The following is a 144,179-nucleotide window of genomic DNA, read 5'->3' as shown; positions in this document are numbered from 1 at the left end:
TGTTCATCTCGTGCAATATTCAGCTTCTTTGCTGTATTCTCAGCACAGCTGCCCTGATAAAAAGTTGAAATATTTTAAAGTTAACTTTGCATAATTTAGAAAATATCTATTAACTTTGCATAACTTATAGTGTTTAGTAGTTACGTTTCTTAAAATATATTTCTTAGGCCGGACGTGGTGGCTCATGCCTGTAATCCCAGCAGTTTGGGAGGCCAAGGCGGGCCGATCATGAGGTCAGGATATCAAGACCATCCTGGCCAACATGATGAAACCCCGTCTCTACTAAAAATTAGCTGCGTATGGGGGCACGCGCCTGTAGTCCCAGCTACTCGGGAGCCTGAGGCAGGAGAACTCTTGAGCGCAGGAGGCGGAGGCTGCAGTGAGTCAAGACTGTGCCACTGCACTCCAGCCTGGGCAACAGAGCAAGACACCATTTCAAAAAATAATAATAACATATATATACACACACACACACACACACACACATATATATTTCTTTCTATACCAGGTCACTTTTCACTCGTATTTTTTTGAGATGGAGTTTGACTCTTGTCACTCAGGCTGGAGTGCAGTGGTGCAATCTTGGCTCAATGCAACCTCCACCTCCCGCGTTCAAGCAATTCTCCTGCCTCAGCCTCTTGAGTAGCTGGGATTAGACACCACCACCACGCCTATTTTTTTTGTATTTTTAATAGAGACGGGGTCTCACCACATTGGCCAAGCTGGTCTCAAACTCCTGACCTGATCCACCTGTCTCGGCCTCCCAAAGTGCTGGGATTACAGGCCAGAGCCACCGCGCCCGGCCCATTCATGTCTTATCTTCACATACTTGAATCAGCCAAGCAGTTGCTAGCTGAGCGTCAGAAAATACCCTATTTAAATGTGGGAAAATTTCTTTAATGACTGAGCCATGCGGATGCAATAGGCCTACAAAAGTATTTTCCAAAAGTACATGGCTAAAATCAACATTTATAGAGCCCATCTTTCAGTTCAGTTTGTAAAGTACATACAATAAGAAAAATCAAACAGTATTGGACATTAGATAGCATTTATCCACTAAAAATCACATTTACCATATGAATTTTATTGTAGACATCAGTTAGCCCGTCTTTTACGATCAAATCTTCAAGCTTTACCCCACCATATGGTGTTGATCCCCTGTTCATTACATATGGAACATTGGACATGCTCTCCATCCCACCTGCCACCATCACATCCTGCACAGCAACACCAGAAAAACCCAGTGTTAATTCAAATAGTTGCAAACCCATGACACCCTTTATACAGCTACCACCAAACAAGTATTCTACAGGCATTTATTAAACATTTGTTACACAGTGAATATAGGAAGTACCCTCTTTACCACTTCACCCTGATGAAAAGAAATGGTGTAAAATAACGAGAAATAAGTTGGCTGGGTGCAGTGGCTCACACCTGTAATCCCAGCACTTTAGGAGGCTGAGGCGGGTGGATCACTTGAGGTCAGGAGTTCAGGATTAGCCTGGCCAACATGGTGAAACCCCCTCTTTACTAAAAATACAAAAATTAGCTGGGTGTGGTGGCGGGCACTTGTAATCCCAGCTACTCAGGAGGCCAAAGCAGGAGGATTGCTTGAACCTGGGAGGCAGAGGTTGCTGTGAGCTGAGATCGTGCCACTGCACTCCAGCCTGGGGGGCAGAGCAAGACTCCTCAAAAAAAAAAAAAAAGAGGCAGAGGTTGCAGTGAGCTGAGATTGTGCCACTGCACTCCAGCCTGGGCGACAGAGCAAGACTGTCTCAAAAGAAGTTCACAATCAGGCATTAATAAGAATACCAGAAATCTGGCCACGCACAGTGGCTCACACCTGTAATCCCAGCACTTTGGGAGGCCGAAGTGGGTGGATCATGAGGTCAGGAGATTGAGACCATCCTGGCTAACACAGTGAAACTCCATCTCTACTAAAAATACAAAAAATTAGCCGGGTTTGGTGGCACACGCCTGTAGTCCCAGCTACTCGGGAGGCTGAGACAGGAGAATGGCATGAACCCGGGAGGCAGAGCTTGCAGTGAGCCAAGATAGCGCCACTGCACTCCAGCCTGGGCGACAAAGCAAGGCTGTCTTAAAAAAAAATAAAAATAAAAAAATACCAGAAATCTTTCATGTAAAACCATCTTCTGAAATTCTTAAATTTTCTTTTAGACAGGGTCTCGCTGTTGCCCAGGCTGGAGTGCAGTGGCACGATCTCAGCTCACTGCAATCTCTGCCTTTTGGGCTCAAGTGATCCTCCCACCTCAGCCTCCCAAGTAGCTGGGACTACATGCATGCACCATCACACCCAGCTAATTTTTGTATAATATTTTTAGTAGAGATGGGGTTTCGCTATATCACCCAGGCTGGTCTCAAACTCCCAGACTCAAGCGATCTGCCCACCTCAGCCTCACAAAGTGCTGGGATTACAGGCATGAGCCACCATGACTGGCCTGAAATTCTTACCTTCTAACCCTTCATTTCATTCATGCTGCTAAAAATTTAATGTGCTCTAGAAGATTAGACGTAATCTCAGTTCATGCAAATAATCCTACTTCCTTGACTGAGATCCTCATCATCTCTTCCTGGACAGCTGAAATAATTTTCCACTTGATCTGACATGCAGCCTTTCCACCAAAGCATCATCGACACTCGTCTGACTCATTTTGGCTAGAATGTAAATCTGATCATTTCACACCTTAGAGAACTCAGCATAATATATGAAGCCTTTACAGTATCCCTTCTCTCCCCTTTTTCAGTCTCACAGCCTAACCTATACCTCAGGTCACAAGGAACTAGTTAAAGCTCTCCAGAGACACCATGCACATTTCACACACATACCTCTGCACTTCCCCCATCCACCAACATGTAAAACACCTATATTTCCTTTAAAACTAATCAGAACACTACTTCATGTCTGCCTTGACCATTTATTTCTATCCTTTCTTGAAAGTTTCTCTTCCTTTGTGTTCCCCAATTACTATGCAATCCTTTTAATATTATTATGTTTATACATCAAGTCTTCCCACTAGACTATGCTCCTTTGAGGCCAGACACCCTGTCATATTTTTACGTCCTTGGCAACTGGCATATAGAGGTTTAATAAATATTAATCAACTTGTTATTACAAGTCAACAAAAAAAATCACTTGCATTATAAGGGCTAGTTAAGAACAGTTTAATATAAAACATTAATGTAAACATAAAGCCAATAATATTTTCTCACAGTCTTTAATCAGGCATACAGACAAGCAAGCTCTATACCAAAGAAACCTAAATATTTTGCCTATTCCGAAATAGAGAAATTCTTAACCAGTTCTCATCTAAGTTTTATTCACTTGTACTTTTTACTGGGGGTGATGGCAATAATAAGTGACAGAAAATAAGGTATCAATTCTTCATTATAAAGTAAAACTGACTGTTTTCCAAGGTCATAAACATTCAAAACAAAGCACTTCCAAGTATGCCTGTAAGTCACTGTATATATGCACAAATGAATAATATTAAATGAAAGTATTTCAATATAATACAAATGGCATTTGCTAGAGAACCACGATACATCAATTAAGACAAAACTTCCCATGACAAACAGTTTTGAAACTAAATCTCGTGACCATTTGTCACCCACCGGTTTGACAAGGGTTTGGTACCACCCAGTGGTGGTGCAGATCCAGACAAGTCACACAGTTTTTGGAAAGTATAACTGGTACAACTTTTATGGAAAGCATTTTCAAATACCAAAATGTTCAAATCCTGACTCAGCATTTCTTTTAGGCATTTTTCCAACAGAGACCTGTACATGTACAGATTTTTTTAAATGTTTTGTTCACCACTCTATTTCCAATGACTGTCACATGGTAGATGCTTAGCCCTGTAACTCTGTGGCTGTCTCAGACACACTGAAAAACATCTTCACCTGAAAAATGAAGGGCTCAGATCTGAGAGAATCTTGGTTCTTCTGTGTGTCCAGGTCTCACCTCCTGACCTGACAGCATATTTTTGCTAAGGAGCCTGTCTCTTGCTTGATCTCAAGTAAAGACAAGATATAGATCAGCAAGGCTAATTAGAAAGCCTGTACAACTTAACTGAGTCCAGGCATCGTAGAAACTACAAATTAGTCATCAAGCCTGGGCTCAAGCAATGATTTGATTCCCAGGGTTAAGCACCTTGTTCTCCTTTATAATGAAAACCTGTCTTATTCTGGCAAATACAGTATTTATGAATTTTTAGTCACCCAGCCCCAGAGAAAGACCCAAATGCCTTGACTAAAAACAATTTTTTTTTTTTTTTTGAGTCTTGCTCTGTCTCCCAGGCTGGAGTGCAGTGGTATAATCTCAGCTCACTGCAACCTCTGCCTCCCAGGTGCAAGTGACTCTTGTGCCTCAGCTTCCCGAGTAGCTAATTTTTGTATTTTTAGTAGAGATGGGGTTTCACCATGTTGGCAAGGCTGATCTTGAACTCCGGGCCTCAAGTGATCTGCCCCCAGCCTCAGCCTCCCAAAGTGCTGGGATTATAGGAGTGAGCCACTGTGCCCGGGCCTAAAAACAACTTTTTAACACAAGATACTTAGCTTTTTTTTTTCTTTCAAAGAGCAGAGTCTCGCTTGCTATGTTGCCTACGCTGGTCTCAAACTCCTGGGATCCTCCTGCCTCAACCTTCCAAAGTGCTTACAGGCATGATACCCAGCCTACGCTATCATTTTGACCATACTTCAAATGGACTTAGCAAATCCAGACACTCTTGAACATGTGAGAAAACATACTAACTTATGAAAAAGAATCTCATTTCTAAAACACGAATATGCCTAGATTTTTGTGTCTTTTAGCCCTAGGTATTATTCTGATTAATAAATGGAAAGGACAGTGTTTCTTACCTGATGTCCACACATCAGACTTTGAGAGGCCATCATGATGGCTTTCATTCCTGAAGCACAAACTTTGTTTATAGTGGTGCATGGAGTAGAAATAGGTAAGCCTAAAACCAATATAAGTCACTTTTGAAAAACAGATAAACACAACTGCAGAACTTAATAGAGCATGTTATTATAAACTGCAACTTTTCTTCTGCCAACATAACTACAAATTATATCATGCATTTAATATTTCACTTAAGCTTAAATAACCTTCATTTTGCCATTTTATACTTTTTTTTTTTTGAGACGGAGTCTCACTCTGGCACCCAGGTTGGAGTGCAATGGTGCAATCTTGGCTCACTGCAACCTCCGCCTCCTGGGTTCAAGCGATTCTCCTGCCTCAGCCTCCCAAGTAGCTGGGATTAGTGCACCACCACACCTGGCTAATTTTTGTATTTTTAGTAGAGACAGGGTTTCACCATGTTGGCCAGGATGGTCTCCATCTCTTGACCTCGTGATGCACCCGCCTCGGCCTCCCAAAGTGCTGGGATTACAGGCGTGAGCCACCACACCCGGCCCCTTTTACACATTTTAAGTATAAAAGCAAAAATGTCTTCCAAGTACCTGCGCCCAATACTGCCTGCCTTGTAGGGGCTTGTCCTTCACCTCCTTGTAGAACATTACCCATGTATGCTTCTTTCACTTCTTGTTTTGGAATCCCTTTATTTAAAAAAAAAAAAAGTCAAAAAGGCATTTAATTCAATTTAATAATCAGTGATTACCTAATAAGGTATGTGACATTACACAATAGGAATGGTTTCTTTTTTTTTTTTTGTCAGTTTTGAGTTTCAATCTAAACTGTATAGTACAAAGACTTCTTTACAAGGGAAAGCAGAAATGTAGGCATTAAGTTATATCTAAGTGTTACATACATAGTTAATGCAAAATAAATATCTTTTCCATGGAATCTTTTTGCTCCCTTAACACAAAAAGCAAAGCAACTACTGACCTGCCTTTTCAATGGCTCCCTGAATTGCAATGGAACCAAGCTTAGTGGCTGGCAGCAATGAAAGGCTGCCTAAAAAAGATCCAATGGGTGTTCTTGCAGCACTTACTATGACCACTTCCTGGCAAGACACAAGATGGTAAAAATTATAGGTATTTTACCCAAATCGTATTTCATTAAATAAACATAAATATATTATCAAAAAAACACTTCTATGAATGAGTCATCAAAAATTAATCTCAATAGTTGAATAGCTGTAAAGATAATCAGTTCAATGCTAGTGCTTTATGATTTAAGACCTTATAGAAACCAACTCTAAAACAGATGTAGATCCTTCCCAGTTCTCTACAGGAGGTTTGAGGACAGAAGCTTAAGTTTCCTTTCTACTCCTCAGTCAAAATTCAAGAAATGGTCACTGTACCTTGTTTTTTTGTTTGTTTTTGTATTTTTGTTTTTGAGACAGGGTCTTGCTCAGCTGCCCAGGCTGGAATGCAGTGGCACAATCATAGCTTATTGCAGCCTCAAACTCCTCAGCTCAAGCAATCCTTCTGCCTCAGCCTACCAAAGTGCTAGGTTTAAGGGTATGAGCCACCACACTCAGCCACTTTACTCTTGTTAACTGCATAATAAACAACTCTAAGAGGGTCCCTTACTGAAAGGAACTCTGGCTAGGAATCAAGACCTGTATCCTAGGTGGGGCTATACCACTTAACTAGGACAGAGCCAGGGCCAGAATTTCTTTTTTTATATATAATTTGAGATGGAGTCTCACTGTGTCACCCAGGCTGGAGTGCAGTGGAGTGATCTTGGCTGACTGCAACCTCTGCCTCCCAGGTTCAAGTGATTCTCCTGCCTCAGCCTCCTGAGTAGCTGGGATTACAGGCATCTGCAACCACCCGGCTAATTTTTGTATTTTTAACAGAGATGGGGTTTTGCCATGTTGGCCAGGCTGGTCTTGAACTCCTAACCTCAGGTGATCCATGCACCTTGGCCTCCCAAAGTGCTGGGATCACAGGCATGAACCACTGTGCCCAGCCAGAGCCATAATTTCTTTTTTTTTTTTTTTTTTTTTTTTTTTTGAGATGGAGTTCCTCTCTGTTGCCCAGGCTGGAATGCAGTGGCGCGTGAACTCAACTCACTGCAAGTTCCGCCTCCCGGGTTCACGCCATTCTCCTGCCTCAGCCTCCTGAGTAGCTGGGACTACAGGTGCCCACCACCACGCCTGGCTAATTTTTTGTATTTTTAGTGGAGATGGGGTTTCACCGTGTTAGCCAGGATGGTCTCGATCTCCTGACATCGTGATCTACCTGCCTCAGCCTCCCAAAGTGCTGGGATTACAGGCATGAGTGACCGCACCCAGCGCAGAGCCATAATTTCTTAAACAGTAAGACAATAATATGAACATTAAGCAAAAGAAGATAAAAGCTCTCTTGAATACTATAAAACAGCACTGTGACAGTTCTCTCCTTAAACTTATCTTCCACAATCTCCTATTAAGTTTAGAGATAAACAACAGAATGGTTGCCTAGATTTTGATAGAAGGTCTTAACGAAGTCACTTTAGTGACCCTTACAAAACAAAGAGAGGACTCCTCAGAAGGCCCTAGGAGATGCTGTAATGGCCCTCCTTGTCTAATTCCCAGCTGGTCCACTCCCTCTCTTCTAGGATCTTCTATACGGTCTCTGCTTGTACCACACACAATACAATGGGAGTCCCTGTGAGCAAAGGAAGAACACTGCCCAATTCTAGAGGGAATGTTGTTTTGCAGCAGACTATAAGGAAGCAGCAAACATTGGCAGAGACTAACTGAAATGTTTTTCTATTACAGTCATCTACTTTAACTGAATATTTAAATAGCTATTCCTAACTGTTGCACAATCCTGCTTTGACTTTCACATATACCCAAATCATAAGTATATGCATTTTTATTGACATTTCCTTTAAATTCTGGAAATTTTAAAGCACAATTTAAATTACTTACCTTCAAAGTGGGTTTTGATACATAACTCCGTTCCACATATCTTATTTCCTGTAATATAAATATTTATAATGTTATAATGTAAAAAATATTAAACTATATCATTTTATATTTCTCAGTGATAAGGTTATAGTGGTTTCTTCCTGCATCCTTATGCTTTTATTTCCAAGTTTTCTGTGGTCAGAATATATCACTTTTAACAATTAGAAAAAAATGATTGCTTTATAATAAACGTTTGATTATTCATTGGAAATGTATGTTTTAACTCCTAAGTTTACTATTTTAAAATTTCTAAGTCTTGGCCGGGGGTGGTGGCTCATGCCTGTAATCCTAGCACTTTGGGAGGCCAAGGCGGGCGGATCACCTGAGGTCAGGTGGACAACATGATGAGACCCAGTCTCTACTAAAAATACAAAAGTTAGCCCAGCATTATGGCACATGCCTGTAATCCCAGCTACTCCAGAGGCTGAGGCAGGAGAATGGCATGAACCCAGGAGGCGGAGCTTGCAGTGAGCCGAGATTGCACCACTGCACTCCAGCCTGGGCGACACAGCAAGACTCCGTCTCAAAAAAAAATTCCAAGTCCTTCTTAAATAATAGCTTTCTAAAATGTAGTTTTGAGTTAAAGCTAGGATCTAAATTATTTAGTCTTAGAATCCAACAAGATATTCTCACTTCTTTAAGATTGTTTTCGAGTAAAACTTGCTGTTTCTCCCTATCCACTTCCAACAATTGTCTTTGATTTATATGAGGCAAACACATCTCATATAAATATGACCTATAATAGCAGATAAATTATTTCTTAAAAAAGGAAACAGTAAACTCCTTCCCTCCCTCCCTCCCTCTTTTCTTCCCTCTGTGGCCCAGGCTGGAGTATAGTCGGCTCACTGCAGACTCCCTGCCTCGGCTCCCGTGTTTCTCCTGCCCCCGCCTGCGGGCTGCCTGGGATTGCCGGCACGCACCACCACCCCTGCCTGGTTTTTCTCCTTTGGCTGGAGGCGCGGTTTCGCCATGTCGGCCAGGCTGGTCTCCAGCTCCTGACCTCGAGTGGTCTGCCCGCCTCGGCCTCCCCAGGTGCTGCAACTGCAGACGGAGTCTCGCTCACTCGGTGCTCGGTGTTGCCCGGGCTGGAGTGCGGTGGCGTGGTCTTGGCTCGCTGCAGCCTCCGCCTCCCAGCCGCCTGCCTTGGCCTCCCAGGGTGCTGGGATTGCAGCCTCTGCCCGGCCACCGCCCCGTCTGGGAGGTGGGGAGCGTCTCTGCCTGGCCGCCCGTCGTCTGGGATGTGAGGAGCGCCTCTGCCCGGCCGCCCCATCTGGGAAGAAGTGAGGAACCTCTCTGCCCCAAGCTGCCACCCCGTCCAGGAAGTGAGGAGTGTCTCTGCCTGGCCGCCCATCGCCTGGGATGTGAGGAGCGCCTCTGCCCGGCCACCACCCCATCTAGGAAGTGAAGAGCGCCTCTGCCCGGCTGCCCCGTCTGGGAAGTAAGGAGCGCCTCTGCCCGGCCACCCCGTCTGGGAAGAAGTGAGGAGCGCCTCTGCCCGGCCACCCCGTCTGGGAAGAAGTGATGAGCGCCTCTGCCCGGCCGCCCCGTCTGGGATGTGAGGAGCGCCTCTGCCCAGCAGCCCCGTCTGGGAAGTGAGGAGCGCCTCTGCCCGGGGAGTGCCTCTGCCTGGCCGCCCCCTCTGGGAAGTGAGGAGCGCCTCTGTCCGGCCGCACATCGTCTGGGAAGTGAGGAGCGCCTCTGCCCGGCCGCCCCATCTGGGAAGTGAGGAGCGCCTCTGCCCGGCCGCCCCGTCTGGGAAGAAATGAGGAGCGCCTCTGCCAGGCCGCCCCCTCGTCTGCCCTTTGGAAAAGTGAGGAGGGTCTCCCACGGAGGCCAGCTCCATGGGGTTGGGCTGGGGGACCCTGTTGGAACCACCCTTTGGAGGCCGGGATGGGGTTTGCCGGTGCCTCCTCTGAGGTCTAGGGCTTGAGACCACGTGGCTAAATGGCGAAGATATGAAGCCGGGGGGTTGTTATTGAGGAGATCAAAGACCAGCCTAAAACAACAACCACGACACAAAAAGGCCTACCCGGATACTCCCTTTCTGATCCTTTATCCCACTTTCTTTTTCTTCCTCTTCCTTCTCCTTCTTCTTTGTCAAATAGAGGATTGAGTTATTATCATTGATCCATACAAAGTCCCTCTCTCGTTTATTTTCTTTAATTCCCACCCCCCATTTCTATTCCCCGTCTTCCCATGTGCAACCTTCCTAATATGTTTGATATAAATCTTTTTGTTTGTATGTATTTTTAGAAAATGTTTATTGTTTTGTGTGCAAAAAAAAAATTAAGAAAAAAAAGTAAACATCTTACACCTACTACTTCTCAGTTCTTTACACACTTCTTAGGAACAAATGTCAACAGTAGGCTGGGGAAGTGGCTCACGCCTGTAATCCCAACACTTTGGAAGGCTGAGGTGGGCGTATCACTTGAGGTCAGGAGTTAAAGATCAGCCTGGCCAACTTGGCGAAAAAACCCCGTCTCTACTAAAAATAGAAAAATTAGCCAGGCATGGTAGCGGGCGCCTGTAATCCCAGCCACTCGGGAGGCTGAGGCAGGAAAATTGCTTGAACCCAGGAGGCGGAGTTTGCAGTGAGCCAAGATCACGCCACTGCACTCCAGCCTGGGAGACAAGAGTGAAACTCCATAATAAACAAATAAATTAATTAATTCCGACAACGCAGGACATAATTCAGAGGCCTAACTGATCTGAAATTAGACTATCAGTAGCTGGGCACAGTGGCTCATGCCTGTAATCCCAGCACTTTGGGAGGCCGAGGCGGGTGAATCACGAGGACAGGAGTTCAAGACCAGCCTGACGAACATGGTGAAACCCCGTCTGTACTAGAAATATGTAAGTTAGCTGGGTGTGGTGGTCCATGCATGTAAGCCCAGCTACTCGGAGAGGCTGAGGCAGGAGAATCACTTGAAGCTGGGAGGCAGAGCTTGCAGTGAGCCGAGATCACGCCACTGTACTCCAGCCTGGGCAACAGAGCGAGACTCCGTCTCAAAAAATGATAATAAATTTAAAAAATAATAATTTAAAAACTTACAAGAAAAAAAGTTCCTACTTGTAGTAAACATGCCTGTCACTGCCTCTCCAGACACATGTCTTTCTCAAAGGGCAACCCTAAGTACTTACAAGGTGACTCCCCTGCCTCTGGCCAGAGCTGATGGGATCAAGAATGGAATGGACTCACCCAAGCTAGCACCCTGAGAGACTGGGTCAGTTGGATGACAGTGGGGACTGGACTGAAAAGTCAAAAGGGGCTGGAGCTGACCAGCCAATGCCACAGAAAAGCAGCAGTTAGAACAAAGAGAAAAGCCATGAATACGCTGAGAAGCAAAAGAATGGAACATACATACTCAGAGACAGGAGAAATAGACCACGGCACACCACAAGAGGCAAAAGATGGCTTTGGTTAGTGATTTTCTAATTTGGGTTCTGGTAAAGTCAGTTGCACTTTATTTTGTTTAAAAATTTTCATATATAAAAATAAAAAAAAACCAGAACTCCTGGACTCAAGCAATCCTCCTGCCTCAGCCTCCCAAGTATCTGCGACTACAGGCACATGTCCCTGCACCCGGCCAGCTGCACTTTATTTTCTGTCCTTGGATGTCCTAGTGCTTGCCCATGTATCTCTTCAAAAAGTCCCCTTTCTGGAGATTCCTTAAAGAACTAAAACTAGAACTACCATTTGATCCAGCAATTCCACTACTGGATATCTACCCAGAGGAAAAGAAGTCATTATACGAAGGCCGTGTACAGTGGCTCATGCCTTTAATCCCAGCACTTTAGGAGGCCGAGGTGGGCGGATAATGAGGTCGGGAGTTCAAGACCAGCCTGGCCAACATGGCGAAACCCCAACTCTACTAAAAATACAAAAATTAGCTGGACGTGGTGATGCAACGTCTGTAATCCCAGCTAACTCGGGAAGCTGAAGCAGGAGAATCACTTGAACCCAGGAGGCAGAGGTTGCAGTGAGCCGAGATCACGCCACTGCATTCCAGCCTGGGCGACAGAGCAAGACTCTGTCTCAGAAAAAAAAAAAAAAGTCATTATACAAAAAAGACACTTGCACACACATGTTCATAGCAGCACAATTTGCAATTGCAAAAATATGGAACCAGCCCAAATGCCCATCAACCAACAAGTGGATAAAGCAAATGTGGTACATATACCATGGAATACTACTCAGCCATAACAAGGAATGAAATAATGGCATTCACTGCAACCTGGATGGAATTGGAGACTATTATTCTAAGTAACTCAGGAATGGAAAAACCAAACAGCATATGTTCTCACTCATAAGTGGGAGCTGCGCTATGAGGACACTAAGGTATAAGAATGATACAGTGGACTTTGGGGACTCAGGGGAAAGGGTGGGGGTGGGAGTGAGGAATAAAAGACTACACACTGGTTTACAGTGTATACTGCTCGGGTAATAGGTGCACCAAAATCTCAGATATCACCACTAAAGAACTTACTCACATAATGCAACACCACCTGTTCCCAAAAGCCTACTGAAATAAAAATTAAATTTTAAAAGTCCCCTTTCTACTTAGATAGTTTGTTCCTTGTTTACTAAGCCACTTCTCTTCCTTCAAGCTTCTGGTCCAGTTTAATGGAATCTTCCCTGGTTCTCTCCACTTTGCTCTGGATCCCATTTCCAGTTGCCTTTTCAAAGATGGCACAGTTATCCTTTCCCTCTCCTCTACATCATTCATCCCTTTTACTTCTGGATAATTCCATAAGCATACAAACAGGCTCTGATTCCCCCCACTTAAAAAACAAAGTAAAAACAAATAAATGTCTCTTGACCCACATTCCCACTGAGCTTTCACCTCATTTCTTTTTTTCTTTTTGAAAAAAGGCTGGAGTGCAGTGGTGCGATCTCAGCTCACTGCAACCTCCGCCTCCCGGGTTCAAACAATTCTCCTGCCTCAGCCTCCCGTGTACCTGGGACTACAGGCATGCGCCACCACACCCAGCTAATTTTTGTATTTTTAGTAGAGATAGGGTTTCACCATGTTAACCAGGCTGGTCTTGAACTCCTGACCTCAGGTGATCTGCCTGCCTCGGCCTCCCAAAGTGCTGGGATTACAGGCATGAGCCACCACGCATGGCCTCACCTCACTTTAGTTCTCTTTGGCAAGAAAGGTTCTCCAGGTTACCTACAATGTCCATTTGCTTGTCCTCACCTGTTCTTTACAGTTCAACCCACTCAGATCCGGATTTTATTTCTGCCAGTTTACCACTGTTGGTTCTGAGCAACATCAACAATGTCTGTGTAGCAAAATCCAACTCGCTATAATTGTCTCACTTAACCTTTTAACACATCAGCAAGACTGGGCTCACCTTTCTTTGAGAAATACGCTGAGCAGTTAAGAGCCTGGACTTACCAGCTCAGTATTCTTTGTTTGTTTGTTTTGTAGAGACGGAGTCTCACTATCTTACCCAGGCTGGTCTCAAACTCCTGGGCTCAAGCGATCCTCCTGCGTTGGCCTTCCAGCATGCTGAGATTACAGGCGTGAGCCACTGTGTCCTGCAAGCTGAGTATTTTTGAGCAAGTTACTGAGACACACTTACCTTGGTTTTCTCAAATACCCTCCACAGGCTGTTATGAGAATAAAATGAGATAATATGTATAATCCATTGCAGAAACCCTTCCTTGTCTTGGCTTCCATTACAAACGTGGACTCCTTCCTACCTCATTAGTCATATTTACCTCAGTCTCCTTTACTATCTCATCTTCCCCTTCCAACCTCCAAGTGCTGAATGTCCCAGGGCTTTGTTCCAGGCCTCTTTTAATTTAACTTCACTATATCCTTAGTCATATCCAGTCCCATGGCTTTAAAAAGCATTTATGAGGCCGGGCACAGTGGCTCACAACTGTAATCCCAGCACTTCAGGAGGCCAAGGCAGGCGGATCACAAGGTCAGGAGATCAAGACCATCCTGGCTAACACGGTGAAACCCCATATCTACTAAAAATACAAAAAACAAAATTAGGCATGGTGGCGGGTGCCTGTAGTCCTAGCTATTTGGGAGGCTGAGGCAGGAGAATGGCGTGAACCTGGGAAGTGGAGCTTGCAGTAAGCCAAGATCACGCCACTGCACTCCAGCCTGGGTGACAGAGTGAGACTCTGTCTCAAAAAAAAAAAAAAAAAATGTCTATGTGCTGATGATTTTCCAAATTTCTATCTCCAACCCTGACCTTTCAATTGACCACCAGACTCACACCCAAGCGCCAACCTGACAGCTGCAGGTGAATGTCCAAATCATAGCTCTCAACCCTAGAAAACCTGTTTGTGGCCAGGCGCAGTGGCTCACCCCTGTAATCCCAGCAGTTTGGGAGGCTGGGGCGGGGGGGGGGCAGATCACGAGGTCAGGAGTTCGAGACCAGCCTGGCCAACACGCTGACACCCTGTCTCTACCACAAATACAAGAAAAAAAAAAATTAGCAGGGCGTGGTGGCACGCGCCTGTAATCCCAGCTACTCCAGAGGCTGAGGCAAGAGAACTGCTTAAACTCGGGAGGCAGAGGTTGCAGTGAGCTGAGATTGTGCCATTGCAGTCCAGCCTGGGTGACAGAGCAAGACTCCATCACAATAAAAAAAAAAAAAAAAAGAAAAGAAAACCTGTTTGTTGCCAGTATTCTCAGGTGCTCAAGCCAAAATCACCCTTCATCCTTCCCTTTATTGCAATCCCTAAAATCCAGATACTGTCAACAGCATCCAAAACATAACAAAATTCGTCCACTCTGCCTCATGTCCACTGCTGCCACCTAGTCCAAGCCACCATCTCTTGTTCCTATTAATGGCCTTCTACCTAGTTCCCTGACTCCCCTGACACCTCTCTACAGTCCCTCCAGCTTTGAAAATGTAAATCAGATCATATCACTCTACTGCTTAAAATAATTTAATGGCTTTTCATTGCTCTTGGAATTACATACAAATTCTTCACCTCATCCTACAAGGCCCTGCATGATCTGGCTCTAGGTTTTCTCTCCAAATTTACATCACTCTTGCTCTGTGCCAGCCACTGGCATCTCTTTGTTCTAAACCCTATCCCGATACCTCAGGGTCTCTGCAGTGTGCCTCTGCCAGTAATAGTCTCCTCAGGCCGGGCCTGGTGGCTCACGCCTATAATCTCAGCCCTTTGGGAGGCTGAGACAGGTGGATCACTTGAGATTAGAAGTTTGAGACCAGCCTGGCCAACGTGGTGAAACCCCGTGTCTACTAAAAATACAAAAATTAGCCAGGTGTTGGGGTGGGCACCTGTAGTCCCAGCTACTTGGGAGGTTGAGGTGAGAGAATCGCTTGAATCCAGGAGGCGGAAGTTTCACTGAGCCGAGATCACGCCACTGCCCTCTAGCCTGTGCAACAGAGTGTGATCCTGTCTCCAAAAAAATCAAAAAACAAAACAAAACAAAAAGTCTTCCCAGCTCTCCACGGCTGGCTCATTTTTATTCTTCATGTCTTTTCTTTTTTTTTTTTTTTTTTTTTTTTAGATGGACTCTCACTTTGTCACCCAGGCTGGAGTGCAGTGGCGTGATCTCGGCTCACTGCAAGCTCCACCTCCCAGGTTCACGCCATTCTCCTGCCTCAGCCTCCCAGGTAGCTGGGACTACAAGCGCCCGCCACCACGCCCGGCTAATTTTCTGCATTTTTATAGAGACAGGGTTTCACCGTGTTAGCCAGGATAGTCTCGACCTCCTGACCTGGTGATCTGCCCACCTCAGCCTCTCAAAGTGCTGGGATTACAGGCGTGAGCCACTACACCCAGCCTATTCTTCATGTCTTTTCTAATGACACATTCCCAGAGCGGTCCACCCTAACTACTCTATTTAAAGTTACCCTCTACTTTTTCCTCTCTTTTATATGAATATCTTTATTTCCTTCAAAGCACCTCTCACACTGTAAGTATGTGGTTCACATCTTTGTTTTATTATCCACCCCTCCAACATAATGCAGGCTTCCTGATGGCGGGACGGTGTCTCTTGCTCACTGTTACAGCCCTATGACTTAGCACAGTGCCTAGTGCTCCTGAAATATCAGAAATGAATGACAAAATTATAGTATGGTCAGGACACTGAACCATACAGTGTATAGTAAATACATGCTGAATGAACACAACCCATTAAGTTTTATCTACATAACACAATTATCTTTCAGGGAGGGCTCAGCCATGCCAGGCAGAGGTCAGCACTCCTATCTCAGCTTCCACAACGCCCATGCACATTCTAATTGTTCCAGAATATATAATTTTGTAACCCTCAGGTGGCTTGTCTCCCTACTAGTGTGAATTCCAAGAAGAGACTGATTTTATTTTCTATCCCAGTGATGGCAGCAGACACAAAACAAATATTTGAAGACAGTCTGAAAGTTACCAATAACTCAGAGAAAAAAATTTCAGCTACAGTAAATGTTATGAAACCAGCAAAATTGATCATGAACTAGAGAGTAACTGAGGGCCTACTTTACATGGGATAGTCAAAAAAGGCCTTCTAGTAATGTTAACGGAGCTGAGAAATGAATGTTAAAGAGTCATCCTTGGAAAGATCCAGGAAAAGAACAGTTGAGGCATCAGGAACACGTAAGACTAAGGCCATGAATTAGGAACAAACTTGGCACACACGCTAAGTATAGAAAGAAGGGTCCTGTGGCAAAAGCAGAGTGAGCACAGCAGCAGCTGAGGCCACAGAACTAAGTAGGGCCCAGCAGATCATGATAAGCGTCTAGATTCTGGCCTGTGGGCAATGACAAGCCACTGAAAGCTTTTATATTATAAAAGGACCACTCTGGCTGCAGTGTAGAGAACTGAGTGTACTAGGGTAAGATTAGAAAAAGGGAAGGGGGCCGGGTGTGGTGGCTCACACCTGTAATCCCAGCACTTTAGGAGGCTGCGGTGGGCAGATCATCAGAGGTGGACCACCTCTGGTGAGCTGGTCAGGAGTTCGAGACCATCCTGACCAACATGGTGAAAGCCCATCTCTACTAAAAATACAAAAAGTAGTGGGTATGGTGGCACATGCCTGTAATCCCAGCTACTCAGGAGGCTGAGGCAGGAGAACTGCTTGAACCCAGGAGGCCAAGGTTGCAGTGAGCCAAGATCGCGCCACTGCACTCCAGCCTGGGCAACAAGAGCGAAACTTGGTCTCAAAAAATAAAAAAGAAAGAAATTAGCAACAGGAAGGAAGTAGCATATAGGCTGTTAGGTCAAAGGGAAGAAGCAAGGTTACCAAAGCCAAGGGGTCAGGAACCCAGCAGAAGCGGGAACCACAAGAGAGACAGACACTGCCAGAGACAGACAGACAGACAAATTATTCTGGCTTCTCCCTTCCTATCTTCCAATCTTCCACCGGTGCCTTCCAGTGGCTACACCCAGCCAGAAGCCAGCTGATATTGGTCAGCCTACAGTAATGCAGACAGAATAGGGGAGGGAAGATAAATGAATCTGGGAGCAAATAGGCCCAAGACTGGCACAATATAGGAATTTTTGTTTAAGTCTGAGCATTAAAAGAAGCTGAATAAAACTGGATCAAAACACAAAACAGTTTCAAGGAGGGAGTGGTCAATAGGGTCAAATATAGGATAAAGGTCAAGAAGAAAAAACTTGGGCTGAGCACAATGGCTCACACCTGTAATCCCAGCGCTTTGGGAGGCCAGGAGTTCAAGACCAGCCTGGCCAACAGAACCAGACCCCGTGTCTACAAAAACTAAAATTAAAATAGATTTTTAAAAATAATTAAAAAACAAAGAAAAAGGAAATCACTGGTATTTTTCAGCTTGAGTGGCAAAGAAATTTAACTGCAGAGAGTTAAGGAGAAATGGATGCAGAATACATGGGAGGTAATGAGTAAAGACCACTCCTTTGACCAGAGAGAGAAAAGTGATTAGAGCTAGAAAGCCAATGCGCTCCAATAAAGTCCATAAAGACTTGATGACCATAAAAGAGACCTGGTAAGCAAAGAGAAAAGAGCCAATGTAATGAGAGGTCAAATTCCATTCTACAAAATAGCACAGAAAACTGGAAATCCTGTTTATGGTTCAGTAAATGACCATTTAATTCAAGTATCCAATACAACTGCTTCCTAGAGTTCAGTAATATGAATGTCACATATCATACATTAGAGCATGTACAGGCTTATTTTTTTCATGAGGAGTATTTGTGTTTCATTGTTAAGATCTTTTTTTTTTTTTTTTTTTTTAATTAAGACGGAGTCTCACTCTGTTGCCCAGGCTGGAGTGCAGTGGCATGATCTCAGCTCACTGCAACCTTCCCCTCCCGGGTTCAAGCGATTCTCCTGCCTCAGCTTCCCAAGTAGCTGGGATTACAGGCGTCTGCCACCACACCCAGCTAATTTTTTTTTTTTTTTTTGTATTTTTAATAGAGGTGGGGCTTCACCACGTTGGCCAGGCTGGTCTTGAACTCCTCACCTCAAATGATCTACCCACCCCGGCCTCCCCAAGTGCTGGGATTACTGGCATAAGCCACTTCAACCAGCCTGATTGTAAGATCTTAATTAAACCATAAATTAAGAAGGTTCTGCTCTTTTTTTTTTTTTTTAACATCTCTAGAGCACCTAGTTCATCTATGTCACCTAGTCAATACTGACTGAAACCCAAGATAACCTAATTACATTCTTGTGATTTCTCCACTCATCCCATGAGACTAACAAATAGGCTAAAAACTCATCTTCCCTGGAAACCTACGCCTTTTGACTTTTCTATTATCTCGGTCACCCAGGATCAATTTTAGGCTCTTTCTTTTCCCTTGGCTTCGCACCCTCACTCCATAACTGTCAAGTCCTAGACTGGTTCTTTCACAATCTCTTGCACAGCTCCTACCGCCAGCACCCTTGTGCAAATAATGTTATTCTACGCCCAAACATAAGAATTAGAGTGACCTACCATTGCAACAAAAACAAACATATCAACAATCCCTACTTAACTAGGGTCAAATCCATACTCTCACAACATAACTGGATCTCCAAGCTTATTGCCCCCATTGACCTAGAAAACTCAAGCTTCACCAACCACACCCTGAAGGTCTCTACCTATTTCTGAGGCTTTGCCTGACAATCTGTAGTGCGTACTCCCTTGCTTACGCATGTGGAGAATAAATTCTTTGAGACTTTGCCCCTGCTGTGTTCCCTAAACACAACGGTCAGAAGAGAGACACCCCTTGGAACGCCCTCAGTATGTGAGCTTTGCTCATATGTCAAGTATAATTTATTGTATTATCTGAGTAGTCATTTGTTTTCCCTGATAAATTTCAGGCTGCTCCAAAAAACATCTGTTATGATCACATGGTGCCCTCTCCCCTTGAATGCCCAAAGATTATCTATTGTATTAAAAAAAGAAAAGGAACCTCTCCTGACAATAACGCATACAAATATGTTTTAAAGAAAATCTCGGGAGCAGCTGCACAGGCCTGCAAAGAGGCTCTCTCCGATCCCACCGCTCAGGCCGGGCCAGCGCCAATCTCGGCGGGCCTGACTACCCAGACACGTGCCCTTGTTTGACACACCAGTAACGCTCATTAAGGTGATTACGCCGAGACCTTGGAAGTAGAAACTCGCTGTAAAAATACGCGAGTTCCTGGGTGTTATCGGAGCACTTAGGCGGTTTTGGGACCAGACTCCGTCACGTGACTGTCCTGGGGCCTAAGCCGCGCGCCCGGTCCGCGGGAGCCGCAACGGCCGCGGGCTGGAAGCTTCCGAGGCGAGGACTCCTCGCATCCCGGTTCTGAGTGCTGTGGGGACGAACTCTGCTCACCTGCACCATCCTCCGGAGCAGGGGGCTGCGGCTGCGGGCGCCGCCGCGCAGAAGTGCCGCCAGCACAGCCATGGTCGCGGAGGGAAGAGTATCAGCTCCACAGGCGTAGACTAGCGACCTCCTCCCCAACCCCGCACCCCTAGCGGCGCGGCGCGGGCACCACCCATACCGGGCACCGCCCATCCCGCCTCCTCCAATAGTCGCCCCCACAGTCGGCGGCGATTGGCCGGCAGTCAAGGGCGGGGCGGAGCCTGGCGCTGGGACACCGCAGCCTGTGCTAGGAAAGGTTGACGAGTGAAGCACGTGGATGGAGACGCTGGCACCTGGGTCAACGAGCACCTGACACGCTGCTGGTTCCCGTGTCCACCACGTCTAACCTGCTGAGGCCGGTGGTTTATGTGTAACCCGAGCTTTTTCGATTCACTGAGCATGTTTCCCTTAGGCCTACCCAGCACAAACTCATGAAAACATTTTAGGATTTTTTTTTTGAGACAGGGTCTCACTCTGTCACCCAGGCTGGAGTGCAGTGACGTGACCACAGCTCACTGTAATCTCGACCTCCAGGGCGCAAGCGATCCTCCCTCCCCAGCCACCCCAGTAGCTGAGACTACAGGCGCAAGCCTCCACAACCAGATAATTTTTGTATTTTTTATGGAGACGGGGTTTCACCATGTTCGCCAAACTGGTCTTGAACTCCTGGACTCAAGTGAGCCTCCCTCCCCGGCCTCCCAAAGTGCTGGGATTACAGGCGCAGGCGACCTCGCCCGGCAAATTTTTGTATTTTTTTTTTTTTCGTGGAGACTAAGTCTCCCTATGTTGCCTAGGCTGGTTGCTAACTCCTGGGCTCAAGCAGTCGGCCAGCCTCAGCCTCTCGAAGTGGTGGGATTACAGGTGTGAACCATCACACCCAGCCGTGAAAATATTTTGAAGCAATCAAATTCCAGGCTCAGTCCAGATACAAATATGGGTAAAAAGGCCTCAGGTGATTCCAGTCCCCAACCTTTGACCACTCCAGCTGAGACCCCAGACATCATGGAGCACAGACAAGCCATCCCCACCATGCTGTCTGAATTCATGGTCCACAGAAACGAGAGAAAACAAATGGTTGTTATTTTAGGCCATTATGTTTTGGAGTACTTTATTTTTTTAAGATAGAGTCTCACTCTTGTCACCGAGGCTGGAGTACAGTGGTGCAATCATAGCTCACTGCAGCCTCAAACTCCTGGTCTCAGGGGATCCTCCTGTCTCTGCCTCCCGAGTAGCTAGGGGATCCTCCTGTCTCTGCTTCCCAAGTAGCTAAGTAGCTAGGACTACAGGCACGCTCCACCAAGCTAATTTTTTTTTATTTTTATTATATATAGAGAAGGGGTCTTGTTATGTTGCCCAGGCTGGTCTCAAACTCCTGGCCTTAAGAGATCTTCTGGCCTTGGCCTCCCAAAGCACAGAGATTATAGGCATAAGCCACCTAAACAGGCCTGTTTGGGGGTAATTTTTTATTTTTTTGAGACAGTCTCGCACTTGTCACCCAGGCGCAATCTTGACTCACTGCAACCTCTGCCTCCTGAGTTCCAGCAATTCTCCTGCCTCAGCCTCACGAGTAGCTGGGATTACAGGCGCACGCTGCCAAGCCTGGCTAATCTTTTGTATTTTAGTAGAGACGGGGTTTCACCATGTTGCCCAGAGGCTGGTCTCAAACTCCTGAGCTCAGGCAATCCGCCCCTACTCAGCCTCCCAAAGTACTGGGATTACAGGTGTGAGCCACTGGGCGCGGCCGGGGTAATTTTTTAATATAGCACCCTGTCTTTAATTTCCCTGTCACTCCAGGTTTGTCCCTTAAAGTCCCCTGTGATTCCTGCACCGACAAGAACCTCTCTATTCAACAGCTCACCAAGGCCTACCTCCTTCCTTGGAATGTCACACTCTCACCTTCCCCTTCTACCAGAGGCCAAAGACAAATATTTTTCATACTGGGCTGCTTTGAGAATTATTGAAAGGAAGTCATTACATTGTATGTCAGTTTTTAAGCTTTGTGTGTGTGTGTGTGTGTGTGTGTGTGAGAGAGAAAGAGAGAGAGAGAGAGAGAGAGAAACAGATATTTCTAACCAAAAAAGTTGAATTTTTAAAGAAATGACTCAGAAAACTAAAGGTCTGGTCTCATAGAGATTACCAGTTGTGAGAGGTCAAAGCTGATGACTAGGGTATCACACAGTAAAAGATGACTGGTTAGGCTGGGCATGGTCGCTCACGCCTGTAATCACAGCACTTTGGGAGGCCCAGGTGAGTGGATCATTTGAAGTCAGGAGTTAAAACCAGCCTGGCCAACATAGCAAAACCCCATCTCTACTAAAAATACAAAAATTAGCTGGGCATGGTAGTGGGCACCTGTGATCCCAGCTACTCAGGAGGCTGAGGCAGGAGAATTGCTTGAACCTGGGAGGTGGAGGTTGCAGTGAACTGAGATGACACCACTGCACTCCAGCCTGGGCAACAGAATGAGACTGTGTCTCAAAAAAAGAAGAAGAAGAAAAAAAGACTGGTTACATAGCTATGTATATAGTTCTTAATATGAACCAGTTCTTTTACAGTTTAATTTTAATTCTCACAAAAATCCACTGAATTAGGGAGTAGTATTATCCACATTTTCCAGAAGTTTGTCCAAGGGCACACAGCTAGTAGTTAGTGACACAGTTGCAATTGGAATCTAGGCAGTCTGGTTGCTAGGTCTAGGCTTCTAGGCACTCACTACACTAGTTGTGTCTTAGGAGAGACCTGCCCTAGGAGAAACCTAACTAGGAACATAGAAGTCAGCTGTAATTGGACAATTCTGCCATCAGAGGCACTACCAGGAAAAAGTGCCACTATGTTCATCCGCACAGCTTCTAGAGAAGTTCAGAGACATTTAGGAGCATTGAGGGGAGAAGAACAGTACATTTATTAATGTTCTTTTTTTTTTTTTTTTTTGAGAAGGAGTCTCGCTCTTTCACCCAGGCTGGAGTGCAGTGGCGCAATCTCGGCTCACTGCAGGCTCCGCCCCCCGGGGTTCACGCCATTCTGCCTCAGCCTCCCGCGTAGCTGGGACTACAGGCGCCCGCCACCTCGCCCGGCTAATTTTTTGTATTTTTAGTAGAGATGGGGTTTCGCCGTGTTAGCCAGGATGGTCTCGATCTCCTGACCTCGTGATCCGCCCGCCTCGGCCTCCCAAAGTGCTGGGATTACAGGCGTGAGCCACAGCGCCCGGCCTATTTCTGTTCTTTAAAGGCAAGCTGCTCTTTAAAACTAAACTTAAAAAAAATAAGAGTAGCTTTATCATCAATATGAGCACCAGGCAAAAATGTAGCTAATAATTTCATTTAAGAATCTAGGCCTTGGCCGGATGCGGTGGCTCACGCCTGTAATCTCAGCACTTTAGGAGGCCAAGGCAGGCAGATCACGAGGTCAGGAGATCGAGACCATCCTAACATGGTGAAACCCTGTCTCTACTAAAAATACAAAAAATTAGCTGGGCATGGAGGCGGGCACCTGTAGTCCCAGCTACCTGGGAGGCTGAGGCAGGACAATGGCGTGAACCCAGGAAGCGGAGCTTGCAGTGAGCTGAGATCATGCCACTGCACTCCAGCCTGGGCGACAGAGCGAGACTCCGTCTCAAAAAAAAAAAAAAAAAAGTGACTAGATTAACATTTCTTCCGTGAAATAGAAATGGAGTGTTGGAATAAAAATACAATTAAGAGAGAATTATTTTTGTTTGTATTTTAAATTTTATTAGTAGTAGTAGTAGTATTTTGGTAGACACAGGTTCTATGTTGCCCAGGCTGGTCTCCAACTCCTGGGCCCAAGCAATCCTCGCTCAGTCTCCCGAAGTGCTGGGATTACAGGTGTGAGCCACCACACCTGGCCAAAGAAAAAATTTAAAAACACTTTTTGCATATCTGAATTCGTGGCTTTGAATTATCATTCCCGTCATAGCAGGTAATATAGTGTCTGGACAGATGTATTAATGAAGAGCTACTCAAAAAGTAGTTTATCTGGGATTTATTACATTTGTCAAGGACATCTAGTCAATACCTCCATCTAGTGGCAAACTTGTAAGTGGAGACTTACGTCTTGCAAAGTATTATTAAAATATTGATAAAATAAAGCCCTCTTTCTCTCTGAAATGTCCATAAGACCCAGAGTGGCTTTCTAGAAGTAGAAGTTAGTTTTAGGACTATTAGAGCAATATTTTCACAGCAGGAAACTAGTGGAAAAATAAAAACATTTAAGAAAAACTTGTGGGTATTATATTTATAATACAAAGATGTTTGATATTCATTTCCAAGTAAGTTCTTCTACAACAAACAACTTCTGTCAACCTTAGACTACTGGAATAATTCGTTGTACTAGGTTAAACAGTGTGCTTCCAAAAGATATGTTTGTTTAAGAGACGGGGTCTCTGGCCAGGTGCGGTGGCTCATGCCTGTAATCCCAGCACTTTGGGAGGTCAAGGAGGGCAGATCACCTGAGGTCAGGCGTTCCAGACCAGCCCAGCTAACATGGTGAAACCCTGTCTCTAGTACAAATACAATAAATTAGCTGGGTGTAGTGATGGGCTCCTGTAAGCCCAGCTACTCAGGAGGCTGAGACAGGAGAATCACTTGAATCCAGGAGGTGGAGGTTGCATTGAGTCGAGATTGCACCACTGTACTCCAGCCTGGGCAACACAGCAAAACTCTGTCACCAAAAAAAAAAAAAGAGAGACAGAGCCTTGCTCTGTCACTCAGGCTGGAGTGCAGTGGTGCTATCATAACTCACTGCAGCCTCCTAAGCTCAAATAATCCTCCTGCTTCAGCCTTCCAAGTAGCTAAGACTACACGTGTGTCACCATGCCCACCTAATTTTTATTTTTTGTAGAGATGGGGCACTCACATTTCCACCAATTTTCTCTTCAAGGCAATCTAGGCTTAGTCTATCATGTGCCTCAAAATTCTTCCTCTGCCCATCACCCCAATCTATTAATAAAGGCACTTCCATGTTTGTGTATATTAATATGGCAGCATCCCACTTTTCAGTACCAAAATCTGTATTTGTTTCCTAAGATTGCAGCAGCAAATTACCACCAACTGGGTGGCTTAAAACAACAGAAATGTATTTTCTCACAGTTCTGGAGGCTGGAGTCCAAGATCCAGGTGTTGGCAGGATTGGTTCCTTCTGTGGGTTCTAAGGGAGAGTCTGTTTCATGCCTCTCTCCAAGATCGTAGTGGTTGTTGGAAATCCCTGGTATTCCTGGCTTTGTAGAGGCATCAGTGCAATCCCTGCCTTCTCCCCTGTGTGTGGCTTTTTCTCCACTCTTGCTGTAAGGACACTAGTCATTGGATTTAGGGCCCATCCAAATCCAATATGACCTCATCTTAATTTGATTACACCTGCAAGTTCTCTATTTCCATATAGTCACATTCATCGGTACTGCGAGTTAAGACTCTAATATATCTGTTAGGGGCCAGGTGTGGTGGCTCAGGCCTGTAATCCCAGCACTTGAGGAGGCCAAGGTAGGAGGATGACTTGAGGCCAGGGGTTTGATACCACCTTGGGCAACACAGTGAGACCCACATCTCTATGAAAAAAAAAATTAAAAATTAACTGGGGCCAGGCATGGTGGCTCATACCTGTAATCCCAGCACTTTGGGAGGCCAAGGCAGCAGAATGACTAGTAGCCAGGAGTTGGAAAGCAGCCTGCTTACATTAAAATGCAAGTGGAAGGAGATAAATTGAGGTAGGAATTGTTACTAGATGGAATGTCTTAACTGTGAGTTGTCCAAGTTCTTGGTGTAATTGAACAAAAAATTGAACAAAACGCACTAACAAAGCAATGAAAGAACGGGCTAACGAAGGCACAGATTTATTGAAGAAGCAGAAGTACAATTCACAGGGTGGGAGCGGGCTTGAGCAAGCGGCTCAAGAGCCTCTTCAATTGGGGTTTTTATTAAGCTAAAGGAACAAAGCAACTCCCCTCAGTGCCCTTTAGAGGACTCCAATTGGCCACAGCCCATGAAGGATTGGCCTGCGACCAGAGGCTGACGTGGAAGCTTGGCACACAATCAGAGGCTGATGTGGAAACTTCTGTCTCGTTATCACAGGAGTGAGGACGTGGCCTGTGTGCTGCCCAATTTTGCCTAAGGTCTGGCCTGAAGAGTGTGTCTGGACAATAATTTGCTAAAGAGGGTTGTGTGACTTATGGATCCACTCAACCGTGTCAGCGAAGCCAGGAATAGAGTTGGGGTTATCCAGGAAAGATCTGTGGAGAACTTGAGAGTTCTAATGGTGTGGATCCTCGTGACATCAACAGAAAACTGACAAGATTTTTGAGAATTTTATACCAGCAGAAATACTCCCAGCCTGGACGGAAAGGGACAGAGACAGAACAAATTGAAGGGAAAATGACTGACTCCCAGGGCAGAGCCATGGATGCAGAGGCCAGGGAGGACGAAGCTATAGGTCCAGAGGCCAAGGCCAACTGCACCCCCTGGGCCCAGAGGCTGGATCAAGTCAAAGGGTCATTAAGGCCTTGAAAACGAATGTAGTTTTCCCTTTTGTGTTACAAACCTGTGTGAGACAGTGACCCCTTTAATTCCTTGCAAATTCTGCATTTCATAATGGAAATGTCTGTCCTGTACTTGCCTCATCGCAGTCCCTTTGTCCTGCTGTAACAGACATCTGATTATTACTGGGTAATTTGTAAGTAATAGAAATTTACTACTCACAGTTCTGGAGGCTTGAAAGTCCACGATCAAGGTGCCAGCATTATGTGTCTGGTGAGGGCCTTCTTGCTATGTCCTCATGTAGCAGAAGAGCAGATGGGCAAAAGGGCACCTAAGCAGGTTCCTTCCAGCCCTTTTGTAAGGCACCAATCCATTCATGAGGGCAGAGCCCTCGTGGCCTCATCTCCTAAGGGGCCCACCTCTTAATACCACAACAAGTTTCAACATGAATTTTGGAGAGGACACATTCAAACCATTGCACCCACCATTTATTTTGGAAGCAGGTAACTTGCTTCCTAGTTTCACATGTCCACAGTTAGGAGAGGAATTTTGCCTTAGAATGTATCATATCATACCTAGAGTCTCAGGGATACCTGGTTTGCATGATTTAGATAATGAGATTCGCAATGTTTTGAGTTGACGATACTTAGATGAGATTTTGGATTTATAGTTAATGCTGAAACAAGATTTTTGAGGATGTTGGGATAAGGCGAGTGTATTTTCCATGTGGGATGAATGAATTTTACGGGGCTAGAGGATTGACTGTAATGGGTTGAAGTGTTCCCCCCAAATTCACATCCACCAAAATGTCAGAATGTAACCTTGTTTGGAAACAGGGTCTTTGAAGATGTGATTAGTTAAGATGAGGTCACACTGGTGTACACTGGGCCATAAATCCAATATGACTGGTGGTGTCCTTATAAGAAGATGGACAAAAAGATGGCCTTGGGAAAGTGGAGGTAGGAACTGGCGCGCTGCAGCAATGAGTTAAGGAATGCCACAGATGCTAGCAACCCCCAGAAGCTAGAAAAGGGCAAGAAAGGGCCCTTCCCTAGAGTCTTGAGAGAGAGAGAGAGAAAGATAGCACAGTATGGTCCTGGCAACACCTCGATTTCGGACTTCCAGGCTCCAGAATTGTGCAACAATAAATTTGTTGTTTTAGGCCACTCAATCTGTGGTACTTTGTTACAGCAATTCTAGAAAACTAATACACTCATCCTGGAGGGATGCACATAGCTTTTCCTTATGTTTACTAGCTTATGCCATAAGATACTTCCTTCACTGAAATCCTGAGACAGGTACAAAATGTCAACAGAGCTTCTTCAGTGGGCACATGGAAATGTTTGTACCCTCTGTATCAGAATAAGAAAATGATTACGATATAAACAGAAAGATGCAAAAGACAACAGTAGAGTGTTCCTAAAAACCTTCATATGATTTATCCTGGGATTGTGAAAGCTGCAGATACCAGAATAGTCACTTTTGTTGGACCCAGACAAAATAGGGCCGGGAAGGAGGCACATGCATGCGTGTCTGAGGTAAGAACTGCTTCCAAGGACTTACTAAAAACTGCTTCACGTGCTTCATGCTTCTCCTGCTCTGATAAGGTTTTTCATTAAACATTCTTTAGGACTGCAATAATTCAAACAAGACATTCTCCAAAGAATACCTGCCCAGTAACAGCATCTCCATCAATGAACTGATAACAACTCTGGCTTTGAACCTATGGAACCCATGGACTCTGTTTCTAAGCAGCTTATGAAAATCTTTTTTTGCTAATAAAAGTTCCCCTTACACAGAACACACTGGATGCTTGCCATTAATGCATCATTACAGATTGTAATTTTTCTTTTATCCCCAAGTAAACTCAACATATTTAGAGAGAATTTTCTCTAGTGTTTTTTTTTTTTGAGATGGAGCTTGCTGTCACCCAGGCTGGAGTGCAGTGGCGCAATCTCGGCTCACTGCAGGCTCCGCCCCCCCGGGGTTCACGCCATTCTCCTGCCTCAGCCTCCCGAGTAGCTGGGACTACAGGCGCCCGCCACCTCACCCGGCTAATTTTTTGTATTTTTAGTAGAGACGGGGTTTCACCGTGTTAACCAGGATGGTCTCGATCTCCTGACCTCATGATCCGCCCGCCTCGGCCTCCCAAAGTGCGGGGATTTTGTTTTGTTTTTCAGACAGTCTCGCTCTGTCACCCAGGCTGGAGTGCAATGGCATGATCTCTGCTCACTGTAACCTCTGCCTCCCAGGTTCAAGCGATTCTCCTGCCTCAGCCTCCAGAGTAGCTGGGAATACAGGTGCATGCCACTAGGTCTGTTTTTTGAGACAGAGTCTTGCTCTGTCACCCAGGCTGGAGTGCAGTGGCGTGATCTCGGCTCACTGCAAGCCCCGCCTCCCGGGTTCACGCCATTCTCCTGCCTCAGCCTCCCCAGCAGCTGGGACTACAGGTGCACACCACCATGTCCGGCTAATTTTTTTGTATTTTTAGTAGAGATGGCGTTTCACCGTGTTAGCCAGGATGAGTCTCGATCTCCTGACCTCGTGATCTGCCCGCCTTGGCCTCCCAAAGTGCTGGGATTACAGGCGTGAGCCACTGCACCTGGCCTAGTGTCTTCTTTTAAAATGTTGACAGGATTTCTCAGAACAAAACAAAACAAAAACAAAGATCCAAGAGGGTATTTTAGAAATTTTTTTTTTTTTTTTTTGAGAAAGGGTCTCACTCTGTCACCCAGGCAGGAGTGCAGTGGCGCAATCACTGCTCTCTGCAGCCTCAACCTCTCCCGCCCAAGTGATGCTCCCACCTCAGCCTTTGAGTAGCTGGGACTACAGGCGCATGCCAACACACCTGGCTACTTTTTGTATTTTTTGTACAGATGGGTTTTCGCCATGTCAGCTCAAACTCCTCGGCTCAAGTGAGCCTCCCACTTCGGCCTCCCAAAGTGCAGGGACCACCAGGTGTGAGCCACCACACTAGGCTAGGAAGTTCTTAAGTGTAAGACATTAGTCTTACTTGCCCAGAGAATGCCTTCAGACTCGTTACATGTTCCTCTACTTTAGAGGATGACGTGGTCTATTCAACGGTGATTCTCAAACCTATCAATTCAACTTCACAAATAGTGGGTCCATAATTAAGCATAGAATTGTACTAGAAAGTGTGAGGAATTTAAAAACGATAAAAGTCCTTGCCCTGAGGCCGGGCACGGTGGCTCACGCTTGTAATCCCAGCACTTTGGGAGTCCGAGGCGGGCGGATCACGAGGTCAGGAGATCGAGACCATGGTGAAACCCCGTCTCTACTAAAAATACAAAAAAATTAGCCGGGCGTGGTGGCGGGCGCCTGTAGTCCCAGCTACTCGGAGAGGCTGAGCCAGGAGAATGGCGTGAACCCGGGAGGCGGAGCTTGCAGTGAGCCGAGATTGCGCCACTGCACTCCAGCCTGGGTGACAGAGCGAGACTCCGTCTCACCAAAAAAAAAAAAAAAAAAAAAAAAAAAGTCCTTGCCCTGCTTTTATGTTTTAGATTTAGAGTGATCTCTCAGCCACAGGCTAAAGAGAAATATCCCATTCAAATCTTCTGGGGTCTTGGGGCTCAGGCACTGAATTATAAGCTCAATTAAGAGAAAACTTGGTTAGGTCAATGGTTCAAAAATGCCAAAAGCAAACATAATCTTACTGACCACAGCTTAACCACTCTGTACATTTAGGTAATCCACTTCAAAAATGCAGGCCAGCCCAGAATAGAGAAGCATGCAAAAGAAAAAATTAAAAAAAAAAAAAAGTAAGCCAGAAGTAACCCAGCAGCTAGTAAAGGTGCATCATTCCCTACCCCAAATGGTATAAGCATGTTACACAGTGTGTGTGTTCAGTGAACACAGGAGAAGCAGAGGTAAACAAAGGCCAGCTTCTGGAGATAAGACAGAAGTGGAATCAAGTGTGGTGTGGGCAGGGGAGCAATAGGGAATTACATCAAGGTTGCTAACCTGGGCGACTGAGATAGTATTAACTGGATCAAGTGACAGATGATATGTTCAAGAAGTAGCTGGAAATACATGCTGACTTTAGAAGAGAAACCTGGGCTGGAGACAGTCTGAAGCATCCACATGCGGACAGTGTCAAAGCCAGGGAAGTAGATGACATCACCCAGGGAGAGTATACCTACTATGAGATGAAATCATGGGATGTGCAGGCAGAAGAACCAGAGAATGAGACAAATCTGAGACAGAGAGGAGTGACACCAAGAGAGAATAGTGTCTTTGAAGCCAAGGAATGAAACAAATTCAGTAACTAGGAGTGTTCAAGATGCAAATGCTGTAAGATCAAGTAAGAGGAAGCTTGAAAATGAACTTTTTTTTTTTTGTAGAGACGGGGTCTGGCTCTGTTGTCCAGGTTCGTCTCAGGCCATCTTCCCACTTTGGCCCCCCAAAGTGTTGGGATTACAGGCATGAGCCACTGCACCTTGCCAGAAATGAACTTCTAATAGCACTAATGAGGTAACTGATGACCTTGGTAAGAGGGACAGTGAAGACATGAGCCAATTACTACCATATTGAAAATACGAAGGCCAAGCATGGTAGCTCATGCCTAATAATCCCAGCACTTTGGGAGGCAGAGATGGGAGGATCCTTTGAGGCCAGGAGTTTGAGATCAGCCTGAGCAACATAGCAAGATCCCATCTCCGCAAAAATTAAAAAAGAAAAAAAGCCAGGCACGGTGGCATGTACCTGTGGTCCCAGCTACTTGGGGAGGCTGAGGTGAGAGCATCGTTTGAGCCCAGATGGTAGAGGTTGCAGTGAGCTGTGATCACACCACTATGCTCTAGTCTGGCCTGGGTAACAGAGCAAGACCCTATCTCAAAAAGATCTAGAGACAGTAAGACTGTGGAATGCTCTTCCAACATGTTTAGGAGAGAAGGGAAGGGGGAAAATAAGGCCATAGCATGACCGAGGTAAGGGGAGGGGATTTTTTCAAGCATGGTGGGTACATCAGTATGTATATACGCCAATGATTTTCAAACTTGACTGTCATCAGCATCACCTAGAGGGCTTCTTAAAATTCAGATCGTTGGGCTTCACCTGAACAAGTTTCTGATTGAGTAGGTCTGGGGTGGAGCTCAAGAATTTACATTTCCAACAAGTGACAATGCTGCTGGTCTGTGGACCAAAATGGAGAGCCACTGGAGTAGGCAAAGAAAAAAATATCCAAAAGAAGAATGTTTGAAACATTTAGGCGATGGAGATATTTAAAAGGCAAAACACAGCGGGAAGGAGAGGATGGAATTCAGAAAAAGGTAAAATAGTTGGTCTTGAGCAACAAGTGAGGTCATCTCTTCCTCTGAGACAGCAGGCAGATGAAGATGTACATGATTAGAGGTAAAGTTTACAGGTGGAGAAAAGGCAAGTTAAGAGTTCATGCCTGAAGGCCTGATTTTCTCTGCTTATTTTTTCAAAGCAATATAATCTACTGAGAATTTAGGAGATAAGGTAGAGTAGGGGAAAATAATAATTATACATTTAGCAAATCACAGCTCACTGCAGCCTCAGCCTCCTGAGTAGCTGGGACTACAGGTGTGTGCAACCAACCACCGCTGGCTAATTTTTACATTTTTGTGGAGATGGGGGCCTCACTATGTTGCCCAGGCTGGTCTTGAACCTGGCTTCAAGTGATCCTCCTGCTTCAGTCTCCTAAAGTGCTGGGATTAGAGGTGTGAGCCACACCTGGACCATCAACCACTGCTGAAGAAAAATCTAAACAGTATCAGTCTGGCTCAGTAATTACAGCATAATAAAGGAAAAAAGGAAATACTCTATTTCCTTTATTATTAAGTAAAATCGCAAGAAGCCATTAACACTCAGAGAAGTCTTCTGCTATTCTCTAGAAAAGTAGAACAAATCAAAGTTTGGATCAGCACTCCTGAAGTTAGGCCATGACCAATCCACAAAGCAAGCTGTTACTCATTTTACTCACTCTAGGACATCACTATTAAAGATTTCTAAGCTTGGATGTGTTAACTCTTAACATTTATATATGCAATTGTTTATATTTTTATATGCATGTATTTTGCTTTAATCAGATGTTCACAAAAGTCTAGAACTCAACTCTCACCATCAATTGTTAATCTCAATTGTTACCCTGCTCTGGATTGTCCACTGTCAAAACAGGAGTTCAGTGACATAAAAAGTCCATATTCAATTGTATAGCCCAGAATGGGGAATGAGAAATAAAAGTCTCCACACTAAAATGTAAAATATTGGCTGAGTGCGGTGGCTCATGCCTGTAATCCCAGCACTCCTGGATGCCAAGGGAGGAGGATTGCTCGAACTCAGGAGTTCAAAACCAGCCTGGGCAACATAGTGAGACCTCCTCTCCACAAACAAAAAAAAAATTACCTAGGCGTGGTGGTGTGTGCCTGTGGTCCCAGCTACTCAGGAGGCTAAAGTGGGAGGATCACTGGAGCCCAGGAATTCAAGGCTGCAATGAGTTGCAATTGTGCCACTGCACTCCAGCCTAGGTGACAGAAACTCTATCTCAAAAAAAAAAAGAACTAAAACATTGAACTATATTCTCAGGCACATGTGCTATCATTCATTCAGTCCTACTATGTGCCCTTTTTACACTGAGGTTTAACAAGGCTGAATCCAACTTGATATTCTGAGGACCCTCTTTAAGAAAATACAAAATTAAAAATACAAAACTTGTAGGGCTCCCCCTCCCAGGGCCTTGTACAAGGGGCCCAAAAGCTTAAGCTTAGTTTCTTGGTTTAAATGAAATCTGTTCCTTGGTTCAGATGAAATTTTACACTGAGAAAATACCTTCTCTAGCTTCATTTCCAAGTCAACTCCTCCCCCAACCCCAAACTCCCAAATGCCAGTTTAAGACAAAGGTTTAGAGTCGTTATGAAGTCAAATGTGTTCCTCCATCCAGCTGTCCAAAACATTTATTGACTACTACAGTAGGAACAAGAAATGATCCCTCAATGTAAAGGAGCTCTATAACATTTATTTATTTATGAATCAATGAATGAATGAGAGTCTGGCACTGTTGCCCAGGCTGGAGCGCAATGGTGTGATCTTGGCTCACTGCAACCTCCACCTCCCAGGCTCAAGTGATTCTCATGCCTCAGCCTCCTGAGTAGCTGGGATTACAGGTATGTACTTTTAGTAGAGATGGGGTATTTCCATGTTGGCCAGGCTGTTCTTGAACTCCTGACCTCAAGTGATCTGCCCGCCTCAGCTTCTCAAAGTGCTGGGATTACAGGTGTGAGCCACCGCGCCCAGCCTGAAATTTCTTTTAAATTTAGTTCCTCTGTGTAATTAAGTTCCTGTATGCAATTCAAGTTTCTTATAGTCAGAGTTTTTTTGATTATTAAATTGTTCACTTGATCAGTAACTAATCGCTATTATCTGTTGTTTCACAACCTTATTGCTAAACTATTTCTAGCTTAAAAATAAGTATTTCAGGCCAGACGCGGGGGCTCACGCCTGTAATCCCAGCATTTTGGGAGGCCGAGGCAGGTAGATCATGAGGTCAGGAGATCGAGATCATCCTGGCCAACATGGTGTAACCCTGTCTCCACTAAAACTGCAAAAAATTAGCTGGGTGTGGTGGCGGGCGCCTGCAGTCCCAGCTACTCGGGAGGCTGAGGCAGAAGAATGGCAGGAACCCGGGAGACGGAGCTTACAGTGAGCCGAGATCGCGCCACTGCACTCCAGCCTGGGTGACAAAGTGAGACTCCGTCTCGAAAAAGAAAGAAAAATAAAAATAAGTATTTCATAAATTTTCAAATATATCCAAAATGTGAAATGATATGTTTTACATTTTTTATTTATTATTATTTTTTTTGAGACAGAGTCTCATTCTGTCGTCCAGGCTGGAGTGCAGTGGCACAGTTTTGGCTCATTGCAACCTCTGCCTCCCGGGTTCAAGCGATTCTCCTGCCTTAGCCTTCCGAGTAGCTGGGACTACAGGTGCACGCTACTACACCCGGCTAATTTTTGTATTTTTAGTAGAGACGGGGTTTCACTATGTTTGCCAGGCTGGTCTCGAACTCCTGTCTTCAGGTGATCCACCCACCTTGGCCTCCCAAAGTACTGGGATTATAGGCGTGAGCCACTGAGCCCGGCCCATTTTTTACTTTTGTCTGCTATAAAATTTGAATTTTGTTATGACATAGCCTATCTTAGTTGATGAATATGTTAATCACTTTCGGGTTGGAATTTTTTTTTTTTTTTTACCTCTTCCAGGCATATAGCCATATGCTATCATCAGTGGAAAAGCTACATTCCTGACTGCTCTCATTTTGAATTAGAATTTGAAGTCTAATATAAATAAGTGGGTTACTTTTCATATTTCTGATTCCTAAAGCTCGCTGAGAATTATTAATTTACCTTGAAATTTAAAAATATACCTACTATAAAAATTTTAATTAAACTCTTTGTAACTATTTTATAGTAGAACATCAACATTTTCTGGATAGGTAAAAGCTTTTATATTACATTTTTATTTTGCAAGAAAATAAATTATACAACTTAAAAAATAAAATCCAAAAATTAAGCAGTTCATCAAAATATTTCAGCCTACTGCATACAGAAACTGCTACCACTTAAAACTGTACAGCATTATCATCTCAGTATGTAGTGGCACACATTCAAAATCGTATAGACCATATGAGGATAGATTACAACTTAGGAACTAAAATAAGTTTGTTCAACACTCCAGACAACATATAGTGTAGATGACAGGAAAGCTCTCATGTAATGTTTATTTCACAAACATGACCTTGGAAGAATTCATAAGACAGCATCCCAGTCACTTGCATGAGAATAGAAAAACCAGCTTGAGTTTAAGATAGCAAATCTTTCTGTAAAACTAGCAAATCTTTCACCTAGACTGAAGTTTTAAAACTTGCCCTTTGAGCAGTGCTAGAGACATCTTACTGCAAATAATGCAAAATACTTTTTAACTACTCAGGTCATATTTTCTATTAAATTTAATAAAAAGTAAAAGAAAGAAAGCTAACATTTCATTTTTGGAAGGTTTAACATTTATGCACAAAATAAGAGCAAGAGAATTAAATAAAAAAGTTGACAGAACTCAGGGACCCCTCCAATAACTGTAAAAATTGGAAGACTTCAGAATTTATTTCAAGATCCTCATTTAATCATTGGAATAGTAATATTCTAATATTTATCTCATTGTGACCATCAACATTTTTCTGTATTTTTACTTCCTAAACTCTGTCTTATGTCTACTTACTCCGGCAACGAGATGGCAACACAAGTTAACATTTTCCAGATGGGATGTCTCCATCTTTAAACTAGAAGATGGGTATTCAGAGGTTAAGATAGCCTCTGAAGTGTCTTATTGCCATACCACTAATTTTTAAAAATTGATTTTTTTTTTTTTTTTTGGAGGGGGAGGCTGGATTTTCTTTTCCCTTAACTGCAGGTTTTATCCCTGCTCGGCACCAATTTTAAGTGCACATTGGAGAGAAGGGACCTGAATAAAGGATGCCAACTGTGATTCCAGACCTTTACAAACTGCTGGTAAGATATTTTTTTTCATTTTTTTTTAAATTAGCAAATCTGTTGTTAAATTACTTAAAGAAAATTTAACAATGGCATAGGCACCTTGTCAACTAAATGGTTTTCATAAACACCAAAAAGTAGTTAAAACTTTTGTATACATAACCAAAAAAAAAAAAAAGAAAACTGTACGTTTACAGTATTTGCTGCTGTTCATTCCCCAAAATACAATTAGGACATAATTGGCTATTAAAAATTTATAAAATTTAATAAAAAACTTTGCTATGAATGTAGTGTTACCCACTTCTGCATTAAATTCGCCTTCATAAATCAAAACATCATGACTCTCATTCTTAAATTGAATGACCCAAAATCAGAAGTTCCAAAAAAGTTCCAAGAACAATTATGGTTTAAAACAACAAACGTAAATTTTTAAAATGGACGGCAATCTTTCCTGTTTCCTCCTTTGGCATTCTTGTACTGGGACAAGCAAATACGCCAATGCTGAATTATCTGTTAAACATAAGGGCCGCAATTACTACAAAATTATTTCTTCTAAATTCCAAATATACCCATTATGAACAGTCACCTAATTAGAGAAAACTGTATGTACTAATTTTAGTTTAATTCTTCACAATATGCTCAGTCTAATAATTGACATTTGCTACCTTAAAGATAAAGTGTAAAATTTTAAACAAAATTCCAATTTCCTATGAGTTTCAGAACAGGCATTTGACTATACTCAGCAAAACTCTAAATGTTTTAAATTTGCTTTCCTTCCATTCAGCAGGCAGTTCACAAAGCCTCTTCGGATGGGGACAGCTCCTATGAAATGCTCTTGAAAGCACTCCACTGTAACATAATACTGTATGCCTTTCTGTACTCCATGTCCTACTATCTTCAAAAACCATACTTTAAAAATATTACTTAACATCAAACAAGATATAAAATAATTTGCAAGAAAATTTGAAACGTGCACCACAATGAATAAAAACCCACGTTGAGCCATTCTTTCCCCAAGGGGAATAAATTTTCTCTTTTAAGTTGTTCACGTCCTCAAGTCCTAAAATTTCCACTACTCTGGGTATTCAGTTGCCAGCAACTAGTCAAGTTGCTACTTTGGATAGACTGAAAGGAACATGGTAAATGTTGCCTTCTGACGATTTAAAAAATGTTTATTTTTAAAATATATAAATATATATGTACATATATTTGGCAAGTTTACTGCTTGTATTAAGAGTGCAACAATTTTGCTTCTGTTTTTCAGGTCTTACGTTGTGGTTTTTCTCTTACCCCTAGGTGACAGATTCAAACCTGAGGCTACAAATCCCTAATCATGAGACCTTAAAATACCAAAATACTTCTATGCTACAGATTAAGAGATCAGTTACATAACTATATCAGAGCAGGAGATTTCTGTGTTGTTTTTAATAAATTCAGATATGGCATAATATATATTAGGTATATAAATATTAAGTGTGTTAGTAAACACACAATATGTTTAGTAAACACACTTAATATGTTTGTTCTGCTATTTTGGCTCTGCAATCATAATGACCTACCTATCTCCATAAATTTTTTAAATGACTGAAGCAACAATTAATATAAGCTTCACTTTTCAAAACAAGCTCTCCAGCCATATTAAAAAAAAAAACAACTCCTTATCATTTAACAACAACTAAAATAGCAGTCTCCTGCTTAAAGAAAACCAACATTTGAAAGTTGAAAATATTTAATACCATTTTTAGGTAACCATTAAAATCCAGTTATTATACTGAGCAATGTTTGAACAATTTGATACTATTAAATACTTAACTTCTCACCTACATCTGCCGTTTCCCCATGTTGCATTGACCAGCTCACTCTTTTCATCAAAAGAAACCAAGAGTGCTATTTCTAGTTTTAATTGCATTTTTTAAAAACAAAAGATAACAGCATTTTTCAGTGCATGAATATCTGAAGATCCTTCCTTGTGCAAGTACATTTTTTAAGAGAGGAAAAAAGAGAAAAAAGCAACAAGAACCCCGCCCTCACCCTTCCCAACTGTATTTCTCCTGGTGGGTACAAATCAAATTCACTTTTAAAAGTTGATAATGGGCTCTTCATGAATGCAAGTTTCTCCACAAAACAGCATGCTGTTAAAGAGTGTGCAACATGAAGGGAATGCCATCATGCTAACTAATGTGACTGGCAAAATATAGTTGTTTTTGTAAGGTAAGGCAGAGATTTTAATATTTATGTAATCAAAGTCCAAATAAACCTTTCCCCAGCACAAACTTTACAACTTTCTGCCCAAGCACTCCAAAATTTGGGTTCTAAATATTGTCCATGATATTCAAAATTATGCCATATATATGAAAGTGTTGATATCAGATTCATCTCTTCTGATGTATTTGTGCTCTATTAGCCACTCTATTTGCTCTTTTATCATTTTCTTTTGTGGCAAGAACATGTTTTTCAAAATTTCTACTAATTCAGTCTGCAGCTGAGCATTACTAATTTTCTTTCTCATTTTCATTATTTGTATGATAGCTTCCTAAAAGAAAAAATAAAAATAAAAGTGCATTAATATATGAAATTATTTTAAGTACAACAAACTGAAAAATGACTTTTTATGCATATTCATCTTCTATCCAACATCTACCCAAATGAATAATAATCACTAGGGGATTAATGTTGAGACTAGTATCTTTTACTTAACAAATAAAAACATCTTTTGTTTTCTCATGCCCCATAAAAGAAAATCTGCTTATTGGGGTGGGGAGATAGGGAAGGGATAGCATTAGGAGAAATACCTCATGTAGATGACAGGTTGATGGGTGCAGCAAACGACCATGACACGTGTATACCCATGTAACAAACCTGCACATTCTGCATATGTATACCAGAACTTAAAGTATATATCTAAAAAATATCTGACTATAGAGATTTTGAAAAATAAGGAAAAGCAAAATTACCTCTGCGTCTCTGCTGAAAGAAAACTACACCTAATGTTTTAATATTATTTCCTTCAATTTCTTTTTTCCCATGCCATTCACATTCTTAAAAGTTATCTTACCTGTGAAAACAATGTGTATATAACCTGGTGTCATGTTAAACATTAATTAAAATATAACAAACCCCTTACACCGAATTTTTCCCTTGTATTCAGTTATTTCTTTGTATAGCAGTACAGGTCAGGTGGGGTCTGTTTTAAAAGTCATTAAGTAGTACTCTTTATATATTTACCAGATTAATTAATTATATTTGCTACAAATATTATCTTCAGTTTATACTGACTCAATTAAATGTTTCTTTTTTTTTTTTGAGACGGGGTCTCGCTCTGTCGCCCAGCCTGGAGTGCAGTGGCGCAATCTCGGCTCACTGCAAGCTCCGCCTCCCGGGTTCACGCCATTCTCCTGCCTCAGCCTCTCCGAGTAGCTGAGACTACAGGCGCCCGCCACCACACCCAGCTAATTTTTTGTATTTTTTAGTAGAGATGGGGTTTCACCGGGGTCTCGATCTCCTGACCTCGTGATCCACCCGCCTTGGCCTCCCAAAGTGCTGGGATTACAAGCGTGAGCCACCGCGCCCGGCCAATTAAATGTTTTTAAGGTGTTTTTTTTTTTTTCCTTCTTCTCTTTAAATACAGAGACAAGGTTTTGCTATGTTGGCCAGGTTGGTCTTGAACCCTCAGACTCAAATACTCCCCTGCCCCCGTCTCCCAAAGTGCTAGGATTACAGGTGTAAGCCACGATGCCCAGTCGTTTTTAAGTTTCTAAAGAAATAAATATTTTTCATCTAGGTCATTTTATCACAATTTTTCATGATGATTTCCTTAATTACTGTTAAGTTTACAGTAAAAGTTATTAGAAAATCATTAAATATTGTTTTCTCTTTTACCTCTTCCAGTACAAGCTCTCTCTTTACCCAACGAAAGGCATGTATATGCCAGGTGTGGTGGCTCATGTGTGTAATCTTAGCACTTTGGGAAGGTGATGTGGTGGATTGCTTGAGTCCAGGAGTTTCAGAACAGCCTGGGCAACATGGCGAAACCCCATCTCTATAAAAAATACAAAAATTAGCCGGGCATGGTGGTGTGTGTCTGTGGTCCCAGCTATTCAGGAGGCTGAAGAAAGAGGATTGCTTGAGCCTGGGAGGTGGAGGTTGCAGTAAGCTGAGATTGCACCACTGCACCACAGCCTGAGACCCTGTCTCCAAAACAAAAGGCATATATCTATCTTAGCACAGATTAGAGTTTGTTGTAAAAGAAATGTCAAAATAGAAAAAGTAACAGTTGCTTTTAACATTTAAAAATATAATTTTGCTGCAAGTAAACGGACTTGGGAGTCAGGCACTGTTCAGTAAGAGAAAAACTCCTTCAACTTCCCCTGTATAGATATGATAACCAGCCGGGAAGGGTGGCTCGTGCCTGTAATCCCAGCAATTTGGGAGGTTGAGGTGGGCGGATCGTTTGAGTTGTGGAGTTTGAGACCAACCTAGGCAACATGGCGAAACCCCATCTCTACAAAATATACAAAAACAAATTAGCTGGGTATAGTGGCATGCACCTGTGGTCCCAGCTACTCAGGGGGCTGAGGCAGGACGACCACTTGAGCCTGAAAGGCAGAGGTTGCAGTGAGCTGAGATTGCACCACTGCACTCCAGCCTGGGTGACAGAGTGAGACCCTGTCTCAAAAGAATAGAAAAATAGGCTGGGCATGGTGGCTCATGCCTGTAATCCCAGCACTTTAGGAGGCCAAGGGGAGCGGATTACGAAGTCAGGAGTTCGAGACCAGCCTGGCCAACATGGTGAAACCCATCTCTACTAAAAATACAAAAAAATACAAAAAATAGCTCAGCGTGGTGGAGAGCACCTCTAATCCCAGCTACTCAGGAGTCTGAGGCAGGAGAATCATTTGAACCTGGGAGGCGGAGGTTGTAGTGAGCCAAGATCGTGCCATTGCACCCCAGCCTGGGCAACAGGGTGAGACCCCGTCTCAAAAAACAAAACAAAACAAAAATAAATAAAAGATATGATGACACCAGAAGGTCAAGTGAATTCCTCTCACCCTTGATGGTATTCAGATACCAGGCTCCTGATCATCATAAATTGGGGTTTATGTCAGGGGTTCAGAGAGGAAGAAGGAAGAAGGAAAGTCTATTCCTTCCGGCACTTGAAGATTACAGGAACCCAGAGGAAAAGCAGAGGCATTTGTAAACATCCCAGTTTCTCCTCAGATGGAGGTAAAGGTGGTAGTTAGAGAACCTAAGAGGAAAAGAGAGCAGAGGGACACTGGCCCTGGTCCCTATTTGATATGCTGGAGGTCACTTAAAGAGTAGCATAGTATGATGGAAATAATCTGCACTTCTGACTCTCCCTCAGTTCCCAAGTGTGACAGCAAGAGTTTCGAGCTAATGGACCTGCCACAGGGCCTTTAATGACAGGGCAAGGTGATCCTGCCATTATTCTGCAAAGAACAATGACAGTGTGCCATGTAGGCCAAGGAGCCACACAGAAGATGTAGTGGAGTCTCAGTGGCTTCAAGAGCTCAGTAAGAGCAGGGGAAAGAGAGCAGGGAAGAGGCCATGGGGCCCTTAGCAACTAGAAAAAGAATGAACCACAAATTCATCTGCTAGAGACAACAGCAGCAGTTACCAACAGAAAGCCAAATTCCCAAAGATGATAAACTACCTCAAAGCTGCCAAAAGCAAGAATCCAGGACACTGTCATAACTGCATAGATATGACACTCCCTTCACTGTCATTACCAGTCAAGCAAATCCCTCTCACCCTCAATATATCCAGATGCCACCTATGCAAATAGCAATCAATGGGGATGAGTGGAGCAGGATCGGGAGGAAATAAAGTCTGAGCATTACCTAAAGACAGCTTAGATTATTGGATTGTACATACTCATGGGTCACATTAAGACAAAACAAAAGGACTTCAATTTCTCTGCACATCTTATAGTACGACTACACCCGCTTATACATTTCAACTCTTTTTTTTTTTTTTTTTTTTAGATGGAGTCTTGCTCTGTTGCCAGGCTGGAGTGCAGTGGCGCGATCTCCGCTCACTGCAACCTCCGCCTCCCGGGTTCAAGCGATTCCCCTGCCTCAGCCTCCTGGGTAGCTGGGACTACAGGCATGCACCACCACACCTGGCTAGTTTTTTGTATTTTAGTAGAGACGGAGTTTCACCATGTTGGCCAGGATGGTCTCGATCTCCTGGCCTTGTGATCCGCCCGCCTCGGCCTCCCGAAGTGTTGGGATTACAGGCATGAGCCACCGCGCCTGGCCATATTTCAACTCTTTACTCCAGGAGTTTATCCTGGCATAGCTATGAATATCTTCTTACTTTTCCTCCAAACAGAAAAATTTCCCAACACCACTTAGTGAATAATTCATTTTCTTTCCATAGGTCATAGAAATTATTTCCTTTATTGTATAAATTCTTCTATACTTACAGAGTAAGGTTTTTTGTTTGTTTTCGTTTGCTTTTTTTGAGATGGAGTCTCACTCTATTGCCCAAGCTGGAGTGCAGTGGTGCAATCTAGGCTCACTACAACCTCTGCCTCCCAGGTTCAGGCAATTCTCCTGCCTCAGCACCCCCAAGTAGCTGGGATTACAGGCGTGTGCCACCACAGCTGGCTAGTTTTTGTATTTTTAGTAGAGAGAGGGCTTCAACATGTTGGCTAGGCTGGTCTTGAACTCCTGATCTCAGGCAATCTGCCCGCCTCAGCCTCCCAAAGTGCTGGGATTACAGGTGTGAGCCACCGTGCCGGGCCTAAAGTTATTTTCTTCAATTAATCTTCTCGCCATACTGTTTTATTACTACAGATTTTAAAAATATTTTAGTATTTGGCAGGGAAAGTTCCACCACTACCACCTTTTTCTTATTTTTTTAAGTTTCTCAATCATTCTTATCTATTTATTCTGATAAAAAACTGAGAATCAATTTGTAAAATTCCAAAAATATCCCTAGTTGAATTTTCATATGAAATTTAAAAATTCTGAACTTGATATTAATATCAGAAAAACCAATCTTTCATGTTATTCAGCCTAGCTGCCAGGTGCGGTGGCATGTGCCTGTAGTCCCAGCTACTGGGAAGGCTGAAGGAGGATCGCTTGAGTCCATTTAAAAAAAAAAAAAAAAAATTTTTTTTTTTTGGTTTAAGTTATTCAGCCTTATAACGAAAGAATATAGTTTTTCATGTTGAGCAAAAAAAGTCAGACATAAAAGTACACACTGTCTGGTTCCATTTATATGAAGACCTAGAACTGGCAGAACTAAGTGATGGTAATAAGAATCAGCTAGGGTAGGCGGAGAGCCTGCCTGGAAACATGGGGAGATGACTGGTGTGACACAAATGTTCTGTACCTTAATTGGGTTATGTTCACACAGGTATATATATTCATTACAACTCACTGAAAATTATACTTTGAAAGATACATTCCATTGTGTCTAAATTACCACTAAAAATTTTAGCAACAAAAAAAGAGCTCAACCTTTCTATTTTTCAACTCTCCTTCTGAATCTCCCAGTAAAGGGCCACTCTTTTCATACAGCTCCTACACAGTACTTTTTAAAAAATGTGTATGTATTTTTCTTATTTTATTTTCCTTTTATTTATTGCTACATAGAAATGCAATTGGTTTTTATTCATTCATCTTTTCTCTGCTACATTATCCTATTACATGATCTATAGGTAATATATATTTTTAATCTTTTCGTCTTGTTTCATATTTTAAAAAGTACACTGAGCTGGGCACGGTGGCTCACACTTGTAATCCCAGCACTATGGGAGGCCGAGGAAGGCATATTGCTTGAGCCCAGGAGTTCGAGACCAGCCTGGGCAACATGGCAAAACCCTGCCTCCACTAAAAATACAAAAATTAGCTGAGGGTGGTGGTGCATGCCCGTGGTCCCAGCTAATCCGGAGGCAGAGGTGGGAGCATCCTTTGAGCCCAGGGAGTTGAGGCTGCAGTGAGTTAAGATGGTGCCACTGCACTCTAGCCTGGGCAACAGAGTGAGACCCTGTCTCAAAAAGAAAAAAAAAGTACACTGGCCAGAAGTTTCAAACAGTATTAAATGAAAATGGTAAAAGTTGAAAAATTTGGTTTTAAAAGGACTATTTCTAAAGTTAAAACAATCATGCCTAGGTGTTACCTATTATATTCAGAAGGTCTTAATCCTAGTTTTAAACTATTTTTAAAAGAAGAAATGAATATTAGAGAACTTTTTGGTTCTAAATAAGTTTCCTAATTTCACATTACAATGGAATGTGAAACTGGAATTCATATTTCAACTGGAATGGACATTTAAAAAAAAAAAAAAATATATATATATATATTTTTTTTTTGAGACAGAGTCTTGCTCTGTCACCCAGGCTGGAGTGCAGCGGCGCAATCTCGGCCCACTGCAAGCTCCGCCTCCCAGGTTCACGCCATTCTCCTGCCTCAGCCTCTCCGAGTAGCTGGGACTACAGGTGCCCGCCACCACGCCCGGCTAATTTTTTTTGTATTTTTAGTAGAGACGGGGTTTCACCGTGGTCTCAATCTCCTGACCTCGTGATCCGCCCGCCTCGGCCTCCCAAAGTGCTGGGATTACAAGAGTGAGCCACCACGCCCGGCCTTAATATATTTTTAAAAAATTGATTGACACAAGATCTCACTTTGTTGCCCAAGCAATCCTCCTGCCTCAGCCTCCCAAAGTGTTGGGATTGTGTGTGAGCCACTGCACTCAGCCCCTACATGCTTTTAAATTCAAAAAAGATTTCAAAATTTAAAAAAAAAAAAGAAAAACTAAGGTTTTTTTAAACTTCAGACATTCTGTCAACATTACAAACCTGGGTTCTTAGTATTCGTAGTTGAACTATTCCTTCATTCTCTTCTTCTCTCATCCTTTCTGTAGTGAGCTGCAAACGTCCAATCAAGTTGATTTTACCCCTTTTCTGAACCTTTGCATTTTTTCTACAAAAAGAATTGAATCAAATATGTTATGATGAAAAACACTTTAAAAATCCTATTATCATAATAATGTCTGAGAGAAAAGATTTAAAAATATGCTAAAATATCAGAACTGTTTAAAGGTTAAATGACAAATAACCTACATATTGCTTTAAAACAAACTCTATGTATTTTCCTTAAACATGATAACTAACCTGTTAATAAAATGAGTGATTACATTCTCCGTAAAAACAAAGTTAATATTTTATATTGCCATGAAAGTGACTAGCTAATTGAAGATATATGGGTTATGATTCAGTGTTATTGCCTAACTGGGTCTTAACAAAAAAAACAAAAACAAAAACAAAACAAAACAAAAAACGCAAAAAAACACTTTCTCTGAATAAAGTTGCTTTAGAGCACAAAAGGATATCAACCTGAAAGATGAAATGCAATACAGTATAATGTCAGAGACCAAAAATGTATCAATGAAAAATATAGAAAAGAAATAAACATCTGATTAATATTTTCCATAAACAACTAAATGATGTAAGTTTAGAGTGATGACAGTATATAATGTTTTAAATATAAGGTAAGGAAAACAATTATTTTGCAAAAAACAGTGCTAAAATTCAAACAAGGTGTTTTTATTTTAGATAAACTAACGAGCTTACATTAAACTGAACTCCTGGTTCACTGAGAAGAGGGTACCTTCTGTAAAGTCTTTGGGTGAGTTGACTTGAGGTTCATACAATAAAACTTGCCGTTTGAGTTTTGGGAAAGCTACTAAAGACTATGAAGAATAAGGAGAAAACAATTAGCATCTATAAACAGTATGGAATACTAAGATCAATTCTCCCACATAATCAACATAGGCAAGAAAAAGATTACAAACACAAACTTAAAATGTTTGGTACTTCCATGAATATAACATTTGAATGCATAATGAAGAAAGAGAGGAGGTGAAAAGAATTGGTTATGAGAAAGCAATAAATGCTCTCTTTACAATAAGACAAGAAACTGGGATTGGTCACACAGGACCATAGTAAACACCATCTGCCAGTTATATACCAGCTATTTCCTCCATAGGTAATAATTAATTTTAGAACTTCAGGCCAAGTGCAGTGGCTCACGACTGTAATTCCAGCACTTTGGGAAGCTGAGGCAGGCAGATTACTTGAGCTCAGGAGTCTGAAACCAGCCTGGGCAACACGGCAAAACCCCGTCTCTACTGAAAATACAAAAATTAGCCAGCGTGGGGCGTGCACCTGTAGTCCCAGCTATTTGGGGGGCTCAGGTGGGAGGATCGCTTGAACCTGGGAGGTAGAGGTTGCAGTGAGCTGAGATTGTGCCACTGAACTCCAACCTGGAGGACAGAGCAAGACTCTGTCTCAAAAAACAAACAAAAAAAACTGGAACTTTTAAGAAGTCTATGGGGTAGGAATAAAATGTAGTTGTGAGCAGGGGGCTAATGAGTACAATCTACAAGTCCTCAAACAGACCAAAGTTTTCTTTTAGATTTTTGGTTATCATAAAATCTTTGAACACATTCTCAGTATAAAAATTAAGTATGTATCTGAGGCACGGTGGCTCAGGCCTGTAATTCCAGCACTTTGGGAGGCCAAGGTGGGCAAATTACCTGAGGTCAGGAGTTTGAGATTAGCCTGACCAACATGGTGAAACCCTGTCTCCACTAAAAATAAAAAATTAGCTGAGCGTGGTGGCACATGCCTGTAATTCCAGCTACTTGGGAGGCTGAGGTAGGAGAATCGCTTAAACCCTGGAGGCGGAGGTTGCAGTGAGCTGAGATTGCGCCATTGCACTCCAGCCTGAGTGACAAGAGAGTCTCAAAAAAAAAAAGTACATAGCTGGTCACATTCCTCACAGGTAACACTTAAATACCAACTCAATCTTTCTCTTTTTAAAAAAAAATTTTTTTGAGATGGGTCTCACTATGTTGCCCAGGCTGGAGTGCAGTGGTGTGATTGTGGCTCACTGCATCCTCCTGGGCTCAAGCAATCTTCCCACCTCAGCCTTCCAAGTAGCTGGGGATACAGCCACCAAGCTGGCTAATTTTTTTTTTTTTTTTTTTCAAGAGATGGGATTGCACTATGTTGCCTAGCTAGTCTCAAACTCCTAAGTTCAAGCAATCCTCTCCTTCCACCTTGGCCTCTCAAAGTGCTGGGATTACGGCCATGAGCCACTGCTCCTGGCCTCTCCTTTTTTTTGAAGCACTTTTCTCTGCCTTGGTAACTTGCCTATTTGCAATTTACTTTTTCCATAAATATCTCGTGTGTGTGTGTGTGTGTGTGTGTGTGTGTGTGTGTGTGTGTGTGTGTGTGTAAAATTTTTTTTTTTTCAGACGGAGTCTCACTCTGTCACCCGGGCTGGAGTGTAGTGGCACAATCTTGGCTCACTGCAACCTCCACCTCCTGAATTCAAGCGATTCTCCTGCCTCAGCCCCCCAAGTAGCTGGGATTACAGGCGCCCACCACCACGCCCAGCTAATTTTTGTATTTTTAGTAGAGACAGGGTTTCACTATGTTGGCTAGGCTGGTCTCGAACTCCTGACCTCTAGTGATCTGCCCACCTCGGCCTCCCAAAGTGCTGGGATTACAGGCGTGATCCACTGTGCCCGGCCTCTATTTTTCTTGATAAGACATTTTGAAACTGTTATGAATTTACTAATATATTACAAGCCAATCATGTATTTCCTGCTACATGAGAGGATATAGTTTTAAAAACAAAAAAACATAAACCAACCCATAAAGTCCTTCTAAGTTCAGCATCAGGGAGTTCAGTTGCAAGCTTAAGATTTTCAAAGCTGATTTTCTCTCTGGGTCTTTGGTTCCATGCAAACAACACAGCGAGCTGAAACGTGGTTACCTCCAAATCATATTGACCGACTTCATTCTTAAATGTTATCTATATAGATAAAATAGATTTTTAACAAATAAGAATCTCATGATGATTATCTCTTAATATCTATGACATGAATTTATATATGAAAAAGGTTGCTGTCTTCCAATATCCACTCTTTCTTTCACAGTAATAAACATTTTAGAAGACGTTAATGACTGCCCAGAATACATGCTCATCTCCCAGCTTTCCAGGTAACAAAATGTGGCCACGTGACTGCGTACTGGCCGATGTGATGCAAATGGAAATGACAGAGGTAACTTCTAGAAGTTGTCCCTAATGAAAGGTATAAGCTACCCTCACCTTTTGCTTCTGTTGCCAGGAATACTGAGATAGTTGGGATCATGTTGAATTCTGTAGACAAGGGCAGTATCTTAAGCATGATGGCATAACCAGAAGCCTACGTCCCTAACAACTTCATGAAAAAAATTCACTATTTCTGCTCAAACTTCTACATGTGAGAGAAGCAAAAATCTATTTTGTTTAAGCAATTCTGTGGAGTCCTGCTACTTTCATCCAAACTGAAAGCTGAAATAACAAACACACTATCTACTTACAATTCCATTTGACATGAGATGATGCCAATGTAATTTTCTACCACTATGATTTTTTTTGTAGAATTCTTCTACTTCCGGTATCAAGTCCTCCAGTTCAGTAGGAAGTGAGACAAAGACTTTCTCAGAACTTCTTGACCAGGCGCCAGCATTCAAAATTTTTATATTAACTGAATCAGCTACAGAGAAGAATATCAGGAATATAAACTAAATTATCTTAACAATGGATAAAATTCAAAATAAATACAGGGTAACTTTGGGTGAAAAATCAATAAGACTATAAAGATTTTGTTACAAGTGTCCTTTTATTTTGAAATAAAGATCTGTAAATCTAATATACTGCTTTGATAGCTGTCTCCACGGAAATGGACTTCATAACATCTTTCCATCTATTACTGCTGAGGTTTACTTTTAATTTACTGGAAAACAAAGATATTCTTCTTTTTAAGTTTAAAAAATATATACATGTAATTATAAAATAATACCTGGTAATGCCAATTTATTATTTTTGTGCATTTCCTTAAAAGCTTGGTTCAAATCTTCAGATACTTTTATGTCCTGAAACATTCTAGCAAGCTTGTTTACATAATCCGCTGGCATACCAACTTCCTATAAATATAAACCAAAGACGGAAGAGATAATAAATACATAATCTGATATACTACTGGGAAAAATTTTAATGGAAAAACTAAGTCTTAGATGTTTTAATACAAAATTTTTCTCATTTATTAGAATTTTATTGTCTAATACCTATGAAATGTGCTACTTAGAAACAAAATATGGTACTACAAGGGGTCCCTGCTTTGCGCAATTTTAGTATGTATGAATTTCAGTTACCACAGTACAGTTAAATAATACCAATTCCCCAAGAACAAACCTCTACTTTCAGTTGACACTATATAATAAATGTAACTGTATGAAGTAAAAACTTTATTTCTAGCTCTTTGATCCGCAAATCATGACAAAAGTAACAATGAATAACCACAATACTTCTTTCAAAATCTATTAGTTGCCATGGTGTGTAATCCTAGCACTTTGGGAGCCGAGGCAGGAGGATCACTTGAAGCCAGGATTTTAAGACCAGCCTGGGCAACACAGTGACACCCCCATCACTACAAAAAAATTTTAAAAGTTAGTGGGATATGGCGGCATACTGCCGAAATAGTCCCAGCTACTCGGAAGGCTGATGTGGGTGGATTGCTTGAGCCCAGGAGTTTGAGCTCTGATTGTGTCACTGCACTCCAGCCTGGGCAACAGAAGATTCCGTTTCTTAAAAAAAATAAATAAATTTTTAAAAAATGTAAACACAACCTATTAGTCATTTGTTTATTCAGTTAAACCACAGACAGCAAAGTATGCAGTTTCATTGCATCCTTGTCTTCCAGTAATAAACCCGCATGACTGCTTACGAAAAAGAATAATCAAACAAGATAATTGGCACACAAAGACAATAAAAGTAAACAGGAAATGAAAAGTGATAATGCTGGAAATGAAAATAAAATAGAACATAAATGGAGTTACAGAAGAAAGCTGACTGTGGTTGTCAGGCTGACAATGCCAGTGTTGAGAAACTTAGTGAAAGCAAATTATCAACATAAAAGATAAAAGTGGTGAGTGACAAAAAAGATAAGATACCCTAGAAGAAGTGATCCTGGCAAAAATGCTATAAAGGAATTCGTAGTATTTCATGACACTGAAAGCCCAAAAGATAAAATGCTAGAAGATGATCCAAATTACAGTGGGTGTGACAACTCTCCAAGGCAAAGAAAAGATGCTTACTCTGTCAAGTTACACAAGAAGGCAAAAGCTATTCAAACTACTCTTTATTAACAGCTTTACTGTGTCAGATAATTTATCTACCATAAAATTTACCATTTTAAAGTTTACAATTTGGCTGGGCTCACGCCTGTAATCCCAGCACTTCGGGAGTCCGAGGCGGGTGGATCACCTGAGGTCAGAAGTTCAAGACCAGCCTGGCTAACATGGTGAAACCCATCTCTGCTAAAAATACAAAAATTAGCTGGGCATGGTGGCATGCACCAGTAATCCCAGCTACTCAGGAGGCTGAGGCAGGAAAATCGCTTGAACCTGGGTGGCAGAAGTTGCAGTGAGCCAAGATCACACCACTGAACCCCAGCCTGGGCAACGAAGTGAGACTGTCTCAAAAAAATATAAAAAATAAAAATAAAATATACAATGTAATGAAGTTTAGCATATCTGCAGAGCTGTGCAACCATCACCACTATCTAATTTTAGAACATTTTCATCACCCCAAAAAGAAACCCCATACTATTTACAGTCACTCCTCATTTCCCCTCCTGGCCCCACTCCTGGAATTTGTGGATTTGCCTATTCTGGACACTTCACGTTAGTGGAAGCATATGATATGGTCTTTGGGATTGGCTTCTTTCACTTAGCATTATGTTTTCAAAGTTCATCTAATATTGCAGCATGTATTACTTCATTCCTTTTTGTCGCAAAAAATATTCCATTGTATGGATAAATCACATTTTATTCATTAGCTCACTGACATTTTGGGTTGTTTCCACTTTTTGACTATTATTAGTAATCTTGCCATGAACATTTGTTTACAAGTTTTTACATGAAACATACGTTTTCATTTCTCTCTAAATGAATTACCTGAGAGTGAAATTGCTGGGTCAGCTCTATGTTTAACATTTTAAGGAACTGCCCAACAGTTTTCCAAAGTGTCTGCACCATCTTATGTCCCCACTAGCAACTTATGAAGGTTCCAATTTCTCCTCTTCCTTACTAGCATTTGTTATCATCTGTCTTTATTTTAGCTACCCTAGTGGGAATAAAGTAGTATCTCTTTGTGGTTTTTTTGTTTGTTTTTGAGAAAGGGTCTCACTCTGTTGCCCAGGCTGCAGTGCAGTGGCACAATCTCAGCTCATTCCAACTTTGAACTTCTGGGCTCAAGCAATCATCCCATCTCAGTCTCCTGAGTAGCTAGAACCACAGGCACACATTACCATGCCTAGCTGATTTCTGAATTTTTTGTAGAGATGGGGTATTGTTATGTTGCCCAGGGTGGTTTCTAACTCCTGGCTTCATGCGATCCGCCCACCCCAGCCTTTCAAAATATTTGGGATAAGCGGGAGCCAACATGTCGGATATTTCACTTGCATTTCACTAATGACTAATGATGCTGAGTATCTTTGTATGCACTTATTGGCCATCTGTCTATCTTCTGTGAAGAGATGTCAATTCGAATCCTTCGCCTGCTTTTAATTATTTGTCGTGTGTGTGTGTGTGTGTGTGTTTGTGTGTGTCAGTGAGAGAGACAGGATCTGACTCTGTTGCTCAGGCAGGAGTACAGTGGTAAGATCTCTGTTCACTGCAACCTCCACCTCACAGGCTCAGGCGATCCTCCCACCTCAGCCTCCCAAGCAGCTGGGACTAAGGTGCATGCCACCATGCTCAGCTAATTTTTGTAATTTTTGTAGAGATGGGGTTTCACCACGTTGCCCAGGCTCGTCTCAAACTCTGAGTACAAGCCATCCGCCCTCCTCAGCCTCCCAAAGTGCTGGGATTACAGGTGTGAGCCACCATGCCTAGCCTTATTTGTCATTTTACTGTTGGGTCTTGATATTTTGTTTTAACAAAGAAATAACACAGGCCGGGTGTGGAGGCTCACGCCTGTAATCTCAGTACTTTGGGAGGCCGAGGCAGGCAGGGCACTTGAGACCAGGAGTTCAAGACCAGCCTGGCCAACATGCAAAACCATGTCTCTACTAAAAATACAAAAATTAGCCAGGTGTCATGGCACAAACCTGTAGTCCCAGCTACTTAGGAGGCTGAGACAGGAGAATTGCTTGAATCTGGGAGACAGAGGTTTCAGTGAGTCAAGATTGCACCACTGCAATCCAGCCTGGGCAACACAGCAAGACTCCATCTCCAAAAAAAAGGAAAAAAAGAAAGAAAGAAAATTTAATTCTAAAGGTTTCTCGTAGTAAATACATATTAGTTTTGCTATTTTCCCCTTTTTCCTATATACTTATAAGTGACAGTAAGAGTTTTGAGTCTTTTGACAAGTTTTAAAAAGTCACAGAATAATCATTCTTTTTCCTACTAAGCAGTTTCAGTTAGCACAGCAATTTTTACTATCCTACAGTGCATGCGAAGGGCTAGCTATAAGTTAAAATATCTGTAGGTTTCTCTCGTGTGTGCTTGCTCGCACTCTCTCTCTCTCCATATATATATGGAGAGAGTTATATACATGCACAGAAATTAAGGACATTTACTTCAATAATTAAAACAAAAAAAGAACTCAAAATATTTTGTATGGGAATTTAGTTATAATCAGCATTGATTACCCTAAATAGGCCGTCATTTAAAGGTTCTTTTTGCTATATAGAAGTATTTATTGTTATCATTTATAAACATCTCTAAAGTTAAGCATTTAGTACTGAAAATACCTTAAAGATATAATAGTTTGTCCTGTAGTCTATTTATTATTTTTTTTCAGATGGAGTCTCGCTCTGTCACCCAGGCTGGAGTTCAGTGGCTCGATTTCAGCTCACTGCAAGCTCTGCCCCCTAGGGTTCATGCCATTCTCTTGCCTCAGCCTCCCAAGCAGCTGGGACTACAGGCCCCCGCCACCAGGCCTGGTTAATTTTTTTGTATTTGTAATAGCGACGGGGTTTCACTGTGTTAGCCAGGATGGTCTCGATCTCCTGACCTTGTGATCCACCTACCTTGGCCTCCCAAAGTGCTGGGATTACAGGCGTGAGCCACCGTGCCCAGCCCCTGTAGTCTATTTATTAATAAGGTCAGTTTAAATGAGAGTTGAGGTACAAATGAGAGTGAAACAGTAGAAACAACTCAAGAAGATACTTTACTGAAAGATACTTTACTTAATACTGAAAGTATTAAGAACATTTATTAGATATCACTTTATTTTATATAATTGATGGTATATATATTTTTTTGAAATGGAGTCTCGCTCTGTTACCCAGGCTGGAGTGCAATGGCATGGTATCTCGGCTCACTGCAACCTCCACCTCCTGGGTTCAAGCGATTCTCCTGCCTCAGCCTCCCAAGCAGCTGGAATTACAGGAGTGCACCAGCACGTCCAGCTAATTTTTGTATTTTTAGTAGAGATGGGGTTTTGCCATGTTGGTCAGGCTAGTCTTGAACTCCTCACTTCAGGTGATCCACCTGCCTTGGCCTCCCAAAGTGCTGGGATTACAGGTATGAGCCAGTGCGTCCGGCCTAATTGACGCTATATTCTTATAAAATGTTTCCTACTTCTTTGACATTAACAATATCTCCAAAATGTATTACTTAAGCACACATATAAATGATGTAATATATTAGAAAACCAAATATTAAAAAAGATTTACTTACTCTTAGCCACTCTACCATGTTTTCTTCAATTTCACTATCGGCAGAGATGTCTAATATAAGACGTCGTGTCAAATGAGCTTTATGATACCTCATAAAAACATCTTTGTTCTGTACATACTTAAGTACCAAGAGCTGTATGAAAAATAAAGTTACTTTCAGTTCTTATATACTCTCACCATCTCTCGAATTTAGACCTTTCTATATCCACCAATTGTCACAAGTCAGAAACTTTTATAAGCATTTACAGATAGAGGCCTACTGAATTATCCATCTTTGAGAAATACCCAGTCCTGATACACTACTTTAAAAGTTAGCAAAGTTGAGACTATAACCAAATTTTTAGTGGCTCTAAATATCAGTTTTTTAGATTTTGTATAAAATGCAACGATACACTTCACATGAAAAAAATCAATGTCCCCCCCGCAAAGTGTCTCTTCTACTTATCTTTTTCACTGTTTTTTTCTGACACTAATCATCTCTCTCGGCCTTTCTGTCTACATTTGCCCAATATCTCATTTTTTTTCTTGTTTGTATTCCTGGGCTTACATCATTACACTAACAACTGGGTGACAAAGATGAAAGCAACTACTTAATCTACTCTCATTCATCCCTTGCTATCTGTCTTGGACTCTCACAAAAAGGAAGGAGTAAAAAACTCCCAATCTGTCAACTATCATTCGAAATTTGTTGGAATGATATGTCCTGTATTAGTACTAGAACTTAATTCCTAAAAATAACCAAGAAAGGAGAGGAATTAAATGGTATTCCTTTCAAGAAGCTGTAGAATAAAAATTTTCAGAAAGAAAAATAACCCCCGAGAGGTCTTGCACTGTAAAACTTCATAACATTAGTTCTTTACAGATAATACATTTTTAAATTGATACTATCACGAAAGTCCTGTAAGCAAAACACAAATTCAAAGTAAGGTAATTTTAAAAGTTGAAATACAAAAAATTCATGTACCACTTCTTTAAGCTTTGCTTCAATCTCTTCAGAGGTTAGTTTTTTGCTTAATGGTGTTTTTCTTAGCAACATGTCACAGTAATTGGCAAGCAGCTCAGGGCATTTTGATTCAGGCTGAGTTTTTAATCCCACCCTAAAAAACAAATTAAAAGCAGTTGATGGAAAAATGATTAATGTTTGCAATTGTTTTTTTTCTAAAGCCAATTATTCACAAGCGGATTTCTTATGTTAAATAATCTAGTGATCAGGTTTGGAACTAGGATGAGCAAGCATCCCTAGGCTGCCAATTTAGGGAGGAACTCACTTTTTTGTTCCCCTAAGTGCTGATGCTGCACTTGCAGAACCCTGAGAGTAAGAACCTCCTTCAATTTTGCACTCTAGGTGCCTTCTTGCCTCACCCTAGTGCTGACCTTGGCAATGATAATTAAAATATTCTGTTCAGAAATCTGCTAAAATACTTTAGAAAAACTGTTAAATTCTTGGATATTTATGTTAACATTTAAAACTTTTTATGATTAATATATTAAAACTGTTATTTCACTCTTTAAAATGTATCCAATATAACCTGCATTCCATAATGATGATACATATACCATCATGCATTAAAAAAAAACTATAAATGAATTCTTCCTAAGCAATGAAGAATCTGTATCTCCATTTCACCTTCCTGATACAAATTTTTTTTTAGTTTTTTTGAGATGGAGTTTTGCTCTTGTCCCCTAGGCTGGAGTGCAATGACGCCATCTTGGTTCACCGCAACCTCCGCCTCTCGGGTTCAAGAGATTCTCCTGCCTCAGCCTCCAGAGCAGCCGGGATTACAGGTGCCCGCCACCATGTCCGGCTAATTCTTGAATTTTTAGCAGAGATGGGGTTTGGCCATGTTGGCCAGGCTGGTCTCAAACTTCTGACCTCAGGTGATTCACCTGCCTCGGCCTCCCAAAAAAGTGCTAGGATTATACGCGTGAGCCACCGCACCTGGCTCCTGATAACAATTTAAACACAGCATATTGTTGTTTTTTTAAAAAATAACAGACACAAACACACACAAATTTAAAAATTTTTTAAATTGAGACAAGGTCTCACTATCTATATTGTCCAGGCTGGACTCCTCCCGAGTAGCTGGGACTACAGGTGCATGCCACTGCACCCAGCAGTATATTGTATTTTTATGCTTGAAAGTCTTACATTTATTTTTTATCCTACTTCTCTAAAAATATATGTAAATAAATTTAAATTGAAGATTTTGAAATTTCTTGTGCTTATAAAATTCAAATATTGTTTTCCAAGGATTGAGCTATCCAAATTTTAAGTATACAAATAATCCAAACAACAATTATATCATGCATACACATACATAAAATATATGCGTATGTAAAATTTTACTGGATGTGTCAACTCTTAGTGGGGTGGATGAAACTTTTTTCCTCCCAATTATAAATCCAGGAATCAGCATAGATTAATTTCTTTTATTTGTATAAATTTATGTCTTTGTCCTGAGAAATCTTATTCACATAAATAAGTAGATGAGACTAGAATATGTTTTTCTTATTATATCATTCAATTATTTGAACACCTCCTGAGCCATTTGCAAAACAAATCCATACTGATCTAATATTAAAATTTATTTTTAATGATGCATCTTTAAAGAATGGCTAACATCTATCAGTGAGGTGAGGAATGAAAAAAAATAAAAAAAGAACACAAAAATAATAGCTAACATCAATTGTGCTGAAAGCAAAGAAGTAGAAACTATCTGACTAGGATCTGATACCTAACTCATTAAAAATTAATTCTATGTACATCAATACCAGTATTTCAAAATATTCCTGTCTTAGGCCATCTGAAGGCTGCTACATTCTGAGGCAAAGCACCACAGTGAGAATCAAGAGAGGTATGCCTTTCTTTGCAAACCGGGAATGGGTAATTGTGAAAGAAACAGAAAGGAAAAACTGCTGTGATACTTCCATTACAGGGTGGAATTTTAGAAAAGAGTGAATGTGGAAGTTGAAAATTTAGAAATGGATTTCCTTGAAAGTATCCATACTGGCATGCTCTAGGGAAGTCTTTCTGTATTCCCTTAGGTAGCCATACTCCACTAACTTAATGAGAATCCATCCATCTCTCCTTGCAATGCCTGGCTCAGGTGTGAACTACTGTAACAATCAAAGTGATCTACCTCCCTGCTTCATTCAACCTATCAAGAGGACAGCTATCAGTTTTTATTTTTGTTTTGATATGGACATCTAGATACGTTGCTCAGGCTGGTCTTGAACTCCTGGGCTCAAGCAGTCTTCACTCCTCAACCTCCCAACTAGCTGGGATTACAAGCTAGCTATTAGTCTTATATTGTTACTTTGAAGGTAGTGTGTTATTTTTCCCCCTGTGGCTGTTTTAAAAGTTTTATTATTGTTTTCAGTTTTAAGCTGTTTTACTATGATGTACCTAGGAATGGTTTAATTTGTATTTATCCCACTTGGGATTCACAGACGCTCTTAAATCTTAAATCAATTTTGGAAAATTTCAGTCAATACCATTTCAAATATTGGTTAATACCCTCTTTTCTATGCTCTATGACTCCAATTATATACGGTTTTAGATACTTTCCTCAGATAACAATTTCCATCTATTTGTCCATTAATATGTATTACTTCTTCATTGCTATTATCTAAGCTTATTAATAATTACTGATATATAATTCACAAACCATACAATTCACTCACTTAAAATGTACAATTCAGTGCTTTTAGAGTATATTCAGAGGGTTGTGTAATCATCACCATAATAAAATTTTAGAACACTTTCATTACCCCAAAAAGAAACCCTACACCTGCTAGCAGTCAAATCCCATTCTCTAGCTATCCTCCTCTCACTTCCCAGGCCTGGGCAACAACTAGTCTACTCTATGGACGTGCTGATTCTGGGTATCTCAGATAAATGTTATCATACAGTAAGTGGTTATTTTGTGACCCACTTCTTTTACTTAGCATCAAGTTTTCAAGATTCATCAATGTGTCACAGCATGTACCAGTAGTTCATTCCCTTTTTTAACACTATCTTTTATTAAGAGTAAAAAAGATTTATCATTTTAATAATTTTTAAGTGTAAAATTCAGTGGCATTAAGTACATTCACAATGCTGTGAAAACATAACCGCTATCTATTTCTAGAACTACTTCATTAGCCCAAACATAAATCTTGTATACATGGAACAGTAACTTCCCATCCCCCTTTCCCCATCCCCTGGTAACTTTTATTCTACTTTTTGTCTCAATGGATTTGCCTCTTCTTGATACCTCATACAACCGTATTCATGCAAAATTTGTCCTTACGTGTCTGGCTTACTTGAATCACCATAATGTTTTCAAGGTTCATCTACCTTGTAGCATATAGCAGAATAATAATTCATTTCTTAGGACTGAATAATATTCCACTGTATGGATACAGCATACTTTGCTTATCTATGCAACTAATGGACATTTGGGTTGTTTACACTTTTTGGCTATTAAGAGTAATGCCACTCTACTATGAACATTTATGAGCATGTTTCTGAATGAAAGCATGTTTTCATTTCTCTTTGGTATATACCTCAGAGTAGAACAGCTGGGCCATACAGCAACTCTGTTGAACTTCTTTTGTTTGTTTTAAAAGGCTAGTCAAGTGAAGCAGTGGGAGTGGAGAAGGAACAACTAAATCTGTAAATGGTTGTGATCAATTAGTTGTAAACACCACTACACTTGGACCAGCCTATGCTGAACTGCTTGAGGAACTACCAAACTGTCTTCACAGCAGCTGTGCCACCGACAATAAGATTCCAATTTTTCCATATCCTTACCAACGCTTATTATATCTGTCCTTTTAATTTTAGCCATCCTACTGGGTATGAAGTGATAGCTCATTGTGATTAAGCTATTAATCTTAATTAATTAAAGTCCTTATGTGCTAACTCCAACATCAGGATCACCTGAGAATCTGCTTCTAAAATGATTTTTCTTTTAATTAAGTCATTAATTTATCTGTCTTCATAGGACTAGTAATCTTGTACGGAATACTGGACACTGTATATAAAAGAATCACACAAGAATAAGATGACGTTATCTTGCATTAAGAATGGGTTCACCCTTTGTTCTGCTATGAAAGGGAATCAGTCCATCTCCAGGGTTAGCCACTGACTCAAAGATATGTTCCTCCTGGACTTTCAATTCAGTGTCCAATGGGTTTTGTTACTCCAGTCCTGTGTGACTACCAAAACATCTACTGCCCCCCAGCAGTATTGCTTAGCCTAGACCAAAACTACATTCTCAGCTGCTGCTTCTCCTTAGGGAAACACAGTTACAAATCCTCAAGTAACCTCTGAAAGGTTTATCTGGCATTTCCGTACATTTCAATCCTTTGTCATAGCTGTTTCTATAGCTCTTAAATAACATGAAATTGCTATTTTCTACATTTACCTGATTTTCTAGTTGTTCTCAGTTTTTTTCTAGTTGTTTTCTAGTTGGTCTACCACAAACTACTCCACTCCTCCTCAGAAGCAAGTCTCCCAAATAACTTGGATGCTACTATCAGTTTATTCTTCTAAAGCAGTGGTGTCCAATCTTTTGGCTTCTCCGGGCCACACTAGAAGAAGGACTGTCTTGGGCCATACATAAAATACACTAACACTAATGACAGATGATGAGCTAAAGAAAAAAAAATCGCCAAAAAATCTCATAATGTTTTACGGAAGTTTACAAATGTGTGTGTTGGGCCACATTCAAAGCCGTCCTGGGCCGCATGCGGCCCACAGGGTTGGACAAGCTTGTTCTAGAACATCACCTCCTCCACACCTCCAATAGCCACGCCACCTATTCTACTGCCTGGATCAGCTAATGATACTTACTCTACTCCACAGAAATTTTCTACTTTGAGACAGGGTATCACTCTGTTGCCCAGACTGGAGTACAGTGGTGCCATCACAGCTCACTGCAGCCTTGACCACCTGGGTAAAACAATCCTCCTGAATAGCTAGGACTACAGGCATGCGCCATCATGCTCATCTAATTTTTAAAACATTTTATAGAGATGAGTCTCACTACGTTGCCCTGACTGGTCTTAAACTCGTGGCCTCAAACAATCCTCCCACCTTGGCTTACCAAAGTGCTGAGATTACAGGCATGAGCCATGGCACCCAGCCTAGAAATGTTCTACTTTAATGTGGAGCTAAAAATGGGACATAGTCACCTTAGAATCAGAAAACTAAGAGAAACCCAGCAATCCTCACTTCTGGGACTCTATCTTGTAGATAAAGATTCACAAATATTCAATGTACAATATTATCCTCTGTAGCACTAACAGTAATAGCAACACATCGGAAACTACTTAATGCAGCAGTAAAGGACCAGTTAAATAAGCTATAGTACATCTACTAGACAGTGTGCCAAGCTGCTATTCAGCATAGTGAGGTTATGAAAAACCAACATAAAACAATATAATCGCAAAAGACTGAGAGTGAGCACCCTAAAATCAGGAATAAGACAAGGATGCCTGAATTCACCCCTGCCATTTGTTACTGTAGTAGACATTCCAGTCAGAGCAATTAGTCAGAGAAAAGAAAATAGAACCACACTGGAAAGGAAGAAGTAAAAGTATTTCTATTTGCAGATGTCATGACCTTATATACAGAAAAGCTGAAAGAATCTACAAAAAAGCTCTCTGAGCCAATAAATAAATTGAGGAAAGCTGCAAAGTACAAAATCAACACATAAAAATTATTTGTGGTTGGGCATGGTAGCTCATGCCTGTAATTCTGGCACTTTGAGAGGCAGAGGCAGGAAGCTCACTTGAACCCAGGAATTCAAGACCAGACTGGGCAATACAGCAAGACCCTGTCTCAAAAAAAAATTAGCTGGGCATGGTGGTATGGCCCTTAGTCCCAGGTACTCAGAAGGTGGAGGCTTGAGCCCAGGAGGCGAAGGCTGCAGTGAGCTGTGATCAGGCCATTGCATTCCAGCCTAGGTGACAGAGTGAAACCCTGTCTGAAAAAAAAAGAAACAGAAAAAAAAAACCAGTTGTGTTTTTATACACCAGCAAGGAACAATCCAGAAGAAAATTAAGAAAACAATTCCAGGCTGGGCATGGTAGCTCCTGCCCGTAATCCTAGCACTTTGAGGGGCTAAGGTGGGAGAACCACTTGAGCCCAGGAGTTCAAGACCAGCCTGGTCAACACAGTGAGAGACTATCTCTACAAGAAATAATTAGCCAGGTGTGGTGGCCTGAACCTGTGGTCCTAGCTACTCAGGAGGATCACTTGAGCCCAGGAGGGCAACACTGCAGTGAGCCGTGATTGCGCCACTGCACTCCAGCCTCGGTGACACAGTGGACCTTGTCTTCAAAAAAAAGAAGGAAGGACGGAAGGACGGAAGGACAGAAGGAAGGAAGGAAGGAAGGAGGAGAGGAAGGGAGGAAAGAAGGAAAGAAAGAAGGAAAGAAAGAAAGAAGGAAGGAAGGAAGGAAGGAAGGAAGGAAAAAGAGAAAGAAAGAAAGAAAGAAAGAAAGAAAGAAAGAAAGAAAGAAAGAAAGAAAGAAAGAAGAAGGAAGGGGAAGAGGGGAAGGGGAAGAGGGGGGAAGGGAAAGGGAGGGAAGGGGAAGGGAAAGGGAAGGGAAGGGAAGGAAAGAAAAGGAAAGGAAAGGAAAGAGGGAGGAAGGAAGAGCAATTCAATTTACAATAGCATCCAAAGAAAATACCAAGGAATAAATTTAACCAAGAATGTGGAAGACTTGTACACTGAAAGCTATAAAACACTGCTGAAAGACAAAAAACAAATAAAAAGAAATTCCATTTTCATAATTGGGAGACATAACATTAATACAATTCAATGCATGTCCTACCAAAATTCCAAAGGTCTTTTTCACAAAAATGGAAAAGCTGATTCTCAAATTCATAAGGAATTAGAAGGGAACCCAAATAGCCAAAATGATCTTGAAAAAGAACAAAGTTGAAACATGCACACATCTTGCTTTTAAAGCTTATGGCAAGGCTACAGTAAATCGCAATGATGCGGCACCAGCATAAGGACAAATATATAAACCAATGGAACTGAAATAAGCATCCAAAAATAAACACATACATCATAGCCAACTGATTTTTTTTTTTTGAGATGGAGTCTCACACTCTCGCCCAGGCTGGAGTGCAGTGGCGCCATCTCAGCTCACTGCAAGCTCTGCCTCCCAAGTTCACACCATTCTCCTGCCTCAGCCTCCCGAGTAGCTGGGACCACAGGCGCCTGCCACCACGCCCGGCTAATTTTTTGTATTTTTAGTAGAGACGGGGTTTCACCGTGTTAGCCAGGATGGTCTCAATCTCCTGACCTTGTGATCTGCCCACCTCGGACTCCCAAAATGCTGGGATTACAGGTGTGAGCCACCACGCCTGACGGCCAACTGATTTTTCATAATGGAGCAAAGACTGTTCAGTGAGTGCTGGAACAATTGGATACCCACATGCAAAAATATGAAGTCGAACCTATATCTCATACCATATACAAAAGCTAACTCAAAATGGATCAATGATTTAAATGTAAAAGCCAAAACTATAAAACTCTTTCTTCTTGTTGTTGTCGAGACGAAGTCTCACTCTGTCACCCAGGCTGGAGTGTAATGGCACAATCTCAGCTCACTGCAACCTCTGCCTCCCAGATTCCGACGATGCTCCTGTCTCAGCCTCCCAAGTAGCTGGGATCACAGGCATGAGCCACCACGCCTGGCTAATTTTTTGTATTCTTAGTAGACACAGGGTTTCACCATCTTGGCCAGGCTGGTCTTGAACTCCTTCCTGACCTCAAGTGATCCACCTGCTTTGGCCTCCCAAGGCACTGGGATTACAGGTGTGAGCCACTGTGCCCGGCCCTATAAAACTCTCAAAATAAATAAATAAATAAATAACAATAAATCTTCATGATCTAAACATGAAACCAAACCAAAAGCAAAAGCAACAAAAGAAAAAAATGGGTAAACTGAACTTAATCAAAATTAAAAGCTTTTGTGCATCAAAGGATAGTATCAAGAAAATGAAAAGACAACTTACAGAATGGGAGAAAATATTAGCAAATCATCTATCTGATACAGATCCAGTATCAGAATATATAAAGAACTCTTACAACTCAACAACAAAGAGAAAGAATACAATTAAAAATGGCCAAAAGGGCCAGGCATGGTGGCTCACGCCTGGGATGCTGAGGTGGGCAAATCACGAGGTCAAGAGATCAAGACCATCCTGGCCAACATGGTGAAACTCCATCTCTACTAAAAATACAAAAATTAGCTGGGCGTGGTGCAGTCCCAGCTACTCGGGAGGCTGAGGCAAGAGAATCACTTGAACCCACGAGGTGGAGGTTTCAGTGAGACAAGATCACACCACTGCACTCCAGCCTGGCGACAGAGCAAGGCCCCATCTCAAATAACCAAAAAAAAATGGGCAAAAGGCCTGGGCATGGTAGCTCATGCCTGTAAGCTCAACACTTTGGGAGGCTGAGGCAGGAGCATCTCTTGAGGCCAGGAGTTCGAGACCAGCCTGAGCAACGCAGCAAGACCTCATCTCTAAAAGAAATTAGTAAAGTATGGTGGTGTGTGCTTGTAGTACCAGCTACTCAGGAGGCTGAACCAGGATGACTGCTTAAGCCAAGGAGGTGGAGGCTGCAGTGAGCTATGATCACCCTTCATAAGGGAAAATATAGGAACACCAAAAAAAAAAAAGATGAAAAATTGCTCAACATCAAGAGTCAAGAGGGAGACGGGAATTAAAACATTAAGATACTACTACATACATCCCAAATGACTAAAGTTAAAAGAACACTAAACATTGGTGAGAATGAGGATCAGCTGGTACTCTCATACTCTATTGGTGGAAGTGTAAAACAGAATAACCACTTTGGAAAGCAAACTACTGTTACATGCCAAAACATAAAAGAATTTCAAAAACACAATGCAGAATGAAAGAAGATTTACACAAGAAGTACACAGTGTATGATCCTATTTATACAAAGTCCTAGATTAGGCAAAACTAATCTATATTGAGGGAATTAATCAGGACAGCAGATGCCTCTGGAAGGAGGTGGGGTGGGACCGACTGGGAATAGACATGAAGTAACTTTGTACGATGATAAAGACATCATACATGTTAATAGGGGTATAGGCATTTGTCAAATCTGACTCAAATGTACACTTAAGATTTATGCATGAGACTGTATATAAATTTTACCTAAAAACATTAACATTAAATTCAATAAATGACTGTATGCTGAAGTGTTTAGAGACTAAAGGTTACTGATGTCTGCAACCTCTTTAGAAATACACTTAAAAAGTTGACTGATGGATGTATATGGGGAGATACATATTTCATAAAGCAACCATAGTAACTCTATTGTAAGTTTGAACATTTTCATTAAAAAAATGCTTGGGACTGGGTGCGGTGGCTCACGCCTGTAATCCCAGCACTTTGGGAGGCTGAGGTGGGCAGATCACTTGAGGTCAGGAGTTTAAGACCAGCCTGGCCAATATGGCGAAACCCTGTCTCCATTAAAAATACAAAAAAATTAGCCGGGCATGGTGGCGTGTGCCTGTAATCTCAGCTACTCGGGAGGCTGAGGCAGAAGAATTGCTTGAATCCGGGAGGTAAAGGTTGCAGTGAGCTGAGGTCACACCACTGCACTCCAGCCTAGGTGACAGAGTGAGACTCTGTCTCAAATAAATAAATAAATAAAATAAAATTAATAAATAATACAAAAAATGCTTGGGTGAAAGAGAATGAAGAAGATCTCTTTACTCATGTGAAGAGATGGCCAAGATATAGTTCTGTATGTTTCACATATTTCACAGTTTATAAAAGAGAACGTATTCCCTTCTAAAATATATCAGTATTATAATGTGGTATGACTCAGATGTCTTCCACTGTAATATTACTCAAGCAACATACACTGCTCAAAAAAGACAAAATGAAAATGCTAAATGAAAAATACCTGATTATTTTTCCTTCTTAAGAAACGCTATTTTTCCGTATTTTTCAATTTTAGCATTATATATAAAATTTCTTTAAAATGGTAATTCTTAGCTAGAAGTACATCAAAAGACTTTTATCAATTAACCTTTATTGCTATTTAGTACTATTCTGAAAGTGCTATAACTAGCTCAGATTTCAGTTGTCAGATTTTCTATAAGCTATGCTTAGCACAGGCATATTCATCTTACCAATTATAGAACAATTTTTTAAAATGGTAACAGGAAAATTTACATTAAAACTGAGTTCTTTTTATAACATTATGGTAAACTGAGTCATTTTCTATGCTTCTATGGGTAATAGAATACTTTTAGTGACTGAGGGAAAAACAAGTAGAGATCCTAAAAGATTAGGAATATTTTTTTCTTCCTGAAAAAATAAAGTCAATTTTTGTATTGTAAAATAATAAAAAATTATAAATGAACTTTAACAGCCAAAAGCTGCAAAAGTCACAAAACTAACAATAACAAAAATAAACCTAACAGTGTACTCTGTATACCTAGTTAACCCCTATTACACTAAAGAAAATTTAAATATTTTTAAAGTATGGTTTTAAAAAACTTACCCCTTCTGCTTCAAAGGTAATTCAAGTTTAAATATGGTAGCATCATTAACAACTGCTTTATATGCCTGCAAAAAATAATTTGGAATAAAATATTTTTAATATTTAAAATATACAGATAAATTTTTATACATCCCAAAACACATAAAAAATGTTAGTTTTTATTTCTAATGGTATATCTGGCCAAACAGAATTTGCCTAGTCAAAGACTTTGGCAAGTTCTTTGTCATATTATAATTATCAATATTCTCAAGTGAGGTTTTTTTGTTTTGTTTTGGTTTTTTTTTTTTGTTTGAGATGAAGTCTCACTCTGTCGACCAGGCTGTAGTGCAGTGGCATGATCTCCACTCACTGCAACCTCCGCCTCCTGGGTTCAAGCGATTCTCCTGTCTCGGCCTCCTGGGTAGCTGGGATTACAGGTGCCCGCCACTACGCCTAGCTAACTTTTGTATTTTTAGTAGAGACGGAGTTTCACCATGTTGGCCAGGATGGTCTCAAACTCCTGACCTCAGGTGATTGGCCTGCCTTGGTCTCCCAAAGTGCTGGGATTACAGGGGTGAGCCACCATGCCTGGCCTCAAGTGAGATTTTTTTTTTTTTTGGAGACAGAGTTTCACTCTTGTTGCCCAGGCTGGAATGCAGTGGTGCTGATCTCAGCTCACTGCAACCACCGCCTCCCGGGTTCAAGCGATTCTCCTGCCTCAGCCTCCTGAGTAGCTGGAATTACAGATGCGCGCACCACCATGCCCGGCTAATTTTTGTATTTTTAAAAGAGACAGAGTTTCATCATGTTGGCTAGGCTGCTCTTGAACTCCTGACCTCAAGTGATCCACCCGTCTCAGCCTCTCAGAGTGCTGGATTACAGGCGTGAGCCACCACACCCAGCCTACACAACTGTTCTTCTTAAAGTCACTGGCAACCTCCATGTTGCTGAAGACAATGGTTTATCTCCATCTTATTTATTATCAGCATTTAAAAACAGCGGATCACACCCTCCTCCTGAAAGTACTTTTTCACTTGTCTTCTAGCACGTAACATTCTCTTGATCATTTCCCCCTTCTCATGAAAGATGACTCCTCATTTTTCTAACGATGAAATATCAGAATGCCCTAGGCCAATCCTTGGATCTGTCCTCTTTTCTATCTCCACTCATTACTTTGGTGATTAGAGCCTGTGTCAGTACTTTAAAAACCATTTATATGCTGAAGCTGCCAAACATATTTTTCCAGCTCCATTCTTTCTCTTAAGCTCCAGACTCAACATTACCATATGGATATTTAACAGATATTTCAAAGTTAACTTATTCAATAGAGTTTCTGATCTCTCTGCAACCATCTCTCCAAAAACTATTTCTCTTACAGTCTTCCCTGTCGCAGTGAACATATCCTTCTAACTGATCAGAACACGAATCTGAGTGTCATCCCTGACTGGTCTCTATCACATTCTACATCTGATTCAATAGCAAATCCTGAATAGTCTATCTTCATAATATAATCATAATCCCAGCAATCCCTCTTCTAGGCATATATCCAAAGGAAATGAAATCACCACTTCACAAAGATAAGTGCACTCCCACATTCAATGCATTATTCACAATAGCCAAAATACGGACATAACCTCAGCATCCATCAATGGATAAAGAAACTGGTACATATATACTACAGAAGCCTGGAAGACCTTAAAAATAAGCCAGACACAGGAAGACAAATATTGCATGATCTCACTTATATGTAGAACCTAAAAAAAATTGAAATATACAGAGAGAGAAATGAAAGAGTAGTACCAGTGGCAAAATGGGTGGGAAAGAAACAAGGAAATGTAGGTCACATGATACAAAGTAACCGACACACAAGATGGAAAAAGTCTAGAGAGCTAATGTACAGCAGGAGAACTATAGGTAGTAAAATTATACTGGGCTGGGCATGGTGGCTCATGCCTGTAATCCCAGCACTTTGGGAGGCTGTGGTGGATGGATCGCTTGAGCCCAGGAGTTCAAGAACAGCCTGGGCAACATACTGAGAACTCATCTCTATAAAAAAAATTACAAATTAGCCAAACATAGTGGTGCATGCCTGTAGTCCCAGCTACTTGGGAGGCTGAGGTGGGAAGACCACCTGAGCCCAGAGGGGTCAAAGCTCCAGTGAGCCATGTTGTGCTACTGCACTCTTTCCAGCCTGGGTGACAGAGCAAGACTCTGTCTCAAAATAAATAAATAAATAAAACAAAACAAATTAAAATTATACTGTATATTGGATTCATGCTAAGTAAGTAGACTTTGGGTGCTCTTGCCACAAAAACAAAACAAAACAAGAAAATGGGTAACTATGTCAGATGGTGGATATCTTTATTTCCTTCACCAGTGAGATGACAGGACTGAGACAGCATCAGTGCGGGTGAAGAGTTCTCAAAGAACATGATTTAAAGGGAAAGCAGGCCAGGGTGGTGGCTCACGTCTATAATCCCAGAACTTCGGAAGGCCAAGGCAGGAGTTCAAGACCAGCCCAAACAACATAGCTAGATGTTGTCTCTACAGAAAAACTTAAAAAATCTAGCCAGGTGTGGTTGTGTGTGCTCATAGTCCCAAAAACTCAGGTGGCAGAGGCGGGAGGATTGCTTGAGCCCAGGAGTTCAAGGCTGCAGTCAGCTATGATTGCACCACTGCACTCCAGACTGGGCGACACAGCGAACTTCCCTGACAAGTCACTTCTAGAGCTTGCTGTCATTTTTATTTTCCAATTCCAAGCCACATACCTGGTGTAACAAATGCTGTCAAACCTTCCCACATCCCTTAGACTTTTCCCACTATTAGTATCTGCACATGCACCCAAAAGTGTTTTTTTCCTAAAACTGCAGAAATATGCGTTGCCTATGCAAATGGCAGGCAGGAAATTTCAAGAACTCAACACTTGATAGGTGAGGTAATTTTGAGCAGTATTTTTAATAAGTTTCCTTGCAGAATTAAGTTCAAGCAGCTCACTGTAGATCTGACTTACTAATACGCCACGCTATCACGCCTGCATTTCCCAAATAAGCTACTTGCATTAAAAAAAAAAAAAAAAGAGAAAGATCTATCAAACTACTTTTGACCACCTCTACCATCACTCTGGGACAAGCCTCCATCATCACTTAATTGAATTATTAAAGTAAGTTCTTAACTGGTATTCTTCCTTCTTTCTTCCCTTCAGTATATTTTTTGCAACAGCCAGAATGATCCTGTTAATACATAAATCACATCCTACCATTCTGTTTAAAATTTTTAAATGACTTCCCATCCTACTCACAGTAAAAACTAACTCCTTACTATGGCTCAGAGTCTTACATGATCTGGCTTCCTATGAAGCCTTTGCAGGCTACTCAATTTAAGACTTCACACCACCCCCACCATATCTATACTCCCTTAACTCCTTTCCTACTTTACCTACTTATTTGTTTTATTTACTTTTTGAGACGGAGTTTTGCTTTTGTTGCCCAGGCTGGAGTGCAATGGCACGATCTCAGCTCACCACAACCTCCACCTCCTGGGTTCAAGCAATTCTCCTGCCTCAGTCTCCTGAGCAGCTAGAATTACAGGCATGCGCCACGACGTCCAGCTAATTTTTCTTATTTTTAGTAGAGATGGGATTTCTCCATGTTGGTTAGGCTGATCTCGAAATCCCGACCTCAGGTGATCCGCCCGCCCAGGGCTCCCAAAGTGCTGGGATTACAGGCATGAGCCACTGCACCCGGCCTATTTATTTATTTTAAAATAGACAAAAAGAGTCTGGGCACAGTAGCTCAGGCCTGTAATCCCAGCACTTTGGGAGGCCGAGGCGGGCCCATCACCTGAGGTCAGGAGTCCGAGACCAACCTGGCCAACACAGAGAAACCCCGTCTCTAGTAAAAACACAAAAATTAGCCAGGCATGGTGGTTGGTGCCTGTAATCCCAGCTACTCGAGAGGCTGAGGCAGGAGAATTGCTTGAACCTGGGAGGCAGAAGTTGCAGTGAGCCAAGATCACGCCATTGCACTCAAGCCTGGGCAACAAGAGCGAAACTCAGTCTCAAAAAAAAAAAAAAAAAAAAAAAAAAAAAAAATTAAAATAGACAAAAAGAGTGAGAAAAAAATCCTACTGGAGAATGGAGAAAGTTGTCTTTTTAGAATCATTCAAACTTGGGAAGTAATGAAAGGTAGTCAAAGAAGATAAAAAACAGCAATTTCTTGTTATAGGTTTATTACACTAAAAAAGATACAACGCTAAGGACAGTATGGTGTTTCATTATCATTATCCTATACTAGTGAGGATGGAAAAAGACGGTGTGCAATACAAATGCTTCCCTGGGAAACAAGGATAAGTATAACGTAACTCTCGAAGGAGTCCCATGAAAGGATGGAGGATGGAGGAATCAACTCTGCTTGTGATGAGCTGTGGAGGGAGGCAGGGTATCAAGGAAGCTCCAGGGGAAGTATTCTTTGAGCTGGGTCTTAATGGAAGGATGAATAGGAATTCAACAGATCAGTAATATTCAAAAACAGAAAAACATTCTTGGAAAAATGAGAAAAAAGCAACTATCTAACTAAATTCTAATTCACAAGGCTATCTAATGCTTAACGAATGCTTACAACCAAAACAAAATGAATATAGTTGTTCTCCACTGATGAAAAATAACAGTTGCTATGTTTTTAAGTTTATAATTAACAGAAAAATAATGCATATTGATTATTAGAAGTAAATTATGAGGATAAAACTTTTAAAAGTGTTTTATATATATAAAGGAATATATACCTTATCTCTTGCAGTAAGAAATCGTGGATCATCTTGAAAAGCTTCTTTGACGAGTTTACTAAATCTATTAAATAGTGTAAGTAACTGCTCAACATATTTCTCAGAGTCCTAGAAACAAAAGGCTTTATATTAAGTTTTTAAAAAAAAAAACACAAAAAAATGAGAAAATAAACATAATTTTAATAAAACTCATTTAAAACTGGGGATATTTTTTCTTAAAAATAAAACTAAAAGGTGTTCCAATATTAGTTTTGCCACTTCTTTTTTTTTCCTTCTTCCTTTTTTTTTTTTTCAGACAGAGTCTCAATCTGTCGCCCAGGCTGGAGTGCAGTGGCGCCATCTCGGCTCACTGCAAGCTCCGCCTCCCGGGTTCAAGCCATTCTCCTGCCTCAGCCTCCCGAGTAGCCGGGACTACAGGTGCCCAACACCACGCCTGGCTATTTTTTTTGTATTTTTAGTAGAGACAGGGTTTCACCATGTTAGCCAGGATGGTCTCGATCTCCTGACCTTGTGATCTGCCCACCTCGGCCTCCCAAAGTGCTGGGATTACAGGCGTGTGCCACCGCGCCCGGCTCCCTGTTTTACTGAGAAAATAATAATTGAAATTACTATTTTCAATTTTCAATTCTGCATTTTAAAAAATTTAATGTTTTTATTTGTAATCAACACATAATGGTACATATTATGGGGTACAATGTTATATTTCAATGCATGTATATACAGTATAATGATCAAACTGGGGTAACTACTACATCCATCACTTCAAACATTTATAATTTCTTTGTGGTAACAACATAAAAAATCTCTTCTATCTTGAAATATACACTACATTGTTACTTGCTATAGCCGCCCTACTGGGTAATAGAACACCAAAACTTATTCTTCCTATTGAACTATAACTTTATACCCCACTAACTAACCTCTTCTGCTCCCCCTACCCCCAGCCTCTGGTAACCACTCACTATTTTCAATAATCCTACATTTACAAAATAGCTTTGATATATATCTATCATTGTCATTGAAAAAAAAACTTACAGTAGTAATAGTTTCAGCAGCTGCTACCATATCTGCCAGGCCAGCACTAATGATATGTTCCTCCAAGTCTTTCAACATTGGCTCTATACCATTAGGAACTTTGTCCATCAATGAAAACATTAAATGTAATTCTGGAAGGAGAGAACACATTCATGTAATCATTTCATTTACTAGAATAAGAGTTTAGAGAAATATTAGTTAAAAGTTTGTAATGTTAATAGTATTCTGTGGATACAATGCCATTAGGAGTAGTTGTTTTTGAGACAGGGTCCCAGTCTGTCACCCAAGCTGGAGTACAGTGGCTCAATCACAGTTCACTGCAGCCTTGACCTCTTGGGCGCAAGCAATCCTCCCATCTCAGCCTCCTGAGTAGCTGGGACCACAGGCACATGTCACCATGCCCGGCTAATGTTTTTTGTAATTTTGTAGAGACAGGGTCTCCCAATGTTGCCCAAGCTGGTCTCAAACTTCGGGGCTCACACAATCCTCCTCTCGCCTTGGTCTCTCAAAGTGCTGGGATCATAGGTATGAGCCACTGTACTTGATCTAAAAATTATGTTTTAAAAAAATCGAATTAAAAGTGATCAGGCTGGGTGTGGTGGTTCATGCTTGTAACTCCAGCACTTTGGGAGGCCAAGGTGGGAGGATCACTGGAGCCCAGGAGTTAAAAAGACCAGTCAGGGCAATATGGCAAAACCCATCGTTACACACACACACAAAAACAAAAACAAACAAACAAACAAACAAAATTAGCTGGGTGTGGTGATGCATGTCTTTGGTCCCAGATACTTGGGAGGCTGAAGTGTGAGGACTGCCCGAGCCCAGGAGGCTGAGGCTGCAGTGAGCCGTGACTGCACCATTGTACTCAGCCTGTGTGACAGGGCAAGACAGTCTCAAAAAATAAAAATAAAAAAAGTGATCAAATACTGCAAAACACAACTCCTTTCTTTAAAAGGTCAGTCATTTGGCCAGAAGCAGTGGAGATCAGCCTGGGCAACAAGGTGAGGCTCTGCCTCTACAAAAGATACAAAAGTTAGCCAGGCGTGGTGGTACACGGCTGTAGTCCCAGCTACTCAGGAGGCTGGGAGGTGGGAGGATCGCTTGAGCCCAGGAGGTCAAGGCTATAGTGAGTTGTGATCGTGCCACCGCATTCCAGCTTGGGCAACACAGCGAGACCCAGTCTCAAAAGAAAAGGTGAGTCATTTGATTTTCGATGCAAAGGAATATTTATTTACATACAAGATTAGTTTATTTCATAAAGTAGTTGTAATATTAAATATACAGCCACATCATCAAAAGGTAAAAAATAACATGAGTAATAATTACGAAAGCAACTGTATTAGAGATTAGAATATAAAACCGTACTCATAAAGAATTTTTCAATTTACAAAGCACTTTTTCATGTTATGCCATTTTATTGACCTTCGCAAAAACCCTACCTCACGGTACTGATTACCAGTAAATAAATCCTTTTGAAAAGAGTGCAACATAGATCAGACATAACTCTAATTAGACTGGCACACAGAATAGAAGTATTTTGTTTATGCCAATAAAGCAGCTTGCTTTTTACTACTGAATTACTCCCAAAAAGTGTATGAACTTAAGTGAGTTGAAATATGCACTTTAAATGCAACTAGAGATTAAACAGGACCTTGCAGTTAGATATAATAAAATCTGGAAACTCAGCAGAAGTAAGTTATTTAAAAAACAAAAGCAAAAAAATGTTAAAAGCAGTTTTACTGGGGTACTAGGTATATGTACAATTTTTTTTTTTAGTTTGTTATATACTTGCTACCTCTCAAAACATATCTTTTTAAGAAAACATTGAAGTAATAAAAAAATCCTTTAGAAATCTTATAGTTTTGGGGACAGAGATGAAGACTATTAACAGGGAGTGTTTTATTACGTTCTAAAAAGATTGATCACAATGTTCCACACAAAAGTCAAATACCTGGTTCTAATCTGTAACATATGTTTCCAGTTTAAATTGGCCTTTAAAAGCAGTGTCTTGCTTTTGAGAAAAAAGTAGAAATTCACCATACACATACACAGATGTTGATAGCTGAGAGGGAAAATGCTTACAATTTAAGTTTATATACTCTTTAGCAGTGCCTCTGTGTTAAATATTTTATCTATTTCCTTAAGTATAGTTTACTCTAACAGTTCCACATATACCTATGTGGAAAAGAATTATCTAAGAGCAACTTACTAAGTGATTTGTTTCAAAGATACCCTCTTAGAAGATTATGATAACTTTATGTGATGTTTTACCTACTTTCAGTTTCATTTCTCTTGATCATGCCTTGGCACTCAGCTAAGATAGTCTCTTTAAATGATGTCACCAGGGCATTTACACAGCATTCCATGAGCTGAAATATATCAAAAATTAGTCAAGGCTACTATAAGCTGTATAGCACAAATCTATTCCAACTCACAAAATAAAACAATACTGTTCAACAGAAAAAAAAATTATACTGAAAGTAGATTTCACTTACCTTAACTATAGGATTACTGAAGATGGATATGCTATACTAGTTTAGCAAAGTATATTTTCCCCTAAGGAAAAAAACTATAGAACTAGACTCTCTTTAGAAATATTAACAAAAGTCCTCAAGGAGGGGAGAGAAAAATATATAAAATAAAAATATACAAAACCAAACTTTGATTAACTCTTCCTGTCCGGAGAAAACGTGTTTTAAAATTAGGTTATAAAATTCTAGAAGTGTCAATACATTCATTCAACAAACAATTATTGGATGCCTACTTCGTGCAGGCACTAAAGTATTTAGGAGACAAGAATAAGATATAATTCCTGCTCTCGAAGAGATCACTGTCTAATTGAGAGTGAGGAGGGCAGCAAACCTACACTGCTAACCAAACATAACTCAGTTAAGTGGCATCACACACATACACAAACACACATAAAATAAAAACAAACTTAGAAACTACTTTTTTCTAGGGTAGTTAAAATGGCCTCATCCACAAGTCGATACCTAAATGGGATCCTGTAAAATAAGTACAAGCCCTAAAATAGGTTACGTATTCTAGGAATACCAGGAAGCTTAAAATGATAGAGAAGAAACAGACAGTGGAAGAGAAGGCACAGACAGTGGAAGAGAAGGCTAGAAAGATAGGCTGTAACCAGATTATGAATGAAAATCTATGATTTGGGGTTTTATTTTACAGGTAGGGAAGGAAGAACAAAGGAAGGTTTTTTTGTTTGTTTAAGAGACAGGGTCTTGCTCTGCTGCCCAAGCTGGAGTACAGTGGCATTACTACATAGCTACTATCATACCTCACTACAGCCTTGAACTCCTAGGCTCAAGTGATCCTCCTGCCTCAGCCTCTCGAGTAGCTAGGACTACAGGGATGTACTATCAAGTCTGGTTAATTTTTTAAACTTTCATGTAGAGTTGATATCTTACTATGTTCCCCAGGCTGGTCACAAACTCCTGGTCTCAAATGATCCCCCTGTCAGTCTCCTAAAGTGTAGGATTACAGGTGTGAACCATCAGGCCTGGCCCCAAGGAAGTTTTAAACAGAGGATAAACATAATGAGATTCTCGTCTCCTCAAGTCATTATTAAAGATCAGTGTAATGGTAGTAAGGCAGGTGGTAAGGAGTGGGTGGTTGGGATATGGTAACGAGGCTGTTGAACTATTTCAGGTAAGATAGCAAGGGTCTAGTGCTCTAGGAGGCCATCAGGAAAATCTAAATGAGGCAGAAGATATCATGTCATCTCTGCTCCCTCATGTCATGTAATTATTTACTTCTCTTCCGGGGATCAGATGAAATTAATAGGTTGTGAGGACTAAAGCTAAGTACAATAAGACCGATATATCTCTTCTGAAAAACAGATCATCTATCTGTAAATTAAGGGAGGGAATTACGTGTCCCTTAAAAATTTTTTATTAAAAATTCCTTTGGAATTGACATAATGTTGATAACTACTAAAGTTGAATTTAGGTAACGGGATTCATTATACTGTTCTTCCTACATTGTAAAAATGCTTAAAATTTTCCGAATAAAGAATTTTCTGTGGTCCCTGTGAGTTGGGGGGCTGAGGTGGGGGGATCACTTAAGCTCAGGAGGCTGCAGTGAGCCTTGATCATGTCACTGCAGTGTAGTATGGGCGACAGAGCAACACTGTCACACACAAAAAAGGTTTTTTCAGGCTCCTCTACGAGAATGATGCTGATGACTTTTAAATGCATATATCCATGTATATTTCTGTCCTAAGAAAATAATACACATGGCTGGGCGAGGTGGCTCATAGCCTATAATCCCAGCACTTTGGGAGGCTAAGGCGGGCGGATCACCTGAGGTCAGGAGTTCAAGACCAGCCTGACCAACACGGAGAAACCCCGTCTCTACTAAAAATTACCCGGGCATGGTGGGCGCCTGTAATCCCAGCTACTCGGGAGGCTGCGGCAGGAGAATTGCTTAAACCCAGGAGGCAGAGATTGCAGTGAGCCGAGATTGTGCCATTGCACTCCAGCCTGGGCAACAAGAGCAAAACTCCGTCTCAAAAAAGGAAAAAAAAAAAGAAAGAAAAGAATACATATATAAAGTGGTTAAGAAACTCTTTCCTTGCAAGGTGGAAATCTCTGCCCCAATTGCTGAGTAATCTTATTCTATAACATCACTGGAATAGGCCCAAATAAACACTTCCACCTTCAGCAGTGAAACCAGATTGAGCATAGGTAAATCTAACAATATATAACTAATAGAGAACAAAGACAAAGTGGAATCTTAATAAACTCTAAGCTCTGTGTTTTCTATTTCATTGAAAACTTTCACTTGAACATTATCCTGTTCAGTGGTAGCTGAAATTTTGCAGATTCTAAAAATCCAGACAAGTGTGTTTCAGACTGTATGTTGTGAAATCAGTTTTAATGGCTGTGACCAGGTTTTTTAAAAAAAAAAAAATGTACATAGGACAGAACAAAAAATATCAGAGTGTATCACATATTGTAACAATGAATATTATTTAATAAGACTTTTGTTTCAGATATGTACAAATAAACAGTATATTCTAAGCCACAATATAAAATGTATTTCTTACTGTGGATTACAACTAGGATTAAAAGGAGAAGCTAAATTGACAACATAATTAAAGTAAACTGAGAAGAATTTGGTAAATGCTTAAATGAAAGGGATTAGGGAAATGAAAGGTTGTTGAATCCATTTCTAGCTTGAGAGGTTAAACAAATTATTACAACAGGTATCTTTCAATGAGCACTTACTTTGTACCAGGCATTATGCTAAATGCTTTAAATATAGATCCCATTTAACCCACATGGCAACCAAGTGAGGCAGATATTTACTTTATGAAGATATAGACTGAGAGTAGCTACATAACTTGCAAATGTTGTACAGTTGGTTCATAAGGTCTTGAGAGTTATAATTTGAGGCCAGGTATGTATCTCCATAGCCTCCAACTTTTCTTACTACAGAAGTAGAGCATGTACATACTTAGTAATGGCTACAGGCTCAGAACCGAGTTATGTGTTTTAAGGAATAGGGAAGTATAAACATGGTTCATGCCCTCAATGATCTTACAATCCAGTTGGTAACCCATAAACTATATACCTAAAAACATGTGTATGGTTCATATGTATAGACGTGTATGAAAAGAAGATCAACTTCACTAATAAGCAAATAACTGGAAAACGCATCATCACTATACTATAAACTTAAGGACAAAGACTGTGCTCTGTCCACAGCTATACAGACTGTGCTGTGTCCCGGCACACAGCTGGTGCTTGATAAGAAATACAAGGCAGTCTATAATTTGCCCCTAAACCTAGTGGTAGAAACAATAGTTACCATGGGAATTCAAATAGGAAGAAACTGATGAAGGCTACATCATCTGAGCTACTTTATTACAACTTTATTACAAGATGAGTTAAAAGAATCCTTGTAAGATTTTGGGTAGGCAGAAGAAAACATTGCTAAAATGAATCCAAGAAAAAAAAGTAACAGAGTGAGTTATATGAATAAGAAAATATTTCTTATTGGAGTAGAGTGACTCTTGCTGGACAATATTAAGTCAGAAAAACAGGTTAGGGTCAAATTATGAAGGGTCTTCAAAATCACAGGTATGAAATGATGATACTCTGGGTTTTTTTGAGACAGAGTCTCCCTCTGTCGCCCAGGCTAGAGTGCAGTGGTGGGATCTTGGCTCACTGCAAGCTCCGCCTCCTGGGTCCACACCATTCTCCCGCCTCAGCCTCCTGAGTAACTGGGACAACAGGCACCCGCCACCACGCCCAGCTAAATTTGTTTTTGTATTTTTAGTAGAAACGGGGTTTCACCGTGTTAGCCAGGATGATCTTGATCTCCTGACCTTGTGATCCGCCTGCCTCGGCCTCCCAAAGTGCTGGGATTATAGGCGTGAGCCACCATGCCCAGCCAGTACTCTGGTTTTTGGATAGAAAACAATGAAAATGATGTTTATGAAAGATTATCCTGAATTCACAAAAGAATAAATACAAATGGTCAGGAATAAGAATAAATATGCAGGCCAGGCTGGACAACATAGTGAGACCCTGTTTCTAAAAAAAATAATAAAAAATAGAGGAGTGGAGCAAGATGGCCAAATAGAAGCCTCCACCGATCATTCCTCCTGCAGGAACACCAAATTTAACAACTATCTACACACAAAAAAACACCTTCATAAGAACCAAAAATCAGGTGAGCACTCATAGCACCCGGTTTTAACTTCATGTCACTGCAAGAGGCACTGAAGGGGGTAGGAAAGATAGTCTTGAATCGCCAGTGCTACCCCTCCCTCATCCCCCAGCAGCAGCTGTATGGCATGGAAAATCTGTGTGCTTGGGAGAGGGAGAGAGCAGCGACTGTGAGATATTGCACTGAACTCACTGCCACCCTTTCACAGCAGAAAGCAAAAGTAGGATGAACTCAGCTGACACATGCCCATGGAGGGAGCATTTAGACTAGCCCTAGACAGAGGTGAATCGCCCATTCCAGCACTGAGGACTTGAGTTCTAGCAAGCCTCGCACTGTAGGCTAAAGTACTCTGGGGCTCCAAATAAACTTCAAAGGCAGTCTAGGCCACAAGGACTGTAACTTCTAGGCAAACAATAACAAATAATGAGATAGAAGCCATAATAAAATTTCTCCCAACAGGCCGGGTGCAGTGGCTCATGCCTGTAATCCCAGCACTTTGGGAGGCAGAGGCAGGCAGATCACGAGGTCAGCAGAGAGACCAACCTGGCTAACATGGTGAAACCACATCTCTACTAAAAATACAAAAAATTAGCTGGGCGTGGTGGCAGGCTCCTGTAATCCCAGCTACTTGGGAGGCTGAGGCAGGAGAATGGTGTGAACCCAGGAGGCGGAGCTTGCAGTGAGCCGAGATCATGCCACTGCACTCCAGCCTGGGTAACAGAGCGAGACTCCGTCTCAAAATAAATAAATAAATAAAATAAATAAAAATTAAATTAAATTTCTCCCAACAAAGAAAAGCCTGAAACCTGATGGCTTCACTGCTGAATCCTACCAAATATTTAAAGCAGAACTAATATCAATTCTACTCAAACTGTTCTGAAAAATAGAAGAGGAGGGAATACTTCCAAACTCATTCTATGAGGCCAGTATTGCCCTAATACCAAAAGCAGACAAAGACACATTTTAAAAAGAAAACTACAGGCCAATATCACTGATGAATATTGATGTAAAAATCCTCAACAAAATACTAGCAAACCAAATTTTTGTTTTGTTTTTGTTTTTGTTTTTTTGAGACAGAGTATCACTCTGTTGCTCAGGCTGCAATGCAGTGGCATGATCTTGGCTCACTGCAAGCTCCACCTCCCAAGTTCAAGCAACTCTCCTGCCTTAGCCTCCCGAGTAGCTGGGATTACAGGCACCCAACACCTCGCCCGCTAATTTTTGTATTTTTTTTTAGTAGAGATGGGGTTTCACCATGTTGGCCAGGCTGGTCTCGAACTTCTGACCTCAAGTATCCACCCGCCTTGGCCTCCCTAATGTGCTGGGATTACAGGCGTGAGCCACTGAGCCCAGCCTAGCAAACCAAATTTAGCAACACCTTAAAAAAATCATTCATCATGACCAAGTGGGATTTATCCCTGGATGCAAGGATGGTTCAACATACACAAATTGATCAATGTGATACATCATATCAAGAGAATGGCAGACAAAAAACATATGTTCATTTTAATTGATGCTGAAAAAGCATCTGATAAAATCCAACATTCCTGCATGATACAAACCCTCAAAACACTGGGTACAGAACAAACATACCTCAACATAATAAAAGCCACATGAGAGACCCATAGCTAGTATCATACTGAATGGAGAAAAACTAGAAATCTTTCCACTAAGATCTGAAACATGACAAGGATGCCCACTGTCACCACTTTTATTCAAAATAATACTGGAAGTTGTAGTTAGAGGAATCAGACAAAAGAAAGAAAGAGCATCCAAATTGGAAAGGAAGATGTCAAACTACCCTTGTTTGCAGATGATATTACCTACAATGAGGCATCATCTCATCCCAGTTAAAGTAGCTTTTATCTATAAGACAGGCAATAACAAATATTGGTGAGGATGTGTAGAAAAAGGAACCCTCGTATAATGATGGTGGGAATGTAAATTAGTACCAGCACTATGGAGCAGTTTGGAGGTTCCTCAAAAACTAATACAGAGCTACCTTATGATCCAGCAATCCCACTGCTGGCTATATACCAAAAAGAAAGGAAATGAGCATATGGAAGAGATAGATGCACTCCCACGTTTATTGCAGCACTATTTATAATCAAGATTTGGAAGCAACCTTACTGTCCATCAACAAATGAATGGATAATGAAAATGTACATAAACACAATGGAGTACTATTCAGCCATAAAAAAAGAATGAGATCCTGTCATTTGTATTAACACGGATGAAACCAGAGAACACTGTGTTAGGTGAAATAAGCCAGGCACAGAAAGACGAACTTCACATGATCTCACTCATTTGTGGAAGCTAAAAATTAAAACAATTGAACTCATGGAGATAGAGAGAAAAGGACAGTTGCCAGATGCTGGGTAGGGTAGTGAGGTGGTGGTAGGGAAATAGGAATGGTTAATGGGTACAAAAAAACCAGAATGAATAGTCGGGCACAGTGGCTCACATCTGTAATCCCAGCACTTTGGGAGGCTGAGCCAGGTGGATTGCCTGAGGTCAGGAGTTCGAGACCAGCCTGACCAACACAGAGAAACCCTGTCTCTACTAAAAATACAAAATTAGCTGGGCGTGGTGGTGCATGCCTGTAATCCCAGCTACTCGGGAGGCTGAGGCAGAAGAATCACTTGAACCCAGGAGGTGGAGGTTGCGGTGAGCCGAGATCTCGCCATAGCACTCCAGCCTGGGTGGGCAACAAGAGCAAAACTCCGTCTCAAAACAAAACAAAACAAAACAAAAACCAAAAACAAAAATAGAATGAATAAAACATAGTATTTGATAACATAACAGGGTGACTATAGTAAAAAATAATTTAATTGTACGTTTAAAAATAATAAAAGAATATAATTGGATTGTCTGTAACAAAAAGGATAAATGATTGAGGTGATTGACACCATTTGCCCTGATGTGATTATCATGCATTGCATGCCCGTATCAAAATGTCTCATGTAACCCATAAATACATACACCATGCATGTATGCACAAAATATTTTTATATTTATAAAATAAATATTTAATTATTTATTTTATATATTTATAATTATATTTAATATTTATAATTATTAATATTCATTAATTTTTAAATGCACACAAAAAATATTTTAAAATCTATGATACTGGTAGATTGGTAAAAATCAATAGACTGACAAAACTCAGATCAGCAACGATATGGATAAACAAGTACACTGTTGATGGGACTACATTCCTGAAAGTCAGTTTGGTATTTATTGTGTAGCAATTTATAAAAGGTTCAGGGACTTTCACCTCAGCTATCTAATTTCCAGGAGATTCTATTCCAAGAGGAAGCCAAGTGTGAGAAAAGATGTATACACAAGGATGTTAAAAAGATAGCGGCATTTAAGGATATTCCAGAAAGCACTATTTATAAGAAATAAACTATAAACAATGAAAATGGTCATCATTAGAGAACTGGTTAGTAATACTACAGTGCATACAGGTTACATTATAATATAGACTGTGATATGATTTGGCTCTGTATCCCCAGCCAAATTTCATCTTGAATTGTAATCCCCACGTGTTGAGACAGGGACCTGGTGGGAGGTGATTGGATCAGCATGGTTTCCCCCATGCTGTTCTTGTGATAGAGAGGGAATTCTCGAAATCTGATGGTTTTAAAAGTGGCAATTTCTCCTGCACACTCTCTCTCTCTCTCCTGCCACCACATAAGATGTGCCTTGCCTCCCCTTTGCCTTCTGCCATGATTTTAAGTTTCCCGAGGACTCCCAGGCCATGTGGAACTGAGTCAACTAAACCTCTTTCCTTTATAAATTACTCAGTCTCAGGTAGTTATCTTTATAGCAGTGTGAAAATGGACTAATACAATGTGTGTGGAGTAAAAATGAGCAACATCTTAAATTTATTTTTAAATGTAGGAATGCAGGAGGGAAGGGGGGCAAAACGGGGAGGGAAATAGAGAGGAAGGAATGGAAAAGAAGGAAAACAGAAAAAGAAGGATCAACAAAACAAGCATGACAAAATAATGATAACTGTAAAATCTGGAAGACTGGGTATGGGGGTAGGGTTCATTATAGTATTTTCTCTACTTGTGTAAATATTTTAAAACTTTCATTACAAAGCTTTTTTAAAAAAATAAAGAGAACAACTATGGTATAGATTTCTATATATTAAAAAAATCCTTCAGAAAATTATTTTACCTAGGCAAAAAGAAGGGAGATTGCTAGACAGAATTCTCTCCTTATTTCAAATGAGTCTTGTCCTAACCAGAGAGTCAGTTTCTTGAGGACAGAGATCATGTTATTCCTCTTTTGTATTTCTTCCCATTTACCAAATTACTATATACATAGTTGATCCTAAATATATAACTTATTATTTGAAAATACATCTTGAATGGAAAGTATAGTGATAAGCCATCTCTCTCACCTTGTATTCCCTTTCTGTCTCCTTTTGCTAGCTTCCGTGAAGAAAAAAACTTTTTGCCATATGCCATCAACTCCTGTATGTTTGCCTGAGATGAGCACAACTTCTAAATCCATAGCAATCTCTCCCCAGAGGTCTGCAAGGTGAAACACTTTAACCATCAATGTGCTTGATGTTTTAACCTCCTCTATAGCAAGACTATAAACTCTTCAAAAATAATGCCTGCCATAAAACACAGCAGGCACTCCAGTAAGTACCTGTTGAATGAATGAATTTATAGGTCTGGAAAATGAAAGGTGAGACAGGTAGGCTACGAGATATGGTAGATTCTTATTCTTTTTTCTTTTTTTTTGAGGCAGTTTCGCTCTTGTTGCCCAAGCTGAAGTGCAATGGCGCGATCTCACTGCAACCTCTGTCTCCCGGGTTCAAGCGATTCTCCTGCCTCAGCCTCCCGAGTAGCTGGGATTACAGGCATGCACCACCATGCCCGGCTAATTTTTTGTATTTTTAGGAGAAACAGGGCTTCACCACGTTAGCCAGGCTGGTCTCGAACTCCTGACCTCAGGTGATTCACCTGCCTTGGCCTCCCAAAGTGCTGGGATTACAGGCGTGGGCCACGGCATCCAGCCAGATTCTTTTAGTGGTATTCAATTTGCATAATTATTTCTACCTCACTCAAATTTTGTTTAAAAAAAAAGCATTTCTGATTTTTATTAGTTACATAGCTCTGTATAAGGAATAGTTTGCTTTGCCTCAGCTACAACGTAAGAGTTGAACTAAAAATTATCTTAAGTTCCCCCACTTTATGATTCTACTCTATCATTATCAGGCTCTTAACCATACAAGGATATCTGTAATGTATTCGATAATTAATTTCCTGGCCTTGCTAGTTTGACTAAGATTCTTTCTGTACTATTATGATTAGTGGCACTACAAAAGTCTGGATCACCTTGCCTTTTGAACACCAAGCTTAATTTTTTTTTTTTAATTTTAGACCTCCTCTGTGGAGAGGATACCATGCCTGAAATACCAAAATACTGAAGGTTAATAAGTACTTATTTTAAAGTTAATAATTTATAACTTGTGACCTAGTTGCTTATTCAGCTTTTTAAATCAGTTTTGCACAGATGGTAAAATAGTTTTTACTTGTCTTAGAATTAGTAAGCAGTTTTCTCTGAACCAGTGCCTAACAGTAAAAGCTACCATGCCAGGCACAGTGCTCAAATGCTTAATATATCATATTTCATTTAATTCTGCTAATACAAAAGGGTATTAATTTTTTTTTTTAGACAGAGTCTTGCTCTGTCACCCAGGCAATTGTGTGATCTCTCCCTACTGCAACCTCCGCCTCCTGGGTTCAAGCTATTCTCCTGCCTCAGCCTCCTGAGTAGCTGAGATTACAGGTGCGTGCCACCACTTTCAACGAATTTTTTTGAATTTTTTTTAGTAGAGACAGGGTTTCACCGTGTTGGCCAGGCTGGTCTTGAACTCCTGACCTCATGATCCACCCATCTCGGCCTCCCTAAGTGCTGGGATTGCAGGCGTGAGCCATCACGCCCGGCCTATTCCATTTTATAGTTAGGAAAAGAGAGACTACAAAGGTTGAATAACCTCCCAAAATGCAGACAGCTGGTAAAATAACATCTGTGGGATTCAAATCCTCATCTAATTCCAACACGTATGACCCTAACCACTGTAATACACTCCCTCCCTATTGGTGCCCTGGTCATTCTGAAGTGATCAAGACTTACATTACCAATTCACTTTTCTATTCCTCTACTGTATAAACAATCCATTTTTTTCTAGTGTCATCCTGAGGATAGAGACTAGGTCTATCTTATTATCCCCAACTAGCATAATGCCTGACACACTGTGGGTACGTAATAAATACTAATTGAATTTCCCTAGGAAATACTAAGGTATGCAGGACTATCACCTAAAAACTAAAAACCAAACACAAATTTTAAGTCATTTTGGCTTAAAGCTGGGTGTGGTTGCATGCGTCTACAGTCCCAGCAACTCAGGAGGCTGAGGTGGGAAGATTGCTGAAGGCAAGGAATTCGAGAATGCAGTGCCCTATGATCAAACCTGTGAATAGCCACTGCACTCCAGCCTGGGCAACACAGCGAGGCTCTGCCTCTTAAAACACAAAAGGCATTTTGGCTTAATTTTTTTTCTTGCTCTTTTCTTATGGTTGTGTTATTTTTTGCTGTCAACATGCCTGTTCAGCAGCACAGCTCGGAAGCCTCTTACCTTGTTTTACATTAAATACATTCCTGTTCATCTGCTATAGGCCCACCCAGTGATAATCAAGCTTATTGGAATTGTATGTAAAATCAGATCTAAGTAGGGTCTAAGTGGCTCTCCTATAAGTAAAAATAAAACTGTAAGAGTAGGGCTTCAGATATCTAATGCAACACTTGACTGTCTCAGATCTTCACAAGGCTAGCTCCCTATCATTCAGGTCTTAACTCCAATATCATTCCCTCAAAGAGACCTTTTCTGACCATATTCCATAAAGTAAAAGCAGCAGCAGAAGCATTACCACCACCAATACACTCTATAGCATTACTCTTACTTTATTTAAAAAAAAAAAAATCACTTTTGGCTGGGTGCGGTGGCTCACGTCTGTAATCCCAGCACTTTGGGAGGCCGAGGCGGGCGTATCACGAAGTCAGGAGATCGAGACCATCCTGGCTAACACGGTGAAACCCTGTCTCTACTAAAAATACAAAACATTGGCCGGGCGTGCTGGTGGGCACCTGTAGTCCCAGCTACTCAGGAGGCTGAGGCATGAGAATCACATGAACCTGGGAAGCAGAGGTTGCAGTGAGCGGTGATTGCACCACTGCACTCTAGCCTGGGTGACACGTGGGGGCTATGTTTCAAAAAAAAAGGAACTCTTCATAATATTCTTTTTTTTTTTTTTTTTTTTTTTTTTTTGAGACAAAGTCTTGCTTTGTCGCCCAGGCTGGAGTGCGGTGGCGCAATCTCAGCTCACTGCAACCTCTGCCTTCCAGGTTCAAGAGATTCTCCTGCCTCAGCGTCCTGAGTAGCTGGGATTACAGGTGCACACCACCAAGCCCGGCTAATTTTTGTATTTTTAGTAGAGACAGGGTTTCACCATGTTGGTCAGGCTGGTCTCGACCTCCTAACCACGTGATCTGCCTGCCTCGGCCTCCCAAAGTGCTGGGATTACAGGCGTGAGCCACCACGCCCAGCCAATATTCTTTATTTTTTCAACTTCTTTATTTTCATTAATGATAAAAGTTAGCACAAAAACAGCACCTCACTTCTCCCAACATTAACATCTTACATAACTATAGCACAACTATCAAAACTAGGAAAATAGTATTGGTACGATACTATCAATTTAACTCTAGGTCTTATTCATTTCACCAGTTTTTCCACTAATATCCTTCTCCTATTCCAGGATCCTATCCACAAGCCCATGTTGCATTTAGTTGTTATTTCTCCTACTCTCATACAATCTGTGGCAGTTCCTTTGTCCTTCAGTCTGTTATAGTCTTAACACCTTAAAGAATATTAGTCATTTTGTAGGCTATCACTTTGCGATTGTTTAATCTTCCCTTATTATTACAGTAAGATTATACATTTTTGGCAAGAATAAAACAGAAATAATATTGTATTCTTCTCAGTGCATCTTATCACGGGGTATGTCAGCATGTCCTACTACTGGTGATGTTCACCTTGATCACTTAATTAAGATGGTGTCTTCAGGCTTCTCCTTTAGTAAATGTCTTGGGGAAGATACTTTGAAACTATGCAAATATCATATTTCATTTCAAACTTTTGACCATTACTGCCAAGTGCCGTGGCTCGTGCCTGTAATCCCAGCACTCTGGGTGGTAGAGGTGGGAGAACTGCTCGAGCCCAGGAGTTTGAGACAAGCCTTACCAACATAGTGAGATGCGATCTCAAAAAATAAAAAATTAGCCAGGTGTAGTGGCATGCACCTGTAGTCCCAGCTACTCTGGACTTATTCTTTTAGTTGGCCTTTTACAGTTGAAAGTTCATAAGTTTAATGTGACTATGATATGACTAACATATAAATTGCAGTAGGAGATCAGAACAATTTCACCTTATAAAACTGTAACATCCCAATCCAGGTGCTACAGGTACGTCAATCTACAACAAATACCCAAATCCTCCAAAATGAACTCATCCTTTCTCCCTCACTAAGACTTATTTTTATACTAATCTCTCAGTAGCAGCACAGTTCTCCCTGGCTGAAACCTCAGAAACATTATTGGCTTGATTCTCTGTGATATCTAGCCCCATTCACATGATACAATGTTCCACCTCTAAGAAGTTTCTCTCTTCCCTTGTCTTTTCCATTCCCACTTCTGTAACTCTACTTGGTCTGCCTAATACCTTGCCTGAATTACTGCAAATGCTTTCTACTTCTTATTCCCAGCTCCTCCCCATTCCAGTCTTCCATCTTTGCTGTCACCAGATTAATCTTCCTAAGGGACAACTCTGTGGCCCACCTGTTTAAAAAAAAAGTCAATAGCCTTCCCGGCCTTCTGAATGTAGCCCAAACCTGAATTTATATCACTATAAAGAACTTCGATAAAATAACCACTAAATTATCCTTCCTTTTGCCAATATCAAAACTATTTCAACCACTCGAAGAGGATACATACTGCAAATCAAGGACAAGCAAAACAAAAACTAAAAGAACCAAAGGGAAAAGACATCCAACTTGGCGTGATTTCTGAACAAAGAATAAAATAAACATGACTACCACTTAAGATAGACAAAGCCAAAGAAAAGTCAAAAGTAAAAAAAAAAATTTTTAATCCCATTCATAGTTGAAAAATATTTGATTATGGGCAAGCTAGAATGTTATTCCTGAGAATGCAAATCTAAATCAAGGCTCCAAAGACTGAAAGGAACCAGAGGAAATACTATTGTTGTGTTTCAACAATTCCAAGACTGTCCCAACTAGATTCTAACTTTCCTTATACTAAAGCACCCTAAGGTCAGTCCTCCATGTAAAAGAAAACACCTACCATGGTACTATCACTGACCAGTTTTTTGTTTTTTAATATTTCGAGGCCAGGTATGGTGGCTCATGCCCATAATCCCAGCATTTTGGGAGGCTGAGCAGGAAGGATTGCTTGAGGCCAGGAGTTCAAAACCAGCCTGGGCTACATAGCAAGATCTGCTCTCTATGAAAAATAAAATTTAAAAATTAGCCAGGTGGCCGGGCGCAGTGGCAACACTCTGGGAGGCCAAGGTGGGTGGATCACCCGAGCTTAGGAGTTCAAGACCAGGCTGGGCAGCATGGTGAAACCACATCTCTACTAAAAATAAAAAAATTAGCCAGGCATGCTGGCATGCGGTTGTAGTCCCAGCTACTTGGGAAGCTGAGGCAGGAGAACTTCTTGAGCCTGAGAGGCAGAGATTGCAGTGAGCTGAAATTGCACCACTGCACTCCAGCCTGGGCAACAGAGAGAGCCCTTGTCTCAAAAAAAAAGATACAGTGTGTGTGTATATATATATATTTATTCGTCAGGCATAGTGACGTGTGCCTGTAGTCCCAGCTACTTAGGATGCTGAGGCAGGAGGGGCCCTTATGCCCAGGAGTTACAGTGAGGTATAACTGCACCACTGCACTCCAGCCTGGGCAACAGAGCAAGACTTTGTTTCTAAAAATAGTAATAATTAATATTTTACCTCATGACAAATGAAGTTTGAAACATCTTCCCAGAAGGAGAAGAAATATCCCCTAGGAATAAATGATTCATTATTCACTAATTTGGTGTTTGCAGCCACTTCACAGAACATAACTGGCACAAAAAAAGAGAGTCAACTGTATCTCTAAGGGAGCATATATTACTTGCAACATGAAAATCACAAAATGGTTAATTTTAGATATGCATAAAACATAATAAAAGAAAACTTACCAAAAATTAATTATATTAAATAAAGTCTAGAACAGGTATGGCAAATAGATTTGATCTCGCATACCAGCTCCAAAGGACAATGTGTTGTGAACAGATACCTCCTATGAAGTTGTGCTATGGCTCATAGGCAAAAAGAACTAAAATCAATTAACAATGTTGGTTGTTAAATAATGTTATTTGTGCTGTTTATTTGCCATTCCTATGCTTCTGTATTTCAAATAATCCCATAAAATGTTCAATTACAAAATTACTTACTGCTTCAACGGAGTTACATTCTCGTCTTGTTTCTAAATAACGTAGTGCTCGTTTTTCTTCTTCTTTTAATTTAGCATCTGCCTGCCCAGAAGCAAAATAGCAATCATTTTAAGAATATCAAGGGAATTGCTCAAATTATCACATATATTAAGTTCTAACTTACATATTTCATATAATTCTGTACACCATTTTGTTGTAAATACGAGGGTGCTTGTGTTCTATAAAATCTCTCTGTTGAATCCAAGTATGCCTTCTCAAAATTGTCCCTATAAATTTGAAGTTTATCCTCAGGATTAGAACAAAGGTTAACTGAAAAACAGAAAACAAAGTATTACTCCAATTATGATCAAAATCAATATTTTGAGTATAATAAATGAAATAAATATTGAGGAGTCATTATGTGCAAGGTAACAATGCTCAAGAGAACATATAATTATATAAGACAAAATCCTTCTCCATAAGAAACTTATAAAGATAACAGCACAAAGCAGTAAAGTAAAAAATAAACAATACAGATAATACAGACTATTTTTGAATAGGTAAGAAACTGACTTCTAACTGAATAATCAAGAAAACATTCACAGAAGCAATGGGATTTAAACTGAATCTTAAAGAATAAAATAGAATTTGTGTAAATGGAAATCAGTAAGGTAAGTAAATATTCAGAAGCAGAAATGCACAAGAAAATATGATTAGGTTGTCTAAGTGGATTGCAAGGTTAATAGACGGTAAGGTAGAATGATAAATCACAAATGGTTGTGAAGATGCCCTGGGCAACATAGTAAAATCATGTGTCTACAGAAAAATTAAGACCACACACAATGGCTCACACTTGTAATCCCAGCACTGTGGGAGGCCAAGGTGGGCAGATTACTTGAGGTCAGGAGTTCAAGACCAGCCTGGCCACTATTGCAAAACCCCGTCTCTACTAAAAATACAAACATTAGCTGGGTGTGATGGCACACACCTGTAATCTCAGCTATTCTGGAGGCTGAGGTATGAAAATTGCTTGAACTTGGGAAGTGGAGGTTGCAGTGAGCTGAGAGCATGCCACTGCACTTCAGCCTGGGTGACAGAGTGAGACTGTCTCAAAAAAAGAAAAAAATTAGCTAGGTGTGGTGGTGCATGCCTGCAGTCCCAGCTACTCAGGAGACTGAGATAGGAGGACTGCTTGAGCCTGAGAGGTGGAGGCTCAATGAGCCATGATCACGCCACTGCACTCCAGCTTGGGCAACAGAGCAAAACCCCATCTTTTTTTTTTTTTTTTTTTAAAAAGCATGGTATACCACTTAAGGGGTAAGTAGAAAAAATACCAATAAAATAGTGCTTAAACATTAATCTTATGAACAGCATATGGGTTAAACAACAGCAATAAGATCATTGTAAGAGGACTGTTTCAAAACTCTGCATGTAAAGTTTAATGTCTGGTGGCAGTTCAATTAAAAACAAATAAATTTCAGAAGCACTGCTAATGAAAATCTAAAGGCTTGACAACTAAAAGAATATGGGGGCCATGAAGAAAAGCCAGTCAAAAGTAACTCTATAGGTTCATTAACTCAATAAATACCTATCTAGAGTGATTTTGTGCCACGCATTCTATGTTCAGTAAAGACACAGTGCTAACAACACAATTAAACAAAAGTACTATGCCAAGGAGGCACAGGTACCATGAAGCACTAAATGAGAGAACTTAACTTACTCTGGGAATTAAGAAACGCTTCCAGGAGGAGGATGAAGCGTGGGGAAGAAGCATACTCTAAGTCACAGGAAACAAATTAGAAGTAAGAGAGAATGTACTCCTACATGCTCTCCTTTTCATTACTTTTCATGGAAGTAACTTACTTCCTGAAAACATAAATACCTAACCTTTTAATTAACTATTTACCTTTTATGAGCTACACATTCAAATTTATGTATCTAATTTAGTTCACTAAAAAGACTTGCCAAGAAATTAATGGCATGAAGAAAATATTAACCACATTAATATGAATTTTTATACATTCTTTTAAGCAGAATTATCAATTGCCTGCTCTCAAAAAAGGTATCTAGTACAAAAAGTAGATGTAACTTTGTATGCTAATAAACATAACTTTGATTGTGCTATTCCATAATTGTTCTACAATTTCCACGAAACAGAAATTATGATCATAAAAGTTCAGAACATACCATAGGATTCTCTTACTCCAATAACCAGCTGAGAATCAAAAGCTTCTCCCAATCTCTCAGCATGTACCAGCTTCATTGCACTATCTTGGAGTCTGTTTTTTATATTTGAAAAGATTGACTCATTCCATGTATCAAGCATAAGCTAGGAAAACAAGAAAAAATTGTAACGTAATTTTCGATTATTAATATACAAAGTATCATGTACAAACACCAAAAAACAAATCAAATTTGTAGGCCTGGGCCAGGTGCAGTGGCTCACGCCTGTAGTCCCAACAATTTGGGAGGCCAAGGCAGGTGGACTGCTGGAGTCCATGAGTTCAAGACCAGCCTGGGTAGCAGGGCGAAATCCTATCTCTACAAAAAAAACAGCCAGGTGTGGTGGTGCACGCCTGTAGTCCCAGTGAGCCGAGACCACGCCACTGCCCTCCAGCCCGAGTGACAGAGTAAGACCCTATCTCAAAATAACTTAGGTTGCATTCACTTGACTACTTCGGGGAAGCAGTATATTTAGCATAATGGTAAAGAAGGGTCAACTGGGCATGGTCTAATCCCAAAACCTTGGGAGGCCAAGGTGGGAGGATCACTTGAGGCCAGGAGTTTGAGACCAGCCTCGGCAACACAGTAAGACCCATCTCAACAACAACAAAAAATACAAAAATTTGCTAGGCATGCTGGCATGCGCCTGTAGTCCCAGCTACTTGGGAGGCTGAGGTGGGAGGATCACTTAAGTCCAGGAGGGCAAGGCTGCAGCAAGCCAAGATCACACCATTCCACTCTAGCCTGGGCAACACAGCAAGACCCCATTTCAAACAAAACAAAAGTAAATAAAGAACAAATGTTTCAGAATCCAATTGGATTTGAATCCCAGCTGTTACTTACCTGCTTTCTTATGTGTAAAATGGTCAAAATAATAGTGCAAATTTCAGTGGTTGTAAAAATTAACTATGATAATACATGGAAAATGTTTATTCTCCTGTAGTTCCATGGTTGAATTTCAGATATATTGGTGTGTTTGAAATAGACATATGCATATGTTTCTAAAGACACATAAAATATGCAAAAAGGACCAACTGAAAATCTGACACTGGACCTTATAAAAGAGTATGCAAATCTACTGTTTAGATGTTCCATTAAAATGATAAAAATGGCATATAAACATTGGTGATTATATCAGTACTCCAAGAAACTTGGTCAGATGTAGGAGATACATTCATGACAGCAACAATAACAACAAGAGTTAACAGTTTTATAACACTCATTCTGTACCTGGGACTGCTCTATGTATTGTACGCATATAACTCATTTAATCCTCATAATCTTGATATAGGTACTATGATTATCCCCCCTTTAGATATGTGAAACCTGGGGTACAGATAGCAAAGCTAACTTTCCACATTTATGCACCTCATCAGTGGCAACACTGAGATTTGAATCCAAAAACTGTGGTCCCAGAATTGATACACTTGATCACTAAGTGGATGCTGCTTCCCACAACCAATAGAGAATGGCCAAAAAAAGAGAACAAGATTATGAGACTACAAATTAAATAGCAGCCAGAAGTGTTTTTCACTTTTTTTTTTCTTGGCAAAAATTTCCCATATTGCAGTGATTTCTATCACTGAAGAACCACTGGGTATCTAAATTTACAGTATCCCTGTCAACATCAGAGCAAATTTTAAGGCTGGGATGGGGCAACAATGCCCAGGTTACACTATTGTAATGCCTGAGTGTTTTACTATAACCATAACAGTAAACAGTAAATTGACTAAGGTTCAAATGGCATTTTTTACTTTTCAAATCTACAGTTCCATTTGATTCTTAGAAGTGGAAAGATATATGGAAAATGAGGACAGAGTTTGAAGAGTTGAAAGGGAAACCTAGGAGACCCTTCATATTCAGCACTGAGTTCTTTCCATTAAATCATGACTGGTTACTTGACACAATTTTTAAATAGAAAATAAACACAGTATATACTGAATTTATAATAGAAGAATTAAGTAAAAGGGAAATTATAAAGATAGCAGTTTAGCCACAATTAAACATAAAGATATCACAAGGTAACCTAATAAAAGGAAATTTTTGAGAGAGGGAAAAAAGTAATTTAATTTCTAGTAAGGGTATAGGTTGGGTGCGGGGGCTCACGCCTGTAATTCCAACAGTTTCGGAGGCTGAGGCAGGTGGATCACCTGAGGTCAGGAGTTCGAGACGAGCCTGGCCAACATGGTGAAACCTGGTCTCTACTAAAAATACAAAAAAATAGCTGGGTGTGGTGGCACATGCCTGTAGTCCCAGCTACTCAGGAGGCTGAGGCAGGAGAATTGCTTGAACCCAGGAGGCGGAGGTTGCAGTGAGCAGCCGGAGCCACTGCACACTCCCGCCTAGGCAACAGAGTGACACTCTAGTTCTTAAAAAAAAAAAAAAAAAGTACAAAGAAAGAATAGAGAAATAAAATACTGAAGATAATATTAGGAAAAGGAGAAAGTAAAAAGGAAAAGTAAAGGAGATAATGGTTGAAGATGCAGATCTATAGCTTAAGACCACATAAAAAGATGAAAGAAGATTGAAGCTAAAGACATAAAAAAGAATGTTATTCAATAAAATCTAGTAAGAGCTGAAAAGCAATTGAATGTGAAGTAGAAAAACCCACTTAAAAGTTCAAATTACTTTCAAATGCTTCCAAATTACCCTCTTTCTGAAGAATATTAGGAAAACAATGAGAAAAATGGTCTTACCTTTCGAACAATACTGTCTTCCACATTTGATTTTTTATTGCTGCCCTGTTTACCCATTAAAGTAATCTCTAGTTGACAAAAAGGTTTTGGTAAAATATCACATTGTGTAAAGAACTTTCGCCATTCAACAATATATGCTTTTAGCAAAGCCGTATCATCTTGATGGCTCAGTACTCGCTGAAAAAAAGAGGTGTACCAATTTGAAATAAATGCAGTTGCTATGAAAAATTAAGAACAAAACATATTCATGCCAAAATCTAAATTGTACATAACTTTTAAATTATTATACAAGCTCTTATATCTAAAAGAAATTAAAACATGTTCACAAAAAAACTTGTATACGAATGTTCATAGCAGCATTATTCAAAATAGATAAAAAGTAGAAACAACCCAAATATCCATTAGCTGAAATACGGATAAACAATATATGGGCCAGGCGTGGTGGCTCATACGGTACTCCCAGCACTTTGGGAGGCTGAGGCGGGAGGATTGCTTGAGCTCAGGAATTTGAGACCAACCTGGGCAACATAACAAGACCTCATCTCCACAAATAATACAAAAAATTCGCTGGGTGTGGTGGTGTGTGCCTGTGGTCCCAGCTACTTAGGAGGTTGAGGTGGGAGGATTGCTTGAGCCCCAGCAGTTGAGGCTACAGTGAGCTGTGATTGTACCACTGCACTCTGGCCTGGGAGACAGAGCAATACCCTGTCTCAGAAAGAAAAAAAAACTAAACAAATGAAAAAAGAAACCAAAAAACCCCATAATATATGGTATATCCAAACAATAGATATTATTTGGCCATAAAGAGAAACAAATATTGTGAAAGAAACTAGTCACAAAAGGCCACATATTATTATTCCAATTACAGAAAATGTCAAATATAGACATATCCACATGGACAACAGATTAGCGATTTAGTGGGTTGGGAGAAGGGAGTGACTGTTCATAGGTATAGGATTTCTTTTTAGGGTGATGCAAATATTCTGAGATTATTGGGTGACGGTTGCACAATTGTATGAAATATACTACAACCCACTGAATCATAACCTTTAAGAGAGTAAATTTTATGGTATATTAATTATATCTCAAGTTTTTAAAAGGTGGTAGAGTCACGCCAGGCGCGGTGGCTCATGCCTGTAATCCCAGCACTTTGGGAGGCTGAGGCGGGCAGATCACGAGGTCATGAATTTGAGACCAGTCTGACCAACATGGTGAAACCCCATCTCTACTAAAAATACAAAAATTAGCCAGGCATGGTGGCATGCGCCTGTAATCTCAGCTACTCGGAAAGCTGAGGCGGGAGAATCGCTTGAATTCGTGAGGCAGAGGTTGTAGTGAGCCGAGATCGCGCTACTGCACTGCAGCCTGGGCGACAGAGTGAGAATCCAACTCCAAAAAAAAAAAAGGTGGTGGAGTGTATTTCCCCACTATTAGAGTTTGGGCTGGTCCTGTGATTTACTCTGACCAACAGAATGCCACCGATGTAACACTGTAAGATTTCTCAGCCTATCCATGAATAGGTATTGCAGATTCCACTTTCATCTCAAAGGCTGGTTTCCTTGAGAATGACAAACCATACAGGGAAGAGAAAGCCACATCAAAAACCATATATGTGTTTTAATGCTCTCTTAGACCACCATGTCCAACAGCTCACTGCTGCTGCATTAATAAGCTTAGGCAAAATCAGCTGAGACAAGCCCAAATTGCTAAGCCACAGAATTGTGAACAAATAAAACAGTCGTGTTAATCTAGGTTAAACAAAAAAGACTCCACCTATGTTTATTTTTACTTTTTTTTTGTTCTTTAAAAAATGTTATAAACATTTCGGTGCATATTGCCCTTCAACCATCTGGGAGATTTGGTTCTTCCTAACAAGGTATGTTCAATTGAAGATTGCCTAAGTAAAATGACTCAAAAAAAAAAAAAAAAAAAAAAGTTTCTTAAGCATTTAAAAATCTTTTCAAGATGGGTCTTTTTAAGACCCATGTCTGGCATTGCTATTCCTATTAACTGCTCAGAATTAGTGGTGCTAAATCCCATTCTTGGGTTCTTGCTGAGGTCTACATTTCCAGACTTTATTCAGTCATGTTACAGTGAAACCCTCCCCTACTTTTTTTGCCAGTGTTCAGCATATTTTTTAACATCTGTTAATAACATCTAAGGTAATTCTTTATAAGTTTATTTCCAGAAACTGAAGAATAAAGCTCTATCAATCTGAAATAAACATAATTTATCTTTATCAAGTCATAAAAAGAAAACGTGGTACATTTCCCAATGCAAGTAGAAACTATCTCTAAATTAGTTTCTAAGAAAATAGTTTTAAATTGTGATATTGAAACATTTTTCTTTTTTTTTTATTATTACTATACTTTAAGTTTTAGGGTACATGTGCACAATGTGCAGGTTTGTTACATATGTATATCCATGTGCCATGTTGGTGTGCTGCACCCATTAACTCGTCATTTAGCATTAGGTATATCTCCTAATGCTATCCCTCCCCCGTCCCCCCATCCCACAACAGTCCCCGGAGTGTGATGTTCCCCTTCCTGTGTCCATGTGTTCTCATTGTTCCAATTCCCACCTATGAGTGAGAACATGCAGTGTTTGGTTTTTTGTCCTTGCGATAGTTTACTGAGAATGATGGTTTCCAGTTTCATCCGTGTCTCTACAAAGGAGATGAACTCATCATTTTTTATGGCTGCATAGTATTCCATGGTGTATATGTGCCACATTTTCTTAATCCAGAAACGTTTAATTTTCTAAGTGCTTGAAAACAGATTTTCATTAAAAGATAACTTCCTATAAAACTACAATTTAAAAAATTTGTCAAGACACTATCAATAAAACACTTAATCTCTTAAGTAATATCCAATAGATTAGTCTTACTCCATCATGGTAGTGGCTACTAGCAAAATTAAAATATATGCCAATCATATATTTGATTTCAATATCTTAAGTCATATATAGAAAAAACTCAGTTTTAATTTTCAACTGCTAAGCACCTTTCAGTATTTAATAACACGATTTAACAAACAACTTTTACTAATGTTGTACAAGACATTAACGGAATGATCCAACTAAAGAATAAGAAATTCTAGCCTAGCCTTCTAGCTATCAGACCAGACCTTTTTGTTTTTTTTGCTTTTTTTTGAGACAGGGTCTCACTCTGCTGCCCAAGCTGAGTGCAATGGCATGATCACGGCTCACAGCAGCCTCAACCTTCCAGGCTCACACAATTCTCCTGCCTCAGCCTCCTGAGTGGCTGCAACCACAGGGGTGCACCACCACGCTTGGGTAATTTTTTATTTTGTATAAAGATAAGGTCTCACTATGTTTCCCAGGCTGGTCTCAAACTCTTCGACTCAAGCGATTTGCCTGCCTCAGCCTCCCAAAGTCCTGGGATTACAGGCCTGAGATACTGTGCCCTGCCCCAGAGCTCATGTTATAGAAAGGAAAATAATCTCATGTCCTTAGGGTCCTCCTCAAAATGGTAAGGGATTTATTCATAAGAGAGGCCGTGGCTGATTTGAAACAACATTACAAGGTGTCAAAGAAAAAAAAAAAAAACAACTAACTCTTGCACAACAAATCTAATGCCTAAATGAGCTTTTGATTTTTGATCAAAATTTTTGATTTTGATCAAAAATGAGATTTTGATTTTTGATATTATTAGCCATTTATACGTAACAGCAATACAACAGTGCTGAATTTCAGCTCAGCAACAGCAATACAAAGGACAGTCTAAAGAAATTACAATTGGAGAAGGATCTGGAATTGAAGAAATTACTGTCAACTTGAGAAGAGGTATTAGTCATGAGAGAAAAAAAAAGATTTGTGTGGACTGATGTGTAGCCAAAAAATAATGGTGGTGGGGACTCCTAAAAAATATAAAAAACTGAATTTGCTATCGCATCTTTTAATTAAATATAATATGTACCCTCTTGACAGAAGTATCACTGTGGGGAAAAAAATAATCCAACTAATGATGATCATTTCATTAATAAATTTATTTAACAAATGTGTCAAAAGTCAATGCAATATTTTGAAATTACTTCAAGAAGTTCTACTTTCAAAATTATAAAATATGATATTATCTGAGTAGTTTTAAAACAAGTCTAAAATAAGCATGTAGAACTTACTGCCTGTGCTTGCTTAATAAACTCAAGAATATCTTCTTTTAAAGCCTGATGAATTTTTGCTGGGCCTTTATCATCCCAAAGACAGACTGCATGCACATCCCTGTGAATATAAAGTAGGTAAACAAACACTAATAATGAAACAAGAACTGAACGAAACATGTTAAATTCTATTTCAGTACAGTTTCCATGGACCATATTAGAACCAAGCTAATGGTGTCTGAATTCACTCATATAAACCAAGTACGCTTGTAAATTGCCTCACATATATATTTGTTTCTATATTTATTTTATTTAGTCATTGTTTTCCTCTTTAATTCTCTGCTACTTACCACATAGAATTTAGTTATGAAAGCATGTCTCCATCTCCCAATGTCACTGCCCAAAGTTAACTGCTATTAATACTTTCCTGTGCAAAAACAACTACAAATCCTTTTAATTCTTTAACACAATAGATGTATACTATTTTGTCCTTTTTATTTTAATTATTTTTTTTTTATTTTTATTTTTATTTTTTAGAGACAGGGTCTCACTCTGTTGCCCAGGCTAGTGTGCACTGGCACAATCACGGCTCACTGCAGCCTTGACCTCCTGGGTTGAGGTGATCCTCCCTCCTCAGCCTCCCAAGAGCTGGGACTATAGGAGCATGCCACCACGCCAAATTTTTTTTTTAATTTTTTTGTAGAAACAGTCTTGCTATGTTGTCCAGGCTGGTCTTCAACTCCTTGTTTCAAGGGATCCTCCTGCCTCAGTCTCCAAAGTGCCGGAATTAAAAGTGTGAGCCACCATGCCCAGCTTTGTTATATACTCTGTCACCCAGGCTGGAGTGCAGTGCCACAACCATAGCTCACTATAGTCTCAAACTCCTGTGCTCAAGGGATCCCCCCGCCTCAGCCTCCTGAGTGCTGGGACTACAAGCATGCACCTGTCTAGTTTTTTAAATTTTTGGTAGAGATGGGGTTTTGCTATGTTGCCTAGTCTGGGCTTGAACTCATATCCTCAAGCAATTCTTCTGCCTCAGCCCCCCAAAATGGTGGGATTGTGGGCCAGCCTATTTTGTCTTTTTAAAAAAATTACTCACTTAAATCACAATAAAGCAAATCTCCTAGCTTCCCCATATATTACCCACTTACACATCAATTACTGTTTCTCCTTTAAACAAAAAAACAAAAACAAAAGCTATCATAAATTGATATACAAAAACTCAGAACTTATAAAGCTGACATAGTTTACAAAAAAGTCCTTCATTATAGAAATATATTTAATACCAGTACAGCATATTCAGAAAATTAATTTCTTAATTACCTAGTTGTAGGCCAGGGGCAGTGGCTCAAGCCTGTAATCCAAGCACTTGGGAAGGCTGAGGTGGGCAGATCACTTGAGGTCAGGAGTTCAAGACCAGACTGGCCAACATGGTGAAACCCCTATCTCTACTAATAATACAAAAATTAGCCAGGCGTGGTGGTGCACACCTGTAATCCCAGCTACTTGGGAGGCTGAAGCATGAGAATCACTTGAACCCAGGAGGCGGAGGTTGCAGTGAGCCAAGATGGCGCCACTGAACTCCAGCCTGGGCAACAGAGTGAAACTGTGTCTCAAAAAAAAATAACAATAATAGATTAAAATTTAAAAAAAAGTAAAAAAATTACCAAGTTGTAAATCAAATTACCAAGCTGTAAATCTGAGAAACTTACAACGAAAGGAAAGGGTCATACTGAAGAATCATTCATTCAAAAAATGTTCCCCAATGATTCATTCAATTCATAATGGAGCCTCTAGTATAAAAAAAAAGTCAAAGAAATCCAAATAAACAACTCCAGAATTACAACATATCAATAATCAAATTGTTTTATATTCTAATTTTTTTTTTTTTTTTTGAGACACTGTCTCACTCTGTTGCCCAGTCTGAGGTGTAGTGGCATGAACACAGCCCCTGCAGCCTCAACCTCCTGTGTACAACCTTGCCTCAGCCTCCTGACTAGCTGGGACCACAGGTATGTGCCACCATGTCTGGCTAATTTTTTGTTTTTTGTAGAGACACGGTCTCCCTATGTTGTCTGGACTGATCATGAACTCCTGAACTCAAGTGATCCTCCCGCCTCAGCCTCGCAAAGGGCCAGGATATAGGCATGAGCCACTGGGGTTGGCCTATATTCCAATTTTTAGAGACATTATTAGAGCCCAAAGTTTTGTCTCCATATTAATTTCAATGCTTTTTTCACTTGTTCAATTCAGCTTGATAATGGTATCTGGTCCAGTGCCTAGTATGCTATAAGCACACAAATACTTGTTAAATAACAATATAAAAGGTAACACCTGACTGCTTATTATGTGCCAGATACTATTTATTTATTTAGAGATGGAGTTTCGCTCTTGTTGCCCAGGTTGAAGTGCAATGGTGCAATCTTGGCTCACTGCAACCTCCACCTCCTGGGTTCAAACGATTCTCCTGCCTCAGCCTCCCAAGTAGCTGGGATTACAGGCATGTACCACTGGCTAATTTTTGTATTTTTAGTAGAAATGGCGTTTTGCCATGTTGGTCAGGCTGGTCTCAAACTCCCGACCTCCGGTGATCCACCTGCCTTGGCCTCCCAAAGTGCTGGATTACAGGCGTGAGGCACCAGCCAGATACTATTCTAAGTTCTTTTAACTTATTTTATCTTCATAGCAATTCTAAAGTACTACTATTTTATCCTTATTTTACAGATGGGGAAATTGAAGGAAAAACAATCCAAGATTATACAGTTAGTTTATGGTGGAATCAGGAAATCAGGCTCCAGAACTCACACTAAACCAAATCTACTCTTGAAACCCTCCAATCTATTAAACAAGAAGCTAAAGTGATCTTTACAAAACTCAAGTCACATCATATTACCCCATACTTAAATTCTCGAATGGTTTCCCAATACTCTTAGAATAAATTACAAAACAATTAAATGACTCCTGCATACCTATACAGTCTCATCTAATGACTAAAGGAATCTAGAGTCTAAAAGAAGAGACTGGGCCAGGCATATTGGCTCATGCCTGTAATCCTAGCACTCCTGGAGGCCAAGACAGGAGGATCATTTGAGGCCAGAAGTTCGAGATTAGCTTAGGCCGCATGGCAAGATCACATCTATACAAAAATAAAATAAAATAATTAGTTAGGCATGGTGGCACATGCCTGTAGTCCTAGCTTTTCAGGAGGCTGAGGGAAGATCACTTGAACTCAGAAGTTCAAGGTTACAGTGAGCTACTATTGTGCCACTGCACTCCAGCCTGAGTGAAAGAGTAATGCCCTGCCTCTAAAAACAATTTTTTAAAAAAGACACAGGCCGGGCATGGAGGCTCATGCCTTTAATCCTAGCACTTTGGGAGGCCGAGGTGGACAGATCACTTGAGGCCAGGAGTTCGCAACCAACCTGGCCAACATAGCGAAACCCCATCTCCACTAAAAATACAAAAATTTGCCAGGCGTGGTGGTGCTCGCCTGTAGTCCCAGCTACTCAGGAGGCTAAGGCAAGGGAATTGCTTGAACCCAGGAAGTGGAGGTTGCAGTGAGCCAAGATTCCACCTCTGCACTCCAGCCTGGGCAACAGGGCAAGACTCTGTCTCAAAAAAGAAAAAAAAGAAACTGATAGAAAAATTGATTGATTATAATATGTTTACAACTATTTTATGCATATAAACAAAAGATGGTTTAGGAACTCAAGGACAGGGTAAGGGTGAGTGAGAGGTAGAAAGGAAAAGGAAAGGCTTCCTGGAATAGTTGGTTCCTGAGCTTAATCTCCAAAAATAGAAGTTTGCCAGGCAAAGGTGTACAAAAATAGGAGAGAGGATATTTTATGAAAAAAAATTGACAGTATATAGAACTGTGGGCCAGGTGCAGTGGCTCAAGCTTGTAATCCCAGCTTTTAGGGAAGCCAAAGTTGGTGGATCACTGGAGGCCAGGTGTTCAGGACCAGCCTAGACAACATGGTGAAACCCCGTCTCTACTAAAAAAATACAAAAATTAGCCTGGTGTGGTGAGGCACGCCTATTGTCCCAGAAATTTGGGAGGCTGAGGCATGAGAATTGCTTGAACCCAGGGGTGGAGGTTGCAGTGAGCCAAGACTGAGCCACTGCGCTGCAGCCTGGACAACAGAGCAAGACTCTGTCTCAAAAAAAAAAAAAAAATTGTGGATGACTAAGGTAACTGCAATGGACTATAAGCACATCAATGTGGCTACCCTGTAAAGTGAAATGTGAAGTGATAAGAAAAAAATTGGGCAACCCAACCCCCTTTTATCCCTTATATTCAATCACAGTCCTATTACATTCATCATGCAAATGTCTCTCTAATGTGGATGTTTCCCTCCCATTACCTCCCATTACCATAATGATAGTCACCATCATCTTTTATTTAATTTACTATAACAAAACTAACATGTATTAACTGCTTACTATGTGCCAGACATTCCACATTGACTCGTGTTGGTTTAAGAAGCCTTTTAAGAAGCTGATGGGGCCTGGTGAGGTGGTTCACGCCTATAATCCCGGCACCTTGGGAAGCCAAGGCGGGTGGATCGCCTGAGGTCAGGAGTTTGAGACCAGCCTGGCCAACATGATGAAACCCCATCTCCACTAAAAATACAAAAAATTAGCCAGGCTTGATGGCAGGTGCCTGTAATCCCAGCTACTTGGGAGGCTGAGGCAGGAGAATCGCTTGAACCCAGGAGGCAGAGGTTGCAGTGAGCCGAGATCACACCACTGCACTCCAGCCTAGGCAACAAGAACAAAACTTTGTCTAAAAAAGAAAAAAAAAAAAAAAGAAACAGGCCGGGTGTGGGCGTGGTGGCTCATACCTGTAATCCCAGCACTTTGGGAGGCTGAGGTGGGTGGATCACCTGAGCTCAGGAGTTCGAGACCAGCCTGGCCAACATATTGAAACCCCGTCTCTACCAAAAATACAAAAATTAGCCAGCGCAGTGGCAGACGCCTATAATCCCAGCTACTTGGGAGGCTGAGGCAAGAGAATCGCTTGAGCCTGGGAGGCAGAGGTTGCAATGAGCCAAGATCGTGCCACTGCACTCCAGCCTGGGTGACAAGAGACTCCGTCTCAAAAAAAAAAAAAAGAAAAACAAAACAAAAACAAAAGAAGCTAATGAGATTATTAATGTAAGAGATTTACTAAGGGAACACCTGTGAAGGAAAATGGAAAATGGGCTAGAGAAAGCTGGGTGTAGGTGTGATCCCTGTAGAGGAGATAAGAAAGGAAGTTTGAGCAGTAAGAATCAGCACAGTTCTAAGAAAGGTTGGTAAGGCTGTTGAAAAATTGTGGAGCCAAAGTCACCCATCAGAGGAGATCTGTGCGTCCGAAAAACAAACCTACCTTTGTAACCCTGCCGTACTCAAATCACTTCTGCATGTATGTCAGAAAGGTTCAAACAGGACTTGAGTCTCATAGGATAACAGGGAATGGTGTGGTAAAGGGGGTGGAGTTAGATAATTCCCTAGAAATCTTATCAAAGGAAGAGTCAAATTTAGAAGGGATTTGGTACATCTTCTCCAGCTCTCTTTTCTCAATCACCAGTTACTTCTCTGCATTGCTATATCAGGGAAGAATGTTCTCAATGTACTTTTTTTTTTGTTGAGACAGGGTCTCTCCCTGTCACCCTGCCTGGAGTGCAGTGGCATGATGAGCTCATAACTTAAAACTCCTGTGCTCAAGGATCCTTCTGCCTCAGCCTCCTGAGTAGTTGGGACTACAGGCATGTGCAACCATGACTGGCTAATTTTTTTTTTTTTTTTTTTGAGACGGAGTCTCACTCTGTCAGCCAGGCTGGAGTGCAGTGGCACAATCGCGGCTCACTGCAACCTCCGCTTCCCGAGTTCAAGCAATTCTCGTGCCTCAGACAGCCAAGTAGCTGGGATTACAGGTGTACAACACCACACCCAGCCGATTTTTGTATTTTTAGTAAAGACAGGGTTTCACCATGTTGACCAGGGTGGTATCGAACTCCTGACCTCAGGTGATCCACCTGCCTTCGCCTCCCAAAGTGCTGGGATTACAGGCATGAGCCACCACACCCAGCCTTGGCTAATTTTTTGTAGAGATGGAATCTCACTGTGTTTCCCAGGCTGGTCTCAAACTCTGGCCTCAAGCAATCCTCCAACCTCGGCCTCTCAAAGTGTTGGGATTACAGGCATGAGCATTCACACCCAGCCCCAAAGTGCTTTTAAAAGGCAACATGCTATAAGGTAAATATTTTTAAAAACTTAACTATATTAGAAAAATCTAGGAGTTGGGAAATAGGAAAGGGAGGAAATAGAAGCTTCTCAAAAGTCTTAAGGAGGCAGACAGAAGCGACAGGAAAAGCAGCAAGAAGTAAAAACTATTCCAAAGGTTTTGATTTCCTTGTGTAGAAGAGAAGAATAGTGTGACCTTGGTGTGATAAAATGATATGTATTTTTTTTCCAAGTAGTAGGACTATCACATGCTTCTAACTAAGAGCAAGAAACACGAAGGCAACCACTAATGGAAATAAACTTTAATAAAAACAAAGAAAGGGAAAATGAAGAAACAATAACATCAGATCCATGATAAAGTTATAGAAGCAACAAAAGCAAGAATATCAGTCATAACATTAAACCTGAACTGAATAACCAAGCCCACTGAAAAACAGTATGTCTTTCAAAACAACAAATACTACACGATTCCATTTATATGAGTTATCTAGATAAGCAAATTCATAGATGGAAACTAAAATGGAGCTGAGGAGAGGAAGAATGAAGAATTATTGTTTAATGGGTACAGAGCTTCTGTTTCAGATGATGAAGAGGTTTGGGGAATGGACTGTGTTGATGTTTGCAAAACACTGTGAATATAATTAATGCCACTGAATTGTACACTTAAAAATGGCTAAAATTGTAAATGGATCTACAGTAGCAGTTCTCAACTGAGGAAGGTATTGTTCCCCTAGAAGGGTATCTGGAAACATGGGAGAATCTTTGTTTTTATAATGCAAGGTGGGGAGAAAGACACAGAAGGGTGAGGGGAAAGACGCAGAAGTAGTGTTCATGACTGGAGTTGATAAGCATGGACAGGCCGGGCACAGTGGCTCACACCTGTAATCCCAGCATTTTGGGGGGCCAAGGTGAGTGGATCACCTGAGGTCAGCAGTTCAAGACCAGTCTGACCAACATGATGAAACCCCATCTCTACTAAATACAAAAAATTAGCCAGGTGTGGTGGTGCATGCCTGTAATCCCAGCTACTTGGGAGGCTGAAGCAAGAGAATTGCTTGAACCCGGGAGGCAGAGGTTGCAGTGAGCCAAGATTGGGCCATTGCACTCCAACCTGAGCAACAAGAATGAGACTCTATCTCAATTAAAAAAAAAAAAAAAGAGTGAAGGCAGAAGTGATAAATATTGCACAATATGCAGAACAATCTCTTATACCACCCAAAATACCAAAAATACTTCAACTGAGAAAGAATATAGATTAGGAGAAAAGGGGGGAAAATCTCAGATAGTCAATGTACCTTAACATCAATACATTACTTAGTAACTAAGATTTAGAAAGATATAAGTAACCTAAATGTTAATGATTAACATGGCCAAAATATGGCTAAAATTTACAAGGGTTTTAATTATTGTCAGTCTTGCAATTTTGGTGATATATAGGAATCCCTTTACCTAAAAGGACGATACATTGAACTGCTTTAGGTACTCCACGGAGATGAAGGATCTTTTTTTTTTTTTTTTTGGAGATGGAGTTTTGCTCATTTCCCAGGCTGGAGTGGAATGGTGCAATCTTGGCTCACTGCAACCTCTGCCTGCCGGATTCAAGTGATTATCCTGCCTCAGCCTCCCAAGTAGCTGGAATTACTGAGGCCCACCACTGCACTCAGGTAATTTTTGTATTTTTAGTAGACATGTTGGCCAGGCTGGTCTCGAACTCCTGACCTCAGGTTATCCACCCACCTCGGCCTCCCAAAGTGCTGGGATTACAGGTGTGAGCCACCACAACCGGCCAAAAGATCTTTAAAAACATCATGTTGAGGCCACTAACTGTAGCAAGTACAAGGTTATTGACGATTTCTACTTTGAAGTCCCCTTTTAGTAGGGAACACCATCACTCTATGCTCCTTTTCTAAGTCAGGAGTACTCAGAGAACAAGCACTATTCTCGATAATAAATCTTATCAACACAGACTGGCAAAAACAACATAACAACAAAACACCCCACCACACCCAACGTATCATTCATAAAATAGTTTAATTGAATAATTTACAAAAAACATATGTATACATGAATGTAATAAAGCTTTAAAAGGCCTCAGCTTTTTCTTACTGAACTTTTAATTTCCCAAAGGCCAGAAGTATAAGTTAATTGATAGTATGCAACAAGGTCCTACATCATTTCGGAAATTAGAATATTTTAAGTGATAAAGACAGAAAACGATTACAATAGCCCAATGTGTACAGCTTATGCAATTATACATCTATAATTCATTGATACAGCATTTTAATAGTGTGTCTGAGACTGCTATCCTAAGACAGACCTGTGTGCAAGACTGGCCTTTGGCTAGGATGTGGCAATTTGGATTTTTGGGAGGATTCCCATCATTCCTTAACGAGAATGTTTTACATTTCTAAACTGTTTACACAAACAGCATGACTTACGTTGGATACTTCCTTTTCTTCTGCCAGTCTCGAATTTTGGTATGTGCCAGGCAGAAGCTGCTTACATGACCAGCCCCCAGCAGAAAGTTTGGGTGCTGAGTCTCTAATCAGCTTCCCTGGTAGACAATATTTTATATGTGTGGTCACTGTCAGTTGCTGGAGGATTAAACTTAATGTGTGACTCCTCTGCGAGAAGACATTTGGAAGTTTGGATTTCGTTTCCCCTGGACTTTGCCACATGCACTTTTTCCCTTTGTTGATTTTGCTTTGCTTCTTTCGCTGTAATAATTCATAGCCATGAATACAACTACATGGTGAGTCCCATGAATACTCCCAGCAATCACTGAGCCTAGGGGTGACCTTGGGATTGCTGACACAGCTGGTATTAGAAGTTGGACTCATGAAGAGGGAAGAAGCAGTAGGATGACAAACATTTGCTGCTTGGGTGGCTATAAAATCATTCATAGTATGAAACAGCAGCTGAGCTTCTATCTGTTGTGACAGGTAAAAATTACCTATGAAATTTGAAAATGATAGCTCTAAACCAGGAGAATTGGCTACCTCATTCCCCTGGCAGTTTCTGGCCATGCTGACTAAAGTGAAGGGAGAAAAAACAGAGCCTGGATGATGTCTCTGGTTGTTTTTTTTTTTTTTTTTTTTTGCCTCCGGGTGGGAAGAGACCCAAAAGTTCCCAAAGGTGAGTTTTGGGTGGACCAAAAATGTTAAAAGTTTGTATGCTCTCTCCTCTAAATAGGAAAAAATAATAGCAAGATCAGAGCCCAGGGCTGGAGCAAAGCTTTAGATAAACTAGGGCAGAAACAGGAATGGGGAGAGTGAACCACTCCAGCTGTTTCTTCAGCCTAGCTACTGCTGCTGCAGTTCCTTCCTACACCTTGCATTCCAGTCAGGATCTCCCAGCAGCTGTAATGTGTTACTCTTATAAACACTGAATTTACTGCTGGGGGTTGATTAAATTTAAAATAAGGAATAAGGATGGCTGGGCATGGTGGCTCATGCCTGTAATCCCAACACTCTGGGAGGCCAAGGTGGGCAGATAACTTTGAGGTCAAGAGTTCAAGATCATCCTGGCCAACATGTGAAAACCTGTCTCTACCGAAAATACAAAAATTAGCCTGGCACAGTGGTGGGTACCTGTAGTCCCAACTACTCAAGAGGCAAGGCAGGAATATCGCTTGAACCTGGGAGGTAGAGGCTGCAGTGAGCTGAGGTTGTGCCACTGCACTCCAGCCTGGGCAACAGAGCAAGACTCTGTCTCAATAATAAATAAATAAATTTAAAATAAAGTGGGGGGACTGAGAGATGAGTTTGTACTTTGCAGCTATTGCATCTAGATGTATAATCAAAACTGACATAATACGTAATATGCTGCTAGTCATTTCATAAATGCTAGAGGGATTGTCCCAATCAGGAAGAGTTAGTGAGACAAAATTTCTTGCTTTTTTCTGCTGATGGGACTGGAATTTAAACTCTCTGAGTATTGGGAACAGAATAAATCTCCACAATGGATGATATTTACTATGACTTTTTAAACTACTGATGACCCTGGAAAAAGAGAGACAACATGAAAACAAACGAAATCTCCAGATGGAAGAAATACACTTTTGGAATTTTAAATGCAGTTTTTCACTGCTATTGAATTCTTGTGAAATTAGATGTCTGACCCTTAGAAGCTGATGATTTTCCAGCCTGATGTGCATATTTTTGAGCGGATCAAGTTGGATCCTAAGACAAGATAAAAAGGACTTAGGACAGTTTCGCTGATCACTCGGACTTGAAATATGACTACGAGCCTGCAGTATCTTGGCTTTGCTGCTGCCAAAGACAAGACACTAACTGTTTTGGAATCCAGAAATCACAGATCTCAATTACCTGGATCTGACGCTAGGCTGAAACCTGACACTCTGCTACTGGGCTATTTCAACCTCAACACAACTGTGCTGAACCAAAAGCAGGCATATACTCAATAAACAGGAATTTGCCTCAATTTTTTTTTTTTTTTTGAGACAAGGTCTTGCTCCGTCACCCAGCCTGGAGTGTAGTGGCACAGTCACGGCTTGCTGCAGCCTCAATGCAGCAAGCAATCGGCTTGAGGGCTCAAGCAATCCTCCCACCTCAGCTCCCAATTACATGGGACTACAGGCATGTGCCACCACACCCAGATAATTTTTTTTCAGAGACAGGGTCTCACTATGTTGCCCAGGCTGGTCTTGAACTCCTGGGCTCAAGTGATCACCCTGTCTTGGCCTCCCAAAGTTCTGGGATTACAGGCGTAAGCCACTTTGTCTGGCCGTCAAAGACTACTGAATATTTAAAAGATATCCTCCTGTGGAGCCAGAAACTATGAAAACATCATGGATTCTGGCTGGACCACCTCAACCACTCACAGACACCCAAAGAAAAAGTCTTATTCTCTGATGGGACTATCCAAAATCAAGCTGCTGATTGGTCTTATATATCTGATATGGAGACTAACAGTATTCCCAACTGGTGGTTCCTACCAAAAGTTGTAGTTGAGGGCTGGGCGCAGTGGCTCAAGCCTGTAATCCTAGCACTTTGGGAGGCCGAGGTGGGCGGATCACGAGGTCAGGAGTTCGAGACCATCCTGGCCAACATAGTGAAACCCTGTCTCTACTAAAAATACAAAAAAATTAGCAGGGCGCGGTGGTGGGCGCCTGTAGTCCCAGCTACTCGGGAGGCTGAGGCAGGAGAATGGCGTGAACCTGGGAGGCGGAGCTTGCACTGAGCCGAGATGGTGCCACTGCACTCCAGCCTGGGGGACAGAACCAGACTCTGTCTCAAAAAAAAAAAAAAAAAAAAAAAAAAGTTGTAGTTGGGAGGGGGCACATCAAAAAGAGTGTGGCCCCTTCGCCCACTTCTTACAGATTAGATTTTGACCCCTTCTTGAGATGTCTCACTGCTACTGACTTGTGTTTGCCTTTCTGGACTGGTTACAGTTTGCAACAACAGATTTAATACCCTGACTCTAGTTCTCTCTTTCCTGTCACCCCTCCTGGTACACACAGACCTTAGTAGGTCAGTCTGGTTATTAAACGCAGCTGTCCCCAGAAAGGAACTGATGTTTTCTAGGCTACCCACTAGATAAATGATCAGGACAAAAGGGGTGGCAGATAACATAAGCCTATTTTGAAAAGTTTTAAAAATTCAGGATTTCATCCTGATCAATTCCTAAATATAATATGTCTTTCTAATTAAGATGTATAAAAATGTTTTTTAGTAAAAAAAACTTTTGTCACTCATACAGGTCTGAATGATTAAGAAGACATGAAATTTTCATTACTGAAAGGGATATACTGATTTTATAAGGAAGAAAAAACAAAACCTAGCAGCCGGGAAGGGACAGTGGAGGAGGAGGACATTAATGATTTTTGCTTTTCACAACTATTCCTAAAAGCTTTCCCCCTTTTCCTAAAGTAAATCTCTCAGGGTTCCCTTTCCAAGCTGCCATGAGTCCTTTTAATTCAAACTGACTGCTGAAGTTACAATCATACCTAACAGCACCAACTATGAGATGGCAAAGAACAGCCTCAGCTTCTGCATTTTCCATGTAGAACACCTCCTGTTTGGAACTAACTGCCTTCAAGCAGTCCATCTGAAACCAAGGCCTGAACTGAATTATAAATCAACCACACTAAACTGGGAACCCCAGAATGTCAGGCCCCACGGTGGGAGGCCACAGCGGGGGCCTTGTTAACCTGTACTACCTAATATCTTGCTTGGAGTATCTTGTTTCTAGAAGTACTACATGTGCCCTCTGGGATTATATTTGTTAGTGTATGTACCCTAGCAAGTCACTGTCTCAATCCTGGAAGGCTTTCAGGTCTGCTTCAACTTACCACCCTGAGTTATACTGTGCCCGAGTTGACCATGTTAAAAAAAGGCCTATACAGAAACTGAAAGAGAAAGCCACATGGTTTTCTAAGATAAACCTTATGATTAATGGAGTTTAACTGGCTAAATCCAGGACCCCTAAAAAGGGATAACTGGCCAGGTGTAGGGGCTCATGCCTGTAATCCCAGCACTTTGGGAGGCCAACGCAGGCGGATCACCTGAGGTCAGGAGTTTAAGACCAGCCAGGACAACATGGAGAAACCCCGTCTCTACTAAAAATACAAAAATTGGCCGGGCATGGTGGCGCACGCTTGTAATCCCAGCTACTCAGGAGGCGGAGGCATGACAATCACTTGAACTCGTGAGACAGAAGTTGCACTGAGCCAAGATGGCACCCCTGCAATCCAGCCTGGGCAACAGAGCAAGACTCCATCTCAAAAAAAAAAAAGGGGGGGGAGGGGTTGGGGGCAACTGAGATCAATACTACGGGTTGGTCTTGTCCTGCTACATGGAGGCATGCTGACATAATTTTGCTATAAAGACAATTTGGCCAATGGCAAAAAGTTAAACCAGCACCCCTGAGACTGCATCCCCTAGAAATGCCTGCTTGTAAGATTAGCCCCTGGCTGGCATCTGAGAACTTGAATGGTCAACAGTTTCCTATACTTAAATAAAACTTTCCTGAAATAACAGTGGCTCACTGTACCTAAACTGTTTATACAAACAATATGGTTTACACTGATTTTGGTACATGTTGAGAGAGACTGCCTATGTGACCAGCCCCCATAAAAACCCTGAGTACTGAGTCTCCAATAAGCTTCTCTGGTAGACAACTTATCACACGCTGTCAATCATTGCTGGAAAAATTATGTGTGTTCTGTGTGACTCCCCTGGGAAAGGACTCTTCTTGGAAGCTTGTGCTTGTTTTTTCCTGCACTTCACCCCATGTACCTTTTCCCTTTGCTGATTTTGCTTTGGATCCTTTCACTGTAATGACTCATAGCTGTGAGTATGATTGTATGTTCAGTCCTGTGAGCCCCCTAGCAAATCATCATACCTGGGAGAGGTCTTGGAGACCCTCAATATAACTAGTAATACTTTTTAATAGGTAAACAGACCAGCTTAGAGTTACACATTCCATTTGGGTATAGAAAGACATCACCAAAATTTCCTTTATGCTAGCAAACAGAATTAGTGGGGTACTTACGAAAACAGATCAAACCACTGCTGTTTTGTAACAGATTCCTGGCGTAAAAGCTTCAAAACAATCGGGCGCATAAAATCCCATTTGTCTTCAAACTGAAGAGAACCTTTATTCTTAAAAAAAAAAAAAAGATAAAAGGGAGTTTAATTTAAATGCAGTTAAATAAAAAGTATCCTGTAATTTTTATGAGACAGCTAGAGAAACGAAGGGCTCAAATGTAAATGAACCAGTTTTCCATAATGGGATCCCTACAGGCTTAATCTGTTATTGAGGAATCACAGGAAGACAATCATAAAAGAGAAAAATTAATTGTACAAATGTGTTTAGTGAAGAATTTGGCCTTGTCCAAGGAGACAGTCTGGTCTTTCCTCTTGGCTTCTAGTAGATAACCTCTGGACACTTAGAAAGTTACATCTAAAAACTATGTCTTTGTCTGGGAGGCCTTGGGTCATACTGGATAGGCTAATAATGCAATTCAGGGAGGGGACTGTCCACAGGGGACTGTCCACACCTATATAATCCTAGGTAGAGGATGACCAACTGGGAAGATGAACAATATAACTTGAGATACGGGTTTGGGGTCACAGGGGGTCAGTCAACATGGAGACTGAAATCCCTGTGATCAAGTAATCAGTCACACCTACGTGAATAAGTTCCATCAAAACTCAACAGTAAAGGTTGGGTGAGCTTCCCTATTTGGTGGTACTCGTGCATACTGTCACACATTGATGCCAGGAGAGAAATGTGTCCTGACCACATGTGGAGAGGGCAAGATAAGCTCGTATTTGGAACTCTCCTAAACTTAGCCCTATGAGTCTCTTCCTTTGGCTGATCTTATCCTAATCCTTTCCCTATAACAAATCATAACTATGGGTACAACAGCTTTCACTAAATGCTATGAGCCTTTCTAATGAATTATCAAACCTGACAGTGGTTTTGTGAATCCCCCAAACTTACAGTTGGTGTCAGAAGTGAGAATGGTTGGCCAGGCGCGGTGGCTCATGCTTGTAATCCCAGCACTTTGGGAGGCCGAGGCGGGTGGATCACGAGGTCAGGAGATCAAGACCACAGTGAAACCCCGTCTCTACTAAAAATACAAAAAATTAGCCGGGTGTGGTGGCAGGCACCTGTAGTCCCAGCTACTCGGAGAGGCTGAGGCAGAAGAATGGCGTGAACACAGGAGGCGGAGCTTGCAGTGAGCCGAGATTGCACCACTGCACTCCAGCCTGGGCAACAGAGCAAGACTCCCAAAAAAAAAAAAAAGGAAGTGAGAATGGTCTTACATGGAGACTGTATCATCTAATTTTGTAGTTGTCCTAAATTCCTCACAAAAAGTATATTGGAAATCTACATAAACTCTGAAAACTGAGGAAAAAAAAGAACAGAAAAATACTCATCTCCTTTTATAACGCTAACAAAAAACCCTGACACTGAGCTGTTGAGAAAAGCATAAGAAATGGAAACTCTAGGCCAATCTTACCAGAGAACAAAGATGCAAAAATCTAAATAAATATTATCAAATCAAACAAGTGGCATATCAAAGCAATCAGACCTCATAATCATACAGTTTATCTCTGGAACGTAAAAGTAGTGCAATATCAGGAAAAATAATAACCAGTTACATTACCAAAAACAGAGAGAGAGAAAACCCCCATATGTGTTAGTCATTAGTACTCCTTTTCAAGTTAAATGTGACCATGTGATTTGTTTTTTGTTTGTTTTTGAGACAGGGTCTCGCTCTGTCACCCAGGCTGGAGTACAGTGGAGTGATCATAGCTAACTGTAGCCTTGACCCCCTGGGCTCAAGCAATTCTCCTGCCTGAGCCTCCCAAGTAGCTGGGACAGCACGTGCGCACCACCATGCCCAGCTAATTTTTGTATTTTTTTTGTAGAGACGGGGTCTTGTTATATTTCCCAGGCTGGTCTTGAACTCCTGGGCTCAACTGATGCACTCACCTCAGTCTCCCAAAATGCTGAGGTTATAGGAGTAAGCCACTGAACTAGGACCATCTGATTTGTTTTGGCCAATAAATTTCAACAAAAGTCATAAATTTTCTTTAAGTTTAGGAATACATGTGTAGGATGTGCAGGTTTGTTACAAAGGTAAATTTGTGTCATGGGGATTTGTTGTACAGATTATTTCATTATCCAGGATTAAGCAATTAGTTATTTTTCCTGATCCTCTCCCTCCTCCCACCCTTCACCCTCTGGTAGGCCCCAGTGTGTGTTGTTCCCCTTTATGTGCTCATGTGTTCTCATCACTTAGCTCCCACTTATAAGTGAGAACATGCAGTGTTTGGTTTTCTGTTCCTGCATTAGTTTGCTAAGGAAAATGGCCTTCAGCTCCATCCATGTCCTGCAAAGGACATGATATTGTTCTTTCTTATGGCTGCATAGTATTCCATGGTGTTTATGTACCACATTTTCTTTATCCAGTCTATCATTGATGGGCATTGGGGGTGATTTCATGTCTTTGTTAGAGTGAATAGTGCTGTGATGAACATATGTGTGCATGTGTCTTTATACGACAGCACTGTAGTAACCAAAAAACATCATGGTACTGATATAAGAACATATACACAGACCAATGGAACAGAATAGAGCCCAGAAATAAGACCACACACCTACAACTATCTGATCTTCAGCAAACCTGACAAAAGCAACAGAGAAAGGACTCCCTATTCAATAAATGGTGCTGGGATAACTGGCTAGCCATATGCAGAAAAGTAAAACCAGACCCCTTTCTTATACCATATGCAAAAATTAACTCAAGATGGATTAAAGACTTAAATGTAAAACCTAACTTTCTAGTACACCAGCACCAAACACCCTATGAAACTCATGATTTTTCTTTTTTTTTTTTTTTTTTTTTTTGAGACAGAGTCTCGTTCTATTGCCCAGGCTGGAGTGCAGTGGCATAATCTTGGCTCACGATAGCCTCTACCTCGCAGGGTCAGGTGATTTTCATGCCTCAGCCTCCGAGTAGCTGAGATTAGACATGCACCACCACACCTGGCTAATTTTTGTATTTTCAGTAGAGACGGGGTTTCACCATGTTGGCCAGGCTGGTCTCGAACTCCTGGATTCATGTGATCCACCCTCCTCAGCCTTCCAAAGTGCTAGAATTACAGGCATGAGTCACCAGGCCCAGACTCATGATTATTTTTCAGTTATACAAATCTGTTGATGATATTGCTCAGGTTAAGAACCTGAGATGCATATTGCGATTGTATGGAATATGCAAACTCCCTGAAATTACAACACTGAAACAGTTTCTCAACATTTGATCTGACAATAACCTACATAAAAATCATCTGGGCCGGGCGCGGTGGCTCACGCTTGTAATCCCAGCACTTTGGGAGGCCAAGGCGGGCGGATCATGAGGTCAGGAGATCAAGACCACGGTGAAACCCCGTCTCTACTAAAAATACAAAAAAAAATTAGCCGGGCGTGGTGGCGGGCGCCTGTAGTCCCAGCTACTCGGAGAGGCTGAGGCAGGAGAATGGCGTGAACCCCGGGAGGCGGAGCTTGCAGTGAGCCGAGATTGCGCCACTGCACTCCAGCCTGGGCGACAGAGCGAGACTCTGTCTCAAAAAAAAAAAAAAAAAAAATCATCTGAGGTGGTGATTACACATACAGATTCCTAAAACCTACCTCAGGCCTATTGGATCAGAATCTCTTGAAGTTAGTCCACAATCTGCATGTTTCTCATATTCATGATAAAATTACATAAAAATAATGTTAGATGGTCTATGACCCAAACTAGGTTAAGAACTACAAATTAACATCATACTCTTATAAATGCTGCTTATATTCACGAACATAGTTCATCCTAAAAGTTAATATACTGTCTTGCTCCAGATGCCTGCTTCTATCACACTGTATTCTTTCTTCTTCTTTTTTTTTTGAGACAGAGTTTCGCTCTTGTTGCCCAAGCTGGAGCGCAGTGGCATGATCTCAGCTCACCGCAACCTCCACCTCCCAGGTTCAAGTGATTCTCCTGCCTCAGCCTCCCGAGTAACTGGGATTAAAGGCATGCTCCACCAAGCCTGGGTAATTTTGTATTTTTTGTAGAGACAGGGTTTCTCCGTGTTCATCAGGCTGGTCTCAAACTCCCAACCTTAGGTGATCCGCCCACGTCGGCCTCCCAAAGTGCTAGGATTACAGGCGTGAGCCACCGCGCCCAGCCACTGTATTCTTATCATAAGGACCCATGGGAGATATCCACTAAAAACTCAGTACTGGGATTAGCTATGCTTCTCTCCTGAACTAGTTTCTTTTTACCTTATGGACTTAAATGAATCATGTAAGTAACTTCGCACTCCTCTTAGTGTTGTCTACTGGGAAATTCAGAGTCAGAATTGTGATGCTGTGGCATATACTTTGTGTAATAACTTTATGCCTGGCCTCACATTACTTTTTCTACTTTTTATTATTTTCCTGTAACCCTCATTTTCTTCTTCCCTATGAGGAAGAGGTGTGCAAATAAACAAATAGGAAAGAACCATAGAGAGAACACACTTTCCTTGACTGACATGGAAAAAAAGAATACCCTCTTAATAAGAGGATACTTTCTAATTTCAATTAAGTCTATTTCCACAAGCACTTTTGGTAATTTATAAAATTAAATATAGTGTAAGTCCTGCAATTAAAAATAAAAGGTGCAGAGTACCAGAGTAGAGAGGTACTAGAGATAAATTAAACACTGGTTAGGCTCTGAAATCTCCCAATAGACATTGTTAAGTACCAGGAAACATATTTTTGCTCTCCTTTTTGATGGAACACATAATAAACACTTTCCCCTAATACTCAATTTTAAAAGGAATTTAATAATTAAATGTTTTCTATTAAACTTTTATAATAGATTCCAAAAATGGTGCTCAAGTAGTTCTTTGACCTATTCTCTATTAAACTGAAGAGCATATCATTAAATCATAACTAAGTGGCAGGACACCAAATCCACTATCTACAAAAGAGAATGCCTTATTAATAAGAAAAAAAATCTTCAGACTATGAACCTTGATTTATGTACGTTTTCACTGACTGACTGAAGGCTGCCTCATCTCTATTAACTTGCTACAAAGTCTCTTGAATTCTTTCATTATTATTCAGAATAGCAAACAGGCTGGATGGACTCAACAGTTGCTAGTAGGTCTACAATTCTCTCATTCACTGACTCTTTAGAGAACTTCAACATTTGCAATACTCCTGCCCCTCTATCCTTCACTCCTTACAGCACAACTAATCCCTTCACAGGCACTCTTCTTCTCACACAAATGGGCCATGGGGAAGCCAACAGGGAGTTGACAATGGGGGAATATCTGGAAAAAGAGTATTCTAGGCAGAGAAAGCAGCCAATGCAAAGAACATAAGGTAGAAACATGCTTAATGTATTCAAGGTAGAGCAAAGTAAAGAAAGTGGAGAGAGCAGATAAGGTCATAGAAGTAACTTAGCTTACTGGATCTTACTGAGCTGGATCTTGTAGGACCCTGAAGGCCATTATAAAGACTTTGGTTTCTACTATAAGTGAGGTGAAGAGCCATTAAAAGATTCTGAGCAAGAAGTGTCATAATCTTTTTTTTTTGAGTTGGAGTCTCACTCTACTGCCCAGGCTGGAGTGCAATGGGGTGGTCTCGGCTCACTGCAATCTCTGCCTCCTGGGTTCAAGCAATTCTCCTGCCTCAGCCTCCTGAGTAACTGGGATTACAGATGCACACCACCACGCTCAGCTAATTTTTGTATTTTAGTAGAGACGGGCTTTCACCATGTTGGCCAGGCTGGTCTCTAACTCGTGACCTTAGGATCTGCCCGCCTCCGCCTCCCAAAGTGCTGGGATTACAGGCGTGATCCACCGCACCTGGCCTGAAGTGTCATAATCTTATTTACATTTTAAAATCTCCCTCATTACTATGTTGAGAATACATTATAAGGGGCAAGGGTTAAAACTGGGTGTAGGATTAGAAAGCACTGATGGTGACTTGGACTGAGGTGATAGCAATGGAGGTAGGACGTATGAGAAGTGGTTCAATTTTAGATGCCCAAAAGGTGGTACTAACAGGACTTCCTAACAGTAAGCACCTGAGATACGAGAAAATGGAGTAAAGCATGACTTTAAGGCTTTTTTGTCCAGTAAGTGTGGCAGTACCATCAACTAGAATAAAAGAAGATTTGACAGGCTTATTAAGGAAAGCTTGTGAGACTGGTTTTAGATGTATTACATTTAACATATCTATTAGACATTCATATGAAAATGTTGAATAGGCAGTTCAATATGGAAATCTAGAATTTAAAAGGCCTATCAGAAAATAAAAACTTGAAGTCATCAGAATACAGATGGGTTTTAAAACGTGTTATTGGATGAGATCACTGTGAGAGAAGTGATAAATAAAGATGGAGACCCAAGCCTGAGGTCTTAGATATCCAGCATTAAGAGGCGGAGAGAGGAGTAAGAACTAGCAAAGGAGACAAAAAGAGCAACCAGAGCACAGGTGGCAAGAAAAACAAGAGTATGGTATTCTGGACAAAAAGTGAATAAAGTGTGTCAGAAAGACAGAATAATCAATTTTAAGAATTTCTCCTGACAGATCAGGTAAGATAACCACTGAAACAGCAATATGGAAGTTACTGAAACTTTGTCCACAGAAGTTTTTGCAGAGTAGTAAGGACAAAAACCAGATTAGAGTGGAATTAAGAGAAACTAGGAGCCAGGCACAATAGTTCATGCCTGTAATCCCAACACTGGGAGGCTGAGGCGGGTGGGTCACTTGAGCCCAGGAGTTCGAGACCAGCCTGGGCAACATGGAAAAACCCTGTCTCTACTAAAAATACAAAAAATTTGGGCCAGGCGCGGTGGCTCACGCCTGTAATCCCAGCACTTTGGGAGGCCGAGGTGGGCGGATCACGAGGTCAGGAGATCGAGACCATCCTGGCTAACACGGTGAAACCCCGTCACTACTAAAAATAAAAAAACAATTAGCCGGGCATGGTGGCAGGCACCTGTAGTCCCAGCTACTCGGGAGGCTGAAGCAGGAGAATGGCGTGAACCCGGGAGGCGGAGCTTGCAGTGAGCCGAGATCACACCACTGTACTCCAGCCTGGGCGGCAGGGCCATACTCTGTCTCAAAAAAAAATAAAAAATAAATAAATAATTAAAAAATCTGGCTGGGCACAGTGGCTCGCACCTGTAATCCCAGCACTTTGGGAGGCCAGGGTGGGTGGATGATGAGGTCAGGAGTTTGAGACCAGCCTGACCTACAATGGTGAAACCTTGTCTCTACTGAAAATACAAAAATCAGCCGGGTGTGGTGGTGGGCCCTGGTAATCCCAGCTACTCAGGAGGCTGAGGCAGGAGAATTGCTTGAACCTGGGAAGCGGAGTTTGCAGTAAGACTGTGCCACTATGCTCCAGCCTGGGCAGCAGGGGGAGACTCTGTCTCAAAGAAAAAAAAAAATTAGCTGGGCATGGTGGCGCCTACAATCCCAGCTACTAAGGCCTGGAGGCGGAGGTTGCAGTGAGCCATGATGGCACCACTGCACTCCAGCCTAGGCGACAGTGAGACCCTATCTCAAAAAATAAATAAGTAAATAAAAACAAAAATAAATAAGTAGAGAAGAAGAAAACTAGAAAGAGTACAGACAATCCTTCACAATTTTTCCTGTATAAGAGAGTAAAGAAATGGCATGGTAATTGATAGGGTGAGAGGAAGTGAAAAAATAATATATATATATTTTTTGAGACGGTGTCTCACTCTGTCTTTCAGGCTGGAGTGCAATGGCATGATCTCTGCTCACTGCAACCTCCGCCTCTCGAGTTCAAGTGATTTTCCTGCCTCAGCCTCTCGAGTACCTGGGAACACAGGCGCCCGCCACCACGCGCAGCCAATTTTTCTATTTTTAGTAGAGATGGGGTTTCGCCACATTGGCCAGGGTGGTCTCAAACTCCTGACCTCGTGATCTGCCCACCTCAGCCTCCCAAAGTGCTGGGATTACAAACATGAGCCACCGCGCCTGGCCAAAATAATAATTTTTTAAAGTTAGGATACAGTATGATTGTATGCTGACAGGAACATTCCAGGATGTAATGAAATGTTGATGATGTGGGGAAAGGGAGAGAAACTGCTAGTGAATTTAAATTGCACTGGATAGGCAAGAGGGAATGGGATCTAGTGCATATGTGGAGAAGTGACTACAGGCTAAGAGGAGAAGGCAAAAGAATGTACATGTAGGTGCTGGTACAAGGATAGATGTTGTATGACTCTGAGAAGTTCATATTTTATTGCTTTAATTTCCCAGTGATGTGGAAATAAGGACAATGCCTGAGAAGACGGGGGAGGAAATGCTAGAATGTTGACAGAAAAGATGTGAAAAATACATCTAGGAAAGTGGAAGAATAAGTGACTCTGGAAATGCAGTATGCCTGGCCTCATTGTGGTCATGAATTTAAGGTGCAAACAGCACGGTTGTGTCTTTTTCTTGAGTGGCATTCAGCTGCACAGGTACTGGCACTGAAAAGTGGAGAGACAGATTTAACCAGGGTTGTACACTTTTCCCAAGCAGAACAAGACAGGGGCAAGGATGCGAAAAGTGTATTGAAGGGAACAACTGTAATGATTGAGAAGAGAATTTATGTTGGGTAAGGGGGAGAAAATGGACTTCAAGATGAAAAGAGAAAGAGACTTCTGCTTCCCATCATGACAGAATAACAGGAACCAGATTTTCCCTCCTGCCTAAACAAACTAGAAAACCAAAAGCAGTGCAGGATAGCGCTTCCTGAGAAAAGAAAAACAAATGAGGTGAGCGCTACAAATGTCCAAACATATTGCCTAGAGAGTGTCTCCAGCCCTCATCACAAGGACGGGAAACCCAAACAGCGGCTAGCGGTTTCACTACGTTTAAGAGGCAGAGTTCAGAGTTTGAAAAGGCTGAGGTGACTAGAATTTGTGGCACCAAGGGAGCTCTGGATATCTATAGAGAAGGTCCCTGAGGCCTGTGGCTGAGTACTAACCTGTACCTGGGTGTGAGAAAACTATATGAGACCGGGGAAAGAACCATTAGTAAGGAATGGGAATGGGCAGAACAATCAGCAGAGCGCACATAGGGCCAGAAACAGTTAGTGTTGCTACCAGCCAGAGTGGAAACACCCTTTAAAGTGCCAGGCATTGGGTAGAGTCCACAGAAAGTTATTGAGTCTATAGTGGAGCCAAAGTAGCCCCCGAGTGATATTCTGGACACACTTTAACAAAACTTACAGGTAAGCTTCAAAAGGATCAAACTGATTCCAAGTTACCTAACTGCATCACAGCCAAATACAAAACTATTTAGAGAAAATTTTTAAAATCAAGCCCCTAAAACATATACTCACAATGTCTGACATCCAGTTAAAAACTACCAAGCATGCAAAGAAACAGGAAAATATAACCTATCACCAAGAGAAAAAAAATCATCAAAAGAAGCTGACCCAGAAATGACACAGGTGTTACATTCAGTAAACAAGGACATTAAGTCAGCTATTATACATATTCTATATGACCAAAAAGGTATGGGACAGCATGAACATCACATTTTTTAAATGGGTATCAGTAAGCTGTGGAACATCAAATGACCTAATCTACACATAATTGGAATCCTGATGTAAGCGTGTAGAGAGTATTTGAAGAAAAATGCAAAAATGTTTTCTAATTTGATAAAAACTATAAACCACAGATATAAGACATTAAACAATAAGGTGGTAGAGTCAGTGAACTGAAGGCTTTAGTACTGGAGGTGGACTGTTGGAATAAAAGCACTAGAGAGAGTCAGAAAGACAGGGTGGTATCAGGTAATCAAGTAGGATGCTTGAAATTGAGATTATGGAAGGATGGAATTTAGCAAAAATTTCTCATTTCTATTGTCTTTGTTTAATCATTCCACTGCAAGATTTTCTACTATTTTTTTCATTGCAAATATATGGCATTTCACTAACTGGGGATTATAAAGGCCAACAAATTTTGTACATGTGGTATCTGTTGTACAAAAGACTTCTTTTGATTTTCCTTACATTTCCACGAATGGTTTGAATATCTGACATCTGTAAATAAATTTTAGTTCAGCATTTGCATCCTCTATTAACTTCACTATAATTTTCAGTGTAGATGTGTGAATCACTGCATCACTGTGATTATTTTACTTTGTAATATCTGACTGCCAGTTATGTGTTAGGTGCTGTACTGTTCCAAACAGTTTACAAGTATGAATTAATCTTTACAACTATCCTATGTGTTCAGTGATATTATTCCTTTATTATTATTTTTTTTTTGAGACAGGATTTTGCTCTGTTGCCTAGGCAAGAGTGCAGTGGCATAATCATAGCTCACTGCATGTTCAAACTCTTGGCCTCAAGTGATCAAGTGGCCCTCCTGCATCAGCCTCCCAAACTGCTAGGATTACAGGCATGATCACTGTGCCTGGCCTATTTCCATTTTATGCACACTGTACAACCTGAGGTTAAGTTAGATTATTTGTCAAAAATTACAGGCAATAAGTGGCAGGGCAGGAAATCAAATCCAAGCAGTTTGGCTCTGTTAAAGCTACATTCTTAATTAACTATTCTCTGGTCCTTCCCTGGATAAGGAATGAATGGGCTTCTAATCCATGGGCCAGATCCAGCCCTTGGCTTAATTTCATCAGGCTTATAGAGTAAACTGCAAAGATCTATGATTATAAAAGTTTAGTGACAATTATCTAGAAACCATATGGTGGAAACATCACTATATAAAAGACATTTCTTTTCAAACATGGTGGAGGAGGAGGAAGAGGACACTGTTTTCCAAGAAGTTAAATATCTCTTTCCACTGAAATAAAAAATTTCATACCACACTTCCTTTAAACTTTTAGGTTCCTTTCATAAAGGAAAAAAATTTCCAACAAATTCTAGCAATACTTGTATTTTCTGAAACCCAAACAAATAATTTTAAGGAAAAAGCAAGAATAATAAAACTGATAAAAGAGTTTAAACTTATTTTGGGGAGCTTGTCATTTATTCATTGAACAAACATCTGAGACTCTACTGTGCATTGGGGCACATAAATGAAAAGACCTCAAGCAACTCACATTATAGTATAGTGCTCCTTAAACTGTAGTACATGGACTCCTGAAGGGTCCTAGGGTATATTCTTTGTTTTTTTCCTTTTTTCAAACACCAACTTGAACCAGACACCCAGGATACATTCTTAAGACTCAATCTATAAAAAGAATTTTAAAATTTTGTTTTCGTTTTTAAAAATCTAACAACATATTAATACAAGTAGAAATTTGAACTGCTCATATGATCTTAAAACCAAGCATTAACCATAAAGGGAAAAAAATTTATAAATTGCACTACATTAAAATTAATTTTAGCCATTAAAAGACACCATTCAGGGAGTGAAAAGGCAGCCCACAGAGTGGAGAAGATACTGCGCTTTTTTTTTTTTGATACAGAGTTTTGTTTGTTGCCCAGGCTGGAGTGCAATGGCAAGATCTTGGCTCACTACAACCTCTGCCTCCCTGGTTCAAGTGATTCTCATTCTCCTGCCTCAGCCTCCCAGGTAGCTGGGATTACAGGCATGTGCCACCATGTCCGGCTAATTTTTTATTTTTACTAGAGGTGGGGTTTCACCATGCTGGTTAGGCTGTTCTCGAACTCCTGACCTCAGGTGATCCACCTGTCTTGGCCTCCCAAAGTGCTAGGATTACAGGCGTGAGCCACTACGCTGGGCCAGGAAAGGATATTTCTAATATGTACATCCAAGAAAGGCTCTCATCCAGAATATGTAAAGAACTAAAAAACCCGTAAGAAAAGCAAAACGACTCAATTTTATAATTGATTTTTTTTTTAGAGATGGGGTCTTGCTGTCACCTAGGCTGGAGTGCAATGGCACCATCACTGCTCACTGTAGTCTTGAACCACTGGCTCAGAGAAAGTTAGAAAATTTATATCTCAAAAGCACACAGCTAAGGCTTCAGGCCTAAATATTATACCATCATTTGCCCAAACCAAGGAGGGAGGGTGGATTACAGAATAAGTTAATTTTTAAAAATGTGTTTAGGTCCGGCCGGGCGCGGTGGATCACGCTTGTAATCCCAGCACTTTGGGAGGCCGAGGCGGGCGGATCACGAGGTCAGGAGATCGAGACCACGGTGAAACCCCGTCTCTACTAAAAATACAAAAAAAATTAGCCGGGCGTAGTGGCGGGCGCCTGTAGTCCCAGCTACTCGGAGAGGCTGAGGCAGGAGAATGGCGTGAACCCGGGAGGTGGAGCTTGCAGTGAGCCGAGATTGCGCCACTGCATTCCAGCCTGGGCGACAGAGCGAGACACAGTCTCAAAAAAAAAAAAATGTGTTTAGGTCCTTTGTTAATTGGCTTAGGAAAAAGAAAATGTGTTTGGGCTGGGGGTGTTATCAGCCAGAAATATAAGATGCTATATAGATCTTTCTAGAACATATTACTGCTAAAAAAAAATGCACATCCCCCATTGAAATTTAGGAGTGCATTTTCAAGCAACTAGCATATCTGTAACAATCTCACTTTACTAGGTCATGAGTAAAAGAGCAGATATATAATGGTGTAGAAATACAATATTTGGTATCATGTTAAAAAATAAAAACGTTTAAACACAAGAATGTAAACAAAAATAGAAAAATCCACTGGCTTGCAAAATGATTCAAATAGAACCATTTTTAAATAATTCACTTACTTTACAACAAAATAATACAAATGTTGACCTATTGGTTTGCCCCGAAAACATCCAGAAATCCCTACATAATGCATGGGACAAAACATACCACATCAAATTATAGAAACAATATTATGGCAATATTTTAATGATGTCAAATGTTGCATTTAAAAGAAAACAGAGAGGGCTCATGCCTATAATCCCAGCACTTTGGGAGACCAAGGTGGGATGATCACTTGAGGCTAGGATTTCAAGACCAGCCTGGGCATCAAAGCAAGACCCCATCTCTAAGAATGGATGGATGGATGGATAGATAGGTAGATAGATACAGATAGACAGATGGGCATGGTGGGGCATACTTGCAGTCCTAGCTACTCCAGAGGCTGAGGCAGTACAACTGCTTGGGCCCAGGAGTTTGAGGCTGCAGTGAGCTATGATCATGCCACTGCATTCTAGCCTGAGTAACAAAGTGAGACCCTGTCTCTGAAAAATAAATAAATAAATAACTCGGCGGTGTGGCTCATGCCTATAATCCCATTACTGTGGGAGGTCAAGGCAGGAGAATCACTTGAGGCCACGAGTTTGAAACCAGCCTGGGCAACATGGTGAGACCCCACCTCTACAAAAATAAAATAAAATAAAAAAATAAAAAATAAATAAAAAATAAAAAATAAAATAAAATATTAGCTGGGTGTGGTGGCGCACACCAGTAGTCCCAACAGCTACTCCAGAGGCTGAGGCAAGAGCACTGCTTAAGCTCAGGAATTAAAGGCTGCAGTGAGCTATGATCATGCCACTGCACTCCAGTCTGAGTGACAGAGTAAGACCCTGTCTCTAAAAAATGAATAAAATTTAAAAATAAAACAAGGAAACAAAGAATTTGTTATTATTGCTGTATATCTTGCTATATCTTGCTTATGACAAAGGTGTAAGAAAAGCTAAGGTGAAAAGACAAGCTGCAGGAAAAGCAAGAAACAATGGCATCCATAGAATTAATGGTAATTTTTTTTATCACCTTACTTTTACACACCCATAATATTTTGAACACCACACAACCACAGTTCAGTTGTTTTAAAATTTGTGAAGTTCCCACCATACTGATTGTGGATTACAGCCATGCGTCACTTAATGATGTTCTGAGAAATGCATCGTTAAGCAATTTCATCGTTGTGTGAAAATAACAGCATGTACTTACACAAATCTAATGGTAGAGACTACTACACACTTAGGCTAAATGGTACAGTCTATTATCCTAGGCTACCAACCTATATAGCATGTAACTGTACTAAAGCTGGAGGCAATTAGGACAAACTGGTAAGAATTTGTGTATCTAAACATAGAAAAGGTACAGTAAAAATACAGTATGAAAGATAAAAAATGGCAGACCTAAACTGGGCACTCACCATGAATGGAGCCTGCAGGACTGGAAGATGCTCTAGGTGAGTCACTGAGTGAGTAGTGAGTGAATGTGAAGGTCTAGGACATTACTGTACACTTTATAAACACTTAGACTATGCTAAATTATACAAAAATATTTTTCTTCAATAATAAATTAATTTAAGCTTATTGTAACTTTTTTACTTTAAAAACCTTTCCTCTTTTTGGAAAACTTTTTGACTTTTTTTGTAAATAACACTTATCTTGAAACACAAACACACGGCTGGGCACAGTGGCTCACGCCTCTAATCCTAGCCCTCTGGGAGGCTGAGGTGCAATGATCACTTGAGCTCAGGAGTTTGAGACCAGCCTGGGTAACATGGTGAGACTCTCTCTCTATTTTAAACAAAAAAATCACAAACACATTCAGCTGCACAAACATATTTACTTTCTTTACATCCTTATTCTATAAACTTTTCTATTAAAAAAGGGTTTTTTATTTTTAAACTTTTTCATTAAAAACTAAGACACATACACACTAGCCTAGGCCTCCACAGGGTCAGGATCATCAACATCACTGTCTTCAACCTTCACATCTTGTCCCACTGGAAAGTCTTCAGGAACACTAACCTGAATGGGGCTGTCATCTCCTATGATAACAACACCTTCTTCTGGAATGCCTCCTAAAGGACCTGACAGAGGCTATTTTACAGTTAACTTTTAAATTTATTAGAGGGTACACACACTAAAAAAAAGTAACAAGTATATAGCAGTAAATGTACTACTACAGTTTGGATGTTTGTCCACCAAGCCTCATGTTGAAATTTGATCCCCAATGTTGTAAGTGGGCCTAATGAAAAGTGTTGGGTCATGGTGGTGGAACCTTCATGTACAGATGAATGCCAGTGGGGGTGGGGGCAGGGTGGTGAGCAGTGAGTGAGTTCTCTGTTAGTTCCCTGAGAGCTGGTTGTTAAAAAGAGTCTGGTACCTCTCCCCACTCTCTTGCTTCCTTTCTTGCCGTGTGATCTCTACACACACAGGATCCCTTTCACCTTCTGCCATGAGTAGAAGCAGGCTGAGGACCTCACCAGCCTACAGAACTGTGGGCCAAATAAACCTTTTCTTTATAAATTACCCAGTCTCAGGTATTCCTTTATAGCAACACAAATGGACTAAGATATACATAAACCAGTAACACAGTCATTAATTATTATTAGGATAATAATTGTATTATCGGCCGGGCGCGGTGGCTCAAGCCTGTAATCCCAGCACTTTGGGAGGCCGAGGCGGGCGGATCACGAGGTCAGGAGATCAAGACCATCCTGGCTAACACGGTGAAACCCCGTCTCTACTAAAAATACAAAAAAAATTAGCCGGGCATGTTGGCGGGCGCCTGTAGTCCCAGCTACTCGGGAGGCTGAGGCAGGAGAATGGCGTGAACCCGGGAGGCGGAGCTTGCAGTGAGCCGAGATGCGCCACTGCACTCCAGCCTGGGGGACAGAGCAAGACTCCGTCTCAAAAAAAAAAATAAAAAAATAATTGTATTATCCTATTATCCAAGGATTATGTACTGTATACAATTATATGTGCTAGACTTGTATACGAGTGGCAGCACAATAGTTTTATGTACACCAGCATCGCCACAGACACGAGTGATGTCTTATTGCACTACTACATTACAAGGGCTACAATAAACATTGCCAGACAATAGGAATTTTTTAGCTCCCATTACAATCCTATAAGACCACCACTATATATGTGGTCCATTGTTGACCAAAACATCAATATGCAGTAAATGACTGTATATCCAATTAATGGCACTCTAATAACTTTACCAAAGGAACCCAGTTGGCTTATTTTAGATAATTCATGTAAATTATGAGGTTAGCTATTTGAATGTGTGGGTTCCCTTACTATTTATGAAGCCACTATTGCTCCCAGTTATGTGATTTTAAAACCCCATTTGCCAATCTCCACTAACCAAAGAATCAAACTACTGTACAGGTGTCCCTTGTTATCTGTGGGGAAATGATTCCTGGACCCACCCCACTCCACCCCCACCCCTCAGCATACCAAAACCCATACATGTTCAAGTCCCTGATAGAAAATGGCATAGCATTTGCTTATTACCCATGCACATCCTCCCATATACTTTAAACCATCTCTAAATTACTTATAACACTTACTATAATGTAAATGCTAATAGCTGTTATACTGTATTGTTTAGGGAATTATAAGAAAAAAAGGTCTGTACATATTCAATACAGATGCAATTTTTTTCTGAGGTTTTTTTTGAGATTACTGCTATTTATAGATATAAAAACCGAGGCACAGAGATGTTAAGTAACTTGCCCAATATCACACAGCTAGCAAATGGCAAAACCTGGAGACCAACCCAAGCAGCATGGCTCCAGAGGCTGAGCTCATAACCACTGTTACACTGCAAGTACACTACTCGCATCTATAAGGGATTCATAAAACCTTTCTTATCTCAACAAAAGTGAGGTGACTTAATAAAAATAAATGTGTGCGGGTGCCATACTAAGTGCATATATATGATGTTTCTTTTTTTTTTTTTGAGACACAGTCTCACTCTGTCACCTACGCTAGAGTGCAATGGCGTGATCTCGGCTCACTGCAACCTCTGCCTCCTGGGTTCAAATGATTCTCCTGCCTCAGCCTCCCGAGTAGCTGGGATTACAGGCATGTGCCACCACACTCAGCTAATTTTTGTATTTTTTTAGTAGAGATGGGGTTTCACCATGTTGGCCAGGATGGTCTTGAACTCCTGACCTCAGGTGATCTGCCTGCCTCAGCCTCCCAAAGTGCTGGGATTATAGGCATGAGCCATTGCGCCCAGCCTTTTCTGAGTATTTTTAATCTTTGGTTGGTTGAATCCACAGACATGGAACTCCTGAATACTGAGGGCTGATTGTATATATTTGAATACGAGTAATTCTTACTACTGCAATTCTCACTATGTTCCAGCCACAGCAACCTTTTAAAGGTGTTCCTCAAACAGCCCAAGCTCATCACTGCACCTCAAGACCTTTGCCTTAGAATGCAGATCATTCAGGTCTGAGCTCCAATGGCACCTCAGAGAGGCCTCCCAAATCAACCTAAGAAAAATGCCCTTCCTCCATTCCTCTCTGCACATCCAGAGACAAAGTCTTGAGATGGTACAAGAGACACTCTGATTGACTATGAGATTGAAATTTTAATTTGGAATAACCAGACTTTTAAGAAAAGCCCAGGAAAGCTATAGATCTGGCTGAAATGTCAACATGTGGCAGAGAAAGAACATTAAACAAAAAATAGTCAAAAGCAGTTTGTTGGGGAAAAATTATTTTCTGTTGTAAATAAGTGAGTAAAATAGTGGCTCCACCTTCCGAACACTTTTTTTTTTTTGAGACAGGGTCTCATTCTGTCACGCAGGCTAGAGTGCAGCAGCATGAACATTGCTCACTGCAGCCTTGATCTGTGCTCAAGCAATCCTCCTGCCTCAGCCTCCCATGTAGCTGAGATTACAGGCATGCACCAACATGCCTGGATAATTCTTAAATTTTCTGTAGAGACGAGGTCTTACTATGTTGCCCGGACTGGTCTTGAACTCCTGGGCTCAAGCGATCTTCCCACCTGGACTTCTCAAAGTGCTGCAATTACAGGCGTGAGCCTCCGCATCCGGCCTTGAACATTCTTATTATGTTGTTTTGCTACCGCCCTAATTACCAGTAAGAACTATGCAAGTGTATTCTTTATGTCTTTTAGTGTCAGCATTCATCCATCAGGATATAAGCCCCAAAGTCTAAGAACTTTGTCATATTCACTATTGTATCACTGACACTTTTTTTTTTTTTTTTTTTGAGACGGGGTCTTGCTTTGTCGCCCAGTCTGGAGTGCAGTGGTGCGATCTCAATTCACTGCAGCCTCAACCTCCTGGGCTCAAGCAAGCCTCCCAACTCAGCCTCCTGAGTAGCCAGAGCTAAAACTGTACACCACCACCCCCAGGTATTTTTTTTTTTATGTTTTATTTTTGTAGAGACGAGTTTCATCATGTTGTTCAGGGTGGGCTAAAATTCCTGGGCTCAGGTAATCCACCCACCTCAATCTCCTAAAGGGCTTGGATTACAGGTGTGAGTCACTGTGCCCAGCCTAACTGACATTTAAAATGGTATCCAGTACAGCATAAATGCTCAGATTTTTATGGAATGAACAAACTGCAGTTACACAAAGGTAATAATATCAATTACCTTTGATATTATTTGTACGTACTCCATGGATATGACCAATGTTTTCTAATTTTTATTTTTGTAGAGGCGGTAGGTCTTGCTGTGCTGCCCAGTCTAGTCTCCAACTCCTGGCCTCAAATGATCCTCCTGCCTCCGCTTTCCAAAGTGTTGGGCATGAGCCACTGCATCCAGCCTCTGACCAATATTTTAACCTGAGCTGTATCCTGCTTTGTTTTTGTTTGTTCGTTTGTTTTTGTACAAATGGGGTTGCCCAGGCTGGTATCAAACTCCTGGCTTCAAGCAATACTCTCACCTTGGCCTCCCAAATCACCGGGATTACAGGTGCGAGTTACTGCACCCAGCCCTGCTTTCCTTACAGAGCGTATCAGGCATCTATTTCCTCCACCTACTAACCAAGGCAGGAGGCAAATGGCTTTTAATGACAACTGGGTTCACCAGGACACTAGGCAAAATATTTATTAAGAGAAACCTCAAGTAGGGGTGGTAGCTCACACCAGTAATCCTAGCACTTTGGGAGGATGGGACAGATTGCTTGAGTCCAGGAATTCCAGACTAGCCTGGACAACATGGCAAAACCCTGTCTCTAAACATTTTTTTAAATGAGCTGGGCATGGTGGTGTTGCACCTGTGGGAGGATGAGGTGGGAGGATCACCTGAGCCTGAGGAGGTCAAGGCTGCAGGGAGCTGTGACTGCGCCACTGTACTCCAGACTGGGGGACAGAGTGAGACCCTGTCTCAACAGAAAAGAAAAACCTCTCTCTGGCTGACTAGCTCTTTTGGTCATGCCTGTAATCCCAGCACTTTGGGAGGCCTACGCAGGAAGATCACTGGAGCTCAGGAGTGGAGACCAGTCTGAGCAATATGGTGAGATCCTATCTCTATAAAAAATTAGCCAGACCTAGGGTGGTATGTGCCTGTAGTCTCAGCCACTCAGGAGGCTGAAGTGGGAGGATCGCTTGATCCTGGGAGATCAAGACTGAAGTGAGCCATGATCATGCCACTGCACTCCAGCTTGTGTGAGAGTGAGACCTCCTCTCAAAACAAACAAAAACGAAAACAAAACCTCTCTTTTTACTAGAAAGATGCCTAGTATCCTCTTTCTACCTTCTGGAAGTCTAAAATTCCCCTCCTCTAATCTACTGAAAAATGACTGATCAAAATTTATCCTGAGCTGCCACTTCCTTTTAGAAGTTTTAGTTAACATACATCACCTCCAGATTATGGTAATTGTTCATTTATTTTCATAGAACATGAAAGATTCTACCATTTACATGTATCACAAAGTTTTACAGTTACTGATTAGTCCACTATTCCCTCTCCCATTCCTATCCATGACCAACACAGACACCCTTGAAATTTGTTTCCTCCCTAGGCTGTGTTAAATGCAACCATCTCTCTAGGACAGTACACTGAAGTAGGGGAAGGCTGCTCTAAGGCCCATGTCCCTCTTAGATGTACGTTTCAAGAGGGCAATTTCTATCAACCCAATGAAAAACTGACAAGTTCTTAATAAGGTTCTCATTTATGTTTAACTAGATATATTAAAAAGAATTCTCTGGTTATGTACCTTAACCACATTCACCAACAATATTCAAATCTTTGTATCACATCCATATTCCTTGCCAAGCATGATCCTGACTCTGTGCTTTCACACTGGCTGTTCCCTCTACAAGAGCTCTTCTAAATATGTACATGACTTGCTCCCTTGCTTCATTCTGGTTTTACCTCAAATATTACCTCCTCAGAGGCATTCCCTCACTATCTTATCAAAAACAAGCCAGCAGCGGCGGCTCGTGCCTGTAATCCCAGCACTTTGGGAGGCTGAGGTGGGCGGATCACTTGAGGTCAGGAGTTCGAGACTAGCCTGGCCAATATGGTGAAACCCCATCTCTACTAAAAATGCAAAAATTAGCCGAGAGTGGTGGTGGTCACCTGTAATCCCAGCTACTCAGGAGGCTGAGGAAGAAGAATTACTTGAACCCAGGAGGTGGAGGTTGCAGTGAGCTGAGATCGTGCCACTGCACTCCAGCCTGGGCAAGAGAGCGAGGCCCCATCTCAAAAATAATAATAATAATAATAATAATAGCACCGAGCACTCTCTCCTTTACCCTGGTTGTTTTTATTCATAGTACCTATCACAACTTGACTGACAGTACGTATTTAACTGTTCATGTTTATTGTCTCTCTTCCCAACAAAAAAGTAAATTATACAAGGGCAGGAGTTGTCTGCCTAGTTCATCATTATCTAGTTAGAATTAGGAAATACTAGATTCTTGTTCAGTGAATAAATGTATTTCCCATAGACTTAATTATTCCTGCTATGGTTACGGTTTCAATGAACAAGATGTCACTGGCACAAATGCCCCTCATCCATGGCCAATCTCACAAGCAGATTATAAATATACACAAAATAGAATAACTTTTATGTGTAAAAGCCAAAAATAGATTGAGGGCCTGAGAGTATCTCTGCTCACATATTTTTTAAATACTCCTCAGTAACTATAGAACTTTATTTCAAACCCCTTGCCTAGCACTGAAGGCCCTTTGTAATCTGACCCGACTTCCCTTTCACTCCTATCCCTCTTGTTGTTTCCCTGTATTCTGGGTTTCTATGCTGCAACAATTCCAAGGAACACTATTCATATAGAATATCTAACACAGCATGCAGCTTTGCTTACACTGCAGCCAAACTGATCTAGCCTAGATTCCTACCAAATTTTCTCCTAATTACCACTACAAAAATTTTACCCATTATTCAAAATCCAGCTCCAACACTTTCTCCATAAAATTTTCACTGATCATCCCACCAGAAATTATTTCCTCAATCTGTGAGGGAGTATAGAGCAGTTGGTAACACATCTGAAACTTCTGCCTTATAGTAAAACATTAGTACCTTTAATCTCCTTTAGCATATGGTAAATTCCCAAAGAGCAAGGACATTGTTCTACATACCTTTGCATTCTCCATGGTGCCTTGCATACGGGTGTCAATAAAGTTATTTTAATAATGAATAACTTTTACAGGCACTTTGTATTGTTGTTGTTTTATAGAGACAGGGTCTTGCTACATTGCCCAGGTTGGCCTCAGGTAATCCTCTCACCTCATCCTCCCAAAGTGCTGGGATTACAGGCATGACCACCATGCCCGGCCTCTACAGACACTCTGAATCACTGCTTTACATTTCCATTTTCTTTCCTCTTAAAGGATAAAAAAAAGTCCACTGAGAAAAGTAGTATGAATCATATTTCAGTTTAAAGTTTGATTTCTCTTGTGGTTCGGTTATATACTACTGCCTTCTTGTGCCTCCATCTCACTAGATCCAATTAGAAAGAGAGAGAATGAGAGTTAAGAGTTAGTTATTAGGGAGAAGATGACCTCTGGCATGCTAGTGAGCCAACAAGTAACCAGCAAGGTAGGGGTGTGTACGCACACATGTATGAGAGAGACAGACAAGAGACAGAGAGGGAGAATACTAGCTAGTTATCAGGAGAAGACCCAGCTGGAAAGATCTCAAATAATTTGAATCATCAAAGGTATCTGAACAGCAAAGTGATATGGTGAGAACTGCATTTTGATCTAGAGCTCAGATCAGAGCTAAGAGATAAAAATAGTGAAATCATGGGAGTTAAGACTGTCCCAGAAAAAAAACATACAAAGATAGAAAAGGGCTGAAGATGAAATCCTGAGAAATAATTCTATTGGGGACAGGGGCGGGAAGTCAGTGAAAAACAAACGTGATTTGAGAGAGAGCAGACCAAGGTGGGAATGTCATAAAAACCAAAAGAGAAGCAGAGGAAATGAGCAATAATACCAGAAAAGAGGATAAATATTATCAGAGAAGAATCTCATTTGATAATCAGGAGGTTGCTAGTACTTTTAGGACTGACAGGTTCTATACAATTGGGTGGGAGAGAAGAGTAAGCCATATCAGTAAGTTAAAGGGCAAAGAATTATAAAGGCGGCAAATGGGGGCTGCTTTTCCAAGAACTGTGACAGTGAGAAATAGAAGTTTGAGGCAGAGGCAGAGTACAAGTTTGTATGAGGAGGCAGAGTGCAGTGGCTCATGCCTGTAATCCCAACACTTTGGGTGGCCGAGGCAGGCAGATCACTTGAGGCCAGGAGTTTGGGACCATCCTGGACAATATGGTAAAATCCCATCTCTACTAAAAATACAAAAATAAGCTGGGTGTGGTGGCGTGTGCCTGTAATCCCAGCTACTCAGGAGGTTGAAGCAGGAGAATTGCTTGAATCCGGGAGGTGGAGGTTGCAGTGAGTGGAGATCCACATCACTGCACTCCAGCCTGGGCAACAAGAGCGAAACTCCGTCTCCAAAAAAAAGAAGTTTGTATGAGGCAACATATGAACTTTCTTATAGGCATAGGAGAAAATAGGGAAACTAAAAAAAAAAAAAAAAAAAGTAGGGGGACATACCACCAAGACCTGGGGGGAAGATGAGGACTGAACAAGAACAAGCAGAAGGAGACAATTTGGGAGGTAGCATAGGACAGAGAAGAATATAGGAGAAACAAGAAAAATGTGTGGTATCGACCAAGGAAGTTAAGGGCACTTCAAATAGTTGGGTAAAGTAATGTACTAAGAATTAAAGAGGGGTAAGGCTCAGCAAGAAAAGGTTTAAACAATTGCTGTTTGGAGTGGAACAATAAACTGGAAATGAAAAAAATGAGCACTAAGGGCCCAGATGATAATTGCAAAAGAAAAGGAAAAATCACAATTACATGTTCAAAGTAATCTAAAACAGAAGATAAAATTGTAATATCAGATCCCTACAAATATTCTACAGACTCACTCTGTAAGGAAAAACAACAAAGATAAAGTAGTTATATGGAAAGGTTTTCAGAGGTATAAAACCCCTAAGCAGTTAACTGTGTATGTCAAAATGTGCTACACAAATCTTTACATAGCTGAAAGACTCCCAAGATCCAGCAATAGTCCACTTGCTTTAAACAGACAATAAAATTATTAGAGTCAAATTCCAATATTAAAAAGAAACGCAGCTGGACATGGTGGCTCACGCCTATAATCCCAGCACTTTGAGAGGTCGAGGCAGGTGGATCATGAGGTCAAGAGATGGAGACCATCCTAGCCAACATGGTGAAACCCTGTCTCTACTAAAAATACAAAAATTAGCTGGGCCTGGTGGCATGCGCCTGTAGTTCCAGCTACTCGGGAGGCTGAGGCAGAAGAATTGCTTGAACCCGGGAGGCAGAGGTTGCAGTGAACCAAGATCGCACCACTGAACTCCAGCCTGGCAACAGAGCGAGACTCCGTCCCCCCAAAAAAAAAAATTAGAAAGAAAAGCTGGTGGATTTTTTTTATGACATTGGCTTCTAACTTCTAAGTTACACATCAAGAAAGTTCACTAGAGTGACTGAGTCACTCACTAATTTCTTTTTTCAAAATATTATCACCTTCCCTTTACTTGTAAATGTTCAAGTTAAAACACTTTTTAAATTCTTGTGAGCTTTTAAACCTAAGTACCCCGTTTTCTGTATATTCAGGCAGTTTTCCCATTCACAGGTCTGTGCTGTGGATGCAGATTCAGAATTTCCACAAGTACTGAAATATGAACCAAAGTAGCTTCTCCTCCAAACAATCCCTTGTTAGGTTTTGTAAGTAGAACAGTGACTTACTCTTTTCTGAGAGTTATTTTTGGGGAGAAAAAGACCTTGCTTTATATCCAGGTAATCAACAAGTCAAAATTTCCCAGAATCACGGATAAAATTACTTCTTAAACACATTTCAATTAATAGCATACTGTTTATGTAAACACACAGATGCATTAATAGGAGTCTTCAGAAACAAAACAAATTTTTTTTCCTTTTCTTTTTTCATTTAGAGTCTCACAGAGCAGTGGCGTGATCATAGTTAGCCTCTAACTCAGAATTATCAATAGCACCTATATTGTAGGAACACTGTGAAGATTAAATTAACGTATCTAAAACAATCCTCCCACCTTGGCCTCTCAAAGAGCTGAGATTACAGGAGTCAGCCACTGTGCTCAGCCCACAAATTTTCTTTCTGAAGTAAAGCATGGGAATTTTGCTATACCATTATAAAAGAGAAAAGCAGAGTGGGATGGGTTACTCAATTCCCCGAATTAGTTTTCTTAAAGAGGGGGAGTAGTTATAGTAATTTATTGTATTATACTAATTAAGTGCCAGGCACGGTTTTAAGCATTATAGATACATTAACTAATTTAATCTTCACAATGTTCCTATGATACAGGTGCTACTAATAATGCTGTCCTACTCATAAGGAAACTGCCCAAAGTCATATAGCTTTTAAGTGGTGGCTATTCAGGGAGTCTAATTCTAGGGCCCCTCTCCCTTTTAAAAGGTGATATACAGTATTGCCTCTTAGTAAAATTTGTTCTTCATTTTATGAGACAGTCCCATCTATTAGACAATCAAATATCAGTGGTCTAAAGAAGACATGATGGTTAGGTTCCCGTATATTTTCTTTTTTATTTTCTAGTATTTATCCACATTGCCTGAAGGCATGAGAGGCCTCAGGAAGAGGTGGTTCATCCTTTGTATTAGGCTGGTGCAAAAGTAACTGCGGTTTTTGCCATTAATATTATGTTCCCTGAGCTAATCACTACCCCCATTTCTGTCAGTACTTTTAAGGCAAATGATTAACTACTACAGACACATACACAGAACAGACTAGTTCTAAGTCTTCCTCATTCTTCTCCAAACTTTTTAACTGGTGGAGAATCTGCCCCTGTGGGCCTAGCTCTCCCTTGCTATATAAAACTAACTTTAAATACTATCTTTGACAAGGTAACTTTCCTGCGCCCTAAAACGACGGTATCGCTTCATCGGTTGTCATCTGGTTGTGTCCTGTAACTGGGGTGGGGGTTAGGAAACAGTTTCCTAAGGAAAAAAAGGAAAAAGATGAACTCAAGAATGGGAGAATTAGGAGGGAAGGTGTAACACGCAGAAAAGGGAGGAAGGGGGGTGGAGTGGGAAGCACTGCTGGTCTGACTTGGAATTTCGTGCAGACAGAACGAGAACAGAAATGGAAGAAGATGGGGGGTCGAGTCACTGAAACCTGTTAGGCAGCATTTTCTTGGTTTTTCCTTTGATGCGTTTTAGACATTGCTTTACAAGAAACTGAGACCTAACAGTACTAATGGCCCAGCTGGTCAGGACACCGCACGACCATTCATCTCCCGCTCCCGGCCAGAGCTGGTCCCTTGAAAGCATCGCTCCTCGCCAGCGCTCAGCCAGGCTTTTCTCCCAGCGGCCAGTCGGCGGGAGCGACCACCAGAGCCTGTCGAACCCAAGGCCACAGACCCGCGTTCCGGTCCTCGCCGGCTGCCACCGCGGCTTCCCTGCCAGTGGACAACCCCTGAACACTCCCACATCTCGCAGCTGAACCTGAACCGTGCCTTTCCCAAAGAGCCGAACCCGGCGGCCACACAATAAAACCTAAGCTGGAGTGAGGGTCTTACCTTTAACAGATTAGACGTCGCCATGTTCCTTCAACTTGGACTCTCGCGAGACGACGCGAGAATTCGTGGCGTCCCGGCCAGGCCTTGACCGGAGGTCGGAGTTCCCACCAGGGCCCAGGGCCCGCCGGCCCGCACCGGGGTGTGGTGGGCGCTGGAGCGGCGCGCCGACAGCGCTGACCTCGTCCCAAGCACCAGGAGCTTCCTCACTCTTGTCCCCTACATGGTCACCGGAGCTTCCCCACGCGAAAGACCTCATGCACGCGCTCAGGAAGACGGGAACGGCGAATGCTGAGAAGGTAACAGGAGCCAACCTGACTTGGAAGAGGAAGCATCGACTCCACGAGCCTCCCCGACTCCTTCGGATTAGCCTTTGTGGTTGCACCCGCCGCGGCCACCTGCAACGAATTTAGCTCGGCTTAGGCCCTGCAGCTCAGGTTCCGCGGCCACGTCACGTGACGCGAGGGCGGGGACGCGCTCGGGAGCGAGCGTGGGAGCCTGGAAGCCTCGGTGCGTCCCGAGGCCGCAACGAGGCCGGGACCGCGCCCTCTGCTGGCGGGACCTGGCGTTTTCCCGCACCCTGCCCCAAATCCCGGACTCGGTGTTAAGGGAGGTGCATTGTCCTGAAATGCTTACAACAGCTGTCTTCAATAACTCGTGCATCGAATGCGCCCAGTAAATATGTGTTGAATGCGCAAGCGTGTTGACTCTTAATATTTCTATTCAGGTTTGCTTGGCACTTAGATAAAATATTGTTCAGCGCTTTGGGAGGCCGAAGGGGGAGGAACACTTGAGGCCAGTTCAACACCCTCATCATTACAAAAAAGTTTGAAAAAAAAACAAAAAGATTGTTTAGGGAATTAATATTAATCTTCGATGTTCTGAAGGCACATTATCCTAGAAGATCCTAAACCATAAGCCCCCAGGTTTTACCCCTTCAGACCACACACCAACTGGCCAATGGGAGAATATAATTTACATGTAGAACCTGCAGGTTACCTGGTATTGTATTATGCATGTTTACAACATGCCTTCATACGGCCATAATGCGTAGAAATAAGTAAGAGCTGTGGACTAAGAGAAGAGGGATGGGCCTACTTAAAGAATCCAATCAAGTAGTTAATACTTGTTTGAGCACTTACATGTACTAGGCACAGGAAATACAGGATTAAGTAAAAGAAGACCCCTGCCCGTTTGGAGTTTATGGCCTAATAAGGTAGCCAAATGTTAAGCGTGGTTACACAAGTCAAACATTACTTTGTGAGAGTTGTGATAAATACTGCAAAGAGGCCGGGCACAGTGACTCACGCTTATAATCCCAGCACTTTGGGAAGCCGAGACACCTGGGGTCAGGAGTTCGAGACCAGCCTGGCCAACATGGTGAAACCCTGTCTCTACTAAAAATGCACAAATTAGCTGGGCGTGGTGGCGGGCACCTGTAATCCCAGCTACTCGGGAGGCTGAGGCAGGAGAATTGCTTGAACACTGAGGGTGGAGATTGCAGTGAGCCGAGATCGCGCTATTGCACTCCAGCCTGGGCGACAGAGTGAGACTCTGTCTCAAAAAAAAAAAAAAACTACAAGCAAAATAATACAGTGTGCACTTGACAGCGTAGGAGGGGAAAGAAACTAGTATCCTAATCTCCATCTACCCAAGCCACCCTTTGTTTATGAAAGGAACTTTGTAACTGAACCTTAAGACAACTTTTGAGAGCCTGATTTCAGCGTCCCACTGTCAACCGAAGCATTCCAATTTTCCTAACTCACTTGTTCTGGAAACAACACTGCTACATAACTCTGACTTCAATAAGTTCTCCATTCTATTGACCCCACCACTTGTTATCTGCCATCTCCTTCTGTTTTCACTCTTTTTCATCCAATTTAGAAGCGGCCCACTGTTATAAAAATGTTTAAATATTTAAAATGCTTAAATATTTATTTCTTAAAGATAGCGCAGGCACATAATACAAAATTCAGAAAGTGCTAAAAATAATACAATCAAAAGTAGGCTTCCTTCGACTTTCTGGAGTGATGTAATGTTCTATATTGTGGTAGGGACTTCAGTTATTCAGGTGTATGCACTTGTCAAAACTCAGCCAGTATACCGTTAAGATTTATGCATTTCAGCCAGGCCCAGTGGCCCAGGCCTGTAATTCCAGCACTTTGGGAGGCGAAGGCAGGCAGATCACTTGAGCCCAGGGGTTCAAGACCAGCCTGTGCAACGTAGCTATCTCTATAAAAAATAATAAAATTTTTAAAAAATTATGTATTTAATTCAAAAGAGAAAATAGTAAACAAAATTTGAAGTTTAGTGCTATCCATACTGAAGAATTTAGGAGTAAGTGAATCTATATTTATAATTTACTTGGAAATGTATCAAAAAATAAGATGAACTGATGGTTGGGTAGAAACATTGATAAAGCGGGCCTGGCACGGTGGCTTTCGCCTGTAATCCCAGCACTTTGGGAGGCCGAGGCAGGTGGATCACTTGAGATCAAGGGTTCAAGACCAGCCTGGCCAACATGGTGAAACCTCGTCTGTAATAAAAATACAAAAAATTAGCTGGGCGTGGTGGTGGGCACCTATAATCCCAGCTACTCGGGAGGCTAAGGCAGGAGAATAGCTTCAACCCAGGAGGCGGAGGTTGCAGTGAGCCAAGATCGCGCCACTGCACTTCAGCCTGGGCAACAAGAGCGAAACTCTGTCTTCTGTCTCAAAAAAAAAAAAAATATATATATATATATATATATATATATAGCAAGAATAGTAAAATGTTAATGATGGAATCTAGGTGGTGGCTATGCTCGTGTTCCCTGTGTAAAATCAGCTCATCTATATGTTTAAAATTTTTCATAATTAAATATTTGGGGAAAATCTTTTTAAAATAGGCCTGCCTTCCTCCACAGTCCCCCAGGCATCCATTCTTTCTTCTCATAGACAATGGTTATGTTTCTTGTGAATGCCTAGGACATTCTGTGCATGTATAAGCATTCATGTATGTATTATTTTTTCTCTCCCCACAAATGATGGTATACTACATATATTCTTTAACATATTTGTTTTCACTCAGCAGTGTGATATAAATTACTGAAAAAAAATTTTGTGCCTATTTTTTTTCACACTTTCTTTTCTTCTTCTTCTTTTTGAGACAGAGTCTTGCTCTGTCGCCCAGGCTAGAGTGAGGTGGCATGATCTCCACTCACTGCAACTCCCACCTCCTAGGTTCAAGTGATTCTCACGCCTCAGCGGCCTGAATAGCTGGAATTACAGACCTGAGCCACCACACCCGGCTAATTTTTGTATAGAAACGGGGTTTTACCATATTGGCCAGGCTGGTCTCAAATTCCTGGCCTCAAGCGATCCTCCCACCTCAGCCTCCTAAAGTGCTGAGATTACAGTTGTGAGCCATCATACCTCACCTTTGACCTTAAAAGTCAAAGCTTTTAAGTTGTAAGAGGGGTTTTGTGAAATTACATTGGCAAGTAGAAATAAGCATATGTTTCTTCTTACATTTATATAAGACATATATAAAAGGCAACCGTTCCTTCTTATATTTCATAGCCTCTTATGTGATTAATTACATGGGAAAATGCTCAGAATATAATAGGTAAAAATATAGGATGCACAATTCCACATATGTGCCACAGTTCCAACTTTGTAAAGAAAGAAAGCTCACGCTTGTAATCCCAGCACTTTGGGAGGCCGAGGCCGGTGGATCACGAGGTCAGGAGATCGAGACTACGGTGAAACCCCGTCTCTACTAAAAAATACAAAAAAATTAGCCGGGCGTGGTGGCAGGCGCCTGTAGTCCCAGCTACTCGGAGAGGCTGAGGCAGGAGAATGGCGTGAACCTGGGAGGCGGAGCTTGCAGTGAGCCGAGATTGCGCCACCACTGCACTCCAGCCTGGGTGACAGAGCGAGACTCTGTCTCAAAAAAAAAAAAAAAAAAGAAAGAAAGCTACAGTTTTATTTCCTACACTGAATAGTGGATAAACTGGAAAAAATATTCAAAATGTTACCAGTGTTTGTGAGTAGTAGAAAAAGGGATAATTTTACTTTTATTTATTTAAAATCTTTTTAAAAATCACCTGCTGGCTGGGCACAGTGGCTCATATCTGTAATCCCAGCACTTTGGGAGGCTGAGGTGGACACATCATTTGAGGTCGGGAGTTCGAGACCAGCCTGACCAAGATGGAGAAACCCTGTCTCCACTAAAAATACAAAATTATGCAGGCTTGGTGGCGCATGCCTGTAATCCCAGCTACTTGGGAGGCTGAGGCAGGCAAATCACTTGAACCCAGGAGTGGGAGGTTGCGGTGAGCCGAGATCACGCCATTGTACTCCAGCCTGGGCAACAAAGAGCGAAACTCCGTCTCAAAAAAAAAAAAAAAAAACACCTGCTAATTTAAGAAAATTTAGCCATCATGTTAAACCATAATACCTTACAAAATGAAAGTTCTCTATAATCTTTTCTCTCCCACCTCCTAAAATATCCACTGTCAGCCATTTGTTTTATTCTTCTCATTTGTTTTCTGTGTATGCAGTAAAACATATATAAAGGAGTTTGTCAAATGTGTCTGATCATTTACATCAAAATAACCTGGGGTGCTTATTTTAAAAGCAGATTTCTAGGCTCTATGCTCTGAAGATTCTGATTCTACAGGTCAGGAGGGAGGCCCCAAATCTACCTTTTCCCTAAGCATCCCAGGTGACTTTTCTTGTGCACCAATGGCCAAGAATTCTTGTGCATCAATGGCCCAGAATTTCTCATAGAATGCTTAAGAATGTGTGCTTTAGAACCAAACAGATCCTGCCATTTATGAGCTACGAGACATTGGGTACATTACTTAACCCTGCTGAGTCATAGTTTCCTTGTCTGTATCTGTAATATAATGTATTACAATGGCTCACACCTGTAATCCCAGCACTTTGGGAGGCCAAGGCGGGCAGATCACCTGAGGTCAGGAGGTTGAGACTAGCCTGGCCAACATGACGGAACCCCGTCTCTACTAAAAATACAAAAATTAGCTGGGCATGGTGGTGGGTGCCTGTAATCTCAGCTACTGGGGAGGCTGAGGCAGGAGAATCACTTGAACCCGGGAGTTGAAGGTTGCAGTGGGCCGAGATTGCAACACTGCACTCCAGCCTGGGTGAGAGGGTGGGACTTCGTCTCAAAAAAAAAAGAAAGAAAAAGAAAAAAAAATGTATTGCACGTGTAAGCACTCAGTAAATGCAGTAATAATAAGACCTAATACATATAATGCTTACCATATGTCAGGCACAGTTCTATGCACTTTACATAGATGAATACATTTGATGTAGAAATTTAATTCCTCCTTGTGGAGACCTGAAGTATCTTTTTTTGTTTGTTTCTTTTGACACAGAGTTTCACTCTTGTTGCCCAGGCTGGAGTGCAATGGTGCGATCTTGGCTCACTGCAACCTCTGCCTCCTGGGTTACAGGCATGTGCCACCACACCTGGCTAATGTATTTTTAGTAGAGACTGGGTTTCTCCATGTTGGTCAGACTGGTCTTGAACTTCTGACCTCAGGTGATCCACCCACCTCGGCATCCCTAAGTGCTGGGATTACAGGTGTGAGCCACTGCACCCGGCCTTAAGTATCTTTTAAACTTCACACCTGAGAAGAGGAAGAGTCAGGTAGCTGATGTGAATGATCATCATTTAGAAGGGGGAAAATGATGATGGAAAGGATAGAAAGGAGAAAACGTGCTAGAACCATGTTCTTGATAAGGAAAGAGGATGGCACTTAGGGCACACATGGGGAGAGGTGCACCTTGGCTAGCACCATGGACAGTCACACCTACTAGTAGGATAGACACGAGACGGTAGATAGGCTTTTGGAAGTGAAGATTCTCTTCCAATTGCTTCTCTTCTCTAATTGAAGTTGGAAGCCAGGTAATCAGCTGATAGTGAGGATGCTGTGAGGTTTAAGAAGAAAGGAGAAAAGGAGAAGATGGGAAATTGTTATCTACGATGGTGGGAGAGGAAAGAGAAATATATAATGATCCCTGGGCATCCCTAAGTGCCAACTTTAGACTAGTTATCCCAAATTTTAATTGAGATCTCTCAGCATAGCTAAGGAAACTAACATTCACCAGGGTTAAGTAATGTGCCTAAGGTCTCACAGCTCCTACGTGGCAGGACCTGTTTGATTCAAAAGACATATTTAGCCACTTGGGTGCAGGCATAGAATTGGATGTAACCAAAGTTGGGGTTTTGCTGAGAGAGAATAATGGAGGGCATTGAGCATATATACAAGGGAGTGAGTATGATGATCGACCCTTGGATTTAAGCTGAATTAGGAGGCAAAGAACAGTGAAAAGACAGTAGGGTCAAAGTACGGTCCATTCACATTGGAGTCTAAGGATTGTCGGAGTCAAGATGCAGGAGGTACTAGGCTGAAAAGATAGGAGGTGATAGTTGGAGAATGAAATTGAGCTTAGGTTGTTATTGGGAGCATTATGGGTAGTGACAAAGGCTACACTCTGATCAAGATTGAGAATAGTTGGCTGGGCATGGTGGTTCACGCCTGTAATCCCAGCAATTTGGGAGGCCAAGGAGGGTGGATCATTTGAGGCCAGGAGTTGGAGACCAGCCTGTCCGTCATGGTGAAACCCCATTTCTACTAAAAATACAAAAATTAGCTGGGCATGGTGGCACACACCTGTAATCCCAGCTACTCAGGGGGCTGAGGCATGAGAATCACTTGAAACCAGGAGGTGGAGGTTGCAGTGAGCTGAGATCACACCATTGCCCACTAACTGGGAAATAGAGTGAGACTCTGTCTAAAAGAAAAAGAGAGAGAGAGTAGTTGAGTTGGAGAACAGGAGAACAGAATCATTAGAAAAGTGGAGGTTAAGGAATGGAGAAGCCAGGCATACCAGACGCTTTCGGTGTTCAGTCACATCTTCTTGACCTATTTCTGATTTCATTAGCGGCTATGAACGTTCTGAGTTCAGATGTCCCCGATACCTTCCCACATGAAAAGAGCACCTCTCCTTTCTGCTTTCACCTCAAGGTCTTCTCTGAAGGTCCAGGAGCCTGCTAGGCCCACAGACAAATGCAGCAAAGCACAAGGTAGACAATGCTATCGGGGACAACCTCCAACCAGGAGAGTCAGCAGCCACTGGGTATGTGTCCCAACCTCTGTTCCATTGGTGGACAATTTTATGGGGCACTCAGGATGCTTCCCAGAGATCTCAGTGGACTTGAGTCCCCTTTGTTCATGGTGGTGACCTTGATGGCACACTTTTCCTCCTTATCTTACTCTCCCTACTTTCTCATTCCTGCTTCTTGGGTTATCTCCCAAAGAAATCACTTGTATCCCAGGTCTTTGTTTCAGACTTGCTTTCGGGAGAAACCTTACTAAAACACCAGGGTACTAATAATCTTTTTTCTTTTTTTTCTTGAGACAGAGTCTTGCTCTGTCGCCCAGAGTGGGATGCAGAGGCGCAATCTCGGCTCACTGCAGCCTCCGCCTCCCAGGTTCAAGCAAT

At 41.3% G+C, this 144,179-nt stretch overlaps 2 protein-coding genes across 7 annotated transcripts in view; both read right to left on the bottom strand.

Annotated features, from left to right (window-relative positions):
• Positions 1 to 19,823, bottom strand: part of ACAT1 (acetyl-CoA acetyltransferase 1) — a 31,954-nt gene extending 12,131 nt beyond the window's left edge. Inside the window, exons 1-8 of one of the 6 annotated variants that reach the window (XR_009215465.1) lie at positions 19,417 to 19,450; positions 13,341 to 13,435; positions 7,845 to 7,892; positions 5,867 to 5,984; positions 5,482 to 5,577; positions 4,879 to 4,979; positions 1,074 to 1,217; positions 1 to 53 (exon numbers count right to left, since the gene is read on the bottom strand). The exon at positions 1 to 53 is cut by the window's left edge and continues 98 nt beyond it. Coding sequence is in view for 5 of the 6 variants with exons in the window: in XM_058446194.1 (XP_058302177.1) it covers positions 1 to 53; positions 1,074 to 1,217; positions 4,879 to 4,979; positions 5,482 to 5,577; positions 5,867 to 5,984; positions 7,845 to 7,892; positions 13,341 to 13,435; positions 19,417 to 19,429 (668 nt within the window). In the remaining variant the exon portion in view is untranslated. Of the gene's footprint in view, positions 54 to 1,073; positions 1,218 to 4,878; positions 4,980 to 5,481; positions 5,578 to 5,866; positions 5,985 to 7,844; positions 7,893 to 8,946; positions 9,118 to 13,285; positions 13,436 to 19,416; positions 19,458 to 19,664 lie in introns of those variants that run through there. The other 5 variants (XM_058446195.1, XM_058446194.1, XM_058446193.1 and 2 more) reach the window with 5 other exon arrangements.
• Positions 19,824 to 34,655: 14,832 nt separating this feature from the next.
• On the bottom strand, positions 34,656 to 137,117 carry CUL5 (cullin 5). The gene is made up of 19 exons (XM_032167302.2): positions 136,666 to 137,117; positions 110,873 to 110,982; positions 97,151 to 97,250; positions 93,012 to 93,188; positions 90,280 to 90,421; positions 88,277 to 88,422; positions 88,114 to 88,194; positions 73,094 to 73,187; positions 70,819 to 70,949; positions 69,784 to 69,891; positions 65,026 to 65,090; positions 54,435 to 54,567; positions 53,472 to 53,603; positions 48,587 to 48,710; positions 48,105 to 48,280; positions 47,392 to 47,553; positions 45,303 to 45,421; positions 44,529 to 44,652; positions 34,656 to 38,234 (listed from the first exon to the last, which is right to left on the bottom strand). The coding sequence occupies exons 1-19, from the start codon at positions 136,687 to 136,689 to the stop codon at positions 38,040 to 38,042; spliced, it is 2,343 nt and encodes a 780-aa protein (XP_032023193.1). The 5' UTR covers positions 136,690 to 137,117; the 3' UTR covers positions 34,656 to 38,039.
• Between the last annotated feature and the right edge of the window lie 7,062 nt (positions 137,118 to 144,179).

Source organism: Hylobates moloch, unplaced genomic scaffold, assembly GCF_009828535.3.
Source record: "Hylobates moloch isolate HMO894 unplaced genomic scaffold, HMol_V3 SCAFFOLD_11, whole genome shotgun sequence".
NCBI classification, from domain to species: Eukaryota; Metazoa; Chordata; class Mammalia; order Primates; family Hylobatidae; genus Hylobates; species Hylobates moloch.
Note: the sequence above shows the minus strand (reverse complement) of the source record. Positions and strands in the feature narration are given on the sequence as shown.

Excerpts from the sequence above, each read along its gene's own strand:
- CUL5 (XM_032167302.2), bottom strand. The coding sequence starts at position 136,689 with ATGGCGACGTCTAATCTGTTAAAG. Across the intron at positions 88,195-88,276 it reads TACAGAATTATATGAAATAT|GCAGATGCTAAATTAAAAGA; the intron begins GTAAGTTAGAAC and ends GCTTCTGGGCAG. Across the intron at positions 48,281-48,586 it reads TAATAAATTGGCATTACCAG|CTGATTCAGTTAATATAAAA; the intron begins GTATTATTTTAT and ends TCTTCTCTGTAG.